The sequence below is a fragment of the Anoplolepis gracilipes genome, chromosome 15 (genome assembly GCF_047496725.1).
Source record: "Anoplolepis gracilipes chromosome 15, ASM4749672v1, whole genome shotgun sequence".
Taxonomy (NCBI): Eukaryota; Metazoa; Arthropoda; class Insecta; order Hymenoptera; family Formicidae; genus Anoplolepis; species Anoplolepis gracilipes.
The window spans coordinates 6544605-6688783 of record NC_132984.1 but is presented as its reverse complement, the minus strand read 5'-3'; the positions used below and the strand labels follow the sequence as shown (position 1 = coordinate 6688783).

Genomic DNA, 144179 nt, shown 5'->3' with positions numbered 1-144179 from the left:
ATGTGTGGACTCTTAGTCCTCCTGTTCAATTAACATTAGTTCGTCTCCTTTAATTACTATTAAGAGAAAGAGGTGTGATTGCGTTTGGTCCACACTTTATGTGAAAATCCACAGTCACAACCGATTGGATTCACAATAGTTTCCATTATTTATTTTAAATAATTTTTCTCTATCCAATTTAAATTTATAGTTACATTTAACTTAGGCCTAGATAGAGGAAGTTTTTGTGACAAGATACTCTCTCGGTGGTTTTGCTATTGCCTTCCGAGAGGTGGCGATTAAATAACATCGAATAAAAATTCGATGGTTCTGTTCGGATTTGAACCCGAGATCTTAGGTATAGCGAGCAGACGCTCAATTCACTGCGCCAGAATCGCACACACATATATATATATGTTACGCATTGTTGTGCCCGTGCCGTGAGGATAGGGTCTTCTGGGATATTTGCCCAAAGAGTTGGAACTCAGGCAACAAATAAACGCACTCCGTACTTGTTTAGTAAAAGAATATATTTCGGTCGTACTGTTACACTATTCTCACACTACTGTTAACTCGCGTATTCGGTCGTCGTATAGACGAACCGTGTAGATAGGTCGATAACTTAATTATGCGCGGCTCTCTTACTAACGACTTTCTTACGAGCGACTTTCTTACGAGCGACCGCGATGGGTCTCGCGATCGGTTTATATATCGCTTTAATTTCGAGGATGGAAGGATGAGGTTTTCCGGGTCGGAGCGCGGGACGTGCTCCGTGCTCGGGTGTCGTAATGCTTATTCAGCTTGACCGTGACTTGCTTTCTTGTTGGTCACGTCTTATTTTTCTTTCTTAATCTTTCTATTTAATTCTTATTTAATTTTCTTATTTAATTCTTTTAATGCTTTGCTTTGCTTGCTTAATTTTAGTTTCTTATTTTTTAATTTTATGTACTTTTTCTTTCCAGGTAAGTGTATCGGGTTACGACATCCTTCCCCCTTTGAGAAAAGAAAATTTACTAGCGGTAAATTTTCTTTACTTTATTTTCGCTTCTTAGTCTATGTTTTTACATTTTGTCTTATTAATATAACATGGCTGTGTTGTTTTCGTCATCTAGTGTTGTGTCGGATTGGTAAGGTCTGTTATAAATTTTTTCTCTTTGTACTCGTGGTGTGCTTATTTGAATTGTGCTTATCTTGTTGTTCTTTTTTCGTTTGCTTCCTTCTTCTTACTAGGTGAGTTAACACTACAATGCTGAGTATAATTATTGTTCCTGTGATGCCTGATATCGCGGGATATATTACATGTTCTCGTATCAGTAGACTGTCTTTATTTATCTGTCTGTCTGTCTCGGTCAGTGTGTTACTCAGTTTAATTAATTCGGATGGGTTCCGTATTATCTTTCGTAATTTTATGCTTTCTACTTTGTCTTTTGGTTCGTTCGTCTGTTTTTTCAATATGCTTGTTAGGTTGTAGTCTATCTTGTAGGGTATCTTTGTATTTATATGTTGTTATGGCGGGTTTGCTCGCTTTTATTATTATGTCGGGCGTTACTAATTTATATTTTTCTTTTATTGTTATTCGCCCTGACCTTTTGATTTCGGTTTTCTTTGTTTCTCCGTTACTACATGTTACTTCTATTGGTTGTCTTTTCCTAGCGGAGTATATCCACGAGTCACTCAGCGTTATCCATATCGTTGAATTAGCGTGTATGTGTCGTGTGTTGCAGCTGTTTGTATGTGTGTCTGTTCGTACGTATGTCTGTACCTCGCATAACGCTTGGCTGTCTATGTGATGTGTCGGATGACTTCTTTCGCATACATGTTAGTTGTCGTTTCGCATACATTTTGCTAATTCGCTTTCCGTGGTTGTAAAATACGTTCGACTATCGGTGTCTATCGCTATTATCGGTTGGCTTACTTCTATACATATAAATATGTCGTCTTGTTTATGGACGGGTAGAGGGATTGTTTTTATTATCTTGTATGTAGGGTACATTATTAATGGAAATCTTACTATCGTAATTATTCCTATACTATCGTAGTATGCGCTTATTTTTATAAATTTCTCGATCTCTCCCCAATTTTCTGGTGCAATGTTGAACGGAAAGTGCGTTCCTTGCGGTATTTGTGCCGCGATTTCTTTAAGATTATTTATTATGGTTTCGATCGGTAGTACTCTTATGTTTATTATTCCGCTTTTCGCGCTATTTAAATGCGATATCGGTAATATCCGTTATTAATCTTCTGATGATCGCGTTTAATACGATGAAATGTTCGTCCATCTCTTCTCTGTGTCCGAATCCTGTTTTCATCTGTATCCAGCTTTGTCGCATTTTCTCTGTCACATTTAAAAACTTGTCTTCATTTTCTTGTATTATTTTTTCTGATTCTTCTACGTGTGCAATGGTTGCGTTTAACACTTTAATTTGATTCTTCAACTCATGCTGTAGTGTTTGTTGATTTCCTTCTAGCATTTTCAATTGTTCGTTGATTATTTTTTCGTCGTCGGCATCCATCGTGCCGAATAGCGTTTTGGCTATGGTTCCTAGTCCATCTACGAGTCCTCTCCTTGTTTTCTTTGCTAACTGATAGGTCGTTCTTGGACGTGTTAATAGAGTTACTGATTTTTCGTACTCTTGTTCTGTCAGTTGCAGTAAGAGGCTACAAGTTCTTTTCATTTTTTCTTCCAGAGGTTTATCATAGCATAACGCTCTCGTTTGCGCCATGTATCCTACTAACTGCTCTTGTCGGTGATCTATTGCGGAGATGTCCGTTTTGATTACCATTTTCCATGTGGACTTTACTTGATTGATTTTTCCTATCTTCTCAAAATATGCCTGGTTCCTGTGAGAATTTTTCTATCTTCGTCGGTGTCAGCTTTTTCTGTTCTGACTGTGCTCCAAGTAATTAGACTCCTGTAATATAAATAGTATCATATTATATCACTGCGCTTTTTTAGAATGTTTCGTGCATTCTTTATTCGCGTTGCGCTTTTACACATGTAGCTGCTTTCGCTGTTCTTTCTTTGCTCTTAGTTAGTCTTCAGTCGCGATCCTGTATGGTTCCTTTCGCTTTGTGTTGGATTGTTTATTGTCGAGCAAGTTTCATGGCTCCCAACGCAGGTGACATTCAGTTTTCGAGTGATCAACAGATTGTGCGTGATAACGGTGAATTGGTTTCTCGCGAAGAGCCCGCGGAAGACCATTTTTCTCGCAGTTTTGTTCCGCGAGTGGTGCCTCGGGTTTCTGAGGTGGTGTTTGAGCCTATCCCGGACACGCCGTTTACCTCGGTGCCACCTCACCGGTTTTGGCTGTCAGGGCGCGGTCGCCACATTTGGGATCAGGGTGCCTTCCGGTATTACGGGTCTATATCGTTTCGTTCGCGGCCGTGGCGCTCCCTTTTAAGGTAAGCTGTATTTTATTTACATTTACTTCGCTTCTTTATCGCTTTCCTCTACGCGCGGCGCCGCCTACTATTCTAATTTTCGATGAACGCTTTTAATCGGTTTACGTGTACGCGTATCGTCCTTCTTTCCATTTTTATCGTATAGTTTAGTCCGAATTCTTTTCGGTAATTAGATAGGGTCCAAGCCATAGGGAATCTAACTTCTTTGATCGCCCTCTACGAACCGTTTTGTCGTGTAGCAGGACTTTCTTTCCTACTTTGAATGTAGTTTCGCGTGTCTTCTTATCGTAATTTTCCTTCGCTTTTATTTTTTCGTTGCGTAGGTGCTCCTTTGCGACTTGTTGCGTTGCGCGTAACTTTTCTCACAGTTCGTTTGCGTAGTCTTCGTACGTGTATGTAGATTTTGGCGGTTACGATAGAGTTGTCGGTAGGGTTGCTCTGTGTCCGTAAATTAGTTCGAACAATGTGAATCCTGTCGCTGTGCGGAGTAGTATTATACGTGAACATTGCGTATGGGATCCATTCGTCCCAGTTGGTTTGATCTGCGTTGATATAGTGTTGTAAATACTCGGCTAGTGTACGATGTGATCTTTCCAGCGCTCCGTTGCTCTCCGGATGATACGCTGTTGTTTGTATCTTTTCGATTTTTAACAATTTGTAAGTGTTTTTAAACATCTCGCTTAGGAAATTTGTTCCTTGGTCGGTTAGTATTTTTTCTGGAATACCGTACTCGAATATTATTTTCGTTGTAAATTCTTTTGCGATTGTGGCGGCTTCTTGGTTCGCTATTGGTATCGCGTTACTAAATTTTGTTAAATTATCTTGGAAGATTAAGATATACTTGTTTCCAGTATTTGTAGTTGTTAGTGGTCCGACTATATCTAGTGCACATTTTCCGAATGGCTTATCGGCAGTGTCCGTGATTATTAACGGTGCCTTATTTTTTTCTTGATAGTTTATTTCGTTGGCATAGTTCGCATTTCGCTATATAATTTTCGACGTCTTTTGTTATTCCTTTCCAATTATGCATTAGTCGAATTCGATTTATTGTTCGTTCGACTCCTTGATCTCCTCCTAGGGGTGCGTCGTGGTATTCGTATATCTTTTGTTTCTCCTCTTCCGTATATTCTTGCATTGTTCTCGCGTCGCGTGCCTCTTCCTCTTGAATTGCATTGATATCCGCTACGTGTCGACTCATCGTTTCTGTTCGCTGTTCCGGCTTTATGTATTATTACATAATTGTATTCTTCTAATTTAAGTCTCCATCGGGTCAATCGAGATCCGGGATCAGTGACATTAAATAACCACACTAACGATTTGTGGTCCATCACGATCGTGAATTTGGTTCCATATAAGTACGGTCGAAAATGTTTAATGGCCCATACTATAGGGAGTAACTCTTTCTCTGTCGTACTGTAATTCTGTTCTGCCTTTGTTAGTACTCGACTCGCGTACGCTACGGGTCGGTCTTGTCCTATCTGTCCTTGCGATAATATGGCTCCGATTGCATAGTTGGATGCATCTGTCGTCACTATAAATTCTTTTGTAAAATCTGAGTACTTCAGTACCGGTGCTGTCGTTAGTTTTTCTTTTAGTAATTCAAAGGCGTTCTGTTGCGCTTGCGTCCACTCGAACTTGTTTTCTTTTTTGGTTAATCTTGTGAGTGGTCTCGCTATCTTGGAAAAATTTTCAATAAATTTCCGATAATATCCAGCTAATCCTATAAATGCTTGTACATCCTTGACCTTTTTTGGCGTCGGAAAATTTTTTACAGCTTTTAATTTGGTTGGGTCGGGTGATATTCCGTTCTCCGTAATTATGTGTCCGAGATATGTCACTTCCTTTCTTAGAAATTCACATTTGTCGGGCTGTAATTTTAGTTTTCCTGTAATTTTTTTAGTACCTCGATTAATCTGTTATTGTGTTCCCTTAAACTAGCTCCAAAAATTACAATATCGTCTAAATAAACTAGACATTTTATTCCTTGCAATCCGCTTAACACGGCGTTCATTAATCGCTGGAATGTGGCGGGTGCGTTTTTTAATCCAAACGGCATTCTGTTAAATTCGTAGTGTTCATACGGCGTGGAAAACGCTGTTTTACTTTTGTCACTTTCTTCCATCTCGATCTGGTGATATCCTGATACCAGGTCGAGGGTAGTAAAATATTTTGCGTTCCCTAATTGATCCAATATATCCATAATATTCGGTAGAGGGAATGAGTCGCCTATTGTTAAGTCGTTTAATTTTCGAAAGTCTACCACCACTTTAAATTTTTGTTTTCCGGATGCATCTAACTTCTTCGGAACGACTAGTAAAGGTGCGTTCCATTGACTCACGCTTGCCCTAATTATTCCATTATTCAGCATCTCCTGCATTTGTCGATTGACTTCCGTCTTTTGTTTTTCTGGCAGTCGATATGGTCGTACGTTAACCGGTGCGCTATCTGCTCGTGTTGCAATTTGATATGTCACCGCGTTTGTACATGTGAGTGGCTCTCCGTCGGTGTGGAACACGTCACTGTATTCCTCGCAGATATCTCTTATCGCTTTTTCCTCTTCCTTATTTAGGCGTCCACTGCGGAGCTCTTCTAATATTTTCTCGGTCCGTCGTAGGCTTTTCTCCTCCGTTGTCGAATGTGCGAGATTTATCTCCGTTGCGTCTTCGGCTTCAATTTTCTCAATTGTTATCTGTGGCATTGTAATTTCGACTTCGTTTATGTTTGTATTCATTACGCTCGCAGGGCATAAGAATTTTTCGGGTTTGACTAGGCAGTTCCCTATAAATACGCCTGGTATTATTTCCTCTGCTTGGGTTACTCCCATCATGTCGATTGTCGTTGCCACTTGTACTATCGTCTCGCTCCGAAGCTGTAATGTGATCTTTTGATAAGGGTATAGTCTCAGTATATTTCGTCCGATTTTTAGCTGTTTCGTTGAGTAATTGCATATCGCTTCTTATTTTTTGAGAAAATCTATTCCTATTATTCCTTCATACTTAATCGGAAAATTGTCTTTTATGACATAAAATCTATGTTTTATTTTTTCATCTTCCAACTTTATCGTCGCATTTATTCGTCCAATGGTATATACCTGGTGTCCCGTCACGCCCGTGAGGGTTATTTTATCTTCGGTTATCATCGTTTCTCCTTTTAGATTTCTCACTTTGATAAGAGAAATGGCTGCTCCCGTATCGCATAATAAATTAATTTTTTCTCCTTTTTCCTCTCGCATGGGTAATGCAACTAAGTCTAGGCCTGTGTGTGAGTGAGGCATTCGTCTTACGTGTGATACGTGATACTCGGCGGCAGGTCGACGTTGCTTCTTATCTTCTTTCTCCTCCTCGTCGCTATTTCGAGCGGAATCAGATCTCTTTTTTCTTCTTTCATCGTCGTACCGATTTTTAATTTCCCGGCTGATTTCGTTTTGTACGATTAGGCTGGTCCTTATACGGTCGTCCGTGTAATATCCAACATTCTTCTTGCCTATGTCCGGTCCTTTTGCAATGGTTGCAATATTTATTCACGGTATTCACGCGCGAGGGTCGCTCCGGTTTTGATAATGAAAATCGCGTCGCGTATCGATTCGTCCGGCATTCTCGTCCGTAATGCCCCATTTTTCCGCATTTCTGCAGTTGTTTGCATTTCTGGCATTGTGCAGTTCTTTTATTATCATGATTATGCGCGGGCGTTGTAGCGTTCTTTGGTCGTGCGCCGGCACATGCCGATCCCTTGACCTTCTCTTCCGTGCTCGCGGCTGATATCGCTTCTTGCAGTGTCATGTATCCTCGAGAACGTACTACGGTTTTAATGTCGTCGTATAATCCGATTTGAAAATTCTCTAAGGCTTGCTGCTGTATTATTTTAAAAATTATCCGCTTGTGCTCCGTCGCATAATTTTGTCCGTCTAGCATCGACTCGTACAATTCTATTGCTAGTTTGTCTGTTCGAAGTCCGTATGCTCTCGCGCTTTCGGCGGTTTTCTGTTTTAGCGTATTGAACTCTATTTGCAAATGTGTCGTGTTCTTTCTACTAGCATAGCACGCTTCCAGTTCTTGCTTTAATTGTACAAAATTTCGGATCTTTCGCGTCTGAAAATCTAGCATCGCTCTGCCTTTTAATTTGGTACATAGTACGGCACCTAATAGAGTGACTTCGTCTAATAGATCAATATTTTCAACCGCGTACGTTGTCTCGCTTAAAAATTCTTGTAGTTTATTTGGCGATCCGTCGAATTCTGGTATTAGGCTTCGTGTCTCTTTCAAGGGTAAACTTTCGCGTCCTCAACGGTATCGTACATCGTCGGGCGAGTAGTCTTCTTCAATTTCGCGTCTGTGATTTGTTGGCGTTAGGCTTCTGTTATTTCGCGTTTCCTGTCTTTCGCGAATATAATCGATTTCAAGGTGTAAGTCCTGAATTTCCTGCATCAGCATTTGTATCATCTCTCTACTATTATCGTTTATATCGCTTGTTCCGAGTCTCGGTTCGACGTGTCTCTGTGTACGTGGTTCTGCCGATTCCTCGCTTATCTCGTGTAAGTGTTCGATTTCTCTATTGACCTCGTCGGCAATGACGTTCGGTTGAGCTACCGGAAGTGTTCGGATCATGTTTCTTCTCTCGCGGTATTTTAATTCCGGATTAAAAATACTTGAGTCGTAGGACGTTAATGAAAATTCGCGTCGGTGTGTCACACGGCTTGGTGTGCTTATCGCTGACTCGGCGTCGGATAACTGACCGTCTTGATTCGCGATTATGCTACGATCTATTTCGTTGACCGGGAGTTCGCGTTCTGCTAATACGTTCGCTCCGGGTTCGCTTTCGGAAGAACTTTCGCTTGAGTAATATGCCTCTAAATGTCTGCGCACTCTATTACTAAGTCTCTAAGTGCGGTTTTTGCTACTCTTTGCGGGCTTATATTAAACTATTGGCTTTTTCTGCCGATCCGCTGTGTAGCTACGATGCGTTCGCTCTATTATTTGGTCGTTTGTTTCGTCCTTCCGACATTCACGCGTTACAATAGTAAATTTTTCGTTCGACTTACATTAGTATGATGAACCGCATTTTATTTGATCGCTCGCTCTCGCTGTTTGAGGTAGATCGGTGCTTTCTCAGGTTGCAGTCCGGCTGTTGTCTCAGCGTACCGGGTGTTCGGGTTTCCTGGTTGTCTTCTCCGTTGTAGTGGGTGTGTTTGGTCCCGACGTCCTTTATTTCCCTTGCGTTACTTGTGCTGGCGTATCCCACCGCTGCCACCAATTAATGTTGTGCCCGTGCCGTGAGGATAAGGTCTTCTGGGATATTCGCCCAAAGAGTTGAAACTCAGGCAACAAATAAACGCACTCCGTACTTGTTTAGTAAAAGAATATATTTCGGTCGTACTGTTACACTATTCTCACACTACTGTCAACTCGCGTATTCGGTCGTATAGACGAACTGTGTAAATAGGTCGATAACTTAATTACGCGCGGCTCTCTTACTAGCGACTTTCTTACGAGCGACCGCGATGGGTCTTGCGATCGGTTTATATATCGCTTTAATTTCGAGAGTGGAAGGATGAGGTTTTTCGGGTCGGAGCGCGGGACGTGCTCCGTGCTCGGGTGTCGTAATGCTTATTCAGCTTGACCGTGACTTGCTTTCTTGTTGGTCACGTCTTATTTTTCTTTCTTAATTTTTCTATTTAAATCTTATTTAATTTTCTTATTTAATTCTTTTAATGCTTTGCTTTGCTTGCTTAATTTTAGTTTCTTATTTCTCAATTTTATGTATTTACTTTTCCTTTCCAGGTAAGTGTATCGGGTTACGACAACATCAAAGCAAGATTCTTAAAGGAGAAATTTTCATTGCTTTTTATTATAGAACATAATACAACTATTTTTATTATATAAATTTAAATATAATAATTAAACATAAACATAAATATAAGTATTAAATATATAAATAATCTCTATTAGTGAAGTGCTAAGAATTTCTAAAATAAGCTTTTTCAGATCTTACACTACACAATCTCAGATTTATAGAAAATTTTACAGATTTCTGTTCTAAAGTTATCATCAGACGTAAACATATGAATTTTGGTGGCAGCGGTGGGATTGTTATAGTGATCTACCCTTTAATAATTATATTGTTTAATGATTTTTAGTATACAGAATGTCCGAAAATTCGCGCAATATCCTTTAAGGGAAGATAGAGAGTATTATTCTGAACAGAGAAGTCCTGTATCATTTCACGATTTTCTCAATATTTAAGAAAATATTAATTGTAAAAGATCAGCTAATGAAGTGCCGCGAGAAGCTCGCGGCGCGAAGACGCTTCCCATTGTTACTTGATACTAGGCCCGCGACGAAGCAGTGGGAGGAGCGCTTTGCGAGCGCGCTTCGCTATGACAACCAAAAAAATTATACACATAATGCACGCTCGCAAAGCGCTTCTCCCACTGCTTCGTCGCGGGGCTAGTATCAAGTGACAGTGAAAAGCGTCTTCGCGCCGCGAACTTCTCGCGGCACTTCATTCGCTGATCTTTTACAATTAATATTTTCTTAAATATTGAAAATCGCAAAATGGTAAGGGACTTTTCTGTTCAGAATAACACTTTCTACCTTCCCTTAAAGGGTGTTGCGCGAATTTTTGGACACCCTGTATGTACATATATATGTACTGCATATTAATATTGCACTTTAATTGTTTTCATTTAATGAATTCCCATAACTCTGTATTATGTACGATTTAATGATTAAAATCCTTATGAAGCATTTAGGCAATTAATTAAAATTTGAAATGGCATATTCGACTCGTTCATACGGTACTACTGAGGAACTCGAATTTAGACAAAAACATCTTGACGAACGCGAGAAGCAATTACGCGAACAGTAACAAACTATGTAACGCGAACATAACGAAATAAAAAAACAATTACGCGAACAGCAACAAGCTATGCAACGCGAACGTAACGAAATGGAAAAACAATCACGCGAACGCGCCGGTAATAGTAACGAAGCTATAGATGCAGAATCTCTTATACAGCTGCTTTCACAAATTCAAAATGAGCTCTCTCAATTACGAAATCTGCCGGATCAAATAAATCAATTAGAACAACGTGTAAATAATGCGTCGCAGGCCACCTCTCACCCTGAAGAAATCTCAGGATTGCCAGTTTTAAAGGACGTTCCGGCACCCTTACCTACTGTAAAGTTAAAAGATGTTATTGCCAATATCTCCGAGTATGATGGTTATAAAATATCAATATTTCAGTTCGCTTGTGCCTGCGACCGCGCATGCGATTTGATATCTTCAGTTCAAGAACCAGAGCTGGTTCAATTCATCATTAACAAATTAGAGGGACGCATATCAAGTAGTTGAAGGAAATATATATACTCGAGTCGTTGATCTTTTGGATAGATTAAAAGCTATTTTTGCACTGAATAAATCAATCGCGCAGTATAGAGGCGAACTCGCTAATATCTACAAATTGCCAAATGAAACAATTTTAAAATACGCCGGAAGAACCAAAGATCTCGCTATATTAGATGGAAACAGGCGCCAGAGTAAGAATTTAAGCTATAATTTTACGGACGAAATAGACAAAGAGGTTTTGGAGGCTTTTACTAACGGATTGCCATCTAATATAATAACGCGCATGGAACACAGGCGAATATTAAATTTAGACGAAGCCATCAAGTGGACTGTAAATATTTCAAAGAATTTAGAAACGGAAAAATTACGTGAACGACACTCTTTTCAAAAGGCCGTCCTTTTATTACGCTCGGACATACGAAATGTAGAGCCATTATACCCCGAACCACCGAAATCAATTCTAAAAAATTCAAGTACTCCACATCCATGGATTAAACCTTTAATTCCGGGCTAACCAGGCCCAAATTTCCCCAATGTATGTAGATATTGTAAATTCCCGGGACATGAAATATCTGCTTGTAAAAAACTAGTCTTTCGAAACGCCATGCAAAGTTCGGGAAACTCCGAAAGCTGCCCAGAGATGAACGCGGCCTGGGATACGGCTCAGGGTACAGCGCACCCAATCTCTGCGGAGACAGAGCCAATAATAATCGAGAGTTGAAATAACTATAAATAATCAGGGTTTCAAATCTATTCCAGATGCAACAGTAGTAGTGGCAAATTCGGGAACCACTACTTCTTTGCCTAAAGTAATGTTAATTTGTGAGAATCTAAAAGGATATTGTACCTTTATGATTGACTCTGGCTCTGCCATAAATATAGTTAAGTTACATATTTGAAATGATATTGCTATAGATTTAAATGATAAGATAATACTAAGAGCATTAGTAGCAATCCTGTCAAAACGTCAGGATCCGTAACTTTTATATTATCAGGACGAGTAACAAAATTCTACGTAACAGAGGATGATATATCCTTCTCCAGTGATGGGATTCTCGGCTCGGAATTCTTAAGAAAGAACAATGTTATTTTAGATTATAACACCGAATGTTTAAAGGTAGGAGAGATGATAATTCTATTTTATAAAAATAAGAAATTAAAGATACCGGCCCGAACTGTGGTACCGGTCTCGTTTAATGTTACAAATCCTGAGAGCATGGACGGATATATTCCATATCAGAAACCTGTCAAAGGATTATATCTGGGTGAAGCCATCGTGGCTAATTCACAGGACAAAGGGCATTTAAAAGTATACAACGCCATCGAGAGTGACCACGACATAATACTGAAGCCATGCACCTGATTGATTATGATTCCACTGATTTAATTAATTATACTAATCTCATTGATTCCATTGATTTTACCACTGAGTCTCCTAATTCCACTGATTTCACTGATTTTACTAGTTCCATTGCTATTTGTTACTATAATGAATCAGATAGCGCTAAGTTCAAAGATCGTTATAGTACATTAAAGAATTTAATAGAGCTTAGTCGAAGTTATTTAAACGAAGAAGAAACGAGAAAGATCATGTAGAAATGATATTAAAAGAAAACAAAGACTGTTTCTTTTTGCCAGGAGATAAGTTAAAATCATCTAACCTTGCTCACTCTATCCCAATCATTGATAATATCTCTATCCATGTCAAGCAATATAGATATCCGTCTGTCCATAGAGAAGAAATTACTAAACAAGTAAATAAGATAAGAGATCGAGGAAAACGAAAAAAGGAAGGGGTTTTGGAAGTCGCCTTATTTTCCTCTTTCTCAAAATCAAAAGAAAATTAATATCGAATTCCCAAAGAAACACATTTAATCATAAAAATGTGATTTCTCTAAATTTGTGAAAGAAAAGAATCGCAAGAATAAATTTGCAAATGTTGTTTAACCCCAACATTTGTCTAAGGCGGAGGGTGTTACGTCCAGTGGACTCCACGATTCTTTTCTTTCAAAAATTGAATATCGAAACTTAAAACCAAAGGAATCCCAGCAAACACAAAATATAACTATTATATAACATGGAGGTAACATGTAATATAACATACGTTACATTTTAAGAATATAAATGTTATATAACTTAGAAGTAAAATGTAATATAACACATGTTACACTATATTTATATTGTGGTTACATAACTTTATTTTATATTTACAATATAACTGAGTTATGAAACTGTTACACTGTTATTTATACGTTATATAGATGAGCAGTATTATAACTGTTATATCACGTGTTATATGTATAACATTTCTTATGTTTATGTTACATTGATATTATGGACTTTGAATTGCGCGAGACTCTAATCTTTTGCATTACGATAAATTAATTTCTGATATAATTACAACAAGAGATTCAAAGTATGAAATAGATTATTTGCAACAAATCGGATAAATTAGAAATAGTTCGTTTTACTGCCTATTTGAAACACAAAATTGAAATTTCTAACTTAAATACATATATAATTTATTAAGTTATTAATTAAGATCAACCTAAATGGAATTACAAAGCATTTCAATATAATTAATTGATTGAATTTAAAGTCGTCATTAAAACGACAATAATAGACCAAAAATGGTCACGAAGTCATAGTCCTTTTAACGTCTTTGAAATGTCGTCATGGGTCTGTGACATTAGTCCGTCATTTTTACGTCATTACATTACGTCATATTCGTCCGAACTGACCATATTCTGACGTCAAAATGTCGTGTGCTATCTGTTGGGTGTTATATAATAATTCAATAATTTTGTTAAAGTTATATAACATGTTACTTATGTGTTACATTAACGTTATATAACTGTAATTTATATGAATAGGAAATTACTCCTAACATGTATATAACGTAGTACATTCGCGTTATATTGCGTGTTATATTTCGTTTCATTGTGATAATATAAATGTTATATACCCGTGTTTGCTGGAATCTGACAGGCGAGATTTAATAAATCAATAATAAAAGGTAAAAAATAGCAACCAGACGGAACGAAACTCCTCAGATGTAATTAGAAGACAACGAATGGAAATCAATTGTATCGGATACCAAAAGTATTCGCCTGATAGATCACCTTTACTCGATATCGATTGAAAATGTGCAGATAAGAAAAATACCAAACCCCCTCCAAAACAGAAACCTAGAGAGAACCCCTTGAGAACCAAGTCAGTCGATTAGAAATCGTTACCCTAACAAGATCTTTCCCAGAATTGACAATTTGAATCTTATTTAACATCGTAGTTTGACTTGTGAAACTGGTGAATTAATCTTTCCAAAGAATTTTTAACAAATTTTGAAGGAAGATCATCCCTGATTTTTAAAAGAAGTAAATAATCAATCCAGCAAGTAATAAATCGATTCTCTTTATTAATTAACATTAGAATTAAATATTAAATAATAATTATAAAAAGAAACAGTTCCAAATTTAAACAATTTTAAATATAATTAATAAATTATATTCATAATAAATCATATTTATATTTAATTTTTTTTTATTTATATATATATATAGCCTTTTAAATTTTATTATTCCATATTACTGCTATTGTGAGACGGCAGGTATGATTTGTGTTGGTCTATACTTTATGTATGGACTTACAATTATAACCGGTTGGATCCATTGTAGTTCTTCCTCAAATTCCTTCTCTTAGATAATAGGAGTGATTCGTGTCTGATCTACACTTTATGTGTGGACTCTCAGTCCTCCTGTTCAATTAACATTAGTTCCTCTCCTTTAATTACTATTGAGAGAAGAGAGGTGTGACTTGCGTTTGGTCCACACTTTATGTGAGGATCCACAGTCACAACCGATTGGATTCACAATAGTTTCCATTATTTATTTAAAATAATTTTTTTTTATTTCTAATTTAAATTTATAGTTACATATAACTTTCATTATTATTATTAAATCAAAACTCAATTTTGTTTATTTCATTTAATTTTTAACAATACTTTTATAAGAAACTGTTTCTCCTTCATTATTTTTAAACTAACAAATTACTGGATTTCTTAGTGGAGTCAAAATCAAAAAATGAGCTAAAAGAAACAGATATCGTTAAAATAAATGGGCAAGAAAAGTCTTGGCGAGGGCGGTCGTCAATCCTAATTTTAAAATAAATAATAATAATATAAATTTAACAAAATATTTACCATAAGTTAGGTTAACTAGATTAGAAGATTTAATACACAAACACATACAAATTTCTCCTCCTTCAAATTTATCTCAAACAGATTCCTCACCATCCTCATCTCCTCTCTCTCCTTTAATAAATTCTGAATCTTCTTCTCAAACACCTTTTCGCCATCTCCTTTCTGATTGTTTCTCAGAATCTTCATTTAGACCACCCTTTCCTTCTTTTCCTTCACAATCTTCTGTTAGGTCTCCTTCTCCTACAATTATAATTTTAGAAGATTCACCTCCTTCTTCTCCTTATTCCCAAAATTCATCCCATATTGATAGTCAATCAAATAATTATCAGAAAGAATTCCTTAATCTAGAAAAAGAATTTGAAGATCAATCTTCAGATTTTGAAAACTACCAATCCAATTTTTCCCCTCAATCAAATCTTAAATCAAAAGAAACATCTAAAGAAAACCTTTTAAATTATTTCCTATCTCAATTTCCTAGAATTGAAGAATTAATTCCTGAAGGAGCTTTTCGAGTAGGTCCTGGTCCTGTAGATCATCAAGAATTCTTTAATATTCTTTTGACCAGTTTTTCTCATACAATTATCCCTTGGTTTCTTTCTGGGAATCGTTTTCCACTCGCTGTTCTCATCCAAGCCCTTTGGAAGAAATTCTCTCCTTCAACTATTGTATTCTTAGCGAAATTATTTACAGCTTGAGAAAGAGACCCTTGCGCTCGTCACCGCCGTCGAACAATTCCACAAATTTGTATGGGGTAGAACATTTATACTCCAGACAGATCACAAACCTTGTAGCTCTACTACAGACAGAAAACACAAAAGGCTTGAAACCCACTACAACAGCTCGCCTCAAACGATAGGCGCTACGACTCCTGGGTTATGACTTTAAAATACAATACATATGAACACAAAAGTTCGGTCAAGCCGACTGTCTGTCCCGTCTAATAGATAAATTCTGACAAGATAATGCTGACGAATTACAGGTTGCTAGCATCAAAGAAACAGAAAACGAACTTCTTCAAATAAAGAATTTAGCAATCGATACCTTCGGGAAGAATCTTTGCAATAAGCTAAAGGAAGCTACAAAGGAAGATCCTCTCCTTTAATGAGTTTTTAAAGCTATCAAGGAAGGCTGGAAGACATCGGGAAAATCAGGTTCTTTAGACCAATTCAAGAAACGCTCAGAAGAACTCTCCATAGTCGATGACATCTTACTGATGGGCGATCGAGTCGTCATTCCAGAGAAATTAAGACCAATACTCTTGAAAGCTTTCACAAAGGTCATTGCGGCATAAGAAGAACAAAACAACTCGCACGCGAATACTTATATTGGCCAAACATGTCAGAAGACATCGAACGTCTCGTACGCCAATGTGAAGTTTGTCTGTTTAATCAGAAATTACCAGTAAAGGTTCTGCTAGAATCTTGGCCTAGCCCATCGCGCCCAATGGAACGCGTACACGTCGACTATGCAGGCCCGATCGACGGACAATACTTACTCATATTCGTGGACGCTTATTCCAAATTTCTAGAAGTTGCAATCACACCCACGATCTCTGCAAAACGTACAGTCGACTTGTGTCATGAAATCTTTGCCAGATATGGATCTCCGAAAATAATTGTCACGGATTACGGAACACAGTTCACGTCAGAACTATTCGCTACCTTCTGCAAAGAAATGCAGACAACTCACATTCTTACTGCGGTAAACCATCCACAGTCAAATGGTCAAGCTGGGAGAATAATGGACATTGTAAAAAGGGCCATAGCAAAAAATCCAGACAACTGGAAACATCAACTGTTTGATTTTCTCTATAGCTATCGGTACACATCATGCTCAGTGGTTCCTGAAGGAAAATCTCCAGCCGAGCTCTTATTCGGACGTTGCATGAATACTCCGTTCACTAAGTTGCTCCCGAAACCGAAGAGTACCGAAATCACGCTAGGAAAATCGTCGAAACAACAGCCATGGAAAAACAATTCTCGAGACATCATGGCGCCCGACACCGAAATTTAGTGGTAGGAGACCGGGTAGTAGTACTAAAAGGTTTGAATAAACGAGTACCATAGGTAAACAGGTACTATCTATAAAGCTCTGTCAAATATTCGCTACTCAGTACTTCTTAAAAATGGGAAAATAGTGGATCGACACATTAACCACATTTGGAAGAGTGGTTCTACCCCTTCACCTCCATCTCCGGAGGAAGGAGACGATTCGACGCCGATCACGTCTCAGGATTCTCAGACCCCACAGCAAGAACCTCCACCCGACCCGGAACCTGCTACACACCGGGAGGCTTCTCCCACTGGAAGACCTGGACGTACTCGAGCTCCTCCAAGAAGATTGATTCTGGACCCCACTGCGAAAAGCTACTCCGAGCGTTAGCTATTTGAGGGGGGAGATGTTGGGTATCGCGAGATGCTACGCGTAGAGCGCGGAGTAATGTCATGCGTAGAGTGATGTCATGCGTGGGCGCGGTAATACACGGACACGCGAGAGGGGCACCGTGACGTGAGAAATTAGTACTTTGCTAAGCCCTGTGCAGACGGTCAAGTAAAGAGTACCTCGCGAGTTATCAGCGGACCTCATTCGCATACGATATATCGACCAGACGAACTAATATAAGGACCCAACAATGACTTATCATCGAAGGAAAGGAAAATACAAGAGGAAATTAATAAATGGGCAAGGGAAGAAAAAAGTAAAGGTACGGATATTAAGATTGGATTTGACAAGATAAGATTAGATAAAATTTGGAAATATTGGGGAGAAATAGAAAAGAAAATGGAAAAGAAAGGGGAAAGGGTAGAGATAATAATAGATGAGCATGGGGATAGAAATGAGGGAATGAAAAAGAATAAGAATTTTGCTAAGCCAGAAGAGATGGGGGGATATGAGAGAAAAAAGAGAAAAATTAGACAATTTTTATTTTGGAATGTATGTAGTTGGTTTAGGGACACAGATTTGGATTTTTGGCACTACATGAAAAGATATGATTTTATAGGTTTAAGTGAAACATAGTTGTATAAAAAAGGATGGAATAGTATTAAGTATTAAACGTAAAGTAGATATCCCCTTTGGGAAACTTTATTAATAAGTAATAATAATGACGGTCTAATCGCTAGATTTAAAAAAGCTTAGAGTACAGATTAAGATCTGCAAAAAAATTAGCGAGACTTAATAAAGCCGATGGTTTTATATTAAGAAATGATATACTGTATCAAGATAGAAACGGCGAATTATTGTTAATAGTACCTAAGATATTAAAAAATTGATAATTAGACATGGGCACGAGCAAGGTCACTTTGGTATTAATAAGACAGAGTTGCTTGTACAAAGAGATTACTGGTTTAAGAATATATGCGATCAAAAGTCGAAAAAGTTATAATGAATTATTGTATAAGTTGTATTCTAGCAAAACAAAAACAAGGTAAACAAGAAAAATTTTAAAATGTAATTTATAAAGAAGATATTCCATTACATACGTATCATGTCGATCACTTAGATCCAATGTCGAGCACAAAAAAGAATTACTGTCATATTTTTGTCGTAATTGACGCGTTTAGTAAGTTCGTGTGGCTATATGCTACAAAATCGACTGATACTGCCGAAATACTTAATCACTTGCATAAACAATCCAAGTATTTGGAAACCCGCATAGAATTATATCAAATCGCGGCACGGCATTTACGTCCAATGAATTTAAAGAGTATTGTACTGATGAAAAGATCCAGCATTGCTTGTTACTACAATACCCAGAGGTAAAACGGACAAGTCGAAAGGGTAAATCGCATCCTTATACCGCTTTTAACAAAGTTGTCAACTCCAAAATCAAAAGAGCGGTTTAAATTTCTCGATATTGTCCAGAAATTTTTGAACGCTACGTCACATAAGAGCACAGATCGAACACCATTCCAATTAATGTTCGGTATATGCGTTTAAAAGAAAATTCACAAATTTGTAAAATAATTGAAAAAGAGGGCGCAAATGTTCAAAGAAGAACGCGATGACATCAAACAAGAAACTAAAGAAAAATTGCTGAGTTTCAAAGAGAAAACTTAAAAGATTTTAATAAAAAAACGAAAAACAACGTTAAAATATATGGAAGGAGATCTCGTTGCGATTAAGCGGATTCACTTTGGTCCAGGGCTGAAATTTCGTAGTAAATTTTTAGGTCCGTATCGCGTAAATAAAATAAAGCGTAATAATCGTTATGCTATTGTAAAAGTAGGTCTACAAAAAACTTCTACATTAATTGACTATATGAACTCTTGGTTGCAGTTCGATGATGTAAAAGAAATGGAAAGCGAAGATGAAATCGAGAGAAATCTCATTTTATTAATGACATGGACATTCAAGGACGAATGTCTTGTAGAGCGGCTGAAATGTAGGATAAAAAACATATTATTTAATATATTATATTCTTTAAAGCGTTATTGTTAGAAGATAAGTTTTGCGTGCGCGTTTGCTGTTACGACGTTGTAGTGTTTGCGACTAGATCATACGGCGAGGCCATGGAGGCTAAGGAGTTCCCTGACTATCTTAGGCGGATTGTTGATGACTATTTGTTTGAAAGGATAATCGAGTATCCCACCTTCGGTGGTGTTCGTTCTAGACCGGTGAGAACAGAAGTTCCCCAGGGCTCTGTTCTTGGGTCCCTGCTCTGGAACATCAGTTTCGACCGAGTGCTGTGGGGTGGCCTGGAGCATGAGTGTCGGTTGGTATGCTACGCTGATGACACCTTGATTCTGGTATTCACGGATGTTATCGGGACTGCAAGCGAGCGAATCTCCAGGTGTCGCGGGTTCTTTTTCGCATCGGCCGTTTAGGGCTGAAGGTTGCAACCGGTAAGACTGAAGCTGTATTACTTATGAGACAGAGGAGTCTCCAAGGGAACTTTCCCCTCCCTTCGCGTGGGTGAGAACACTATCGCAGTTGGTAAGTCAATGAAGTACCTGAGGGTTGTTATTGACACTTGTTTGAACTTCACTGAGCACTTTGAGAGAGTTGCTGACAAAGCCGGTTTGGTGGCTAGAGCCTTGGACAGACATATGTCCAACCTCAGGAGTCCCGGAGAACCTAAGCGACGATTGTACGCTAATGTGATACTGTCTGTAATGCTCTACGCTGCTCCAATGTGGAGTGATGCTTTAGTGTCGTCCGGAAAAGCGCAGAGAATACATAATAGGATATTGAGAACAGTCGCGATTCGTATCGTTTCTGTGTATCGAACGGTATCTTAGACGCGGCGTTGCTGCTGGCTAGGATTCCCCCCTTAACTATGATGGCTGACGAACGCCAAAGAACATACGAACAGGTGTTAGTCTTAAGATCTGAAGGTGGTTTTGATAAGAAACGAGCTATGCGTATACGAGTGCAGGAACACTTACGAACTTGAGAAATGTGGTCAGTCTACCTGAGGAGCCCCGGTCTTGCCGGTGCCAGGACCATTAGCGATGTACTTCCAAGGCTGGAAGAATGGTTGGACAGGCGTCACAGTAGGATGAGCTTCCGGCTGACGCAGGTCCTTACTGGACATGGGTGTTTCGGAGTCTTCCTTCATAGAAGCTACAAAAGGTAGCGGATCAGGGGTGTTTAGCCTGTGACTCGGGTGACCCGGAGGGAGCGTCCCGTTTGACCACGTCACGATTGACCACAGCCACTTATATCGACCGATGCCTAGGGTCATTAGCAACGATTAACCAATCAGAGAGCCTCATTTTAAACTGGCCAATTGACAACGTGATCAATAGACTCCCACCCGACCCGGATACCCCCGAGCATATCTCGGCGAGGTGTGGTCGGTGAACGACCGAGCGGGAATAGCTAATCGAGGGAGGGGGGGGGGCGATTGGATTGGACTCCAATCTGGGCGCAGTTTCTAATGCACTACGACGAGTCGGGCCTGACTCGGCCTTGAGTGCCCCTTGGGCTGATAACGACGATGCGAATCTGGCCGATGACGAGAGAGAAGGACTACTAATCCAGATGCCGTCCTAACTCTCGAATATCTGGTGACCTGGGACTCAAGAATGCCTGGACTGCCGTGGTCAAATTCGTGGAATCGGTGATTTCTATTAAAGAACAAGAGGAGAGAGATCGCCAGGCGCAGGAGGTGGACTTGGATATTCCCTCTCGTAGAGGGAGAAGACGTCGGAGAACACCCTCTACGGATACGAACGAGTAAATGGGACAGGACCATCTATAATAGACCTCTACTTGGAAGACTTACCGGACTGATGGGCGCCAGCAGCGCGGACTCCGTTCTCTCGGAAGAAGTAATGTTCACAACGGTTCCTTCTGGACAAACGCATGGAGACTGATGAACTTCCGGTGGGGGTGATTCTTTGAATCACCTCCTCCATGGGAGTGGTTTTAGCGAGTAAAGTACGGTGCGTGGGAGTCAGTACACCCACGCACCATTGCACTCAGTCCCGCATAACTCCTAGACCGGCCTAGTATCCATAAAGGATTTCCACCTTCCCGTCAGCGAAATAAATAAAAAAAAAAGATCATACGGCGTAAATATTTAGCATTGTTTATAAAAAGATATCAGTTTGTCAACTGTTTAGTATTAATATAAGATATTGAGAGAACACGATGAATCAGTGCATTCTTTCAGAACAGTCTGTGCCTAGCTGTTATTCTGTGCGTACCATTACATTACATTCTATACTCAATAAATCCTTAATTTAATTAATAACATATTTATCTCCACTCTATCTTACATACATTACTTAAAATGTATATGGTTCAGATTTTAATAATTAAGATTATTAAACGGAAAAATTCAAAAATTCAATAATTTTTTAAATTGAACTACTCTACTTGCACACAAGATTTCACAATTTTCTGGATTTTCGGGTATGTAATATACCTAACTTTTCCCTTGTAAATAAAAATAAAGAATTTTTAAAATTTGCAGTTTTGTAATTATTTACGCATTTTTTAATATTATTTAAATATTTTTTAATCATGCATCAGTTAAAAAGAAAAAAAATAAGAACCATTTAAATATCAAATATTAGATTTCTAAATACTGAAATAAAACTGAAGAGAGAGAAACAGACTTCATAAGTATTTTTCTTGCCAAATTTTTTTTGTTATTTTATTATTAAGAATTACAATGAAACAGGATTACAATAAATATTATATTCTGCAAATTTATGAATCACACATGGATATGCTGCCGTATCGCTATATTAATTAATAATTTAGCCGATCAGTAGATTACTGACTTGCAATCAAAAAGCAAAAATATCAAAAAGGTAATTTTTTTAATCCTCGAGTTTCAATAAAATTTCATGAAAATTCCTTGGTTATTTAAAGAAAAATTTTTTTCTAAGATATCCAAGTTTTACAAATTTACAAGGAATAGACGCTTTGAGTTTATTAAGAGTTGAATACCAGATGATGTAGAATAATAAAGAAGTCAGAATAGCGTGGGACAGAATACGAAACATTTTGCTATAAAATTTAGTGATCGTGTTTAATTAATTATTATTGCTTCTAGCAATAGCAATGATATAGTCAACAATTTTTCGTTCCCATACTATTTTGAAGGACAATATATCGCTTGTATTAATATATTATATTAGCTTGCTGCATTTTTTTTAAATATTAAAGCGTATCCAAAATATTTTTGTTCGTGACTACACGCACACGCATACCCACACATATATATGGGACGTTCTACGTTAACCGGATCATCTTCACACCCAAAATTCAGTGCATCAGAAAAAGAAATCTTAAGAAATTCGTATATGCGTGTAGTTTTGAACGTGGCCTTTGGAGGTAGGTTACCTTAGATTAAACCGTAGACAGAATGTATAATCCATTCTGTGCTCTTCAGGAGCGGTGTGTGACAAGCAGATTTTAAAAAACATACATCATTTTAACCTTTTGGTAGTATGAACTTGTTTGATTGTATGATATTGTATTTGGTAGTTGAAAATATATTTAGTGTTTATTTATCTTATTTTATTAAATTTTGAAAAGGAAATGTACTGTTGTTAATTATGAAACAAGAAATTTTGAGTGTAAGACGAGCGTGTTTTAAAGTCTCTAAAGAAGATGAGAAAAGAAAAAATCGTTAGAATTAATACAACAATTAAAGGCTCAAATTTTAAAAGTTTCTCATGTTATTTGTAAACATTTTCTTCCAGAACTTATTGTAAAAATTTTCGGTATTATAACAAAAATATATTTTTGTTGTATTTGTGTCAAATGTATACCTACATAAAATGCATTTCTCGAATGATTTATCTGATAAATTATTCTAAAAATTACAAGTCCACTATATATGTTTTGGAGAAATTATAGTATTGTATAGCAAAGTATTAAAAGTAAATCGTTGGTATTGTACTTTCTTCGTAAACGAAAAGTATGTCTAAATAGAGAGCAGTGCATTTAGACACAGTACAATTGGACACGTTGTAAATGGTTCAAAGGAACGCGTTTCTAGTGGATACGAAAGGAGAATGTTAAAACAAGGCTGATTTTTGTCCCGAAAGGTATAAGTAAAAAAAAGAATTTTTTATAGATTTTGACTTTCTAAACGCGGTAAAACTATTGAAAAGTTCATGAGTGTTGAGGAACACCTTGAAAATTGAACAAGAATTATAGTATATTTATAGAAATTTAGATGATGTATTGAGTCACTACAAAACACGTCCATACCTGGTAAAAAATTTCTCATATATAATTATATATAATAATATACAAGTATATAGAAATATATAAAATTCTGTATAAGTTATGTATAGTTATGTATAGTATGCATAATTTTGTATTATTGTTGACTGACATCTAGCCAACATTAATATAAAATTATATATAATTATATAATAAGTCATATATTATTATATATAATTATACATAACTTATACAAAATTTTATATAATTCTATATAATTTTATAGGGTCATATATCATATATGATTATACATAACAAATTTTTTACCGGGTATGAATTTTTTTTTGAGGGATTGAAAAGGAAAAGATAACAAAGGTATGTTTTGTGTGCGTTTGTAAAGGAAATTGTAAGCAACTGAGTGCGTGGAAGGAGAGACTTGCAAAAATCTCTGCAAATAACTTGAAGAATAAGAACTTCTCATTATGTATATAATTGTAAATAATTTTCTTTGATTTATTAAATAAAACTTGTGTTATTCGACTTGTGTCAGTCGACTTTCTGACGTATAAGTTTAATGTTCGATCTGTAATACCTCAACCGTCAGCGTCAATCAAGACTTGAAAAGGACCTAAACCAAAGGTCGAAACGTCGTCGATGTCAACCTTTTAATAATAAATTTGATTTGTCAGTTTGGTCGCATAAATAAATCATTGTATTATTTTGTAAACTTGCTATGATTTTGTAAACTGTGTGTGAGTATGTATTGTGCTTTATCCACTTTATCTTTCCAAAACTATCTTCTTACACATTAACCTTTTGCTTCTTTTAATCTCCTTCTCTGTCGAACTCAGAACCGAAATATTGGTTCCATTTTTTTATATTTTTTGGTATTTTATATTTTTTACTTTTCTTGTTTTTTTTGTATTTTTAATTTATATATTCAAAAATATTTTTTGTATTTTTCTATTTTTTAATTTTAATCTTTTTTTACTTGTGTTCACATTTTAATTACTTGAAAAATAAATCAACTTCTTACGTTGTTCTTACACTTAAAAGTTGATTTATTTTTTAATTAATTAAAATATGTAAACAAATAAAAAAAGATTAAACTAAAAAAATACAAACAATATTTTTAAATATACAATATAAAAAAATTAAGAATACAAAAAGAAATTAAAAAATACAAAATACCAAAAAATATAAAAATATAAAAAAGGAACCAATATCTCGTCGCATCTTCGGTGTAATTCCAGGTTCGGCAGAGAACGAGATTAAAAGAAGCAAAAAGTTAATGTACAAGAAGATAATTTTGGAAAGATGAAATGGACGCAAAGCACAATACATACACAGTTTACAAAATCATAACAAGTTTACAAAGTAACACAAGTTTTATTCAATAAATCAATCAAAGAAAACTATTTATAATTATATACATAATCAGAAGTTCTTCAAGTTATTTGCAGAGATTTTTGCAAGTCTCTCCTTCCACACACTCAGTTGCTTACACTTTCCCTTACAAACGCACACAAAATATACCTTCTTTTATCTTTTGACTCAATACATCCGAATTTCTAAAAATATACCACATTCTTGTTTAATTTTCATAGTGTTCCCCAATACCCATAAACTTTTGAATAATTTTATCATATTCAGGAGGTCAAAATCTATAAAAAAACACTCTTCTTTTTACTTACACTTTTGGGCAAAAATCAGCCCTTTTTTTAATATCCTCCTTTACATTCAAGGACTAAAAAATTTAATAATTATATTTTCAAAAAAATTAAAAATTAGTTATTAAATATTTTTAATTTTCGAATGTGAATTTTATCGCTAGTCAGACATTTGTTACGCCTTGATTCGCATTTTAATCTACGATATTACAGATCATCAGTCGAGTGTAGGCGCTGTATTGGATTTTTCAAATAGCCATGTTACTTTCAAAACTATATACATACACAAATATTTTAAGACCTTAGATGTTTTTTTCCCGATGTACTGAATTTTGGGTGTGAAGGTGATCCGGTAAAACATCTCATATATATATATATATATATATATATATATGGCTATGTACATATACATATACATACATATATATACATATACAGGGTTTCTCATAACTAACGAGCCAACGCTCGTGAGCGGGTAGAGCGGGTTAAATGGAATAGAAAAGTTCTGTACCCTTTTGCGATTTTCAGAATAATTATTGAGAAATTAATTTACAAAGATCGGCAAATCTGGTGCGAGTATCAGCCTGCCGCAAAAAAGATGGCGAGAAGGATAGCCCTAAGGACGATCGCTAAGCGCGCGCGGCGTAAATAGGCGCCATTGCCTCGCGGTTACCAGGGGCATAGACGAAAAGCGTTGATAAGAACAATAGATTAGCGATTATTATTTAGCGACCGGCCTTGCGGCGGGCTGATACTCGCGCCGGATTTGCCGATCTTTGTAAATTAATTTCTCAATAATTATTCTGAAAATCGTAAAATGGTACAGGACTTTTCTATTCCATTTAACCCGCTCTACCCGCTCACGAGCGTTGGCTCGTTAGTTATGAGACACCCTGTATATACATATATATATATATATATATATATATATATTTACAAACATATATATATATATATATATACATACATATATATATATATATACAAACATATATATATATATATATATATACATACATATACACACACATATATATATATATATATATATATACAAACATATATATATACATACATATATATATATATATATATATATATATATATATATATATGTGTATATATAGCCATGGCCAGAAGTATTATTTCAAATTTTCCGTACTTCATAGTGTGTAAATACTAAAAGCAATAAGAATTTTTAAAGAAGTATCGATAGCACGTTAAAGTTGAAACTTCAAGCTTCAAAATGCTTTTTTAATTTTTCGTTTGTGATGATTTTTCGCCAAGTATCGACAACATTTCTAAAAAATACAGGTTTAGTTTCAAAGTTATATAATTAAGAAAAAGAATCGTAGAAAAGTTTAAATAAAAGTATGTAGGCAAAATATTTGTAATTTATGAAACTTGATTTAAATTGTTTGAAAAATAATGTGTTCTTTTTTAAAGTACAAAACAAGGAAAATACAAAAATTTTTTAAATTATTGTATTAAAGTTGCTATCAGTACGTTTAAAAAATTTTTGTATCTTCTTTGTTCCGTGCCTTAAAAAACATGTTTTGTTTTTTGAAATTACGTATTTTTGCCACTCGGAAGCTCACTACAAATATTTATCTCAAAAAATTTAAGTCAAGTTCCATAAACTACAATATTTTACCTATAAAATGTTTTTCTTTAAACTTTCCTGCGATTATTTTTGGTCAAATTACGTAATTTTAAAACTAATCCTGTATTTTTCAGAAATATTATCGATACTCGTCAAAAATTATCGCAGATAGAAAATTAAAAAACATTGTAAAGCTTGAAATTTCAGCTTTAACATGCTATCGATACTTTTTAAAAATTTTTTATTACTTTTAGTATTTACACACTAAGAAATACAGAAAATTTAAGGTACTTAATACTTCTGGCTATGACTGCATATATTATATACATTATATACGTACATGCACGCACGCACGCCCGCCCGCCCGCCCGCCCGCCCGCCCGCCCGCCCGCACGCCCGCCCGCACGCACGCACGCACGCACGCACGCACGCACGCACGCACGCACGCACGCACGCACGCACGCACGCACGCACGCACGCACGCACGCACGCACGCACGCACGCACGCACGCACGCACGCACGCACGCACGCACGCACGCACGCACGCACGCACGCACGCACGCACGCACACATACATACATATATATATATATTGTAACGGTGCATGAAGTGCATTTTTAAATTGTGAGTCTTCCGACCATACACAAGCACCAGCGCAAGTGGGAGCGCTGATAAGGTATCTAAGCCAGCGCATAGGATTAGGAACGTATCATAAAAAGACAAGTTTGTGATTATATAGCAGTTTTCTTTTTTTATTTTCTGACGCGTCTTAACAATGAGAGACATAGGGCTCGAGCATAGAATTTTGCATAATGCATAATGAGATTTCGAGGAGATGCTATTAGCGGACTCTGTCTTTATTTAACTTTCAGTAAATAACAATGAAAGACACTTTTAGTGTTTCCCCAAGCACACTCATAGTTTAATACGTTTTATACGTATCCTACATATGATACGCAATCATACATACCATACATATGAAACTTCTAAAATACGTATCAAACCTAACCCTGCATGTTCCAATTCAGTTTTTAGCCACAAGATTTCCAGCTCCTGTTAGCATCGTTAGGTGGCGAGTGTTCTTAGTGTCCGATCTCCATCTTGATTGCGTTATTATTGGGCGACAAGAGTCCTCGTTGCTCTATCGAATGTTCTTGGTATTCAATGCTTTCATGTGCAATTATCTGCGGCGTATTTTTCAGCGCGATTGCGAGATCAAAAACGTTGGTATCGCCAAGCAATATTAACCTAACCTGCTTGTTAATAAAGGCTTTGGCCTATTCACTTTTCTCGTTTAGTTTAAGCACTCACATTGTCTTCATTTTTTAGCTCATAAATACACATCCTCTGTATAACGCTGGTACGCACACACATCTAGTTTTAAGTCACGCTCGCGGATTCTGTTCGGGCGCTATAATATAACGCTGCATCTATCCTGACACTCGGGATTAACTCGATGTCAGAATTTGGATGTAGGTAGAAGATTCTAACTTGTTTCTTCTCAGACAAGATCTTTATTCAAATTTAGATTACAAAGAATAAAACGGGTGTACAAAGTAACGCGAATTTAAGACTAGGAATGTCTTATATAGAATATGTGGATATCTATAGATTACAAGATAGAGACGATGCTCCACGAGCACGGTTTAAACCTAGGTATATGTGCGTTTTTGGGCGTTATATATAGAGTTTATGTATATTTATGAACTACGAAATGAAGTTATTGTACGCGTTCGCGTTTATGTGCATGTGCACTGGACTCTGAATGACATCACTCATTTTTCGATGCGCTGGCCGAGCCAGTTTATATATCTGTCATTCACAATGTTACATGATGGGTGGTGCCCACGGTGAGAGCTGACAAGTGTGACGTTTAGATGCGTCAGGTTTCTGAATCCGAAGATGGTCGGCTCGAGAAGCTCACTTATTAATGATGCACTTTGTGCAACGATATATATATTTATATATATATATATTTATTTATGTGTGTATATTTTGCATATATGCATATTTATATATGTATATTTTGACCTGACATATCACGGATCAAAAGAATCTAATTATATCATTGGTATTAAAATATCTTAATACATATATTAATTAGTGAACAACCTTAAAGAACATATGTTACTCTAATAGACTAGGAAATTATAATTATAATTATGAGTGTGTGTAAATATTTTTCTTTTCTCTATCTTTTTCTTTTTTTCTGTTCTTTACTACTTCATTTCTTCTCTTGCTTTTTTCTTCTTTTTTTATCTTTTCATAAAACTCACTCTTAAAAAAGACATGTTAAATATTACGATATTTATATTGTTGCCTTTTTTCTATGTTGCTGACTGGTTATCTTGATGCTGCGCATTACGTCATATCAATAGAAGCTTATCATGACTGAGCGACGCATTTGACAATTCAAATATTAAGTATGCATTTTCAATTTAATTGATTTTCAAAGAAAACGGAGAAATAGAGTTAATACGTATATAATTTATAATTATATACATATATATATATATATATATACACAGTGTTCCAGAATTCGCGGACATGGAATGCACAACGTGATTGTCCGTGCCAAAAGAAACAACTTTTTTCTCAGCAAAAATATCGAGACATCAATAATTTTCCAGTTATAAGCAATTGAAAAAGACGGGTTTTTCGCAAACTAAACTTTGTAGAATTAAAAGATTAACACAATTATATTCTTCAATTAATTGTAGGTGGAGTTTACTTTACTAAATTTTTATGTAAGACTTAGTTACAGAGATGTATAATTGCAAAATTTGTAAATTAGCGAAAATAACTTTTTTCGACATTTTCACCGAGAAAAAAGTTGCTTCTTTTGGCACAGATAATAACGCTGTGCATTCCGTGTCCGCAAATTCTGAAACACCCTGTATATTTTGTATATATACACACACACACACACACACACACATACACACACACAAAATATACAGGGTGTTTCAGAATATATATATATATATATATATATATATATATATATATATATATATATATACAGAGTGTCCCGAAAATACCGGTAAATATTTGAATGGCAGGTTCTTTAGAACATTTTAAGACAAAAAGTTTAATACAAAAATGTCGAGGCTACAATAGTTTTCAAACTAGAAGCAATTATATCTCACGAATGATAGGGCTGAGATTTCGCGCTTTCAGGTGCGGCAAAATAATAAGTGATAAAAGTGCTCCTATAAATAGTGCTCTTTTCACGATATTATGAATATTATGTTAGCACTTGTTATTTTGCCGTACCTGAGAGCGCGAAATCTCAACCCTATCATTCGTGAAATATAATTGCTTCCAGTTTGAAAACTATTGTAGCCTCGACATTTTTGTATTCAACTGTTCGTCTTAAAATGTTCTAAAGAACCTGCCATTAAAATATTTACCGGCATTTTCGGGACACCCTGTATATATATATATATACAGGGTGGGTCATTTTAATCGAGGAAGTCGAATATCTCGAAAACCAAACCTGGGAGAGAAAAATGTTTCAGGCAAAAGTTGTTTGATTTCGAGGGGGCCATAAGATGGTACTATTGGTCTGACCTTGAAGAGTCATTTGAAGGTCACATGAACGTCATGTTTAATTTTTTAAATGGGACACCTTATATATTATTGCATATTCTTGTAGCTTATCTTGAGAGCTTTCCAAAACACTATAATCAAATGTTTTTTCATGAAGTACTTTTTGAGTTATAAGGCTTTTAAAGTTGAAATATTTTGACATAAAATATAAGATATCTTGTAAAATATTCATTTTTCGATTATCTTACCTTAATACTTTTATGCACAGAATAACAAGACAAATCAATTGGCGTAATTAAAACACATAGTTATCTTTAAGAAAAAATCTGAATTTGCAACTACAGTTACACATTTTTACTTTAACATAATTATGTGTTTTAATTACGCTAATTGATTTGTCTCGTTATTCTGTGCATAAAAGTATTAGAGTAAGATAATAAAAAAATGAATATTTTATGAGATATCTTGTATTTTATGTCAAAATACTGCAACTTTGAAGCCTTATAACTCAAAAAATACTTAATGAAAAATACTTTGTCATAAGTGTTTTGGAAAGCTCTCGAGATGAGCTACAAGAATATGTAAAAATATATAGGATGTTCCATTTAAAAAACTTGCAGTGATCTTCACGTGACCTTCAAATGACTTTTCAAAGTCAAACCAATGGTGCCATCTTATGGCCCCTTCGAAACCATACAACTTTTGTCTGAAACATTTTTCTCTCCCGGGCTTGATTTTCGAGATATTCGACTGGATGGATTAAAATGGTCCACCCTGTATATATATATATATATATATATATATATATATATATATTTATATATATATATATATTTATATATTTATATATACAGGGTGTCTGGTAATGATCGCCTCTCCTCTCTAGGACAGATAGAGCAGGTCCAACTGAACATAAAAGTCCTGTACCATTTTGCGATTTGCGCAATAATTTTTAAACTAATAATTAAAAACGCTCAGCGAACGATATTATATATTTATACAAAGTGTCCGGTAATAATCGCCCCAACTTTCTAGGGCTTATAGAGCAAGTCAAACTGAACATAAAAATCCTCTACCATTTTGCGATTTTCGCAATAATTATTAAAATATTAATTAAAAACGCTCAGCGTATGAGCGCGCGTATATAGTACTTAGCATATGCTGAGCGTTTTTAATTAATATTTTAATAATTATTGCGCAAATCGCAAAATGATAGAGAATTTTTATGTTCAGTTTGACCTGCTCTATCAGCCCTAGAGAGGTGAAGCAATTATTATCGGACACTTTGTATATAATATATATAATATCGTTCGCTGAACGTTTTTAATTAATAGTTTAATAATTATTGCGCAAATCGCAAAATGGTACAGAACTTTTATGTTCAGTTTGACTACTCTATCTGCCCTAGAGAGGTGAGGCGGTCATTACCGGACACCTTGTATATACATATATATATATATATATATATATATATATATATATATATATACAAAATAAATGGCGCACGCTTATAATATTCTAGTGTAATAATTTGTTAATTACAATATAATAATATTATCTATTGATTGAATTGTTACATCTGCACTGCCCTGTTGCAGCAACGTTAGAATATATTCGAGATGTAATATGAGGTAGAGATCCAAGAAGATTAGCTCCTCTCAAAGTACCGGCAAAACCGTTTTTTCCTAAGAAACTGTGAGTACATTTATAAAGGCGAGTTTGAAGAATTAGCACATCATCGAGATCTTGTTCGCTGTAATATAATTATATTATATTTTAATTTAATGTAGAGTTAGACTACATTACAAATTTATATAATTTTTCTACATTATAATGCTTTTTATATTTATATTTCTTGAATATAATATAAAAAATATTTCATCTATATCTTAGATAAGAACGGAAAGTGACCCTCTTATCATATAGTTTTACAGCAGATCGAAAAAAGAAAGCAATATATTAAAAATTTGTCAATATATATATATTTATATGGTGAGTCAAGAAGAGAGGGAAATATTTTGATGGTATAAATTATTAATGGGTAAATAAATAAATTTATATTAATATGGTTATTATTCTTAGTAGTATTCAAGTTCGTATGAACATAGTTGTTATTCTCATTGTCAGTATTTTCGGAGATACAGCTGTTTGAATGTTGCGCGCATAATTTTTCCTAAACAATGGGCGGATTCAGCGGACTCAACAGCTTAATAGAACCAACAAAGTTCTAAAAGTAAGAACCAATCATGTTCGATTGCTACTAAGTAGCTAGTAAGTTGTTGAATCCGTTGAATCCGCCCAATGGATTGATCGAGATGCTCTGATTGATTGATCGCTACGTATTTGGACTTGACTTCGTAATATGGGGATGCACAATGGGCTAGGACTTCCTAAATGACAAAAAACCAAGTTGAAAATATTGATACAAGATCAAGAATTTCTTAAAATATTTTGTATATTTATTTTTCAAATTATTTATTAAAAGAGTAATTAATTTGTCTTTAACAGAAATAAAAAGCCAAAACAAAAAAATTATATAAAACTAATATTTTTAACTTCCTTTCATAGCTTTTTTTGGGAAAGGATGATGTTTTTGAATTCTGTAGGATGTCTTTCAAACTGACTTGTGCTTTTTTGCGCTTTCTTCTTTATTAAAAGATTTTTTTAATTAAATATAGAATGTCCCGTTTTAAACAATTACTTCTTTCAAATATTTTTTGTTTTCAATTTTAGAAAAAAAAATGTATTAAACAAAAATCTTAGTAAAAAATGATTAGTTAAAAAGCATCTATTCGACCTCTATTCAACACATTTAACATATGTATAATAAACGTCTATTCGACGTTTTTTCGACTGTCATTTCTCACTGAAGTTATAAGATTTCAACAGGGCTATATGATTATGGTATTGATTCATTCATGAGTGGCGCCACTGTCGATATTTTTAAAGGCATCATTTTTTAAAAATAAAATTATATATACATATAAAAATTTTAAGCTTTACTAAAAAATTAATAATTTTTGAGATATTTTATATTTTATGTCAAAATATATGTCAAAATATACCGAAATAAAGTATAAACTATTTCGAAAAGTATTAATTTTTTAAATAACATTAGCTTAGTATTTTTTCATAAATATACTTGACTCTATTTTAGTGTGCTTATCCTTTCTATTTATTTCATGAATGGATTGCATTGTTTTATATTCTATCTTTTTCTGTCACGATTGCTTGCAAGTCATCATCAAAATAAACTGTCATTGAAAACATGAAAGAATTACTAAGAAAATTACTAATTAGAATTATTATTATTTACTCTTTATTTGTTAAAAGTACTAAATTTACTACTAACAATAACATTAAAATTCAAAATTAATTAAAAATACTTGATTAAAATATTATATTTTAACTACATTTAAAAACAAGTTACACGAACACAGACACACATGCGTTTATGCATACGTTCTTTGTACGTATAATATGTGTATAATATATAAAATAAAAAATGTAGAGATATATTCAAAATAGCAGATATAAAAAAGCTTGCGTATGTATTTTTACCAAATTTCAAAGAAATGATTGTATCCGCCACATTGAATCCACTATTTTGAATTGTGAAAATCATATTTAAAATCAGTATCTTCAAAAACCTCTTTATAAGCATTTCCATATCAGTGCAAAAATTAATCTTTCAGTTTTATAATTTTGACACAACATGGTGAATCTTCAGCCTATTGTCAGGTGGTCGAAAACGAACGCTTACCGAACAAAGTATGCGAAAAGAATTAATTGCTCGTATTTTGGATGTTGCTACTTATATAAAAGAAGAGAAATAACATGCCATTTTAGGATACGAGTTGTACAGTGTATGGACATTCATGGTTCAATTTTTAAACATTTGTTGTGAACGTAACATATGTGTATCACTCATTTATCATTGAAATATTTAAACAAAATTCAAACAGTATCTCCGAAACTACTAATTGTAAAAATAATAACCATGTTCACATAAACTTTTTTATTTACTAATGATTCATATATATATAAGGTGGTACATTTAAGTTAACTCAAGGTAATACTCGAAAACATGAGACTTAAGAAAAAATGTTTCAAATAAAAGTTATATAGTTTCGAGAGGGACATAAGATGATGCCACTGATTTGACCTTGAATATTGGTTTGAAGGTCACATAAAGGTCACCTTTAGTACCGCTCGTTGAAAATTTATATTTTTTTCTTTAAGACAACTATGTGTTTTCTTTACACCAATTGATTCATTTCATTATTCTGTGCATAAGTATTAAGATAAGATTACCGAAAACTGAATGTAACTTTTGAGCCATAACTCGACAAGTACTTAATGAAAAAATACTTTATTATAGTGTTTTAAAAAGCTCTCGAGGTAAGCTACAAGAATGTACAATGAAAAATGGGGGTTTCATTTAAGAAATTAAAAGTGACATTTATGTGACCTTCAAACAATTATTCAAAATCAAATCAATAACATCAACTTATGTCCCCCTCGAAACCATACAATTTTTATTTGAAATATTTTTTTCTAATGTCCCATATTTTTGAGTTATTACCTTGTGTCAATTTAAATGAATCACTTTGTATATATGAGATATGGTTATTTAAAAACAGGACTGATAATTTGTACAATTTATTTATTGCCTTCTTCAATATACTCTTCATAATTATGTACATACTACTGCGTACGTATTTTCCTTTGTTCAAAATAATGATTCATATCATCAACTGTCAGATCTTTTAACAGTGTTTCACCCCCTCCATTAACTTAAATTCCTTTATAAGGTAAAAATCGTGACAGCCGAAGACATAAATCACTGTTTCGAACAATGGAAAATACGTATGTAGTGTGTAGATGAAAATGAAGAATATTGTTGAAAATAATATATAAATTGTAAAATTTTATATAAATTGCAAATAAATAGCAAAATAATAACAAATAAATAGCAAATTAGCAAAAATCGAGCAAAATCCGCAGCCTTAATTCATTTTCTTACTGCTACGTGACGTGCTATTTGCAATCTATATCCATATTCAAATTTTTCTCATAAAAAAATATCAAATGCGGCTATAATACAATTGTAACGTTTATTTCTATCAGTTTAATGTTTGATATAATCTCTTCATATGAGGAATTCATGTCTATCAAACTGATTTTTTGGAAAATCGGACAGATAAATATGTCCAAATGGATGAAAAAAAGTCATCTATTTATATTTAAAAAATAAAATAAGAGTTTAAGTATGAACTATAAAATGTTCAATTTGTTTTATCTAAATTACATTTTAAAATCATATATAAATACTGTAATTTAAAAACATCAGAAAATAACGTCTCATGAATGCAATATAGATGTCGTTTTCAAGTCTCATAAATTGACCTAAATTAAAATGTCTAAGCATTAAATTTACATCGAGAAATTCATTTAAATATACCATTTTGTGAATGATTAAAAGTTGCAAATTCTGCTCGGTTCTGCCAATCTACCGTCAGATTGCACGCGCGCAGATTTTACTCGCTTTCCATTGACATCAAATCATGTTAGCAAATCCTGTTCGGTTTCTGCTAGCAGATCATAAGCCTAATGTGGACATAATATATGCCAATTTGCTAATAACTTTTGCATAAATCTGCTGCCAATCTGCTGGCATATTGTGCACGCTTTGTTTACTAGATATATATGTATATATATATATATATATAAATGTATATGTGTATGTATATGTATATGTAATGTATACCTTGCTGCAGCCAAAAACTTTTGAAAGAGTTTATTAGAAACAGTACGAGGCCGGTCTACCGTGTCTTCATAAAGATCCGTTTCTCTATTATATAGATGCAAGAAATCGGAAAGTTGTTTTGCAGTAATGGCAGCTCGGTCTTTGTTACTCAATTTATTACACGGCAACTACGGAAAATATTATTAATTTAAATATTAAAATTATTAATATAATATAAATTATCCAAAGTTAGTGTGTTTCTCATTTATAACATAAAAATATTATATTAACAGATTATGATAACTTGATACGTGTGTTCGTTCATGCATGTGTGTATACAGGCTGATAGTGAGTCATCACATTTTATCATTTCTAATAAATTTTAATATATTTTCTAACAAAGAAATTAGATTTTTCAAAAATTTCAAATTTCTCAAACTTTTCCTTTCATTTTTCTTAATTTTCGAAAATTTCAATATATCTAAAAATTAAAGTGCATTTAATGGCAAATTAAACCATATAACGTTACTATTTTAATTTTTGTTATTGGTTAAACTTTAAAATTTTCAAAAATTAAGGAGGGTAAAAAAATTTTTTAAATTTAACGTTTTTGAAAAATCTAATTACATCGTTATAAAGTAAAGAACCATAAATAAAACTTGTTTTGAAACTTTTCATATTTCTTAATGTTTTAATGATATTCATTCAAAAATTTAAAAACCGTTTTTTTTTAAAGTAGATGTTTCAATTCTTAAGTGTACAATTAATTACTTATTTAAAAAATACTGTCTTTTATTATGTAAGGTGTCCCAAATCGCTCCTTTTAAAATGAAGAGAAGTCTTTTATCAATCTAAAAAATTTTGATAAATAAATCGGGTAGACTTTATCAAATGGCGATATTTTCAACTTCCGGTACCGGCCGGAAATGGGTTACCCAATTGAATTTTTTAAAATGATAAATGGCACTTTTTATTGTCAGATTCAAATTATATGCAACTAAACTACTTTTTACTAAAATTATATTAATAAGTTTTTATCTAAATATTATATATACAAACATGTAAATGTTATTCTTTAATGATATGGAATGGTCTATGTTAGACATGAAAATAAATAATGACGAAATGTCATTTATTCGATATACTTGATATATTATTTTAGAACATCATAATTTCTCAAAGACAATTGACAAGTAAACCACTGCTTAAATTCCTTAAAGTCATTTCCTCAGAATATTAAAATCAAAATGAAGATTATCCAAAATGTGCTTGATGCTTTTTCAAAGATAATTAATAAATTTTTATTTTGACCTTAATTTTAAGCCTCACAAAGATTAACAAAGGTCATTAATCGTAGTCAATTGTCCTTGAAAAGTTATGACATCTTAAAATAATATATTAAATATATTAAATATATAACACTTATTTATCATCACATACATTTATATTTAACATATTTATAACATTAAAGAAACACACGCACACTTAAATACATACATATCAAAAACATGCAAATGCAATTATAAGACTAATTGATAAAAGCTAATATAATTTCTATTATCAACTATTAAAATGTCTTATAGAATAAATTTACCTAAAATATAGCAGAATATCAACAATTAAATACATACTGTAAATAGAAATGGTGTTCTCAAATTGCATGACGAATGTTGAAGAAACTTCATAATAAGATCACAACATGCTGGATCTGCATTAGGTTGTGATATTTTTCGTAATATGTAGCTTAAATATAAACCAAAAGCTTTCCTCGCTTCACCAGGACTGAAATATTGTTTGATCTAATATTTTTACATATCATATATTTCAGAAGAAAAAGATAACAATGCAGATAAAAATCAATTACAAAGTAGTTAGTCAATGTACAAAATAGTTAAATAATTGATATTTGTTACATAAATTTTGATAACAAACCTTAGTTTGTTGCCTTCTTGCATTGACTGTATTACTTGGTTTTTATATTTGTGCATATCTATACCCAAATTTTCTTTGTTATTCCTTCTGTCCAAAGTTTGTTTGTGACCTTTTACCAATGCTCTTTCGTATCTTTCATATCTATAATTAAATACTCAAATTTATTAACTTTTACAAAATATTTATAGTTTTATATATATATATATATATATATATACACACATACAGGGTGACCCATTTTAATGCACCACCCCCAAAAACTTTTTTATTTTTGATTGTAGAAAAAAATACTTCAGACAAAAGTTGTTTGGTTCGAAGGGGGCCATAAAATGGTACCAATAGTTTGACCTTGGATAGTCATTTGAAGCTCACGTGAAGGTCACCTTTAATTTCTTAAATGGAACCTATTATTTTTCATTGCATATTCTTGTAGTTTACCTCGAGAGCTTTCCAAAACACTTATGATAGGGTTTTTCATTAAGTATTTTTTGAGTTATGAGACTTGAAAGTTGCAATATTTTGACATAAAATACAAGATATCTCGTAAAATATTCATTTTTCGATTATCTTACCCTAATACTTTTATGCACAGAATAATGAGACAAATCAATTGGCGCAATTAAAACACATAATTATGTTAAAGTAAAAATGTGTAACTGCTAGTTGCAAATTCAGATTTTTTCTTAAAGATAACTATATGTGTTTTCTTTACACTTTGATTCGTCTCATTATTCTGTGCATAAAAGTATTAAGGTAAGATTGCCGAAAACTGAATGTTTTACAAGATATTTTGTATTTTGAAATAAAATGTTGAAACTTTCAAGTCTCATAACTCAAAAAGTATTTAATGAAAAAACATTTCATTATAGTGTTTTGGAAAGCTCTCGAGATAATATGCAATACAAGAATATGCAATAATATATAGGGTGTTCCATTTAAAAAAAATCAACGTGACCTTCACATGACCTTTAAATGAAAATTCAAGGTAAAACCAATGACACCATCTTATGTATCCCTCGAAACCATGCAACTTTTGTCTGAAAGATTTTTTTCTAAAATACTCTGTTTCCGAGATAAAAGGGGTGTACGGGTGGTCTGTGGCACCTCTGTGTGTGTGTGTGTGTGTGTGTGTGTGTGTGTGTGTGTGTGTGTGTGTGTGTGTGTGTGTGTGTGTGTGTGTGTGTGTGTGTGTGTGTGTGTGTGTGTGTGTGCGCGCGCGCGCGCGTGCGCGTGTATATATGTAAAATTATATATATATATATATATAATGAAAAAATGCTATTATAAACATAAAAAATATTTATAATACAACTTACCTGGATAACCTGTCTAATGTTATCTCTGGAATAACGTAACCAGTATTGCGATTAGCAATAGGAAATAATTGTTCATGTAACATTAAATTATGATTTACATTAATATGTTGCGGTAATCTCCTTGGGCCAAGCGGATCCGATATCATTGGTATACCTGTAATTGGATCTAAGGCATAGAATTATAAATAAGTTAATTTGTAAGGCACATACATGGTTTGATTTTAAGAAAAGCCATAATTTTTTTTTATTTAAGCTTCAAATAATTATTTAACAAAAAATTATACTTACCCAAATATTGCGAGTAAAGTTCCCAAGATTTTGGACTTGGAAATATTCTAACAAATCCACCTCTTCTCTCGAATTGTGCTTTTGCAGACGTTACTATTCGTTGTTGCTCTAAGCTTAGACCTTTATTTTTATTACTCCTATTAATATTCTTTTTTTCCTGAGGTAATGTTTCTGCAGACTGTACTCTTCTATACTAAAACAAACAAAAATAATAATCTGCTTAATCTATTTATCATCCCTTAATTCAATGCTCTATAACCCGCCAGTTCCTAATTTCCATATTTTATAAAATAAAGAAAAAAATAGACTATTTAGTAATTAAATTTAATATAATGATTGAATTTAATATTTGCTTAGTATTTCATTTATCTTTTTTTCATCAAACATTTTATGTTTATCTTCTTCGTATTTAAATAAAATATTTGTTTTTATTTTTTGCTAATTAAGAATAAAAAATCCATTAGAATCGTTTTCCTTTTGCTATATTTATAATCTAAATGTAAGTAAAAAATATTGTATAACTTTGAAGTTAGTATAAAATTGAATATTTAATGTTTAAAGTTTATATTTTGTACAGATATAAAGGGTAAAAAGTTTTCTTTATAAAATAAGTATAATTTTTAGAAAAAATATGAAAAAATAACTTACACTAATTTTTTTATTGGAATTAAGGCCAGCACGATTTAAACTTTGGGAACGTAGAATTGGATCAACAGCAGGTATACCGACAAGAGTAAACAAATCTGCTATTAAAGCTGACTTAAGTCTAACATCTAATGGTGAATCACATCCCAATGAAGGCGTTAAATTTACTTCCAGTAACCACGGCTTCAGCGTATCATCGATTAGTATATCAAAGCCAAATAATTCTAGAATGAAAACAATATATCTATGTATGTAAATAATAAACACGCACGCACGCACACACACATTATATACAGGGTGGGCCATTTTAAACAGTACGGTTAATTGTGTCGTAAACTAAGCGAAATATCGAAAAATGTTTCAGACAAAAGTTTTAGGATTTCGAGGGGGCCATAAGATGGTACCATTGGACCTTCGATAGTCACTTGAAGGTCACTTAAAGGTCATCTTTAATTTCCTAAATGGAACCTACTATTTTTCTTATAGTTATCTTTAAGAAAAAAATCTGAATTTGCAACTAGCAGTTACACATTTTTACTTTAACATAATTATGTGTTTTAATTACGCCAATTGATTCGTCTCATTATTCTGTGCATAAATATATTAGGGTAAGATAATCGAAAAATGAATATTTTACGAGATATCTTGTATTTCATGTCAAAATATTGCAACTTTGAAGCCTTATAACTCGAAAAGTATTTAATGAAAAAATATTTTATTATAGTGTTTTGAAAAGCTTTTGAAGTAAACTACAAGAATATGTAATGAAAAATAATAAGTTCTATTTAAGAAATTAAAGATGACCTTTATGTAACTTTCAAGTGACTATCCAAGGTCAAACCAATGGTACCATTTTATGGCCCCCTCGAAACCATACAACTTTTGTCTGAAATATTTTTCGATGTTTCGCTTAGTTTACGAGAAAATTGACCGTAATGTTTAAAATGGCCCACCCTGTATATATATATATATATATATATATATACATACATATATATATATATATATATACACATACATATATATATATATATATATATATATATTATATAAAAAATAATTACATTTTTACTTGTATGTATTTGTGTTTATATACAGGATGTCCAAAGGTCATGCACCATCTGTTAATGACGAGTTCTTGGGATCGTTTGGAGATTTTTATTAACGAAATTATCCTCAGCAAAAATATCAATAAAAAAAGGACTTTTTAACTAAACTTTCCGGAATTACAAAGTTAACGCATCTTGTAATTAATTTGACATAGAGTTTACTTTCATACAATTTTAAGACCACTAGTTACAATATATGGCAAGTATTGGCAATTTGTAATGATAAAAAAAAAGGTAAATTTCTTTTCGACATTTTTGCTGAAAAAGAATTGTTTTTAAATGATTTCAGAAATTTGTAGCAGATAGTGCAATGACTCTATATAACATCTTATATGTAGGGAAAATTAATTATAGTAATTTAAAAAGTGCTTATCATAAAATAATTATTTGTTAATTTTACATATTAAAAATGATTTTCTAGTTTTATCTGTGTATAATGAAATATATTTAATTTTATTATATTTATACATATTATAATATATTAATAAAACCTATAATTTGTATATTTATTAGAAAAGTCAATTATTACCAAAACATGTATCAGGATGTTTCACGAATTGTTTTAAACCACTGACAATTCCAGATGCAGTAGCAAGGATTGATTTTATAATAATATCTTCTATTCGCTGCATTAGCGATTCTGTGTCTTGACCCATTGAACGTAAGTGTCTGAGCAATGCCGACAATGTCCACTTGTGTCCTACATTTTCAGCGTCAGGATCTTCACTCCTAATCACATTAGACCCTCTCTATACATACCTTTTTTATAGCAATTTTCCTATTCATATCATTTTAGTCATTTTTTTTATTTTTTTAATTCTACTTTATTTTTATCTTTTTTCTCTTTCTATTCCATTTTTTAATTACGCTTTTTCATACTTTTGTCTTTCCTCTTATTTTATCTCTTTTGGTTTTCCTTTTTTCCTATTATTTTCATTACTATTTTGCTAATTGTGTGAATTTTAATATTTTAGGGAAATAGTAAGTTTGGTGGTATTATTATTTATGTTATAACTGAGGCAATTATTTCAAAATTTTAAGGTAGAATAAAATCAAGTAAAAGTATCAATAGTTTGTTTTTATAAGCAATCTTTACCGTAAAGTTTTCTCAAAATTTAATAACTTTAATATTGGCACTTAACTAATTTACACTATTGTTTTAAGTTATCTTTCATCACAAATAATTTTATCTTAATACTCTGTCTATATTTGTTTTAACTTACTTTACATAATCCACGTGAAATTTATTTATACTGTAGTTGCAAAGATGCATGCAAGGATTCCAAATGTACTGATTTCCTCCATCGTATTTAACAGCTGCAAATCTCACTAAACCTTCCTCGTATAAATAAATAAGCAGAGGATCGTAATTCGTCACAGCTACGTAGAGACGCAAATCACACTTGTGTCCATCAACTAAAAGCGGATTATTTATGTATTGTGCCACGATGACTGATTCATCTGTCAGGATCTTCTCAGGCTATAACAGAATAATAAACAATTAGACAAATGAGTACCAATGCATTTAGATGTATCAAATTTAAAACTGAAATTATGTTCTTTCGGCAAAACTGCCGAAAACGAGACTCCACTACTGTAAATTGTGATATTTTCCAAACTTCTTTTTGTAATGAGTTTTCAATAAACAATAAACAGTTAAAATTTTGTAGAAACTACTCAGTATAATAATCGTGATAATATCAAGGGGAGTTGTAACGAGAACAATGTAACGAGATCCTCTTTTTTGGCAGTTTTACATTCCCTGTCTTTGCCCCCCCCCCTCTCTCTCTCTCTCTCTCTCTCTCTCTCTTTTCTGTAAAATAAGTAATGTAAGTAATTTCAGAATATTTACTCAAATCTCGTAAAAAACAAGTTCTTGAAAATTCCTAATTTTCAAGAACATATTTTTATTTAAAAATCAAGATCCAAAGAAAATTTTTTTAGAGATTTCTAAGTAAAATAAGTTTGTTATTATGTACGTTTTCTGGTATTTTTCACTTATATGTATATACAAAAGAAAAATAAACAGATATTTAAGTTTCAAGTGATAGATTTAAAAATATAGTAAAAAATTGAACAGCTTTCATAAAATAAACATTTTTCACTTGCATAACATTTTCTTATTTCTTTCATCACTAAAAGTTACAACAAATAATATGTGCTACATATTTTCAATATTTTGTTACAAGATATTGAATATATAAACAGAGATAAATATATTCATAATATATTTTAAACATATATAATTTACAACTCGACTAATTTAATCGGTGAATTGCCTGTTGCTTAACTTCTTGAAATTATTGTTTATAATATAAAAATTAAATTATCAAAAAGATTTTTTTCTTAATTCTTTGAGTTTCAATAACATTTCACGAGAATTTCCTTATTTTTTCCAAATAGATACTTGGATTTGATGTATAAAAAATTTCTGAAAAATCTAGAGTCTCTATATTTTTTCAGATAGATACTTTGGATTTGAAATCAAGCACGTATTTATGTATGTATAAATGTATTAATGTATATAAGTAATTAAAACTTTCAAGAAATCGCATTATTATAATACAAAGAACGTGAATAAATTTAACAATTTAAATAAACGGTGTCCAAAATTTCGTGTCCATTTGTAACATGTCCAATTGTATTGTGCGCAACAATGCACCGCCCCTATTCTAGATTACTAGCACCTCGGTAATGGAGGCACGCACACAAGCAAGCACTATATGAGAAAGTGCATGGATACAGTTCTCTTAATGAGTGCCTCTATCAACGAGGTGTAACACCTAGAATTGGCATCACTGATTATTACTAATAAACCTTCTTTTCTCCCTTCCCCTTCTTGTCAAAAAACTCACACAGACGCATTAAATATATTTTATCGAAGCAGTGCAGGAATTACAAGAATTTCTAGAAAACACAAAACTGAAAATAATTTCCTTTTTGGTTAAGCGAATAAATTGGAGTTTTATTCCGTCACAAACACTTCATTTTGAAAATTCATTTTATAGTCTTGACTATTGTTTCTTTCATATTTGAAGGAAACTACATTCAAGATTATGAAGAAATATTTTTATATAATTACACAGGGAAAGACTTTTTGCTTTTGATGAGTATAACGCTAATTACAAAGAAGCTATATTAAATTCGCGATCTTTGACAAACTCCATTAACAAACAATCCTTTTGACTTTAATGATTTTACATCTTCTCATGTTCTTATAGACAACTCACTGTTCAGTCTGTTTAATTGAATTATCTCGACATTCCTCTGAGTAATTATTTGTCTAATTGGCAGTATTTGCAGAAATTTTGCCAGTTCTTATGTGGCCGGCCACAAGAATATTTACAAAAATTGCAGAAAATGAATAAATGGACTACTCAGGAACCAACATCAAACACACTTGTTTTACTCATCGAAGAAAACATGCCATCTTTGCAGTGGCCCTTGGATCCACTTATTCTGGTCCCAAATAACCAAGCATGATCAATTATATTAATTAATCATATTGCTATCATGTTGATTAATATGATTAATCATGTTGTTATGTTTCCAACAAAACAACAATCTCACAGATAGTTGGGTACCTGTGGCGTAGACAGTTGAGTCTGAATAAGGACGATAAAGACGCAGACAGGCTCTTTTAAGATATCAGTAAAGATATGTCTATTATACAAAGTGTCCCCGAATTAGCGGATCAACTCTCGTGGGTAGATAGAGCGTGTTAAACTGAAGAGAAAAGTCTTATATCAATTTGCTAAATTCGCAATAATTAATGAGATATAAATTAATAAAAATCGACCAATCCGTGCCAGTATAAGCACGCGGCGCGAAGAAACCTCCCAGTTGTTACTTGATACTAGGTACGCGGCAAGACATATAAACGCAGCGCGCACTGTACGTGTCTCTTTCAGTACGTCCTTTGTACATCCTTTGTAGAATGCTCCGTCTACTGTCTCGCCGCGCGTCTAGTATCAAGTAACAACTGGAAGGTTTTTTCGCGCCGCGCGCTTATACTGGCACGGATTGGCCGATTTTTATTAATTTTTATATCTCATTAATTATTGTGAATTTAGCAAAATGATATAAAATATTTCTCTTCAGTTTAACACGCTCTATTTACTCACGAGAGTTGATCCGCTAATTCGGGGATACCCTGTATAATATAGGCATATCTTCTTTACTGATATCTTGAAATGTAATGTATAAGTATATTTGGTCGTATGTACGTGCTTACGTACGTGCGTAAATTCAATGATTATATTATGTGCGGTCTAATGACCACTACACAAACGTCTGCAATCGACAATATGTCGAATAAGAATTCATGCATACATCTTGCAGATTTAGAAGGTTCTCTTGCGAAATTTTTCTGAAATTTTGAGCGCTTGGAGCTTCCGCCACGCATGAACCGCACAAACCTTTGCCGCTAGATGGCGGAGTTTCATGTAAGAAGAATTAAATTTCGCTTATATTTTGATATATAAAACGACGCAACGAGATTTTTGGGAACAGTTTCAGCTGTTCAGAGCCAAGTTGATACAATACATCAGGCAGTTAGAGCCACATTATAGCCGACCTAACAACACGACAGATTACATTATACTATGAAAGATTAGTTAACACGAGACAACCATATCAGCCTTATTACACAGGATGTATTAAATTTATTAGAACACGCAAGGCGCAGCTTGCCACTTTTCACCCCACGCCATAGGAGAAATCTCCCAGGCACAACGAATTATAGTGCCACTTCTATGTTATCGACCCGCATTGCTCGCAAAATCGATTCACAGATATTGGATAGCTTCTCATATACAAATACGTATACATTTTGTCGATGATACATGATACTTGTCATGTTTTTCTACAGTCATATTTATTCATCCACCTCATAAAAATGTTATGATATGTAAAATGGAAGATATTGGAATATGTTATTAAGACTCTCGAGTACTCGCTGCGAAACTTCGATGTCGACATATAGTTCTGTCTCTTTCTCTTTTTTGGGAAATTTGTCAGAAGCGAAAAATGACAGCCCAATTTATGTTGCAACCTACGTCGTAATTATTTGCTTTTTGCTAGTGTTGTGATGTGCAATGTATTTATGAAACTTGTGAAAATATGCGGCTGCCAAGCTGTGTAAGGAATAAACTGTGTAAAGTAACATTTTCCTCTCCTTTCGACGGTTAGTTAATATTATCTTAGAAAAAATAGTAGTTTGTCATCTTACTTATTTCGTTATTTTACTTTTTTTTTCCCTACTCTAAAAAATATTGGATCTAGCGTTAAAAAAAAAGTAAATTCTACCAAGTCTTCCATTATTGAGGATATAGTTTAATAGGGCTATTTTTATTAATTAATGCTAACTATGAATTAAATAATCTGCTGATGCATCGTAAAAGTAGTGTATTTAAAGTCAAATTTTAAGTCAAATCGTGTGTTTTCCTACATTTCAAGAGTTCATTTCGGACTCAATTTACAGTTATTTATCAATTGTCAGGAGAAAGGATTACCAGTCGTACATTTTTACAGGTGTGCTGAAGAGATTGGTAGTATATTTCGTTGAAATATGTTTTTATTTACATGTCAGTCGCAACATAAATCAGGGTATCATTTCTTGCTATTTCTCGCTTATGACGTCACGGTTTCAATATGGCCGCGGCGACTACTCGGAAGCCTTAAATGAATTTTTAAATACACTATACTGTAATTTCGTAAAGATAGTGAAAATAGTTACTATAATTATATGTTGTATTCCTTTTGAACAAACAACAAAAAATTACATATGGATCCAAAACACATTTTTAATTATATATCACGTACTTTCCTTGGCAGATTAAACTTTCAACTACAAGAAATTACTTATTATTATCAAAAGACATCAATTAGTTGAACATCGGTTAGTTAATATTATCTTAGAAAAAATAGTAGTTTGTCATCTTATCTATTTCGTTATTTTACTTTTTTTTCCCTACTCTAAAAAATATTGGGTCTAGCATTAAAAAAAGTCAATTCTACCAAGACTCCCATTATTGAGGATATAGTTTAATAGGGCTATTTTTATTAATTAATGCTAACTATGAATTAAATAATCTGCTGATGCATCATAAGAGTAGTGTATTTAAGACAATAAAAAGGCGTTATAAAAATTGCTGTAAGTGTATTCTTACATTATTAACAATGTAAATACCACGGCCTCGTGAACTGGCTTTAGGCTTAACAATCCATAGTCCTCTATATCTGAAATGCGCTGAAATTAATTCTTTAGCTTCAGTAGGCAGTAGAAAAGTCTGAGGTATAAAATCGAGGTGTCGAAATCCTTTACTCCTCTGCATAGCTTCGATGTTTTTGTAAAGACGGTCTTTACGGGTAATTTCGTAAGATCTAAAAAATAGATTTTTAAAATAAAGTTAAGAAACATAAGTTAATATTTACTTATTCAGGTGTTATGAAGATTAAATATATTTTTGAATATTTCAAAATTTAAGTATATTTTTAAATCAGTATGTTATTAAGTAAATATTTTTGAAAATTTATATATTTGAATATATTTGAATTTTATTTAAATATTTGATTCTAAATATTTGATTTAAATATATTCTCTGAATATTTAAATTGTTCTGAAAATTTATTTCGTTAAAATTGTTTGACAAATCTTTATACATATTTTTTCCTGTTATTTAATTATTTAATAATTATTTAATTGTATTAATGTTATTTAATAATTAATAATTATTTCCTATTTAAGAAAGCTGTTTCTTAATCATATTTTTTCTTACCTAGGAAAATGATTCACTTTTTGATAAGGCATTAAATTTCGCAAAACATCTGGTTTGGGATGATTTCCCATCCATAATATATTAAAATCCATTTCATTCATAGGCACCTGAAAACAAAAATATTAATACAGAAATATTATTTTTTATTGAAACGAAGAAATGTTTTATTTACTAATAGGGAATTGAGCTAATTGAGAACCAAATGTGATAAATAAAAATGCCAAATTTTTCTTATTCTATTTGTACAATATTTATTGCACATTTCGGTCTCTCATTGAACCATCATCAGAATATTATATACTAATTATATAATATTAATGATCGTATGGATATACAATTCCGATACATGTATATAATTCTTATCCTTTATATGATCTATCGGTTACATCAGTATGCTGCAATGCAATATTGAATGCTGCACAAGTCCACACTCAACTAATAAAGTTGTATGCTCTCACCGCTTTTATATTAACCAGAATCGACAGTGAGATACAAACAACCATAAATTCCAAACTTTATTGTTCCTTTGAAGAAAGGAATTGAGCGTTAGGATTAAATATTCGGTAAATTATTCACTAACGTGAGATATACTTGACTTTCTGTATCGCTCTGTAAGTTTATACTATTTACTTGGCTTTGATGAATATTATTTCCGACACAACAATCTCTTTTTATAAATCTTCATCCAATATTTCTACTTCGCCCGATGCGAGCTTATGATTGTTTATTTTGTGATCCATAATAACAGAGTGTTAAGCTGAATTTAATGTAATTAGGTGCTCGGTTATCTTCAGAAATTTCGACTAATTTTCAGTAATCTGCTCGTATATCCTATAATGTATCAGTTTTTGCATGGGATCTTATATATTACATTACTGCGCATTCCGTCATTCAAAGTGTCTTTTGTACACGTATGAACCGTCGCAATTTATATTAATGCTCATATATAAGAGCATAACGTTTAAATCACGGACTACTGGTTTGAATTTCTTGATGATTCTTAGTGCATAAGGAATATTGAAGTATTAATACGAGATTATGTGATCATCTTATCGAAAGATTAATATGAATGCTTTCCATTTAGCAATACAAGTGTTATTCTGTCTTTTTTCGACATCAAGTGAGAACAAAGATAGAATAATATTTGTGTCGACTTGTATTACTAAATTCAACACTCTATGTGAATATTAAATTAAGTACATATAAGTCTTAAATGAGTTATTAGTGGATAAATATAGGTACATAAATATATATAATACATGTTATTTGGACTCCACGATTCTTTTCTTTCCTACGATTTCAAGCACATTTGTTGTTTTTCTGAGAACATTATAAATGTGAAAATGCATTTGAATAAAATATAGTGGGCAAACCGCCACCATTTAGAAAAATTAGTTTAAACATTTAGACATCATAAATTAATAAAATTTCAAAAACCGCGGCGTCAGATTGCTCATAAAATGCATTTTTAGTGCCGACTAAGCGACAACAAAATCTGAGAAAATTTAAACAACTGATATTTTTTATCTGCGAGTAGATTCATAAAATCTGGGAAGACAGATTTATTAAAATTTTTCAATACACTAGGCAAACGTTTTGTTGCTGCGGATGACTATAAAAACACACTCAATGGGGATAAAGAACAACCCAAACCAAAGGAAGAGAACTTTTCAACGCTATCGAACTATTAGGGCTAGAAACGATCTCATTTGACGAGCTCACTTGGCCGACTGATAGCAAGAAAATACCTGACTTGTTCGACTTTGGCATTGTTAAAGGTATATCGAAAACTATAATTTCAAAGTTGAATCGTTTTTCGAATTGTCCTCCGATCATTCCCCCGTTATAATCTATCTGAGTAACAGAATAATCTTGGAAGATAAGCCCTATGCTCTACATAAAACTGACTGGGATTCTTTTAAAATCTAAGTTACACATACCTTGAATACTGTAGTATATAATTGAAGACAGAAGAGCACATATTCTTGGCAATGGATTATTTCAATAACTGCATTCAGCAAACGGCCGGAAACTCTACTCCCAATTTTCAGAGTAAGGATTTTAAATTCTAATACCCTACGTATATCCGCGAAAAATTAGCGATAAAATCTGTAAGCAATGATAAGTTACAAGAGATCTCGACCTAAGATTCTAGTTTAAACTGAATCATTAACAAACTAAAAAACTACTCAATGAGGAAAGAAATCAAGGGATCTAAAAATATTTAAGTGGACTAAGTGCTTCTAAAGCCTCAGAATATTCCCTATAGAAAGCCACCAAGAAATTTAAAAGACCTCAACAAGTATCACATCCTATTCGAAGTTGAAACTGGGCCAGAAACGATGCAAAAAGGTTTTACAGAATATTTCTCTAGAGTATTCACTCCAAATTCTAGAAAAATTAGTTTACAAGAAGAAGCCCATATATATGAAACTTTAAATGAGGATTCCTTGAGTGAGATATCTATTTATATTAAATTTTTCGCCAAAAAAGAAATACATGCTATAGCAACTCTAAATTCTAGAAAAGCCCCCGGATATTATATATCTTATAACCAGCATATACTCAAAGAATTATCCAATGAAGGTACAATATTACGTTCTTCAAATAAATATATAATTCTCAGGATAAAGTCCTTCCCTACCCTATGGAAAGTAGCACAGATAATCATGAAATTAAAACCTGTCAAACATACCAGAAAATGTAAAATCATATAGATCGATTAGGCTCCCCTCAATCCCATTCCAAAGTCTTCGAAAAATTGATATTAAATAGGCTTATTATAGGCCAATCATAAATGATAAGCAGCTTATTTCTTCTCACCAATTTGGCTTCAGACTAAAACTCTACAATACAACAAATTCATAGAAGTGTCCAAAAAATTTACGATGCAATCGAAGCCAAAAAATATTGTTTCGCGGCGTTTATTGACATTTCACAAGCCTTTAATAAAGTGTAGCACAATGGTCTAAAATGGTACAAAATAAAAGCGAATATCACGCATTACATTCTAAAGTCCTACAAGATAGACATTTTTTAATCAACTACAACAATACAATAACAAAACTGTACAAAATCTATTCAGGGTTCCTATAGAAAGCGTACTAAGTTCCTGTTTGTACTTACTATTCACTGCCGACCTACTTGGCATAAAGGGAGTCACAATAACTACCTTTGCGGATGATATCGCTATACTAACCGCCCCCAGGGAGCCTATTGTAACATCATTGAAAACACAAGAAAGTTTAAATGCCATTCAAAAATGATTTAAAACATGGCGAATTAAAGCAAATGAGACCAAGTCCGCTCATATTACGTTTACTACATGCAAAAAACATATCTTTCTGTTTTTTCTAAATGGACAACAACTTACTCAAACCGATGAAGTGAAATATTTGGACATGCACCTGGTTTGTGGTCTAAACTGGAAGAAACATATTCATGAAACGCAAGCAATTGGGACTCCAACTTAAAAAGCTGTATTGGGTTATTGGCTGCAAATTTCAATTATCAATAGACAATAAATTGTTAATTTATAAATGCATTCTCAAACCGATGTAGACCTATGGAATTCAGTTATAAGGAATAGCCTCTAATTTAGACTCTAATTTAGAGATACTTCAAAGATTCCAATTTAAGATGCTAAGAATCATTGTTAATCCCTCATGGTACATCACTAACGAAGCTCTATATCGTAATTGGGTATTCCAATGGTTAAAGACAAAATAAAGAGATTCAGCCTGAAAAATCCGTATATCAGCCGCTTATCGCCATCCGAAAAAAATATTGTTAATGGTGCGATTGAGGAGTGAAAGACGCAAGGGATTTATCACCACAACAATAATTGCAAAGTTGTTTACATCAAACAAAAGATAATTAGCGAGATAAAGTTGATTACGATACGAGATAAAATATATAAAATAAATATAACTCAATGTTTTTTATTTTTAATCTTTTAGTATTTTTTCTTTTATTACTTTTGTACAAATATCTAGGAGATAATGACAGCTTTATTTTTAACACATAAGAAATATGTATGGTGAAAGAATATGTATTATAGGCGACGCCACTCAAGGTCAAACTAACAAAATCAACAAATATATCTTTTTAAATCCTACAGCTGATCTAAAACATTTTTTAGAAAATATATATTTTTCAAAATATGTATATAATAAAGAATTTCAACATGGTTTAGACCTTCTGTATATTTATAATTAATATTTCTAAATATATCCTGTGTATTTGTTGCATTGTTCAAATTATATTAGCATACTACAAATTTCTATATAAGCATTTAAATGATTCCATCGCTTTAGCTCCATTATTTGAATTAGCAACATAAATATCAGAAATCAATCAGAAACTCCATATCAGAAAGTCAAAAGAGATAAGTGTTTTGCTTCATGTTGATAATTGTTTTTCTACATATGTTTTATCTGAAAGATAAAAATAAAACATACAATTATATTTATATAATTAATTAAATATTATAAAAATAATATAATATTAATTTGTTACATAAAATATATTTATATTTTTATTTTAAATAAAAAATATTAATTTGTTATATTTATATACTTGAAATGATTTCCTTATTTTAACATCGTCGTTTTTATTTTATAAAGGTTATTAATATTTGGAATACAAAAGCTTCATTTTTCATAAATTCTAAAAGACTAAAAATAGCATAAATTTGAAATTATTTTAATTACTATTTGTTAAATAATTATCATATTATGTTATTAATTGTAAAAAATAATAGAAAATCATTTTTTATATATTTTTCAATTACTAATTTTGATAGTTCAGTTAAATTAATGAAATTTACTTACAGCTACAATATAGCTTTAGTATGATACGGATTTTTTCTTGGTGATACATTCAACCAGAAACCTCTTTCAGGGCTCAAAGTAAAGCCTACTTTAGAAAACTTGAGCGGTATCGATGTCTTTTCGCAAGGTTTAAGATCGCAACGTGCTAGCAGATGAAAGAGCAGAACTTTCGTTTCCAACAACGCGAATCTGTTACCTATACACATTCTAGGACCCAGACCAAAGGGAAGATAGGCTCCACAGTTCAGACTATTTTTCTTTTGTTCCCCGCGAAATCTTTCGGGATTAAATTTTTCCGGCTCTTCAAAGTATTGAGGATCGTGATGAAGTCCATAAACTGGTATCCATATGCCGTATCCTTTTTTTATAATAAAGGGTTTCTTTCCGGGTAATGTCGATGGTAACTCGAAATCTTTCAAACATAATCTATCCAACGCTAAAACAATCGGATTCTTCCTGAGGGTCTCTTCAATCACAGCATTTAAATATTCCATGTTATTAATTGCTTCATATGATATTTGTCCATTTGTTTTTTCCAAAACCTCATCGATTTCATTTTGAAGTCTTTCTTGTATGTCCTGATTTATCGCGATTTCGTGAGCGACAAAACACATTAACTGAGAACTGCTGTCGAAACCGCCAAAGAAGAAAATAAACGCCTGAGCTACCATATCGTCAATAGTCCATTCTGTTTTACCATCCTTACCTCTATTCTCCATCATCAATTGTAATATGTCTGGTCGAATAATACCATTCTCATCCCTAGTTCTTATTGTGGTTTTTATGAGATCCCGGAAAAAATTCGCTATTTCTTCACGAATAAATTTCAGTTTAATTATTCGTGCCAGCCAAGGCAAGCTTCTAAATATACGGAACTTTAAAAAAGCGATAGTGTTAAAATTGGTTGCCTCTTTGGCATACACATAGAACTTGTTCTTTGGATTTGTCATTGAATCAACACTAATGCCAAAAGCGCAAGTAGCTATTAGGTCACTTGTATATTTTGTAAAGATGTCTTTCATTTCCATTATCCTCTTCTCCGTTGGTAATTTCGTTAAGTAATTGACAAAATCGGCACCACAATCCGACATCAACTTGAACATACTTTTCATTTTACTGGACGTGAAAGCCGGACTCAATGTATATCTCACTTCGCGCCACTTGTCTCCGCGAAGGACGAAGGGATTTTTACCAAAAATTGAATCTTGAGTTTCATCAATAAAGCTAAGATGATCCATAAACATGTCGAAATGTTTCAACGCGATGGATTTAATAAGCTCAGGATCGCGGAGTACTATGACTGGTCTGCTCAAGTCATACATGCCGACGTATTTGGCGTCTGGTGATAAATCATATAATGATTTAACGAGTTCAGCTGCCGATTCGCGACGAAAGAGTGTCGATCCTACTAATGGGAAAGACATCTTATGCGGTATCCCATGTTTCTCGAAAAAGTTCAAATGTTTAAAGAAATAATAATAGATGCCTAAAGCACCCGCGATCACTGACAACACAATTATGTATATCATACTGATATTTATTCACAGGGATGGAATTAAAATTGCAAAAAAAAATAATATATAGATTATTGCACGAATGTTATTGTGCGAAATCTATTATTTGAATATTGTGTCTAATTATTAAAGTCTGAATGACGTGTGCGAAGAAATGTTACACGTCGGAGTACGACATTCTACTGCTGCAATGATTTTTCTTTTATACAGACGCAGATGCAACATCATGTGAACTATTTATTACGTAATACGTGTATGTGATTGTGTAAACATTTATATCTCACACAACTTCAATTCTTAATTATATCTCGATGAGGCATTTTTTGATAAGATAATATTAATGATGATATTAATGTTGATATTAATTGTGAGATAATGTTAAAATTTTGTCGCAAAATTTAGTAAAATATTTTAAGTAAATATGTTTTTAGCTATTTTTTATTTTGATAATATATATATATATATATATATATATATACAGGGTGTCCCCGAATTGGCGGATCAACTCTCGTCGGTAGATAGAGCGTGTTAAACTGAAGAAAAAAATCTTATATCATTTTGCTAAATTTGCAATAATTAATAAGATATAAATTAATAAAGATCGGCCAATCCGTGCCAGTATAAGCGTGCGGCGCGAAGAAATCTCCCAGTTGTTACTTGATACTAGGCGCGCAGCAAGCGTAAACGCAGAACGCACTGTACGTGTCTCTTTAAGTACGCCCTTTGTACGTCCTTTGTATGTCCTTTGTAGACCGCTCCACCTACTGTCTCGCCGCGCGCCTAGTATCAAGTAACAAGTAGGAGGTTTCTTCGTGCCACGCGCTTATCCTGGCATGTATTGGCCGATCTTTATTAATTTATATCTCATTAATTATTGCAAATTTAGCAAAATGATATAAGATTTTTCTCTTCAGTTTAACACGATCTATCTACCCACGAGAGTTGATCTGCCAATTCGGGGACACCCTGTATATGTGTATATATATATATGTGTGTATATATATATATATATATATATATGTGTATATATCTATATATATATATATGTGTATATATACATATATGTGTGTATATATATATATATATATGTGTATATATACATGTGTGTATATATATATATGTGTATATATATATATATATGTATATATATATATATATATGTATATATATATATATATATATATATATATATATATATATATATGCAGAGTGCCTGTATCAGGCATTTTTTCAAAGACCAAGACTTTTATCTCGAAAAATGTAACTTATAAAAGTTTTATAACTTCGAGGAGGGCATAAGATGGTATCATTGGTATCATTAGTTTAACCTTGTACGTTACAAAATTATACATGGAAATCAATCTCGTTTTTTTTAAATACAACTACTCTAATTTTACTAACGGTGTATAAAAGCTCTCTAAATTAAATAATCAAATAATAATACATGAAAATAAAGTGTGGAGAGCTAGTTCTTGCATTAGAAATAAAAAATCAGAAATTAAAATATAAAATGTAAATATAAAAAATACATAACGTTTATTAGTAAATAATATCATAAGAAATATCATAGAGAATATCATGAGAAAATGTATTGAGAAGCGGATGTTTCGGCTTGACCTTTCAAGCACTCTTCGGCGCAAATAGTGTAACTTAAACCTACAAAAGAACTAAAAAATCGAAAATGTTAAAATTGGACATAGTCGTTCGCATATTGATAAAGTCTCTAGCAAATCATAACGCTCTAATCGCCCCTACGGGGCGGTTTAAAATTGTTCGTTTTAAATCGTATACTGGAATTCGTGTATAATATGTCATTCGCGGGCCACGCTTTGCATAAGAAGGTATAATCCACCTCACAAAAGCTCATGTTGGACACAGTCTAGGGTCCCCTTTCAAAATTTAAAGATTCGGAGATGAATAAATCGGTGTTGAAGTTAGTGATTGATTTAGAAGTCGTCAATATTTGCAAAAAATAAAAAAAAGTTAAAAAAACAGAAAAGAAAACTTAATAATTTATTTATAAAACGCATGAGTCAAACGCAAATTATATGTCAGTCCCTAAGAGTAGTCAGATTATGTGTCAATCTCTTATAAAACAAAAACCTGTACCATGTGCAAAACTGTGATACGCAAAAAACTAGATTCTACCTATTTGGTGTATCTATCAATTTACTAATTAATAAATACCGGATGAATGAACAATTATTGTTAATCGGTGTACTTACATAAATATAACACTCACAAATATTATAAAATGATATTCATACAAATATTATAAATGATAATATGATATTCTCTATGATATTTCTTATAATATTATTTACTAATAAACGTTATGTATTTTTTATATTTACATTTTATATTTTAATTTCTGATTTTTGATTTCTAATGCAACAAACTCTCTACATCTTATTTTCATGTATTATTATTTGATTACTCTAATTTTTTTATATAAATCGAATTCTGGCAACATTTGCATAACAAATTATAAAGATATGATGATAAAAAATTGAATAGTTTATAAGCTCATACTTTAATTCGATATAATTTTTTATAAACTATGAAATATTTCATAAAATATTCTTTTTTTAAATTACTTTACTTCAATACTTTTATGCGCAGAATGGAAGAATCAATTGGTATAAAGTAAACACTTATTAGAAAAAACTTTAATAGGAAAAAACACAAAACACAGTACACAATATGTGTATAACTGCCTTCTTTCTTCAACATTGTCGTCCCGCAATTACTCTCGAAGTTGAATGAGTTGACTATTGTCCTTATGTTTCAAGCGTCGACGCTAGCGTGCTTTGCAAGCATGCCCTAATGGCTTTCTGTATCCTAAGTTGTTGCTAGGTTATCGACCACCATTATTTCTTAGTCTCAATCGAATAAAATGTCGAATTACGTCCAAAATGATACATCCGCGAGTCGACCTCGAAATATATTGAACATGCGCGTGCTGCAACCGGTCTTGCAAATTGCAAGATAAACACTTATAAGGAAATGCAAGAACTTTCATAATAAGAGAACACAAAATACAATACATAAGTATACTTATATTCTAATTATAATTAGAAATAAGAGCTGTCGGCAATACGCCCGCGCACGACGATAGCTGTCTCCAAAGATGTCTACTGTTATTTATTAAAAGACGCGAAGATGACCTTCTTCTTGTCTCATCAAGTAACAGATATCGCGGCATAGGAATAACACAGAGACGTAACAATGTGTGTGTGTGTGTGTGTGTGTGTGCGTGTGCGTGTGCGTGTGCGTGTGGTGTGTGTGTGTGTGTGTGTGTGTGTGTGTGTGTGTGTGTGTGTGTGTGTGTGTGTGTGTGTGTGTGTGTGTGTGTGTGTGTGTGTGTGTGTGTGTGTGTGTGTGTGTGTGTGTGTGTGTGTGTGTGTGTGTGTGGTGTGTGTGTGTGTGTGTGGTGGTGGTGGGGTGTGTGTGTGGTATTGTATAAGTCATAATTGCTAAAACTCTTTTCTGTTCTCTCCTTGTAGCGTAATTTTTTGATATCATCATTTTTATAGGATATATTTTACAATGTTAAAATAATTTGTAGAACAGTTTTTTACAGTTTAAAATAACGCTATTTTGGACAGTACATAATATAATAGTTCTTGACATGCCTGAACTTAATGTCTTTTCTTACTTTTTTTTAAAAAAGTAAGTTTTTATGGATTATATAATTCTTTTTTGTAGTTTTAAATTACATTAATAATTTTGAACTTTTTCTTGCATTATTGCTCTTAAATCATTAGTGCGTATGTAAGATAATATACATATATGTATCATATAATACATTAGTTCGTTGAAAAATATGTAGCTATTGTTATAGGTAAAAATAGAATTGGTATATAGATATAATAAGATTAATTGTATATAAATATATTCATTAAATTTTGATTAACAAAACAAACATATATTTCATAAGTATTTTCTACATATAATTTTTGCTATTTTAACGAATTAACTGATACATGTATTATACATAATGATGTTATCTTGCTATGCAATAATAATTTATTTCTTACGTGATTGAACTATATCCAAAAAGAAAACAGCCATTTCTTTATAAGTAAACTCTTCCTATAAATTTTTACAAACCTAAATATTTATAAAAGATATTAATCATGATATAAAACACACTTCGTAGATCTCTCCTTGTGTTGTCATGCTGTCACTGAAAACTGACGTTATCCCAACGCAAGTTCAACCCAGACATGGCGGAGTTAATTAAATCTCAAACATACGGTGTCCAGACCCTTATTATAGGGGCTCTATGACAGGATAGAGATCCTCCACAGATGGATAGGAATAACTGACGCCATTTGTAGTAAATGCGGAAATGACTCAATTATAAATTTTATGCTGTCACTGTCTATGTAGAAGTTTTATATATCTATCTATCTTATCTTTATATTCTTTCGCTGTTTCCGGTTTTACCACAAATGGTAATCAGCAGAAAACGTAAGCAATTATTCTAATCCCTTTCTAGAGGATCTCTACGACAGAAGACACTATGGAGACCTGTCGCGGAGAGTGATTCGTAATTCTCATTTTAATGTATTTTGGCTAAAATGCAGAGAAGATCGAGATTAAATTATGATACTCGTAATCAGCAGAATGGTTTTATCTACGTACAGAGCGATTTTTTGGAAAAAAAGTCAAAATAAAATTTTCAAAAACGTGCTGCTAACCGCGAATCAGGTGTAACTGTCCCCCAAATTGATATTCTATTTATTATAAATTTTTAATAGCCAAAATGCAAAATTCGGCTCTATATGTAGTTTCTCATTTTTTGTAAAGATACTAAATATACTATAATAGAGTCATGAAAGAATATGACTTTCTCTAAATATTCAAAACTACGAATATCGCTATCTGTATCTAAGGTACAGGTAATGAATCAATGTTGGTAGCACCATTTGCTAAGAAGAGATAATGAGAGACAATAATGTCGTTTTTGTCTCTCTTGAAATGCAATAATGTTTGTGCGTGTACAGACATACAGCAATACATTGAATGAGAGTTTATTTCTCAATGTTGGTGACAGTAATGCTGGAATTTTCTCGTCACTCCTGTCGACCCTTAATGAAAAAATTTCACATTTCAACTTTGCGTTATAATATCATTGTTTATGATACACGTAAAACAAAAATAAAGACTTTCTTTATATCTTATAATTTATATAATTCAAACTCAAGCTATCGCTTAACTCTAATAAGAATTTAATTCATTCAGCGGTTATTTTAATGGTTACTCTCAATTATCCGATTCGCGTAAAAATACATGGATCAGCTTGTTTACAGGAAACTTAGTACAGACACTAGGTGTTTTTTTATATATAATATATTGTATAATACTTTACCTCTATTAAGCCATGCGATTGCAGCAGAAGATTGATGAGTCTTGTATCTGTCTGAAAGATCTTATAAGTCATGTGTAACTGTTTCGCAGGTGGATCTTCTGGTGGTGTGGCTAAAGCGGAACATCTGAAGAATAAATAGAATGTAATTGCTTAAAAAGTTTAGGAGATAAACTTATATAATAGACTGTGTCTTCTTATGAGCGCACGAACGCCAACATAGGAAGACAGAAATAGTGACGGAATCTTCCGCTCTCTCTCTCTTTCTCTCACATTTTACAAAAAAGGGGGAAAATAACTGAGAAAAAAGGGGAAAACATTTACTCTATTTCACTCCTCTCATTTCCCACACTTACTATTAATCACATATAGACAGAGAGTATCATTTCATCTATTGCTCTCTCACTCTTGTGTCAGCGTACGTTTCTCTCACGCAATCTATTATATAAGTCTATAGTTTAAGGACATATATACATATATATGTATATATCCTTATACTATATATGTATAGAGCGTGTTAAACTGAAGAGAAGTCTTATATCATTTTGCTAAATTCGCAATAATTAATGAGATGTAAATTAGTAAAGATCGGCCAATCTGTGCCAGTATAAGCGCGCGGCGCGAAAAAACCTCCTAGTTGTTACTTAATACTAGACGCGGCGAGACATATAAACGCAGCGCGCACTGTACGTGTCTCTTTCAGTACTATACGTCTTTTGTACGTCCTTTGTACATCCTTTGTAGAATGCTCCGTCTACTGTCTCGCCGCGCGTCTAGTATCAAGTAACAATTAGGAGGCTTCTTCGCGCCGCGCGCTTATCCTGGCACGAATTGGTCGATTTTTATTAATTTATATCTTATTAATTATTGCGAATTTAGCAAAATGATATAAGATTTTTCTCTTCAGTTTAACACGCTCTATCTACTCACGAGAGTTGATCCGCTAATTCTGGGACACCCTGTATATATAATAATATATAGATATAATAAAAATAATATAAATATAGAAATATAAAAGAAATATGACGTTATTTTTAATACTAAAGTTACTATATATATATATAATAGTGTAAGAAAAATAAAATAATTAAAGTAATATTTCGATATATCTCGAACGCGCCACGTGTCGAGATATAGAAGCGAGCAAAAGTTCGAGAAGAAAGATCGTTGAGCAAAACAGCGGAAAAACACGACTTAGAAATGCGACAAACAACCTCGAGCAACATCGACGTGAAGGCGAAATTTGGCAGAGCCTTCTTGGCACGTGTAGACCGAAATTAAAGACATTATCGGAGCAAATTGCAAACGTGGGACTTAGAAAAATTTCGACTATCGTATCGGAGCATAGCCGTTCCGCGAAAGGCTCACAGTCCCGCGAATAGTTAAAGAAAAAGAAGTTCCATATAAGTTCAATTACATTTGAACGCGACGTTCAGTATTTTTTTCTGTATTCAGTAGATTTCAATTTGTAATAAAGACATTATGCATGTGAGTGTAGATACATATAATGTTGGCTGATTTCGTCGTTACCGCCATCGATCCTTGCTATCCCACATTGCCATGGAAAAGTGACAATTAGTGCAAGAAGAAAAAAAGAAAGAGAAGTAATAATGATAATTAACGTTCACATTCTTAAATCTCTTACAATAGTAACTTTAATATTAAAAATAACGTCATATTTCTTTTGTATTTCTATATTTTTTTTCTTTAGGTAAAAATTCTTCATATTTTTTCTTACTTAAGAAAAGATAAGGTTACCTAAGAAAAAATAAAAGATTGCTGTTTTCAATTTTTCATGATATCAAAGGAAAACTAATTTTTGAAGAGATCACTCAGAAATTAATTTTAGAAAAAAAATAAAAAAGTTCCAAAAAATTGTAATTAAAGTTGCGCATTTTTTTATTTTGTTTTAAAGATCTTTTTAACAAAAAACTTTGATGTAAATTTAAAATCAATATAATGCGCCGTTTTTAGAATAATAAGTTAAAGATAAGAAAATTCAATCAGTTAAGATCCGTAGTTCGTATGCGACCCCCGTCCGATTTTGATAAAATTTTACAAGCATATACTTATTAAATACAGACGAATGACACAAGTACAACTAGACAGAAACGTCTAGTTTCCAAAGTTATTAAATTTTAATTATCTAAATAAACAATTTTGAGACTTTCATATAAAAATAAGATTAAAATTCACAAATATTTTACTAAATTGTTTCATTTTATTAATATAAACTATAAACAACAACATATTAAAATATCATTATCACGAAAAAACAAGAAATTGAAAAAGTACATTTCATAGTTCACAACCCATATAAAACCATATAATTATATCTTTTTCGCATCCAAAGCACAAGATGTACTGAATATCGCGCGAAAAGTTATAAACTACGTTAGATACCCATGTAAAATCATAGAAATATAAACCTCGTTTCGCATCTAAACCAAGCAATATAACTGTACGTTCACACAGTAAATTACAAATCTACGTATCTAAGTGTATATCTTGTTTCGCATTTGAAATACCAGGCAATGTGAACTTTGTTTCGCCCAAAAAGTTGCAAGTAAGAGAGGGTCAACAAACGTCAAAACTGTAATTTGTTGCAGACATTTTTTGTGAATGCCTTCGACAAAAATGAGGATATGGCAACGCACTTAAGCAAATTGGAAAACCTCATCAATTAAGGTCGTCAGATGCTGATATGAATGATGACATGCTGATGTCAAAAATATTAGCAACACTTCCGGAAAAATACAAACATTTTGCTACTGCGTGGGAATGAACTCCTTTGGAAGAAAAAAAGCTAGAGAACTTGATAGCAAGACTGTTGGTCGAAGAATTGAATAATACGAAAGATATAATACGATTAAAGAACTATCAGTAAACTTTAAGAGCAAAGTAAAATGCTAGAAATATGACGGAAACATCCACCTGGCCAAAAACTCTAAGTCAAAGGGATATGAAGGAATGCTAAGAAATGTTTCAGCTGCGGTAAGAGAGGACACTTTGCTGCAAATTGTCGAAAAAAAAGGTAATACTAATAAGCAATGCAATATATGTAAGAAAATAAATAATTTAGAAAAAAATTGTTTTTCTTGGAATAAGGAGAGTAAAGAAGCTTTTTAGTTGAAATTATGATGCTGAAGTTGGATAGTAGATTCAGGTACTACAGGATATGGTAAATAATAGTAAACACATGAAGAATCTAAGGAGAATCGAATCTAAAATCAGAATGGCAAAACTAAATGAATTAATGAAAACCGAAGGAATCGGAAATATGGATTTTGAGAGATGTTTATTGAAAGAAGTTATGTTTGTTCCAGATCTAAGCGCAAATTTGATATTAGTCAACGCAATTACTAAAAATTATTGATAAGTACTCTTTACTAAAGACAACATATAAATCAGTCTTAATAATTGAATAGTGTTAACAGGTAAAAAGATGGAAAACGGACTGTATGGTATAATACTAAAACCAGAAAATAAAAGAAATGCATATCTAATAGGAGATAAATTGCAACATGCAAAATGTGGCACAGAAGATTAGGACATCTCAACAAAAAAGGTATGAAAAACTTACTGCAAATATCTCAAGGAATGAATATAAGGCAAACATTGACTCAATAGACAAGGTATGTGAAACCTCTATGAAAACCAAACAAACAAGGTTACACTTTAATAACAAAAGAACAAGGGCAAATAAACCGGAAATCATACATACAGACGTATGCGGTCTTATAGAACTATATACAAGGGATGGAAAAAAATATTTTCTCACATTTGTAGATGACTATACTAAATTTTTAACAGTTTATTTGTTAAAACATAAAAGCAAGGTTCCACATGCAATTATAGAATACGTCGAGAGAGTAGAAAAGACAACATCATTCTAAGGTATTAAAATTGAGATGTAACAATGGAAAAGAGTAATATGTGACCGGAAGGTGCAAAAGTGGAATAAGACCAAAGAATATAATCAATAATAATTGACTACACAACTCCATATACACCGCAACTAAATGGCAAAACAGAACGAATAAACAGAACAATTATAGACAGAGTAAGGGTTTTAATATTTGATACCGATGGATAAAAATATGTGGGGAGAAGCCATATATATAGGAGCATACCTACATAATAGATTTTCGACTAAAAATCTTGATGTGATGTCAAATCTTGATGTCAGTGGAAAAAATGAGAAAACAAAACACCTGATTTAAGCAGGATTAAAATGTTTGGATGTGAGGCTTATGTGAAAGTTTTGGAACCCTTGAAGAAACTGATGAAAGGAACGGATGAAAGGACCAAACTGTACAGAATAGTGGGATATTCAACGAATGGATGGACTATGGGAACAAAGAAGGAAAATAATCATATCCAGAAATTTCAAATTTAAAAAGTATAACATTGAAAAACATAAAAAAAAAAAAAAAAAATAAACCACAAGAATAGAATTGAAAGATAACACAGATGAATCAGAAAAAAAAACTGGAACAGAATGAAGAGGAAAAAGATTCAAACATTTCAGAGTATGAAGAAGAGGAATCAGAAGACTTAAACATGTTGTCATCATCATCAGCATCTATCGAGCAATCGTATTCTGTATAAGGCATTCGCAATATCTTTCAGTCCAAAAAATGATTTGTAAATAATTATTTGTAAATATATAATTGTAAATATTATACTTTAATTATATTATACTTTATGGACTAGAAAAATATATGAGGCATGAATAGCTGAATTGGAAATCAAACCTAAGACCTTTTATTTTCCGAGCAACTGTTCTAACTACCTGAGCTGTTCAGACCTCATAACTAATGCCATTTAGATAGAGTAATAAACTCATACGACTCCAGAGCGATGTGTGATATTTCCGAAAGGTAAATTTTGTAAGATATACAGAGTGGGCCATTTTAAACAGTACGGTCAATTTTCTCGTAAACTAAGCGACATATCGAAAAATGTTTCAAACAAAAGTTGTATGGTTTCGAAGGGACCATAAAATGGTACCATTGGTTTGACCTTGGATAGTCACTTGAAGGTCACGTGAAGGTTACCTCAATTTTTTTAAATGAAAACCTCTATTTTTTATTACATATTCTTGTAGCTTATCTCGAGAGCTTTACGAAATACTATAATAAAATATTTTTTCATTGAATACTTTTCGAGTTATAAGACTTCAAAGTTGCAATATTTTGACATAAAATACAAGATATCTTGTAAAATATTCATTTCTCGATTATCTTACCTTAATACTTTTATGCACAGAATAATGAGACGAATCAATTGGTGTAATTAAAACACATAATTATGTTAAAGTAAAAATGTGTAACTGCTAGTTGCAAATTCAGATTTTTTCTTAAAGATAACTATGTGTTTTTTTTACACCAATTGATTCAGCTACAAGAATATGTAATAAAAAATGAGGGGTGCCATTTAAAAAAATTGAGGTAACATTCACATGACCTTCAAGTGACTATCCAAGATCAAACCAATGGTACCATTTTATGGTCCCCTCGAAACCATACAACTTTTGTCTGAAATATTTTTCGATATTTCACTTAGTTTACGAAAAAATTGACCGTATTGTTTAAAATGGCCCATCCTGTATATGAAATATGTTGAGATATATATGTTAAGATCTAAAATACGTTACAATAAATACTATAATAAAGTTTTTTTCATTTTATTTTCCACGTTACGAATTTTGAAATTTACAGAACCTTCGCATTTAGAAAATTGCGTGGTTGGGTTGATAAACTATAATACATATTTATAAAAAAGGTCTACAAAAGTTCAATCAAGCTAGTAAATATAAAAAATGTTTGCAAAAGTATCAATCTAAAAACTTCCATAAATCCAGCAATCTTTTATTTATGGCACATTTAATAATGCATTTAAAATAATCATAATTTTGAGAATATATTACATTAAAATTACATTTGAAAAAAGGACTATGGATTGTTATTAAATACCAAATATACTAAATACTTCTTTAAAAATGACGAACTACAAGTCCTGCTCTTTACGTGACATACACGCAGTACATGCACGCGCACACACATACTCGCGCCCACATATGCACACAAGAGATGTATAAACCCGATCGCAACTTTCACGCAATACATTTTGTGTGAGTACCAACAATATTAAAACTTTAAAAATTAATAATTCAAGAAGTTTTCTAATAAAAAAGATTTATGACAAGTGTTTCGAAATCTCGTCCTCAATTATTATGAGAATATGCAATAAAAATTAGAAAATTATATTAAAAAATTCATATTCGAAAATATTTTTACCCGATCTTAAAAACTAAATCCAAAAACAAATTAATATGCTCATTTGATACATTATCTGACACTCAACAACTTTTGTATTTAACATTTTCTATAAAATGTTTAGGTTTCGAAATATTTTGCCGTCCCTTTTTGAACTCTTATATGCAAGGTGTATAATAATCGCTTATATCCAAGAGCGGAAGTAGGAAAATGGTCTATTGTTTTCTGATTTTCTAATAATTAATTCATAATAATGAGAGATTAATTTAAAAACCGATTAATTTCTCCATAAGTATAATGCTTATACTCGTGTTAACTGATAAATTTTTTTAAATTAATTAATTTTTTAAAATTAATTTTTCATTAATTATTGAAAAAATTGCAAAAGCAAAGGATTTTCCTATTCGTTTTAATTCGCTTTACCTGCATATGAAAAGTGATGCAATTATTAATAGACAGCCTCTGTGTATATGTATTGTGTGTATGTGGCTGTGAATGCGCGCGCATATATCCGCTTAGATATCTAAATAAAAATTAGATAATTTATTAGATAGTTTTTAATATCAACTTACTTAAAATATAATACAGGTGTCTTATTTCCATTTGGTCCATTTAATAACCATTCGTTGTTTTGTGCATTTCTTGCATTTGTTGTGCTGTAAGTAAGCATTTATAAAATGTTAAATTCTAAAATATGATTTTTATCAGTATCGCACATTTATCATAAAATCAAATATCTTTCATCTGCATTCGTTATATTATCTAGTTATATTAATAAATAAACAAATAAATTTAAGTTAAATAGCAATTAAGAGCTCTAATTACAATTAAACAATTAATAATAATAAAAATTGACATAAAGAGCAATTAAAATAATGTTCTAAAAACAGGCAATATTTAGTCGCTAAAGGGCTACCGTCGGAATTAAGTATTTTAGTACATACAATTTACAAAAACCAGACTTACTGACAGTTTTTAGAATATTTATATCAGTTTTTAATTTTATATATTATATTTATTTATCGCCCGTTGATAATTTTTTATGCTATGTACTGTTACGTCCGGTGGACTCCATGATTCTTTTCTTTCATAAAAGATCACCAACGAAGATCTGATAAGCGAGACGAGAATTTTAAACCGTAAGATAACAAATGCTAGAAACTGAGCCGTGCATAAACATTCAAAAGGCTCTCTAGCCTACTTAAGAATTTTTAAATAAAACAGTCACCGTAAATTGAGATCGTTGTTTAAAACTTTTAAAAATTGTTTTCTAATACTAAAACCAACAAAAGAATGCAATTTTCAATACACTATGTGTCCCACAAGAACTGAAATCTCAGAATAAAAATTAAAAGAATTTTTTTTGAAAAAAAATATTTTCTAAGAAGGATCATTTAGTCACATATTTTGTTCCAGAGTGCACCACGAGGAGGCAATCTTTTTTACACTCCATATTTTTGTTTTTTTATTTGTTCTTTTTCTTATTTTATTTATTTATTTTTAATTTTTTAATTTTTTTAATTTTTTTAATTTTTTAATTTTTATTTATTTTTTTATTTTTTATTTTAATTTTTTAATCTTTTAAATATGTACATAAAAATATTAATTACATATAAATATATTTTGATTAATATTTTTATGTACATATTTAAAAGATTAAAAAATTAAAATAAAAAATAAAAAAATAATTGAAAATTAAAAAATAAAAAAAATTAAAAAAATTAAAAAATTAAAAATAAATAATTATATTATATGATTCTTCAGAATAATATTTTCTAAGAAGAATCATTTAGTCACATATTTTGTTCCAGAGTGCACCACGAGAAGGCGATCCTTTTTACACTCCATGTTTTTGTTTTTTAATTGTTCTTTTTCTTATTTTTTTATTTATTTTTAATTTTTTAATTTTTTTTATTTTTTTATTTTTTAATTTTTAATTATTTTTTTATTTTTTATTTTAATCTTTTAAATATGTACATAAAAATATTAATCAATTTATTCTGAGATTTCAATTCTTGTGGGAGCCATGGTGTATTGAAAATTGCATTCTTTTGTTGGTTTTAGTATTAGAAAACAATTCAGTAAAAATAAATAGCGCTTAAAACACAGAAACTTTTTCTTCCGTAAACTTATCCTTATTTTTCATTATATGCATCTTTATTTTAGCGCCAAAACTTTTCCCCTCAATTCTGGAAATTCCAGGGTTCATTTTCGTCAAACAGACACTCAATCAAAACGTTTCCAATAGGTTTTACCCGTTCCGCTGAGGGGCGAAAAAAAACGAGGTTTTTTAACATTGTCCTTTGTGTTTCTATGTGAGTGTAATACTACTTGTACAAAAGGGTAAAATAGAACAGTAGATTAGTCGCGTGATGTTGCAATGAACGGTGCGACAATCTGTTTGTGTGACAAGGAGAGTCGCCGAAGGAACAGAGCGAGAACGTATAAGGAGCAAGCAGACAACTAACATAAAAGAGCCCGAAGGCTCGCTGGCGAGGATTTCTATATTTATTGTTTTTCATATCATATATCATCTCACTATAGAAAATAAAACTTTTTTATTTCATATTTTATCAATTTAAAAATAATTTTAATGGTTTAATGAGATTTTTATAATTAAAATGACACCAAATATGATATAAATCGGATGATTTTTAATTAATTAATAATTATAATTATGATTATCTTCCTAATTAAATATTATTCGATTTATGTCGTGTTTGGTGTTATTTTAATCGCAAAAATTTCATTAATCCATTAAAATTATTTTCAAATCGATAAAATGCGAAATAAAAGAGTTTTCTATAGTGAGATATATGATACGAAAAACAATGGATGAAGGAATCCTCGTGAACGAGAACTTCGGAACGCTTTGATGTTGTTCATCTCGCTTACTCCTTATTCGTTCTCTCTCTCGCTTTCGACGATGCACCATTCTCGCAGAGATCTTATCTTATCTATAATATAAACATCTTATAAAATAAAAATTGAAACTTTTATTTCGCATTTTATCGGTTAGAAAATAATTTTAATGGATTAATGAAGTTTTTGTGATTACAATGACACGAAACACGATATAAATTGGATAATATTTAATTAGAAAGATAATCGTAATTATGGCTATTGATTAATTAAAAATTTTCGAGGTAACTGTATTGTACTAAAGTCTCTATATAATTGTTAAGGGGTTATATTACTTTGGCGTGCTGAAAAATAAGGTTTTTTTTTTTTAGCAATTTTTTTCTCCAGTACTAATAAAATAATCAAAGTAAAGTTTTTCAGGGTTTATTATATGTGTTTTAAGGTATACAAAAATATTTTTTTATTTTGATTTAAGGTACAAAATGGCATCGTGGCAGTAGGTAACGTGAGAAAATTCGTCTGTAAACGGTGTGCAGGGTAACAATCTCCAGACAGCACCTAGAGAGGTGAAAAAATTTTTTTCATAATCTACATTAGTTTTTCTTTGGAAGTACACACGATTTTTACGATCGATAAACAATTACATTTTTTATAAACAATTTAAGATCGATTTTGTACCAAAAAAAAAAATTAAAATTGATGCCAAATTTGCAAAAATCAATATTTTTTAATAATCGTATGTATTTCCAAAGAAAACCTAATGTAGATTATGAAAAAAATTTTTTCACCCCTCTAGGTGCTGTCTGGAGATTGTTACCCTGCACACCGTTTAGAGACGAACCTTCTCACGTTACCTACTGCCACGACGCCATTTTGTACCTTAACTCAAAATAAAAAATATTTTTGTATACCTTAAAACACATATAATAAACCCTGAAAAACTCTACTTTGATTGCTTTATTAGTAGTGGAAAAAAAATTCCTAAAAAAAGTCTCATTTTTCAGCACGCCAGAGTAGTATAACCCCTTAAGTAAAATTTATTAATCTTTTGTTATATATATTATTAATATCATTTTTATATTATTTTAAAAAATTATTTTTTTAATTATTTTTTCTTTTATGTAATAAAACTGCAAATTTGGTTTTTTTTATTTTTTAATTTTTATTATTTTTCAAATAGAATATTACAACTATTTTAAGACCCTGTTATAATCAATCTCAGGAGTAGAGATAAAAGTAACGATACACGATTTTCACAAACCGTTTGCCTATAAAAGTGCGGAACTATTTTACAAATATTTTCGTTGAATGTTTGATTAGAAAATAAACATACCTAACAGCACACATATTTAAAAGATGTTTATAAGAAATCCATAAAATCTTAAAACATATTTTAATATCCTGTGAATCTCTTATAAACACCTTTTGAACATGTGTGCTGATAAGTTAATACCTAAAAAATAAATAAATAATTAAATAAAAATAAAAAAGATATAAAAATTTAATAAAATGCAAAATCTAAAAATTAATGTGCAAATTGTTACTTTTGTTCCTAAACTTCCCTAATATAACATGATAATAAGTAGGCGATCTATTATTTGTTACTACCAATAGGCGGATAACGGCTATTTGAGACAAAAAATCAGTATATAATTTTTATGGAAATTAAAACTTAAATTTCATAAATATCATTTATTTTATTATTTGTTGAATAAGTTTAACTTAATCATTAGTGCTATATGTAATAACGATGTAATGTACGTTATTATATTTATATATAACAACAATGTAATGTGTGTTATTACATTTATATTTATTGAGAAATTCTAACTAATTGGTAACTTACCAATAAAATTTATGCAATATTATTTCTAATATTCAATTATATCGTAGTTTTATAACATTAATATGATAGTGTTTACTGAGTAAATTTTCAAACATAAGAAAAATATTTTATTATTATTTTAAATAACTTTTCAGAAAACAGTTTATAATACTTTATAAGCATTATTCAATATGTGAGTGTGCGTTTTGTGCATACACGAACGTAGTGCGTGCGTATATGTATATAATTTGTACTCACTTTTCTAAGTTATCAGATCTATGGGGTTTATATATAAAGGCCTCCAATGTTTCTTCACTGCTATTGGATAACTGCGACATACCAGAAAGACTAGAAGAGGACATAAGCTCTTTCGAACGTTTCTTTTCCATCCTTTCTATTACAATAGTATTATTTCTTTTGGTATTGTTTTTTTGAGACATCATGTGTTATCTGAAATAGAAATACAATTAATGAAATACAATAAGAAATGAATAACAAATAGAAGTAATATTTAAATTTTTCACATATAAACAAAAAATATTGAATAAATTTAATTTTTTCTTTCAAAAAGAGACAATAAATATTTATACAATATATGTATATGTATGTCTATTTTAAAGCCAACTATATTGCCAATCAAAGATTTACTGAAAGAGAGATTCATTCATTGTCATAAAAATTTCCCTTTTTTTAGCCTAGATATATTATGTTTAAATATTTAGATGAGTTTTTGAAGCACTAACAATAAGTATATTATATCTAAATTCCTGCATCACAAATATATGTATAGATATTTAAATTTTGTGTGTGTGTACATGAATATGTGTGTGTATGAATTACTTATTTTCCTAAATCATATATCAAATCTACGAGATTTATGTGTACAGATCTTCAATGTTTTTTCATGCTGTGGATAACTGTAATATACCGAATAAAGATTAGAAAAGAAAAAAGAAGATGAAACTCTTTCAAACGCTCCCAAATATCTAAATATATGAAAATAAGTAAAGATTTCACACATGAAATGGACCTATTTATTTAACCTATTTATTCAAATAGTTTGACTGTAGAGGGCAGGTCAGTGTTAATAACAAATAACAGAGTAAAAGACTTTGTACTTTTATGTATTTTTTTAATATAATGACATATCTCATTTATGTATGTACAATAAATTATATTAATACATATTCGGATACTAAGATATTTAATAAATTATTGCTTTATGTGTACTTATCCATTATTATGTTAATGTGATTTATTTCTAATTTAAGATACTTATTTTATAGTAGTTCTCAAAAATAGAAATTTATTTATTTAAAATAATATATATTTAATATAATAAATATTAATATATATTTTAATATTTTACGTTCTGACGGCTCCACGTTTCTTCCTCCCACGTAGGATTAAATGATAATCATCCGATTGGTGATAACAAAAAGTTGCTCGAGATAAGTGGATCGTTCTTGCCACATAATATTCTAAACATTTGAACGCGATGTCCAAATAAATACAGAGAGGGTTGATAATGAGACACTATCAATCTTCTCTGTTATCAAAACCGAACAACAAACACAGCTGCACAAATTCAAGAAATGAACAAATGCAAAGAATAAGAATTTCCTAATTTTCTACAAGCCCATATCAGATCGGGAATTATCACCAATCAACAACAATCAAATAAGGCGGAAAAAGATACTGCCGATCAACAATTTTTAATACGTACTCTCGCCTCACACACCTTCAAGAGTTGATATAAAAAGGGAGACTTTCGGGAACGATGCAGTCGCTACTCACAAGTCATGTACCATTCACCATTCATAATTCACAAATCACAAGTCACAATTCTTTTCTGAGTTTATGAGTTTGTCACTCAATTCGCGGCTGGAGTTAGTGTCAGTGAAACCAAAGCTTCAACCCCCATCGGCTCACTCTCTCGAACGGCTACAACAAACTGACTTTTCCTGCTAATTCTCCAAAGCTCTAAGAATCAGCTAAGGTAGTAAGTTGACTCTTAATTATTTTAGTTTATCTCTTTTACTCTCAAACATCGCATTCTTATTTCTCCTAATTATCGCGAAAGTCCCAAAAGTAAACTCAAGTCGCATTTTCCACGACCCAATCGAGAATTATATATATATATATATATATATATTTAATATATATTTAATATAATAAATTATAAATTAATAAAGGTTAATTTTTAGACTGTAAAAATATTCGAACAAAAAATATATTTTGTGATTCATTTTGATAAATACAACTATAACATATCTCAATATGCTAGTTTTACTTAAATATTTATTGATAGTACATTAATATAGATTAATTACAATAATAAATGGGATGCAAAAGCAAAAATAATATAACAATTTTTTATACCCAAAATGAAAATCATATAAAAAAATTTGCAATTTACTAAATTTAAGTAAGAATATGGTAGTAAACATTATTAAAAAATATTTATAAGAATCGTATTGAATCAATTTTTTAGAAAAAGGAATCAAAATTGCTTAATTTATGAGATAATATTATGTAAAAAAGATTAAATGCTCCTGGAATAAATAGTCTTAATTTGATCATAGAAATATTTGAAGAAAGTAAATGATACAATTTGCCGAGCATTGAAAGAAAGTTACAAGTAGAATAATTTACAAAAAAAACTATTCATAAATGAAAAAAATAAAAAAGAATTAAATATTGCATGACTTGATTCTTAAAGGATTATAATATGATTAAATGTGTTTCAAAACAAATTCACATAATAAAATGTTCTTTATGTGATAAGTAACAATTGCGCACGTAACAATATATAATGTATGAGAGAACGGAAATTACCGTGTAAGTATTGCCATTGATTCATGCATTGATGCAAAATAGAAAGTGCGAGATCAGGTGCGCTCGTCATAGAATATAGAGTGGAAAAAGTAGAACAGGGTGTCAACGAAAGTAATCACAATTGAATAGCAATTTTAATTGCTGGACGATTGCGATTGAAAGTTCTAAGAGAAAGAGATTTTGAAACCGTTTGACTTCTACAAATATAACTGTATATTATCGATCGTTCTTATAAAAGACCAGAAAAAGAGAGAGACGTTTTGATGAAGGCTTTTATGGAAAACATCATAATATGCACATGTTATCTACATGTGCTAGAAAATCATGTCGAATATAACGCACAATATTGTTAAATTAAAAAAATATCGAAGGTTCTCTTTACGGAGTTGTCGAAAAAGTGGTTTTCCTACTATCTAATACTGAGATGAATAGAAAAGTAAGTATAAATTCTTTAGAATTCTTTAGAATTAAAAATAAAACATGTATTTTTTTATTGGAAATTTTATTGGTAATTTAGCGATTCTTCCGAAAATGGCCATGCTCCGATTCCGTTCAAATTTTCTAAATAGGTTCTTTTTAGATAGAAATAAAGTATCCTAGAAGGATTTTTACCGACTCAAAGTTTAACCAATTTTACAAAGCATTTTTCATATTTTTTAAAATATATCTTACAGTAATTTAAATCGTTATATACAGGGTGTCCGGTAATTCGTAAAAAATCTCTCGTACAGATAGAGCGGATTAAATTGAGCAAAAAAGTCCTTTACTATTTTGCGATTTTCGCAATAATTATTGAGAAATTAATTAAAAAATACCCACCAATTCGCGCCAATATATTAGCACTCTGCGAAAAGACAACCCGCTGTCACGCGGTCGCTAAGAACACAACGAAAAGAGACAGCCCGCTGTCACGCGGTCGCTAGAAGCACAGCGAGAAGAGACAGCCCACTGTTACACAGTTACTATGCATATGACTAGCAACTGCGTGACAGCGGGCTGGCTTTTCTCGCCACGTGCTAATACACGAATTGGTCAATATTTTTTAATTAATTCCTCAATAAATATTCCAAAAATCGTAAAACGATGCAGAACTTTTTTGCTCAGTTTGATCCGCCCTATCTGTACACGAGAGATTTTTTACATATTACCGGACATCTTGTATATTATCAAATACGCCATCTAAAATAATCACCAAAAAATTGTATATAGAATAGACATTTATTATTATTGACATTAACAAAAAGTACATGCTAGAAAAGAACGTTTAGAGCTTCACCCCGCTCCCGTGCCCTCTCATATAAAAAAAGAAATAACAAAACTTGAAAGTGCAAAAACTATCAAAGCTGACCGTATTGCATGGAAGTTGAAATGTAAAATTGTTCTTGAAGAATACACACAAACATACACATTTCGTAATATATATATATTCATGATGTGCGAAAATTATATGTAATAATTCGTATTATGTACTGCTGTAATATTATGATCATATTTACCAGATTTATAACATCGAAAATAATCCAAACGTCTTTTTCCTTCAATATAAACCATCTTTTGTTTATGAATTTTACATAATTTTTCAGTGGGGATTAATTGTATTTCTCTAAGCCATTCAATTGTTCTTTGATGATCACTTAATTTCTTCATAAGATAAAATAAATTTATACAATCTATTTTAAATGATATAAACGTTTGTACACGACATTCGTTGTCGAACAACTACTTTACAATATTACAAACCAAAATAACTCATTAACGATAAACACAAATATTAACATACATAACTGATAGTCCAGGATATAGCCGTATCATGTCAGGACAAACACCTACCGTACATAGAAATGAAAGCAAGTCTGCTCTAAATAAGCATTTTACAAAACATGATGTCCGAAAATTACATGTAATTTATAAAACTTTTTTTGTTTGTAACATTCGAATAAACACCGAATGATAGCTAAAACATTTTAGTAGTTACTCAAGAAAGTAACCGTATCCATATACATCAAAATGAACATCATTGTAATGTTCTATATTAATATGTATAAAAATACAAAAAAATGATAAAAACTGTTACTTAATCTTTGAGTCGATAAAAATCCTTCTAGAGTACCTCTTTTCTAATTTATGAAATCTCCCTTAATATACAAAATTACAGCTGTTCTTCCAAAAACCATGTTCCGATTCCATTCAAATTTTGTAAATAGGTTCTTTTCTAAAAAGAACCACAGCTGGTAATTTTGTATATTAAGGGAGATTTCATAAATTTCAACGACCAAAATATGTTGTCAAAGTTCCTAATCCTGAATAACATTCAAAAGATTTAAACTGTCAGTTGTTGCTTATTAAAAAGTTATTAAAAATTTAAAAAAACAGTTTTAAATGTGATAATCTGAATTTTTCCAAGCATAAATTTTATATTAATTTAAACATTGAAGTGAATGCGTGGACAGAGGAGAGACGGAGCCCTTTCCCTTATACTCCCCCCGCCCCAAAAAAAAGAACTAATCAAATCAAGATCTAACTTTTATTAAAAAACAATACTAAATTTAGATTAGGTTCAAATTTCTCATAAGAGTATAGAGGGAAAGGCAAAACCTCTTTCCCACTCATTATTGACTTTTTGTAATGACTATACAGATAATAATTCAAAGTATAATTATCACAGATGTGTTATTGTTTAAATATTGTATGATTTCACATAGATTCACACAACTTTATATGCAATGCAAGTCTTCTACATTAAATATGGCAAATATATGTATATAAAAATAATAAATACATGTTATTAATAAATGTTATAATTTATTTGATATCATTGTTATTGTTAATTGGATAAGTTTGTTTCATAATTTCAAAAACCATATGTGCAGTGTATATATATAAGCTTTCGCGTAAAACGATACAATTCTTGATTTAATCTATACTTTAAAAAGATAAGGGATATACATCTATGTATTATTCTAATCTGAAAAATATTTGTGATATATTAATAAACTTCTAAAAAAACGTAGCTTAGCTTAAATAAATCAAAGCAATAAATTATTTTATAATTCTACAAGAATTTATCTTGATAACATTTATTTCTGTAATATATTCTGTAATATTTATAATTTTATAAGGATTATTAATTGATTAAATTAAAGAAAACATGGAACAAATTTAAAATTTGAATTAAAAAAATAAAAGATTGGCATGTTGTATAACATATATTATGATAAATAACATTTTTTATTAGATAAACTATTGTATATATTTATGTTATATATATTGTATCGTATGTATGTGTACATACAACACAATATAAATCTACACAATATAAACATACATAAAATAAATGGCGCACGCGTAGCGCGCGCTTATAATATTCTAGTCCACTAAAATTCTCAACTCATCATTATTTTTGCTACGTTCGGAAACCCGAGTGTGTTCTGTCTTTGTTCAGTCTTCAGTAACAAAGATACAATGACTACTTTTACACACGAGGAGAGGTGTTTCTGAACTCAGTCCTGAAGGGTCGACAACAAAGAGTAAAGAGAAACAGGAGGGAATGTATCGGTGGTGGGGGCTAGCCAAATCGCTGACGGAAGCCGCCATCTTGAGTGTCCACTTTTTTGACGCTTATTAGCATCGTCTGCTGCTGTTGTCAGAAAGACACATGCGCGTATTATTTTGCACAATTATTAATTCTAAAAAAAATAGTGAAATAAAATTATGGTGCATTGTCAGGCCTATGGCATAACTACAACAGCGCGAAATTATGGAATAACATTTCATCGGTTAGTAATTGTTATCAATATAATAACAAGAATTTAATGTTTTGAAGGTTATGTTTTATTTAGATATACTATTTAAGGGACAGTAAACAATGTGTTAAAATTTCAATATTATTAATATATATTATTTTATTTGTTGCATATTAAAATTATATATTTCAATTTAATCTTATTGAGTTGATTTTTTAAAAATATAAAGTATATTCCATATTTATATTTAAAACTTTGTTCTTCCAGCATCTCCGAAAAGCCATTCAATTTTGGCGCCCATAAGCAGCCATTTTGAGTGTCCACTTTCATACTGGTATATATAGGCATTTCCGTCCGTTTAGCTCGAGCCATATGCTCCCTCCTGTTTCTTTTTACTCTTTTTACTCTTTGGTCGACAGCAGGAACTGTGGAGATTCCTATCGGCCGGCTGTGAACTACAGTTTTGCAAGAACATTATTAAAAATTCAAAAAGAATCTTAAGGATCGACACTGTGGAGACTCCTATCGGCCGGCTGCGAACTACAGATTCGTTTTTGTCGTTACAGCTACAATTGAGAGAAAATCGCAATAAAATTATAATATTTTTAATCAGCAACATTGTCTGCAGGTTTCTAAAGAGCGATTTTTTGAAAAAAAAGTCAAAATAAAATTTTCAAAAATGTGCTGCTGACCGCGGATCAGATGTAGCTGCTTCTTGAATTCGAATTCAATTTATTATAAATTTTTAAGAGTCAAATTATAAAATCCGGCTCTTTAGGAACCTTCCAATTTTTATAAAGAATATATTAAAACAAAATTCATAAAGAAATATAACGTTTTCGAGGCTACATACGAAAAATACGAATATCGTTATCTATACCTAAAATACAGCTAACAAATCGATGATGGTAGTACCGCTTGCTAAGGAGAGACAATGAAAGACAATAACGTCGTCTTTGTCTCTCTTGAAATGCAATGATGTTTGTACGTATACAGACATACACCAATACATTGAATAAGAATTCATTTCTCAATGTTGGTGACAGTGACGCTGGAATTTTCTCGCCGGTTTTGTCGACCCTTAATAAAATTGTGTTATTCGTAATCAGTAGGACCGTCCGCAGGTCACTACAGAGCGATTTTTTGAGAAAGAGGTCGAAATAAAATTTCCAAATATCGTGCTGACTGCCAGTTATCGTGGGTCAGGTGTAGCTGCTCCTTGAATTCGAATTCAATTTATTATAAATTTTTCAGAGTCAAAATGTAAAATACAATCTGACTCTGTAGCGACCTGCGTTATTATATAAAGAATACATAAAAAAAGTTTCACGAAGAAATATAATTTCTTTATAAATATTGTCGATGCGGATATCGGTATCTGCACCGAAAATACAGTTAACGAATCGGTGTTGGTAGCACCGCTTGCTGAGGAGAGATAATGAGAGACAATAATGTCTTGAAATGCAATGACATTGTGCGTGTACAGACATACACTAATACATTGAATGATAATTCATTTCTCAATGTTGGTGACAGTGACGCTGAAATTTTCTCGTCGGTCCTGTCGACCCTTATAACTTTTTGGGATTATCCATATGACTTATTTTCAAGGCTTATATTTGCTGATCAAAGATTTTCAAACCACTATAACAGCACACGTGTTCAAAAGATGTTTATAAAAGATCCACAGGATATTAAAACATGTTTTAACATTCTATGGGTCTCTTATAAACATCTTTTGAACATGTGTGCTGTTAGGACAATACCATGTTATCTACTCGTTAACTTCTTTGAATAACATATAGATTTTGCATATTATTCTGGCAGCATTTGAATCCATGTTTAAACTCATAAAATTATGCATTTTCATTACCATTCAATATTAACTTTTTATTTTTATTTTTCTATTTAGCATTAAGTTGAGAGAAGAAATAATCAAGTGTTGTCCTGCAATGAGATTTAATTTAAGACATTATTTGCACATTTTGCTGGCAATTTTTAATATTAAGACCGTAATCACTTTCATTATGATGTATCTATATATCTGTTGATATATTATGATATACGTATATATGTATATATATATATATGTGTATATATTAGCTAATTATTATAATATATAACAATTTAAAAAATATACTGCAATATAATTTTTATTAAAATATTTTTAAAGAAATTTACATAAGCAACTAAAAATAACTTGTTTAAAAATAGATAGACAAGATAAAAAAAGTTTGTTAAAAATAACTTTGTTAAAAAATAACTAACTTAAAGATAAGAAGTTAATTCAAATTTTAACTATTTAAGCTATCCAAGTATCCAAATATGTGTTTACACTTACATTTATAAGCGATTTAAAATTTACTTAATTTTTAAATTTTATTCTGTTTTTGTTATGTTTTCATTTTACTCGTGAATTCTTTGGTAAAACTCTGACTAGGCTTCCATATGTAAACTGATTTTGATGATATTTTATATGTACGCAGTACTTACTAAATATAATTCATATACCTAGTACTTACTAAATGTAGTCGAATGACACAAGTCTAAATGTACGAAAATATATAATTTTTGAGATATTCAAATTTTAATTATCTAGCTAAAAATAATTAAAAAAAATTTTTTCGTATAAAAAAATGAATTACATTTCAAAAATATTTTAAATATTTGAAATGTTTCATTTTATTAATATGTTACAAGACTAAAAAGACCAACGTGTCAAAATATTATAAATATTATTAGCGAGGAAAAAAACAAAAAATCGAAAAAGCTCATTTTTTTACGTTTTTAAATATAATCAGCAGATCGGACTCTATAATAGCACTTGATAACACTTAAACACTAACCTAATTTAATCTAAACGTATGCTAAATAAAACAAAATCTATAATTATCTGATTTTACGTGGGTTTGTAACTTTCCAGGCGAAGCAAGGTCGAACCTATATCGCCCAGTGCAAAACGAGATTCATAATTATATGATTCCATCTGGGTTTGCAATTTACCGCGCAAAGCGAGGTCCAACTCATATTGTCTTGTGCTTCGAATGCGAACAAGATCTATAAAATAATCTTATATAGTTTTACCTTAACCGCGGACGGATAAAATATGTTTTTTCAATTTCTTATTTTTTGTGATAATAATATTTTAGTACGTTGTTGTTTATAATCTTATAACACATTAATAAAACATTTCAGCAAAATATTTTAAATTTTAACCTTTTTTTCTACAAAAATCTTAAAAATTGTTTATTTAATTAGATAATTTAAAAATTTCGAATATCTTGGAAACTATGCGTTTGCATTTGTGCACATTCGACTACATTTTGTAAGTACTACATGTCTATAAAATTTCATCAAAATCGGACGTGCGTAAAATCTACTCAAAAATTAACTCTTCAAAAAAGGATATAAGATCAATGCAGTTAATCAAGAAATTAATTTAATTGTTCTATTAATTATAATCGATTCTAAATGAATCAGAATTTCTTTATTTCTTGTATAGTATATTTAAGGGATGTGTAATTTAAAATTATTTCTATGTAAATTTACAGTAATCTAAAATAACCTTCATATCGAAGTAAAAAATGAAAACTTGAAACACTTCAGAGTCACATTAAGATACATATTTTATCATACAACTATTAATTATTTTTCTTAAATAAAGAAAAAAGATTAGTTTACATATACATGCAATATACATATATATAATATTTCTAAACATGTGTAAAAAATGTAGGAGGATTCTTTGAATAGTTTCTTGAAGAAAAGTTCATATACATCAATGTCCTAAATGATAGTTTTCGAGTAACAGAGTGTACAAAGTTAAAAAAATAAGACTTGAAAAAATCTATTGTGATAAAAATTAAATAAAATTAAAATTATAGGAGTTGTTGGAAATGATCACAGATATGGTGCATGAAAATTCTCTTTCTCATTGATTGACGAATACGTTCAAAAATATCAGATGTATTACGGATTGTTTTACATGATGATTTTACATGATCACATACTATGTGATTTCTTAAATCTTCAATATTTTCAATCGGGATGTTTAGGTATAGCTAAGAAAAGCTAAGCATTTAAAATGTTACATCTAAAAAAAACTAAGAATTTAAAATGACTTTTTAAAGAAATTTAAAATGGCTTTTTAGAGAAAAAAAGCATTTAATTTTGAGGACCGAGAGAACCAAGATTGAGTTACTTTAATTTAATATTTTTAAAACCCTGATATCTCGAAAACTATGCGTTTAGGATATTGGTGTATACAAATTTTTTTTCAAAGAATTATCCATAAAATGCTATGAATCCTATGAGAAGGAATTATTTCCCGAATTTTTTCGCACATATGTTGGAAAACTATATTTACTTTATATTTTTGCTGTCAATACTTATGATATGATAGATCATGCTGCATTTTTACCGCGTTTTTACTGATAGCACAACGTGATGAACACATCCTGCTTAATTTTTACCATCTCTCTTCGTTGATCTGTACGCGAGGTTAGTTCAGGGTATCTTGAATAACTGACCTCAATAACGGCTGAACCGATCGAATTCTTAATAGGCTTATTTGATAGTTTAAATCTCAATTATATTGAAACCGTCTTTATTTTCGTTTTACAGCTCAATGAACAGAGATATTACGATGTAAATTCTCAATGCGAAAATTTTCCCTTAAGTAACATTACCACCGTTACCATCGTCCTACGCGTACTACATGTGTGTATGTATATATATATATACATATATATATATATATAAGCTCTCGAGGTAAGCTACAAGAATATGCAAAAATATATAGAGTGTCCCATTTAGAGCGCTCATGCACTGAGCGATTTTAATTAATATCTTAATAATTATTGCGCAAATCGCAAAATGGTAGAAGACTTTTATGTTCAGTTTGACTTGCTTTATCAGCCCTAGAGAGGTGAGGCGATTATTACCGGACACTTTGTATATATGTATACATATATAATATCGTTCGTTGAGCGTTTTTAATTAATAGTTTAATAATTATTGCGCAAATCGCAAAATGGTAGAGGACTTTTCGACTCAGGTTTCCACAAGGAATATCGCTATATAAATAATGGGCGCCAATTAAGAGACACCCGTATATAGGGTGGACAATTTTAATCGATCCAGTCGAATATCTCGAAAACACTTTCGCGAAAAATGTTTCAGGTAAAAGTTGTTTGGTTTCGAGGGGGCCATAAGATGGTACTATTGGTCTGACCTTGAAGAGTCATTTGAAGGTCACATAAAAGTCACGTCGATTTTTTTAAATGGCACCTTCTATTTTTTGTTACATATTCTTGTAGCTGACCTCGAGAGCTTTCCAAAACACTATAATCAAATGTTTTTTCGTGAAATACTTTTCGAGTTATAAGGCTTCAAAGTTGCAATATTTTGACATAAAATACAAGATATCTCGTAAAATATTCATTTGTTGATTATTTTACCCTAATAGTTTTATGCACACAATAATGAGACAAATCAATTGGTGTAAAAAAAACACATAGTTATCTTTAAGAAAAAATTTGAATTTGCAACTAGCAGTTATCCATTTTTATTTTGACATAATTATGTGTTTTAATTACGCCAATTGATTTGTCTCATTATTCTGTGTATAAAAGTATTAGGGTAAGATAATCGAAAAATGAATATTTTACGAGATATCTTGTATTTTGTAAGTCAAAATATTGCAACTTTCGAGTCTCATAACTCAAAAAATACTTCATCATAAGTGTTTTGGAAAGCTCTCGAGGTAAGCTACAAGGATATGCAATAATATAGTGTTCCATTTTAAAAAATTGACGTAACCTTCACATGACCTTCAAATGAAAATTTAAGGTCAAACCAATGGTATCATCTTATGGCCTCCTCAAAATCGTACAACTTTTGTCTAAAACATTTTTCTCTAAAATGCTCTGTATCCGAAATAAAAGCGTGATACGGGTCATGGACACCCTGTTATACAGGGCGTCTCATAACTAACGAGCCAACGCTCGTGAACGGATAGAGTACAGTAAACTGAACAAAAAAGACACGGGTTTGAGTGTAGCGTCGATAGTAACGAATAAGCTTAACACATTAATCAGACGTGGCAAAGATATGTTAAATATTGATAATAGAACTAATGTCATATATAAAATTCGTTGTAGGGATTGTGATGCTTTTTACATAGGCCAAACAAAAAGACATTTGCGCACAAGGCTTAACGAACATTATAAAAATATCAAATTGCATCTTTCGTGTCAATCCGTAATTAGTAAGCATAGATCGGAATTCGGACATGACTTTGAGTGGAATAGCCCAGAGATTTTACATAACGAGAAATTTATAAAAAAGAGAAATAGCAGAAATGTTTTTTATCAAGAAATTTAACAACAACACAATAAACTTACAAAAAGACACAGAAAATCTACATAATATTTATGACAAGATTATAAAGGTCGTCTAAAATGTTTTTTAAAAAATCGACAGTTTAGTTTCAACATTAGTTTTGACAAGACGTGTTCCGTCACTTGTTGGTTCGTCAAATCAATATGTTTAATTAACTGCTACTTGTACAACACATTGATATACATCTTTGTTCACTCGAATGTATCTACTAAATTTATTTGGTTTTTGATTGATTGATTTACTGCGTTTACCGTCTTGGTTCAATTTATAATTTATTTGTTATTCATTTTAGTTAAACTTGAAAAGGACCACAACCAAATGGTCGAAACGTCGTTTTAATATTAAATAAAGATATTATTGGCTAGTTTGGTCGTTCTACTTACACTACCTGTTATGAACAAAAAAGTATTAGGTCATTTTGCGATTTTCGCAATAATTATTAAAATATTAATCAAAAACGCTTAGCGAACAATATTATACATATGTACAAGATGTCCGGTAATAATCGCCCTACCTCTCTAGGGCTGATAGAGCAGGTCAAACTGAGCTTAAAAGTCCTGTATCATTTTCCGATTTTCGCAATAATTATTATAATATTAATTAAAAACGCTCAACGTATGAGCGCGCGCCGCATATAGCGCTTAGCATACCCTGAGTATTTTTAATTAATAGTTCAATAATTATTGCGCTAATCGCAAAATGATATAGGACTTTTATGTTCAGTGTATTAGGCCAATATTTATAGTCCATTCTTTTAAGATCGTTTTAAGATTTCATTCGACTATTTGATTAAACGGAATTTTAAGATAACCAAAAACTGAATAATTTTAAAGAAATATAAGAATAGATTATAAGTACTAATCTTATGATAGTTATTCATAATTCAATCTTATATTTAAAATAGTCTTAAAATCTCATTCAACTAATGAAATTATGCAATCTTAAATATAAGATTGGACTATGAATACCGGCCTTAATTATCTTATACTGTTGATGCTAAGGACAAAACATTGCGCTAGTAGTTTAGAGATTTGACAAGTAAAGATTAAAATTTAAAAATGTGATAAAGTTCATGTATCGGGATATTTGCAATGATATTTGTGTGATCAATTTTAATGATGTTTAGTGCGTGAAAAACGATGCTTGAAATTAAATCGAAAGAAATTCTATGTCTCTTTTGGTATTTGAATTCTTACAAGCATTCATTACATCATATTTGGAAATTTTAGCGTAAAGTTGACATTTTAGGAACGTTAATTTGAACATCGTTAAATAATATATATGATAAAAAATAACCATTTCATTATTCAATGCTTAGGATAAATAATAAATATTTTTAAATCAAAAGTAATTTACGCTATGAATAAAACTAAATAAATTCTTGTTTAAAAACATTTTATTATTTCAAAATCAGTTTATATTACATTTTTCTTCTAAATAATATTTCTGGATAATTCAATCAGTTAATTATTTCACATTACTTTTTACATATTTAATTAGTATTTATTGATTATAAATAAATAATCAGTGAGTATGTTTTCTCTTACGTATATAAAATAATTATTTATGCTCTTACATATACAAGTTCTTGCAGTTCTTATTATTATTTTTGGACAGATCAAGTTATTACATAAAACTGCATGTATTACACGAGATATTTTGCATACGTTATAGCATATGCACTAATGAAAAAGTAATGTGAGATGATAATCTAATCGAATTTTCCATGCAAAAATATTATATAGAAGTGTATAGCTTCACTTTTTTCTATTTTTTCAGTAAACTGTAATATTTAAATAAACTTAATTTTAAACTCTACATAAATTTATTAAAATAAATAATTATTTAAATAAATAATTTTAATCAATTTATGGTAATGATTTATATGTATATGAGTATCATGAATAGCTCTGCCAATTTTCAACGGATTTGTATTAAATTTGATACATGTTTTTTGTGTTGCTGAATATAAATCCAGAATCAAATTTAAGAAATTCATAATAGCGGATTCAATATGGCGACTTCTAGTGACTAACAATATTTAATTATACCGCCGATCAATCAAAAGTGGCTTTTTCATGTACTGGTCTCTATAAAGACACTATAATAAGAGACTGGACACAAGCCCCCATGTCTGCCATTTTTCATCCAAATCTCACGAAAGAGAAAGTAATATATATATACTATTTCACTCTACTGTCTCTATTTCACTGGAACTTATAATGACGTGACTGATGTTTTACTTCATGTGTGACTAAATGCATTATTTGTAAAAAAGATTTTAATTGTGACTGATAGCAAAATGGTTAGGTGTTTAGTCCTATTTTGCAATAACTCTTTAACAAAGAGTTATATTATAAAAATTTTTCCGGGAATACGTTTAATTTACTGTCATTTTTCATCCATTTTTACTGATTTTTAAATCTATTAATTATACCTTAATCATAAATTGTAACACAATTTTAAAAAAGTAAACGTTTCAAAGTTAATAAAAAGTATTTTTACTAACCTAACCTAACCCAATCTAATCTGTGACCTGTGATATCACGATCTCAGCCTAAAAGAGTTTAGTAACAGCATTTTCGCCACTCTTTCCCGGTAAAAAATTTCTCATATATAATTATATATAATAATATACAAGTATATAGAAATATATAAAATTCTGTATAAGTTATGTATAGTTATGTATAGTATGCATAATTTTGTCTTATTGTTGACTGACATCTAGCCAACATTAATATAAAATTATATATAATTATATAATAAGTCATATATTATTATATATAATTATACATAACTTATACAAAATTTTATATATTTCTATATAATTTTATATGGTCATATATCATATATGATTATACATAACAAATTTTTTACTTGGCTCTTCAAGAGCCTCTCTAGGAGGGAACCATAGACTTAATGGAAAAACCGAGTGAGGGGTGATGGTAGGTGCTCACGTAGAAAAAGACAAATTGAAATGTGTGACCGTGCGTTCTCTCTCATTCGCGCAAACGCACAGTGCATGGAAAGAGGAATACACGGTCACACACGGTTCAATCTGTTTTTTTTCTACGTGAGTGCCTCACTCCTCAAATAAAGACAAACGCTCCGTCTATACTTTTATGTCTATGGACGCGACACAGCTAAATCTGTTTTTTATTGCAGTGCAGTAAAATTCAACTACAACAGTTTACTGTATTTGCTGCACTGAGTCTTGGAAAAGGATGAACAGTACAAGATTTAAATAAGTTGTTAATGGTGGGAAATTTAATTTTATAAAAGTAATAAAAAATAAATATTATATAACTCTCTCTCTCTCTCTCTCTCTCTCTCTCTCTCTCTCTCTCTCTCTCTCTCTCTCTCTCTCTCTCTCTCTCTGTGCGTGTGCGTGTGCGTGTGCGTGTGCGTGCGTGCGTGCGTGCGTGCGTGCGTGCGTGCGTGCGTGCGTGCGTGCGTGCGTGCGTGCGTGCGTGCGTGCGTGCGTGCGTGCGTGCGTGCGTGCGTGCGTGCGTGCGTGCGTGCGTGCGTGCGTGCGTGCGTGCGTGCGTGCGTGCGTGCGTGCGTGCGTGCGTGCGTGCGTGCGTGTGTGTGTGTGGCAAAGAAAAAGAAGCAAATGACACGACAGCACGCAACTTATACAATAAAAGAACTTACAAATTGTATTCAAAAAGAAAAGTAAAATCAAAATAAAAAGTAGAAAGACAAATGTTAGCGGAATACAAACAAATGAGATACTCTTATGACACACATTTACAGAAAATAGAGAAATAATTAATAAGTGCTAACAAAAGAAAAGAAAAAAGAAATAATTTATTAAAAGCACTTTAAAAAAAAATGAAATAGTAATTAAGAGTTGAAGACTTATATTTTAAAAGTTTTATAATTAATATATGGTTTTATTTTTTATTTAGCATATAAAATAGAATGTTGTTTGACTAAATAAATGTTATTTGAATATATAATTTGTTCAATTCATTACTTATTTTGTAAGAATACAATGTTTATAGATTTTCATGTATATCTTTAAATAATAAATATATACATGTACCTTTGTGTTAATGACAATATAAGTAAAAAATAAATATTATAGTTTCTGAAATTATATTTCTCGATGTACAATTTGATTAATAAATCATTCTCATCAATCTTAAAAATCTTTTGGCATAATGTATACATATATTAAACGGAAATAAAATATAATTATTTATTATCAATGTTCTATATAATTTTATTTTGACATGTTCTATAATTGTAATAAAAATTAATGCAATAATCGTAACTATCTAAAAAAAGTTAGTTACTAGATTAGGTTAAATTATATTTCTACGAAATTTTAATTTAATATTTTATTCAATAATATAATGATAAATAATAAAATTAATTACACATAAAATACTTATATTACCATCATCATTGTCATATAAATTGGTTTAAATAGTAGCATTACATTTATATTTTCTTCATCAGAAGAGTCTAATAATTTGTGTAATATAATATGATGCATTATGTTGATTAGTACACTAAAACATTCTTGATTCTTGCTCACTTTTCTTTTAAATATCGAAAGACAAATATTGTATAACCAGCCGCTCAGAAAACAGCTTGTCTTCACTTGCATTAGTTCAGTTCAGTGTAGTGCAGTACAAACTCAATGCAGTGTTAAACAATATATATATATATATATATACACAGGGTAGGCCATTTTAATCTTTTTACTGAAAAATCTCAGAATCTATAAGTTTTAGACAAAAATGTTTCATATATATATATATATATGTATATACATATATGTATATATTACTCTGTCACTCTCTTTCTCTCTCGTATTTATCATAAAAGAATGCTTTTTTTCGTGTAAAGTTATTAAAAAGGTTAAAACGAAGGGAAATAATGCAAATCCTTTCATTTAGGTTTTGGATAAAATAAATGATTGCATGTACGGCTACTGGCAGGAATGGTGTCCATCGACAACTTCAGTGTTACACACATACAACAGAAATCATACGTATACATATGTACTAACTTCATGTGTATGCATGTGATCCTGAAGTTGCCGACGGACACCATTCCTGCCGGTGCATGAATACATATGTCGTAGGCAAATGGTTATTTTAGGAAAATAGCTTTTGACTAGGCAAATGCTATCTGGCGTGTACGCACTAAAAAGTACATTTTGGAAAAGAACGCTTAGATTCCCATCTAAGCATAGGGGGCTAGAGTGCATAGGGAGACGGGGCTTCGCCCCGTCCCCATAAAAAAATATAACAAAACTTGAGAGCGCAGAAACTACCAAGGCTGACAGTACAGCCAGATAACCATTTGCCTAGTCAAAAGCTATTTTTTTAAAATAACCATTTGCCTACGACATATACTTAACAATTAATATAATAACATTTCAATATAACACTTGATGTTTTTTGTATTTACAATATGAATATAAAAATCAATATAGAAAATTAACCCGATTGAATTCTAAAATTGGAAGAGAAACCTACCTTCGAAAAATCCATTTTTATTAAAATTAGGTATTAATTAATTATTAAAAAATATTTGTTGTATAATTTAATAAAATTTAATTCTTCAGAAACTGTTAGACATTTTACGAAATGCATGCAAATTTTTTAGTGCATTTATAAATATATAAAATCTTACAAAATTTTCACTCGAATATCTTTAAAAATATTATATATTCACTGTCAGAAAAATAGCAATAATGAATGTATGTAACATAACAGTCATAATATACTTTGCAAAAATTTTTCATTTTTTCTTAAAAAAAAAAATTAGTGTAACTTATTAAATTAATCATTTATCAACTTAATATCAATAAGAAAGCATTATAAAAATGTTATAATAGTATATTTTTCAAATAAAAAATTCCAATTGTGAAAAAAAAAATTTCTTATTGTTATACTACTATAAATTTGTAACTACTTATATCAAAAATTTTTTTCCATATAGTTTTATTTTAATTTTTCTATAATTTAAATGTATCTTTTGTGAAAAGTAATTGCTCTTCCTTTCACACTTTCTAATTTTGAATTCAATTATGCAACACATATACAGACTGGAGACATACATATACTGTCTATTACTTATTGTTAGTAAGTTAAAATTATATTAAAGATTAACTTCTATTTTTACATTATTATATCTTAAATTAACATTAATAAAAAAATATTTTATTATATATGAAATATAAAAAAAGTATTTAAAATATATTTTATAAAGTTATATAGAAAATTATATAAAGTTATATAAAGTTATATAAAGTTATATAAAGTTATATAGGAAGTTATTATAGAGAGAGAGAGAGAAAATATAAAGTTATTATATATGAAATGTTTATAATGCAATAATGGACAAAACTGTCATTTGTAAGACACAACTGTAACTTGTAGAGAAAGTCTTACTTTAAATATATTTCCTTTAAATACAGGCCAAGGCAATTAAAAAGCAAAGAATTATTGTAAGTAACTATATTAACGCTCGCGTGTCAACCTTGAAAACTAGATTAAAATCTATAAAAGTAAATACGAAAACACAAGTGGAATATTTTTCAAATAACGAGATTAATAATTATTATACGATTATTAATTACTATAACTATTTATTCTATGTACAAAAAAAATTTGAGATAAAATCGTCGAGAATCGCAAACTTATCGCAATACTTAAGCGTTCCGCCATCCTAAGAAATCATTAGATTGACTGTTTATTAGCAACACTATTGAATTGAAGAACAAAGTGTTTGTGACATTGACAGACGACAAACTGACGTATTGCTGCATACTTATCAGAAATATTAAATTATGTGCAAGTGACTTATACTCACCGCGATATACTCTGATAACGATCTATTGCCTGTCGATTTTATGTTTCGTGAGTCGACGCATCGCGATGACCTCATTTTATGATATTCAGACACAAATTGTGACCGGTACTAACCACAACCATATTATATCAAAGCGCAACGCGTGTACTGCTTGTTTCTATCAATCGAATGCTAAATTAACGCCTGTGTACAAATGGCGACAAAAGTGTGAGCAGGAGCAGAGTCATGCAACACGAGCCCTAAATAAGTGACTATAGCTATAGCGTCGCGATTTCTGATTGGTGGTTTCTCTACCTGATTGAGGTAGTCATATTGGGAGCTTTCCAGCAAGACACAATATCCACTAGTGTAGAGTGAGACACACTGATGTATTCATGTAAAATTTTATTTCAACCTATGTCCAAACTCTTACACTATATTTATAATTTTTTATTCATAATCTTACAAAATAAATACTGAATGCATTGATGCACGATTCATTGAGCCATTTGCCTAACAGCGCTTCAGTCAAATAGCATTTGCTTAGGAAAATAGCATTGAAACTTCCACACAGTACTGTCAGCCTTGGCAGTTTCTACGCTCTCAAGTTTTGTTATATTTTTTTATGATGGGGCTCGCCCCGTCCCCCTATGCATTCCCATCTAAGCATGTACTTTGCAATGCATATACGATTCCACATGGGTTTGCAATTTGCATAGCATCATAAAAAGAATTTATTAAAATTAAAAAGGATTTATTTAAAATTTTGTGTAAGTTACTAAAACGCATGCGCGCGTGACCGCAGCGCACGTCCATGTCACTATACGTCGCCCGTCGTCATTTTACCGCACATGATTTTTTTCATTTTTCGGATAAACTATGAAAGAATTTATTCGTGATGACCTAACGATTCTGCATCGAATAAGCTCTTGTTTAACTCGATTGGACGAAAAATAAAAATGTTCGGCTAACTTTAGTTCGAAATTTTAATTATTTAATTAAAAAAAACGATAAATGACCGAACGTTTTAATTGAATGACCAATCATGAACAAACGATGACCAAACAATTAGTTAATTTTAATTATAAAAAAATCAAAGTGGTTCGGCTAACTTTACGGAGCTACGTAAAACACTATCATCAGTGACGTCACGGTAGTTTGGTAGTGCTACTAACTCCCCGAACAGTGATAGCGTTAAATAGCGCTAGGCAGTGTCTCCCCGAACGCACCCATTGTAAAACTGGCTTTTTATAAATTATTTTTTAAATCAAAAAACTAGTGTCTCACAATTAGATGCTGAATTTGCTTCTTGATAATAAAATAATTTAAGATTTTCTATTAATTTTACTAGATCCCGGTAAAAAATTTGTTATGTATAATCATATATGATATATGACCATATAAAATTATATAGAAATATATAAAGTTTTATATAAGTTATGTATAATTATATATAATAATATATGACTTATTGTATAATTATATATAATTTTATGTTAATGTTGGCTAAATGTCAATCAACGATAATACAAAAGTATGCATACTATACATAATTATACATAACTTATATAGAATTTTATACAATTCTATATACTTTTATATTGTTATATATAATTATATATGAGAAATTTTTTACCGGGTGCTAAAAAAATATATATTTAGTATAGTATATATGTAAAATATATGTAAAATATTAAAAAAAAAAAAATATATATATATATAAAGATTTAACATATTATGCCTAGTTAATGTAAAAAATATTTTGTAAATTATTCAATTTTTGGCGATCTTACCTTTATAATTTTTTATACTGAATATTAGGAGATAATTGTATAAAAAAATAATAATATAAAAGACTTAAGGAGTTGAATGCAGATGTGCATATATTTATTTCGGATACAGTTCTCGAAAAGATAATTTCAATAAAATTGTTCTTAAAATTAAATGTTTCAGTTCTCGATTGAATACTCTTTAATAAACAAATGCGTCAAAATCAATTTACAGATTAAACACACTTTGTCTTAATGATGACATAACGTTCCAACACACAATTCCAACAAAACGTATATATTAGATAAATGCATGTATATTCACTTTAAAGTCTTTTATATTATTTTTTGTTTTATTAGTGAAACTTTTTGATCTATTTATTGTATATACAAATTAAAGTATTTCTATTTAAAAAATCTTTTCCTTCAGAACCAAACAACTTTTATCTAAAATATTTTTTTATAATGCATACTTTTAGAAATAATCGCTTGTAACATTTTAAATATCCCATTCTGTTACATTTGTCAATTTTGATGTTCAATTTATTTTTGACAATTTTTAAAGAGTCTAAGTTTGAATAACTAAAATTGAAAATTATTTGATTAATTCTCAATCTCCCTCTCTCTCTTTCTCTATAATTTATCATTTTCCGATAATATATTATATAAATATTTATAACTATAAATATTCTACAGTCCGACCTCTTATCCTACAACCCTTTTATGCTACGAAAAACCTCTTATCTTACGACAAAAAATCTTCTCATTCTACGACCGCGAAAGGGGAATTATATCCCCACTCTCAAATTTTTGTCGTAGGATCAGAGGTTTAAGGGAAAAATTCCGGACCGAAAATGTCCGACTATATTAATTATCCTTTATGAAAGTTAGAAAATCCTAAAAAACTTTTGTAACAAAACTTTTTATAATATATCACGTACTATAGCTATATTAAAATACATAATAAAGTGTATATATATATATATATATATATATATATTATGTATATATACAGGGTGTCCCATTTTAATTCCTCCAGTCGAATATCTCGAAAACCAAGCCTGGGAGAGAAAAATGTTTCAAGCAAAAGTTGTACGGTTTCAAGAGGGCCATAAGACGGTACCATTGGTCTGACCTTGAAGAGTTATTTGAAGGTCACGTAAAGGTCACCTCAATTTTTTTAAATGACACCCCCTATTTTTTGTTACATATTCTTGTAGCTGACTTCGAGAGCTTTCCAAAACACTTATGACAAAGTATTTTTCATTAAACACTTTTCGAGTTATAAGGCTTCAAAGCATATTTTGACATAAAATACAAGATATCTCGTAAAATATTCATTTCTCGATTATCTTACCCTAATACTTTTATGCACAGAATGAGACAAATTAATTGGTGTAAAGAAGACACATAGTTATCTTTAAGAAAAAATCTAAATTTGCAACTAGCAGTTACACATTTTTACTTTAACATAATTATGTGTTTTAATTACGTCAATTGATTTGTCTCGTTATTCTGTGCATAAAAGTATTAGGGTAAGATAATCGAAAAATGGATATTTTACGAGATATCTTGTATATTATGTCAAAATATTGCAACTTGGAGCCTTATAACTCGAAAAGTGTTTAATGAAAAAACATTTTATCATAGTGTTTTGGAAAGCTCTCAAGATAAGCTACAAAAATATGCAAAAATATATAGGGTGTTTCATTTAAGAAATTTAAAATATTCTTCACGTGACCTTCGTATGACTCTTCAAGGTCAAACTAATGGCACCATCTTATGTTCTCCTAGAAACTATACAACTTTTGTCTGAAATATTTTTTCGAACTTTCCATATCTTTCGAAATATTTCACTGGAGGAATTAAAATGGGACACCCTATATATGTCGTAGGCAAATGGTTATTTTAGGAAAATAGCTTTTGACTAGGCAAATGGTTATCTGGCTGTACTGTCAGCCTTGGTAGTTTCTGCACTCTCAAGTTTTGTTACATTTTTATGGGGACGGGGCGAAGCTCCGTCCCCCTATGCACTCTATCTCCCTATGCTTAGATGGTAATCTAAGCGTTCTTTTCCAAGATGTACTTTATAGTACATATACGCCAGATAGCATTTGCCTAGTCAAAAGCTATTTTCCTAAAATAACCATTTGCCTACGACATATATATATATATATATTAATATAGCATATTTTTACAATAATTGTATTTTCTTAAAATATGTGATATGATGCAATATTTAGAAGCTCATGAAATCATATTCAACATAAAAAAAAGGAAAAATAATTACTCTCTATTTGTATTAAAAAAATATTATTTATTGAAATATGTATTAATTGATGTAATAAAAAGAATAATATTAATAATACAACACACAAAAGACACTCCTTTGGCAATATTAAGAACAAAATGCAATTCTTGGATTACTTACTCATAATACAAATCATAATTAATTAATTCTTTGTACATTCTTCATCATGATTAATTAACTCTTTTTACATTCTTATTTTCAGTCTCGTAATTAAGTCTTAAATATAAACTCCAGATTTTCTGATGGCTCGTTTCTTTTAAGTTTTAAAAGTGTATTTTTTGCATTCTTTTAAATTTTTTATATTATTTTCAATTTTGAAATTCACGTAGAATTCTTGAATCTTCAGATCATCTCAATAAGAGCATTTTAGCAGATCTTTAGTTTTATTTATTCGGCCGAATTTGGTTCTAGAATCTTACCGTTTATTTAATCCATTTCACATTCTTCCCTCGCGGATAAAAACACCTTCTGTATAGTATGTGTAGCTTTAACTAAAATGTAAAAAGTACACATATATATGTATATATATAAATTTAATATAATAATAAATATAATTTAATTAGGTCATTATATTAAAAACTATGATATGAACGATAATAGCCTATACGAGCACTAAAAAGACGTTGGAATAAGTTTTTGAATTGATTTATTCTTGTCAGTAAATATGGATTGTAGGTTTAACATTGGATCAATTATAAACCTAAAGCATGTTGCCAGTGTGTTTAGTTCTCCTGATTTTATTTCGAATTTAACAAACAATTAAAATAAGTAAGAAAGAGACACTATTAATTAACAACATGCATTTTCAGATCAAGAACTTGAATACTATTTTCAATTATTGTCCATGAAAAATATGACCTATATAACAATATATTGGCATGTATTATATAATACATAAAAATAAACATTGCAGAGAGACTAGATGTACAAAATCAAGATGTCTTCATTCTACATCAAACCATAAAGTTCAGTATGTATATTATAATAATCAGTTAGGCTAGTGTTATTGTTTAAGTTAAAAAAAATATAATTAGATGTTTAGTTTTAATATTTTTAATATTTAACATTTTTAAGATAGCTAAAGAGACACATGTAAGTGTCAAAACGTGTTCCGCGTTTAACCACAATAATTATTTATTGATAAGAAAATAAAGATAAATTCAAAAACTATTCCAACGTCTTTTTCATATAATGAGTTTGAAATATATGATCATATACAGAGTGTCCGGTAATTCGTAAAAAATCTCGTGAGCCGGTAGAGCGCACTAAACTGAACAGAAAAGTCCTGTATCATTTTGCGATTTTCTCAATATTTAAGGAAATATTAATTGTAAAAGATCAGATTTGATACTAGGTTCGCGACGAAGCAGTGGGTGAAGCGCTTTGCAAGCACGCTTCGCTATGACAACCGAAAGAATTACACACATAATGCACGCTCTCAAAGCGCTCCACCCACTGCTTTGTCGCGGGCCTAGTATCAAGTGTCAGTGGGAAGCTTCTCGCAGTTCTTCATTGGCTGATCTTTTACAATTAATATTTCCTTAAATATTGAGAAAATCGCAAAATGATACAGGACTTTTCTGTTCAATTTAGTGCGCTCTACCGGCTCACAAGATTTTTTATGAATTACCGGACACCCTGTATAGAGGCATAAACGGTGTACAATAAAATTACGTTTCTCTAACTATTCCTATTTTTAATTAGCTCAACATTAAATTTAATTAGTTCAACATTATTTTTAATTAGTTCAACAGTAAATTTCTAAATGTCACTTTGATTAAACTGCTATCAACTTAATTGTTGATTAATTTGTAAAGTAATCACAACAAAATTTAAGAATTTCTATTATATTTTTATTACATATACAATAATTATATATTATTAGAAATTTTGATCATTTTGCAAGTTAATCAACAATTAATCAGAATTTAATTAAAATACACTAAAATCTTTCTCTCATATATTTCTTCAACTATCACTATTTATTTGTTACGTGCACACATAAAATACAAACATAAGATAGAAATGCTTACTACAAATGCACAGTATAAAAATGTATATGTGATTAAAATACAACGATCTTATTCGACCACGTTGTGATTGACCATTCACAGCAATTAATGGTTAAAGTTTTTCCATTGAAATAATTAATCAGAAAATTAATTAAATTGAATTAATTCTCAACGTAATTAATTAGATGCCACTCATTAAAACATTTTTATTCATACAATTAGAATGAGAATGGAGATTAAACAAGAAGCTTAAAAAAGAGCTTTTCAACAATAAATAAGAGAAAGATAAAAAAAATGAGAAAGAAAGAAAATAATAAAAATAAAACAGAGAAAAAAGAGGAGAAAAAGAAAAGGAAAAAAGGAGAGAGAAGAAAGAGTAAAGGGATAGAAAATAAAAAAGAACTGGGTGAAAGAGAGAGAACGAAAGAGACAGAGGACAGAGAAAAGAGAGAAAAGAAAAATATAATATTATAATAAATATTACATAAACTTTTAGTCATATTTGTGAAAATTACGTACTGTTAATTTTTTGAAACCACGTTGGTTTATTTTTCCAAGCGACACCGAAGAAATATGCCGGTATACCAGATATGGTGATCATAATGCCCATGCCGAGCTCATACGGCCTTTCGTAACACGGTACGATAACGAGAAAAGCGCATATTAAAACAAATACTATAGGTATCCATAACGGTACCTAAAAAAAAAATTTGTCATGGAGCATATAGATATAAACTTATATATTAGATCATTAAAGTAATATATGTATAAATGTATGTAATTACTTTGATTGGTCGTTCCATATTAGGTCTTTTGTAACGCAGCCATAAAACTCCAGCCACAGAAATCATAATGAAAAATGATTCCACTATACTGCAATATGGAATCAGTACAAATATATCACTCGTACATAACATTACAAGGGATAAAATACACTGCAAATGTAAAAAGGATTAACGCATAATATGAAAAAACCTGATTTATTCGATTATAGAAATTAATATGAAAAATATTTTACTCTTCGTTTTTAGTGTCATAATCAGATATGGCTGCTATAAGTCATATCTATAAAGCAAGAATTTTTAAACTTCAACATGTTTAATTAGAAAATGTAAGCGTTATACACACCAGAAATATTAAGGCAGGTGTGGGTGTGAGTCTGGACATGTTGATATGACTCAGCATTGAGGGGAAGTGACCGTTCCTGGCGCCGACAAAACACATCCTAGACGATGTCATAATATGAACACTTAGTCCTCCGAAGGCAGATATAGCCACCATTACAGGTATCGTCCATGCCATGTATCCAAGAAGTTGATTGCCGAAAGTCTAGTATAAATAATGAATTTTAGGCAAAATATTTGATAAAACAACTCTAACTGAAGTATTATCATAAAAATACTGCTTACCACTGCGATAGCATTAGAAGCAATCATAGCAGTTGGTGTTATAACCATTAAATAAGCAACATTTGCCATAACATATATCAAGGTCACCAATGGCAGTGATATATATATCGCGCGTGGTAGATTCCTAACAATAAGAAATTATTCAATTGTTAACCCAATAAGGAATAAATATATTTCCATATTCAAAGCATTTTTTGTTTTACAATTATATATTTCACGTTTATTTTCCTTTTTAGTAATTGGAGATAACTATCTATTTCTTTATAAAACGAATAGCTTACACATAAGGATCTCTCAATTCTTCTGTCATAAAATTCAAATAATTCCATCCTGAGTAAGAAAATATTCCAGAATAAAAGGCCACAGCAATTTTACCAGGATCAGTATTCGTATTTTCAAAAATATTTTCAAAATTTTCAGTGTGTCCTAATTAATAATGAATTTTGATTAACAGAAGATGAGCTAAAATATGCTAACAATTTATTTAAAAAACTTACCCATACAAAGCCAGACTAATCCCGCTATAATAATAATCGTTAATGCACCGATTTTAGCAAACATAAATGTATTCTGCATCTTAGAAGTCTCTTTTACGCCGTAACAATTGATAAACGTTAGCAAGCCTGTAAATAAAATAATATTTAATATTTTACATACACACATATGCACGTATGTATTATATTTTAATATACAGAGTATTTTATTTAAATTGAAACCTCAAAATATCTAAAAAAATATATAAAATTAAAAAAAAATATTTTATAGACAAAAGCTGTTTAGTTTAGTTAGAAAGTAGAAATAAGATGTAATATTTATTTTGATCTTGAGTGATTATGCCAGATTATATTAAAGTTATCTTTTTAACTAGGACATTTCATTTTTTATTTTGTATTCTTGCAGCTAATATTGAGTCATTTGCAAAATGGTACAATCAAGTCCTTTTTGATTAAGATTTCTCTGTATGAGTCTTCAAAGTTTATATATAGCCATTATATTTACCATCAAATTTGTAATTATTTATATTCACGCGCGTATCTTTCTGTTATGTGATTTTCACAAATCAGATGATATTTATTTTTACTGCACAATTGATTTAATTTTCATTTTTTATGTAATTGTGTATTCCATATATAGATATTATGTGTGTACGTATGCATTATTGCGTTTAATCAATATTTTAATACATTGTAACTGTTAAAAACAAAATGTTTAATTTTAAAAAATAATCTATTGATAAGTCTATTTAAAATTAATAACTAAACATATAACTAATACTCATTATGATTGCATAATATTTTCTGAGATTCATACTTATTAAAATTGCAACAAATTATTTCAATATTACTAGACATCACAGGCGCGCGCTATTTCTTATACAGGATGTCCCTAATTTAAATGGCAAAACTTCGGGAGTGTGTAAGGGACCGGGAAACTAAGATAAAAAGTCTTTTAGAGATTTGATCGTTTTTGCTCCATTTTGGAGAAAATCGCAAAAAGAAAATAAACAAAATAAGTTTTCGTTTTTTTACTTATTTATTTACATTTTATTTATGTTATCATCTATTTAATGCAGATATTGTTCAAAATGCTGCCCTCTTGCAGCAATACAAGCTTTGCAAGCTGTCAAAATTGATAGTTTGACGTTTAACAGCTGCAGACACACAAATAAAGCAACATACAAACTTGATAACCAACAACCAATCAGCATCGCGGAAAAGAGACAACAATCACTTCGAAATTTACGACTATCGATATAACATGCCTTTTTTACTAAAAGGAAAAAAAAAAAAAAAAAAAAGAGGATTGGATGATAGATCAGAAATTGATTTTAAAAAATTTGGTAATTTTTATGGAACTTTACAGGCTTCTGAATTCAAACTTATATTCAGCCATTGCTTATTCTATCTTTCTTTTAAAAATCAGACTTCTCTTATTCATTGAAGGATCAATTTTCGTTCCAAATTCATTTTTTTACGAATAAAAAGAATAATTACAAATTTTTATTCCGCTAATACCAGAAACGCGAATAGTGATATGGCGAATAAGGAACTTGACTATATGACATTTAAATAGAATTACATTGTCCAACAAAAAAAAAACATTTTTATTCAGGGATCGTAATATATATTTTTTAGTAAATTTGAGTGTGCTGAATCCAAATCTGTCTATAAAAATATCAAATAGCTCATTAAGATTTTGAGAAAATTAAGATTAAAGGTACAAAAAAATCAAGATTTTCATAATGTTTAAGTAAGTATATTTATAGATAACCTAATGTGACAGAAAAGTTTACCACAGTTCAAATTAAAGATTAAACATTTCATTTTGTTTAAATGATGTAGAAAGTTTCTGAGAAAAACTGCAATTTATATTAAAAAAAAAGATCGTTTTTATCTATTTATAATTCATTTATTTAATTTATATATTATGCTGAAGAGGATTCAAAACATGAATCGAAACGTTCAAATTTTTATTATAATTTCCGTCATTCTATAGAATGTTACTAATGTACTTAATGTCAATATACCTGCGACACATCATCTATATAAAAAACTTATAATTTTGATTCATATCTCCTCGCTCCTATATTGCTTCTTTCTTACTTACTTATTTATATTTATTAATTCGAAGCTCTTTCAATAATCTTAAAAAAAAAAAGATGTTAAATTGATAAAAAATGTTATTTTTGTTATTTATTAACTTATCAAAGCCTATATGTAATTGAGATAGCACACTCACAGTGTGTATCTATGTATTAAATGTAAAGTAGAATATTTAATTTTTCATTTCAGTTGTGGTAAGCTCTTTTGTCACATCAGGGTATCTAGATATAGCACTAACGTTTAGATTAAATTAAATAACAAATAATAAAATAAATCAGAGTATCCGAGAATGAATAGTGAGGTTTCAATCGATTTTTATCAATAATACAAGCTATGAATTTTTTTAAATAATAATTAGTAACTTAAAAGTTTTTTTTCTTGTTCAATAAATTTCGATAACCCTATTAGCAACATGACACATATGTTGTAATTCAATTTTTGTCAGAATATCTATTACTTGATCCAAAACATTCGGCATAATTTCCGCAATTGTTTCTATGATTTTATCCCTCAGATATAAACAAAATAAATCTCTAATAATCTTGATTTTCACAGTATCCCAAAAGAAAACTTTGTCGTTGAATACAGATTACCACGCAATTAGTAACGATGGTTTAGGCCCAGTTTTCTACAGGAAACATGAAAAACGTTGCGTACAATGTAAAAATCAAAGATTTACATCATTTCAGGATAAAATCATAAAAGCTGACGAAACTTGCGCGAATATTTGTGGATTAAGAATTAACAATTTAGTTATAAAGTTATACGAATTAATTATAGAACGAAACCATGACAAGCAAGAAACAAATTATACTCGAAATGATACAGCAATAAACCTTACAAAACTTCCAGATAGGCTTACATGACAAGATACAGTCGTTAAGGATGTTTAGTACCTATATTTAAAAATATAGGAATTTAATAAAATTTGCACAGATTGATCTGATACATGCTCAGAAACTTATAAAAAACCTGGAGTTGATTCACTGAAGCAATCAAAAGTTATAAGAATTTTAATTTGCAATGAATTTACCCGTCGATATTATTATAAATATAAATATAATTATATTATATATATAAATATAATTATTTTATGGACCTAATTATAAGTAAAAGTATTAATAGAATTATAAATATAATTATTTATATAAATAAGTATAAATATAATTATTTCTGTCCTTTTTAGCCCTTAAATTGATACGATTACAGATTTTCTATCTTATAAAAAATCTGTGATCGTGTTGATTTAAGAGCTAAAATAGATAGAAATAATAATAGGAATTTATTCAAAATTTGTAAAAGTATAGTTTAAATATAGAGGAAATATTTGATCACATAATTTTGGTCAAGTACTGACTAGTTTAAAAGATATTGAATATAATTTTCTCAATTTCGTCCTATTACCCGAGATGACATATTATTTATTGAAAACGTGACAATATAACATTCAGCTGAGCCTTCTTTTGATATTATAAATAACCTATCTTTTCATCTGAAGAAGCCTCTATATACAAACGTGTAAGCGAGAAGCGACTAGGCCTCATAAGTATATCAATTTGCAATTTGACCAACTTATGAAAAATTACCATGTTGCCACACTTCTTTCTTCTCGGAGAAATGACAAATTATTAAATTTATCAAAGAAATAGTTAAAAATCTTCTATATTTTGTCATTATTCACTATTATAATTTTTATTCTGACATTTTAAATTACTCTGTACGAGTAAATTCTTTTATTTTTATAATTCAAATTTTGTGCTGTAATGTTGAAATCGAGGTACGTCAATGATAAAAGTTTCTCATTATAATTTAAGAAACACGAAAAATTTCCGAAAAAAAACAACAGAAGTTCGAAAATACATTTCTACACTCTAGCTATGAATAAATAATAAGATTTTATGCAATTTTTATAATAATCATATATTAAGATATATGAGAAAAGTATATATTAGTCAATTTCAACTACTTTTTGCTCCGATTGTAGATGCTAAACATCCTTAATTCGATCGTAATATTATACAATATTACAAGAAGCTACAACTGAAATTAGCATGAAAGAAAGGATTAAGAGACCAACTAGAGAAATATGTACCTCACAATTAAAAAAAAATTATATACAGTCATTATTATTTTTTAAAAATTAAGAGCGTCGTTCTAACTCCACGGACATTCACACGTTATAATAAGATACTAATGTCAAAAATATTGAAACCTTGAATATCACGGTTGTAATATTATTGAACGTATTGATATGCGAACTGATTTTCGTTATCAAAGTCGGAGAGACAGTCTTACATAAATAAAATAGATAAATATTGCAAATATTGCAAGAAGTCAAAATATATTTGCAATAAATGTTATGGTTGCTAAGCGACAAATTAGGAAGAGAATTGATTCGAAAATAAAACAAAATGAGTAATAAAAATTTAAGCAGACAACGAAAAAAGATCCTTAATTCTACATAGAATAAGGAGAAAGAAGCCAAGTAGAAGTTAAGTTCTACAGTAATTGTGATCTGCATTAGAGAATAACAAGACAGTATATATGATTAGAAAAAGACATGCAACTATATAGTATAATTATAAAATTAAGTATGCTATATACGTGATAAACACGTGCTATATACGTGATTCCTCCATTGAAAACAATGGAATCTTGCAATTAGACAATATGATTATAAGACAAAATAATTACAAGTAGAAAAACTCTGAAACTATCTTTACTGAAGGATAACATTAAAATTTTACAGCGAGACAATAATACAAGTTACAACAAATCAAAATATAATAGAACTCATGCAGGCAGAAAAAATTACACTAGGAATATTCATTTCAAAAGCTGTTTAGTCGAATCTAAAGATTATCTTTGTCTAACAAATGTAATAATTTAAGAGCTCTTCTTTCAAAGAACTGAGCACAGTAAAATATTCGTAGGAGGATTAACCAGTGAGTTTTAGTATTGGAGGAATCGGTTTTCGGAAGGAGGAGCAAAATTGAAGAGTTTCAAAGCACAAAAAAAAGAGGAGCAGCAATAAAGAGTTATAACCGTATGACGTAATGGGTTTTAGTCGCGGAAGTAGGAAAAAAGGATTAGACAAAAAGTTTATGGGGTTTAGGTAGGATTTGAGATGGAGCGCAATTCAAGTTTATTGAGGAAATTGTAAAAACCTAAGGTATATGTTACGACACGTAACATAAAACGGTTGATACTTTTTGTAACAGTAAAAGAGATAATGTGCAACAGCACCATAAATGTAAATATCATGTAAATAAAGAAAAAAAGAGAAAATATCATCAAGAAGACTTAAAATTTGTACATTTTTAAAAGTTGAAGAAAAAAAGCATCGATTAAAATTTGTAAAGACTTTAATATATTACATTCAGAAAAAATCTCTTTCTCACATGCATTGGTATAGTTGTACATAAGGTAAACCGACAGTTCACTGATCTACATACGATATCATTTACTAGAAAAATATATAAGGCAGAAGTAAATCATCAAGTACAACATAAAAGTGGAATTATAAAACCTAGTATGAATTAATGTAAAACGCACCGCTATTAGAGCAACAAAAATAACATAATTTTCTTTACATCGTACAAGGATGTAATTTCTGATTTTAATTTAAAATAAGATTTAATTAGAAATAGTTTGATTTAAATTAGTTTCTTTTCGAAGAGAGGGTGTATGGAGAAAGGCAATCCTTTTCCGCCTACGCTTTCACTTTATAATAAAAAGGTGGAAGAAATATAAAAACACAAATAGAATAACAACAAGACAATACAATAAGTACGAAAATTAAGATATTTTAAAATCACATATCTGGAGAACAAAAGAAGAAAATGCCACAAAATGCAAAGTATGTATTATTTAGAAATGTACTCTCTATCATATGAAATAAAAATGAAAATGATCTGTGAGATGTAAGTTAATCCAAACATTTACTAAAGTAAATAGGACAATCCATAAGATGTCGTGAGAAACATGTTTTGTGTAATAAATAAAAAGTATTTATAAGTTACAAAGGAAGCGTTTCCGAACTAACATTTATATGACTTTTATTCTTACAGTGAGTAGAATCGCTTAGAATTTGGCCACCTACTTCTAAAACATTCTGTATAACGAAAAAAAATACAATCTATTATATATAATCTATGTATAACTTATTTATATTGCCATTTTTAAGAATACATATATTGTATAGATAGATAGAGGGTGTCCTAATAAATCTCTCGTGGGCATGTAGAGCAGGTAAAAATAACCCCATAAGTTCCTATAAAATTTTTTTCTATAATGCATTTCTACCGAGATATTTGTCTCTAAAGTGTAAATTTGAGAATTATTTTTCTTACATAACTTTTATATTATTTCATAGATCTTAAAGTGTGTAAGAACTTTTTTTATTATTAAGTGAAGATCTTTCAAATAATGTGATAGATTTTTTGATATCATCTCGGAGAGCCAGAATCGGATCACCTGTAAGTCTTTTAACTTACAAAACTTTAACCCCGGCTTTTTTATTTTTAAATTATATTTTTAGAGTCTTCACATCTTTCTCTAAAGCCTTGTGGCCACGATACTAGAACTCGGTCCGAGAAATATTTAACCAATCAAATTGCAATTTTTATAAAAAAGCGGTAATCTTATTGGCTATTCGTTTCTCGGATCGAGAACTCGGACCAAGCTCTAGTGTCGTGGCCACAAGGCTTAAGAAAAAGGTATTCTTGTTTCATTTCGTTAAAACTGTTTTCAAGAAAAATACATTTGATCAATAGAAAGTAAACCTTTATTCGTAATAATTGAATAATAATGATTTTCAAAATAATAATACAAAATTACATTGTGTATTAAAGAGAGAACAATTACTTGAAAAAAATTATTTATCACTGTAAACAAATAAGAAATGCATCCGGAATATTATGGCGAGTGCAGCAGTTATCAATTCGTCGTGAACGGGAATGCGTTAGAGTCGGTGGAAGTCATTTTGAACATTTTTTAAAATTTGACTAAATTCGTTTTCTTTTAAATAAATTTTAATATATAATATAATTTTGTATTATTTTGAAAACCATTATTCAATTATTACAAATAAAGGTTTATTTTCGATCAAATGTGTTTTTCTTGAAAACAGTAAGTTTTAACGAAATGAAACAAGAATATTTTTTTCTTAGAGAAAGATATGAAGAATTTAAAAATATAATTTAAAAATAAAAAACTCACCGGCTTTAAAGTTTTGTAAGTTAAAAGACTTACAAGTGATCCGATTTTGGCTCTCCGATATCAAGAAATCTATCACACTATTTCCCGGTAAAAAATTTTTATATATAATCAGACAAAAATGGCCGTATCTAATTATACAAATTTATATACAAAATTTGTCCATTTTATATATAATTATATATAATTATACATAAAATGATGCAGGCATTGTGTATAAGCTTACATATACATATTTCTAATTGCAGCTATCAATCCATTTATATATAAATATACGTAACGTTTTATACGGTGTCATCTATAATTATATATATTTTTATAAAATTGTATAGAATATTGTATAATTATATTCAATTCTGCATAACTATACATAAGAAATTTTTTATCGGGTTTAAAGATCTTAATAATAAAAAAAATTCTTATATATTATTATTAAGACCTACAAAGTAATATATAAGTTATTTAGAGAATGATTCTCAAATTTAAACTTTGAGAGACAAATATCTCAGTAAAAATGCACTATATAGAAAAAATTTGAAACTTATGGGGTTATTTTTACCTGCTCTTCATGCCTACGAAAGATTGCCCACCTTTACCAGGACACCCTGTATATATAATATTATATTAAATATATTAATATATTAATTATATAATTATATATTATAATTATATACTATACATATACAGGGTGGACCATTTTAATCCATCCAATCGAATATCTCGAAAACCAAGCCCGGGAGAGAAAAATGTTTCAGACAAAAGTTGTATGGTTTCGAGGGGGCCATAAGATGGTATCATTGGTTTGACCTTGAAAAGTCATTTGAAGGTCACGTGAAGGTCACTTCAAGTTTTTTAAATGGAACATCCTATATATTTTTACATATTCTTGTAGCTCATCTCGAGAGCTTTCCAAAACACTTATGACAAAGTATTTTTCATTAAGTATTTTTTGAGTTATAAGGCTTCAAAGTTGCAGTATTTTGACATAAAATACAAGATATCTCATAAAATATTCATTTTTTGATTATCTTACTCTAATACTTTTATGCACAGAATAACGAGACGAATCAATTGGTATAATTAAAACACATAATTATGTTAAAGTAAAAATGTGTAACTGTTAGTTGCAAATTCAGATTTTTACTTTAACATAATTATGTGTTTTAATTATACCAATTGATTCGTCTCGTTATTCTGTGCATAAAAGTATTAGAGTAAGATAATCAAAAAATGAATATTTTACGAGATATCTTGTATTTTATGTCAAAATATTGCAACTTTGAAGCCTTATAACTCAAAAAATACTTAATGAAAAATACTTTGTCATAAGTGTTTTGGAAAGCTCTCGAGATGAGCTACAAGAATATGTAAAAATATATAGGATGTTCCATTTAAAAAACTTGAAGTGACCTTCAAATGACTTTTCAAGGTCAAATCAATGGTACCATCTTATGGCCCCCTCGAAACCATACAACTTTTGTCTGAAACATTTTTCTCTCCCGGGCTTGGTTTTCGAGATATTCGACTGGATGGATTAAAATAGTCCACTCTGTATATATAATCAGTGGTCAGATTCAAGCTATCAGAAGCATGCTGTTAGTATTTTATATTATACGATTATGTTTATATTTTTTCCTAGCTTATATTTTTTTAAAGCAGTGTTAATTTAGAATTATTTAGATAAGTTACTTTTAAAGATAAGATAATTTTATCTATTATCCAGAAAAACTTGAAATAAATCATCTTTATCTTATCTAAGATGAAATATTATCTTACTTTTATCTAGATGACTTTAATGTTATCTACATGAAACATTGGAAATAAGTCAACAAATCATAGCAATAGATACAGAAGATCACAATTATTTCATAATAATAAAAAATTATCTAAATGTATAGAAATGAATACTCCCTTATAAAAAATTTCTTATGTATAGTTATGCAGAATTGAATATAATTATAGAGGATTCTACACAGTTGTGTAAAAATATGTATAATTATAGATGACACCGTATAAAACGTTACGTATATTTATATATAAATGGATTGATAGCTGTAATTAGAATTATGTATATGTAAACTTATACATACTTATACACAATGCTGCAACATTTTATGTGTAATTATATATAATTATATATAAAATATGAACAAATTTCGTATATAAATTTGTATAATTAGATTGTATAATTTTGTCTGATTATATATAAAAATTTTTTACTGGGTCAATATATATGTGAATACAATTATTCTATATATTACATAGATATAAATTTATAACTTTGCAAAGCACAGACAATATCTACATCTAATAGAGCATAAAGTAAATGCAGCACTTGATATATTTTTTAACACAACAATATGGATGTAGCGCTAAATAATATTTATAATTATAATATTCACATATTCTAAACAATACATTACAATATAGAAATGGATAAAAATAAAAGAAAAAATAGTAATTGAAAGAATTGGAAAAATTATGCTGAAAGAAAACAGTATATATCTACAATTTTTTATAATTAACACTGGATGACAATAAAATCGTGAATTATCACCATGGCATATATAGAAACACATTTGCTAGAATTTAATTCAATCTTTCTATATGAAAATCAAATACACGAAAATATCATGAATATAATAAAGCATGTGAAATTAAGGCTCCTGAGTAGTCACCACGGCCATATTGAAATCGTGACGTCACAAGCGAGAAAATAGCGAGAAATGATACCCTGATTTATGTTGCGACATGTAAATAAAAACATATTTCAACGAAATAATAATACTACCAATCTCTTCAGCACACCTGTAAAAATGTACGGCTGGTAATCTTTTCTCCTGACAATTAATAAATAACTGTAAATTGAGTCCGAAATGAACCCTTGAAATGTGGAAAAACACGCGATTTGACAGTTGTCGATAGGAGAGGAAAATGTTACTTTACACAGTTTATTCCTTACACAGCTTGGCAACCGTACATTTTCGCAAGTTTTATAAATACGTTGCACATCACAACATTAGCAAAAAGCAAATAATTATGACGTAGGTCGCAACATAAATTGGGCTGTCATTTCTTGCTTCTGACATATTTCCCAAAAGAGAGAAAGAGACAGAACTATATGTCGCCACCGTCGACATCGAAGTTTGGCGGCGAGTACTCAGGAGCCTTAAAGAAAATTCAAAATCTGTTCAAATTGATAAAGTTAAAACGTAAAATTAGAAAAATTATAAAAAATAACTAAAATCAATAAAATAAAAAACTAGAAAACGACTTAAAAAAAATCGTTTTAATAACAAATTTGTATCTTCAGTAGCATTAAGTACAATCACCCGATAAAAAATTTGTTATGTATAATCATATGTGATATATGACCATATAAAATTATATAGAAATATATAAAATTTTATAAGTTATGTATAATAATATATATAATAATATATGACTTATTGTATAATTATATATAATTTTATATTAATGTTGGTTAGATGTCAGTCAATGATAATACAAAATCATGCATACTATACATAACTATACAGAATTTTATATATTTCTATATACTTTTATATTGTTATATATAATTATATATAATTTTTTACCGGACATCATAGTCATAAATTTTATTATTATAATTGCAAACCTAATGAAAATACAAAAGATAAAAACCAAACTAAATAATGTAAATATATATATAATTCATGCAAATATTTAGATCAAAAAAATATAACATTCAATAGAAAGAAAAACACATATACACACAATTAAGACTAGGCATTCTCATACTTATTTGATGCTATGTACACAACAAAATCAAATTTGAGAGAATAAGATAACACGAAATCATACTAAATGAGGAAAATGTTCCAATGTTATACTAAAACATATAACTTTTAAAGAAATTGTTATAAGAAATAATTGTAAAGCATGAAAAAATCCATTAAAAAAAATTTTTTTTTATGAAAACTAAATTTTTTAATGCAGAAAGAATGTCGAGACCTGACTATTGTAGCTCGAAAATGTTTACAGAACAAAATTGAAAAATTAGCATACATAGCTTAGCAACTACATTGTAAAGTATACCATAGAAAGATTCCTAGTAATGTGACAATACAACATACTTAGTGTAATAATAATAAATAAATACCAATTGCAACATGTGTTCAACATATATGTGCAATCAGTAACGAATATTATATAACATTCCTTCCATTTAATTAAAAATAATAAAGTAATAAATTAATTTTTTTAAAGTAATATAAATATAAGACTCAGAATAATTAGACAATTGTCATTTCCTGTATTAGTAACGTAAAAATAACTATTGACTAGTATAATACATAAGATTAATTTTATTTTTTTAATTTTTAATCACATTTCTCTTTTTTTTTAATTAACATCTCACAATTTCATTTCTTTCAAAATGTAAAAATTTAGGAAGTAATAATAATAAATTAATCTCCACACAAATACTTTCTTCACTTTTTAAGATAAAAACAAACATTGTTTTTTCAAATAATTATTAAATTTAATTATTTTTAAATAGAGTAATTAATAAAATTCTCACACGAACTCTTTTCAAAACAAAGTATTGAAACATTATTGAAAGTTATATAATATATTCTTTAATTTTTTAAAATAAGAACTTGAGTGCTTATCATTTACCCCTTATTTAATCATTATAAATAATTAAATAAAAAATTAATTACAAAAAAAAAGTTTTTAGAATTAAAAAAAAAAATTTATATGTAAATTTACTATTTTTAAAATCTTGATATCTCGAAAAAAATAAATAAAATTGTATAAGATTAATAAAAATTAAGAGATTGCAATTTGAATTAATTTAAATTGTAAATAAAATTTTTCTGGCAATAGTTAAACTATTAAAATGTAACCATACATATCTATATGTATTCATTGATATTGGTTTTTGTATGCATATTTGAATTTAGATATCTCACAAGTATTTTATAAATACATTTCTAATAAGTTAATGTATTTACATCTAGATAAAAAGAGTATTGTATCTTTGATAATATAAAAATCTTACATATACTTAGTGCAGCAATTAGTCGTACACCATAGTCCGGAGTAGCACAATTGGGAAAAAATGGTTGTAGGACATACTGCGCAAAAGTCAGTCCCATAATAGCATTTGTTGTAGGTCTGCAAATAGCAAATATATTTCTGCAATGTTTTTTTCCAACTAATAAAATTTAATTAAAGATTTACTTACACAAAAATTAAATTAGCAGCCCATAAGTACAAAAATGAAGGTAGCGCACCAAATGCTTCATGAATATAGGCATAATCTCCTCCACTACGAGGTATACTGGTACCTAATTCTGCGTAACACAACGCACCAACCATAGAGAGAAAACCACATAGTATCCATATGATTAGAGATACTCCTACACTGCCAACTTCTTGTATAACTCCCTTTGGTGAGATAAAAATACCTACAAATATATGTAATTTAGCATAAAGATTTAATACATATATATATATATATATATATATATATATATATATATATATATATATAAAAGTATGAAATGTATCAAAGTGTACATGTAAATTTAAAAACTGAATTCTTGTTTATAGAAAATGTGTAACTTTAATATACCTGAACCAAATATAATTCCTAATATAATTGCTACTCCTTCTAAAAGACCTAATTGCTTTTTCATCTGTATTTTGTTTACAAATTTTTGTTGATTATCAATTGGCGATCGAATAGATCCCTCATCATCAGAACTTATTAATTGCATTTCTCTGACTGTTTCGTCAAATATTTCTTTCACCATTTTTATAAAATAATGTCTTACAAGATGCTGAATTTGCTTCTTGATAATAAAATAATTTAAAAGTTTCTATTAATTTTACTAGATGTGCTAGCGAATATATATCATCATAGAAAATAATATATGGAAGTATTTTGATAATCACATATTTTTTATATTTGACTTCTTTTTGTGCAAAGAAATGTTTAACAAAATAATTACTCAATAGTGTAAAATTAGACTTCTAACCACAGACACAGACTTCTACATATTAGGTGCTTTCCATTCAACGACACAATGCTTAGGCCTGTTTTACAATAGCTGTCGTAAGTCGGACGTCGTTGACCAATCGTATTCGATTAGTCTTCTCTAAAGTCAACTGTGATTGTTTAACTCATCCGATATCCGACTTACGACTTACGACAGCTATTGGGTGCGTTGGGGGAACTCGCTATCACACTACCAACGCAAACGTTACCAAAAATGTTCGCGGAGCCAATAGAGTGATAGCGGTAGCAAGCTCTATGAACAGCAATAGCGTAGCATATTACCAATTTCAAATCTAACCAAATACTATTTCGCATTTTAGGTATGATTTACTAATATTAATGATTTTTCTTTTTGGAAGAAAAAAAGTTATATTTTGATATAAATATTTATAAAATATTTAAATAATTATTAGAAATATCTTGTAAATATTTTATAAATATTGTCGATATTGTCATATTTATCTAAATATTGATGTATATATATCGCTGAATTTTTCTTTATTACGCATTATACCGGTTAGTTATAATAATTGGTTATGCTGAACACTACTGGTGCGTTCAAGGAACTCGCTATCGCACTACCAACGCAAACGCTATCGACACACTACCTCGGGTGCGTTCGGGGAGACACTGTCTAGCGCTATTTAATGCTATCACTGTTCGGGGAGTTAGCTAGCACTACTAAATACTACCGTGACGTCACTGATGATAGTGTTTTACGTCATCATTTTGCGCAACCAACGCTATTCCTTCCGAGGTAGTGTGTCGATAGCGTTTGCGTTGGTAGTGCGATAGCGAGTTCCCCGAACGCACCAGTAGTGTTCAGCATAACCAATTATTATAACTGACCGGCATAATGCGTAATAAAGAAAAATTCAGCGATATATATACATTAATATTTAGATAAATATGACAATATTGACAATATTTATAAAATATTTACAAGATATTTATAATAATTATTTAAATATTTTATAAATATTGATATCAAAATATAACTTTTTTTCTTCCAAAAAGAAAAATTATTAATATTAGTAAATTATACCTAAAATGTGAAATAGTATTTAGTTAGGTTTTAAATTGGTAATATGCTACGCTATTGCTGTTCATAGAGCTTGCTACCGCTATCACGCTATTGGCTCCGCGAACATTTTTGGTAGCGTTTGCGTTGCCCGGTAAAAAATTTCTCATATACAGGGTGTCCCAGAACAACCTTCCGCTCGTAAAATGACGTATTTCTGACACAATTCTAATATCTGTATTCATAGTCCTTCCTTGAGGAATAAGGATTCCTTATTTCTCATTCGATGTTTCATAAACCTTCCTTGACCAAACAAGGAACTTTATTAGCTCTCTTATTTCAAGGAAGGTCACGAACTTCCTTAAGGAGGAGATTTTAATACCCGTATTTATAATCCGTCCTTATCTCAAGGGTGGAGGAAACCTTAATGAAGAATTCTTTGAATCTCCAAGGCTGTCTTATTTCATAGATGAATCTCGAGTCTTCCTTCTAAAAGGAAAGAATATTTTAGGGATTTTTAGGGATTTACTAGAGACTAGAGAGCCTATAATCAGAGTGGCGACAACTGGGTGCCACTTTCTGATTGATCCGCCATTTTCCAACCATTGCCGCAAGGTTTTCAAACTTATCTAAATTTTGTATTAATAAGTAAACAGTGTTTAAATTAAAAATTAAAATAGGAAATAAATAAATATATATAAAAAATTATATATCACATGTTATTTTTTGCACATTGTTAAAAAACATATGTTTATATTATATAAAAATAGATAAACTCATTTGAAACAAAAAAATAGATAAACTCAAATCACATTTGAAACTAAAAATACATAAACAAAACTTATTTAAAACTGAAAAAAAGATAAACTAAACTCATTTAAAAGAATAATGCATCGCCATAGATTTACTGTCATAATATTTTTGATTACTTAATATAATTTTACGCTTATTTTTAAATTTTAAACGTACTGTTGCAAATTTGGAAAATAACTTAAAACGCAATTTATGACAGTCTGGAATGTATTGTGTGGAAACATAATTAAATTTCTTAACTAAAAAATTATGTAAATTTACATTACGCATTTTTTGAAAATAAGGACTGTAATGTCTAAAAATATTTTCTAATTGTAAAAAAACTTGAAATGTTGGCTTATTAACAAAATAAAGACTATTTGCATTATAACATTTAATTCTTACAAGTTCAGAAAATTTAAAATTTAATGGCGTTTTAGAACCAACAGATTGCATGCAAACAGAGCATGTAATACATGTTTTTTTAATAGATGCCAAACAATATCCTGCAACATTATATAAGCAATTCATCTCTATATTATTATATTCTTTTATTGCACTATTATCAAACAAAAAAATTTGATCTATGATTGTAGGAGATTGTAAGGATCCATTAGATGTAGGTGAAGGATTAGGTACATTATCTTTTTTGGATTTTAAATATTCTAAAAAACCAGAAAGATGTTCACTATCATCAATTTCATAATTTCCCGTTAATATTGGTTTTGTAAACATACTTATGGCAATAAGTTTTAAATTATTTTTAAATTGTAAAAGATCAAAAATTACATTTTTATGGCGCAAAAGTGAGAACAGATTTTCTATGCAGTCTTGCGTAAGACGACCAGTCAAAACAAATTCAAAATTGCATTCGTTTAAAAGATATTGTACCAAATTAACAATTGATGTTGTAGAAAGTATGATTCCTCTTTGTACAGGTTTAAATATTCCTTTTTCACCTATTTTTATTTTTTTAAAGAGATCAATTATTTCATGAAGAAAAGAGATACTATTATCATATATTTTTTTGTTCTTAATATCTAATGCTGTACAGCATGATCTAGAAGTCATTAATGAGAACCATTTAGATATTTGTTTAACAAACCATGCAGTAGTGCGAAATTCCGGCTTATAATTTTCATTTGATAAAAATTGTAAGGAACTACTGACACGGGTTGAGAAAACATTTTTTGCTTTGTTTACACGCATTTTATTGTAATTATTAGTACAATTAACATCATTATATTGTAATCTAGGTGTAAGGAGAAATTCCAGGTCTTTTTGAGACTCAATTAATTCATTAAAATGTGTAATCTCTACTCTATTAGATGGTAAGTTGTATTTTTGAACAAATTCATCTGGCAAAATGAAAAACCCATTGGAAACTAAGGCTTCTTTCAAATTTTTTAGAAGATGTGGTATATCTGCGATAAAATATAAAAATCTATCTAAAGCGTAGGGATGTGACATACAATTTCTAACATCAGAATGCCGTCCCACATTGATTCCACAACATTTCCATATTTTACCATTTCCAGGACCCATGTCAGAAGTTATATAATTTACATGAAGACCAATTTCTTCAGCTTTTTGAATTATCTGAAATATAATATTTTTAACAGTTTCTCCATTAAATGAATCACCTGTATAAAAATAACCTACAACATGCTTCCATCGCTTAGCTATGCCCGTTAGCATAAACGTTAGAGCATGTGTTGCTATACCTTCTTCATGTGGAAGAGTTATATTTCCAAGTAATGTTTTTGTTGAAGAATCATAAACATACTTTGGACTTATACTCATCTCATCAATAACAAGTCCACATTCTTTATCGATATCTTGAAAAGAATTTACCTTCAATTTTAAAAAATCAAACATTTCGTTTGAAATACCACTCTCAAACTTCAAATTTTCTACTCTTCGTTGTAAGGTGCGCAAACTTGGAAGTGGTATTTTTTGTCGAAGAAGTTCTTCGTAACCACTAGTACCACAAGTTAATCTAAATCTAAGCGCATTTTTAATGGTCTCATTGGACCAATATTTTGTTCTTTGTGTTCTTTTTAATAAAGCATTGATTTGATCATCTTTAAAAACTTCTTTTAAAACTTTTCTATACTTATCATTCTTCATTTGTTCTTCAAGTCTTCTTAATCTTAAACTTATCATCTTATATCTTTTATTTACACGATATAAATTAAATTTTAGTTTCTTAATTATCTCTTCTGAATTATTTTTTTCCTTTACCTTGATTTCATGCATTATCTAAAAAAAATATATATATATAATATTTAAATATATACTTTTTTTTATTTTGTGTACATATTCTATCATATTTTACTTTACCTGTTTATCATTTATTATAATTTGATTTTCTTCATTAACAAGTTCTTGCTCAATAATGTCAAGATTAGATTTCTCAGTAATAGATTCTTGCTCAATAATATCAAGATTAGATTTCTCATTGTTAATATAAAAATGTAGTTTTTCTTTTTGAAAATATTCAAATATAGTTGGCACTGCGTTTGGTTTTAATTTCTTTTTCCATCGATCCTCCTCTTTTCCCATATTTCAGGTTCAAAATGTACCTATCAATACAATAATTAATTAAACAATATATTATAACATAAATATTCATTAACAAGTAATTTTACCTCGCATAAATATGAATTTTTGCTTGGTGTCCAGATTGGGTATTTATTATTAATATTATTAATCCATTGATTTCGGCGTTGTATATTTGTTGGTGACATTTTCATGTTATATCCCTTCTGTGCGGAATTATTACAAAAAGGAATTGTACAGCCAACCATTTTGTAAAAATTTTGTAATTAAGATTTAGACAATCAATATATTATTAACAGAAAATCTTAACCTTACTAACAGATAACAGACAGAGTTACAGACAAAGACTGCATATGTCTCTGTCTCTTTCGCATATTTCTTTCTCTTTTTTGCATATTTCTTTCTCCCTCGCACAATTTCGCTGGAAAATCGCGGACCTCTCCTGATGTCACCACTCTGATTATAGGCTCTCTACTAGAGACAACATTGTTTTACGCGCCTGCAACTAATTTCACGTATAAACTTTCAAGTGATTGAGTTACAAATAAGTTAAATTAAAAGTATATTTATTTATTATTTTTTGTGCAAGTTGTGATCGCATTGCAAATATAATGGATAATAAAAATGTTCATTATACGGAACGGGAGAGAATGCTCTTGGCGCAGCTTGTTTCAGAAAAAAAAGCTATCGAAAATAAAAAAACAAGTGCTTCAGATGTAAAAGATAAGGTGGATGCATGGGAAAGAATCACAAAAAAATTTACTAGCGAAGGATGTACGCCTCGCTCTAGCAAACAGCTGAAAAAATGCTGGGATAATATGAAACAAAGGTAAAAATAATGATTATACTAATAATTTTATTAATGATGAGGCTATATAATTATTTTAAGTGCACACATATTCTTCTTCCTATATACACTTTTATATACTTGGCTTGTTATATAATATTTTAATAATAATTATATTATTAATTAATTATTTTAGAAAATGAAAATTAAATACGACAATGCGGCACGAACGGCTTATAATAGGTGGAGGTTCTGCATCAGTACAATCGAATGATCCAGTGATGGCATTCATGGATGCAACAAATGCAAATTTAGATGTCGAAATTGATTGCCCATTCGACAGCACAGCAGTATTTGAGAAAGAATGTATAAGCACTACATATAATTCTTGTTTTTTTATTATTCTATTATTATATATATATGGTAATAATAATTTATTCTTTATTTTTTGCTTTTCAGATAATGTAAAGATGGATTGTGCGTCTCAAAGAATAGTCATCGAAGATGAAAGTGAGAAAGAGAATGAGAACATTGATGATATCTGTCATGAAGATTATATCCATCAAAATATTTTATCTACATCATTTAGCACCCCAAAAGAAAAAATAGCTACTTCAAGGAATAGCACATCAGTAGAAAAAAGGGCCACATCAAGCATAAACAATGCATCAGAAAAAAAAGTCACTGCAAGTGTTAACGCATTAAAAGGAAAAAAAGCTACTTCAAATATTAAAAACATACAGGTAAATTTTATGAATTAGGTTATATTAATTTTTTAACAGATTATATAAATAATTATTATTATTATTAATATGAATAAGATTTTATTGTCATTTTTTAAAATTAAGGTAGAAAAAAGTACGTAATAATCTTTATTGCAATAAATTAATGATAATGAAATACTAATAATAAAATAATTTTGATTTTCAGAATATCCGTGACGAAAAAGAGTTACGATTAATAAAAATACGCGAAACAATTGAGCAACAGCGCGAGCTTCATCGTAAAAAAATAAAGATTGCTGAAACAGAGGAGCAGATTGTTCTTGTAAAACTTTTGAAGGAGGAAGAAGCGCTCAAGAGTAATACATGTAAATAATATATCTATAAATATGATAAAATGACTTTTGTTAATAATATGCTATAGATACAAGTTATGTTTTTTATTATATATTTCTATATGTTTATATGTATTTCAGTTTACACAAAGTTATGTAAAATATTTAATTATTTTTATAAGTGACTAAATAACTATAAGTGTTCTTATAAATAAATGTTATTCTTGATAATTAATATAAAATTCTATGTTTGTTATCAATTTAATGGAAATATATATATTTCTTACAAACAATTAAATATTGTCTGTTTATATTTTTAAACGTCACTTTGAGGGCTGTGTTTTGTTGATAATCATTGTCAGTATTGAAAATCTAAAGTGTATGTGACAAATTAAATAGATTTACAGTACTGTCAGTGAATACCAAAATGCGGTTTATATAAAAGAATAGTTTATAGAGAGAAAGAGAGAGAGAAAGATTTGTTATAAATAAATATAACATTCTTTAGGTTAAAATTTATACTTAATATATTATATATTTGTTTTATTTACAATTTGATCTTGTATGTACAAATCTAAATTTATTTATACAAATTAATCTTAAATTTACATGATGACAACATTATTGTTAAATCACTCATTGCAGATATAAAATGAATATAAAAATATAATTATAATTCGCTATTCTGTTTTACGAAAAATGTGTTAAAATGAAAGCATTTCTGTGTGCAAGTCCTACTCCATTTTGTTCTTGATTTATAATGTCTTCAAATTGTATATTCTCATACAACTCCTCTTCGATTACTTCCTCCAGATTATGTTGAATAGATATATTATGTAAAACTGCAGTGGCACAAATAATTGCCACCGATGTGCTCAACTTTGTTCTTAAACCATAATGCAGACATGGAAATCGACGTTTCCAAACTCCAAACAGTTGTTCAACGATAACTCGTATTTGTTTATGTGCAGTATTATACCGAACTTCTGCATCTGTCTCAGGTCTTAAAACAGGCGTCAGTAGATAACTGCGGCATGCATATCCACTATCACCAAGTAAAATTCCGTTTAGATGTCCCAACTCTAAACGACAGCGCAAACCGCTTCTATCAAATATTACAGCATCATGAGTTGAACTTGGATGTCTAACAACTATATCGAGAATTTCTCGTTGAGGACCAGCTACAGCCTATAAAACAAATATATCATAAAAATTAACTTCATATAAATTTCATGATTATTTAGCAAAATAAAACCGTTGAAAAAACCTGTACATACCTGTACATTTAAAGAAAACCATCCTTTTCGATTTCGGAATATCTCTCTATTATTTCCTCCAGGATTCGCAATACGTATATGGGTGCAATCGATACATCCTATTATGGATGGAAAGTTGGCCATTTCATAAAATTGATTTTTATTCCTTCGACATTTTTCTTCGATGGAAAAATTAATATATACACTTAAGTGTGACACTAAAATTCTGGAAACTCGTGCAACAATTCTCGATACTGATGCTTGACTGTATCCTCGTAAATCTCCATTAACAATCTGCAATTAAAACAGCATATAAATAAAATAAAAATAAATTATCTATTTTAATTTATATATATATATATATATATTATAGTGTCGGAACAAAATTTACAAACCTGAAAGCTACTCGTTGCATAAAAACGCAGTGTTATTAAGAGCTGCATTAACGGAGAAATCGGCAGTTCTCGATTATTGAACCGTCTTAACTTATCATTCACTAAAGGTAATAGGATCTCGATTATGGCTCCTTTGTTGAATCTATATCTTTTTCGAAAAGGAACATCTTCGAAAAATTCCATGGGATTTTCCCAATCACGAATATATCTTTTCGCAAGTCGCAACAAAATCCGATCCTCTACATTTTCATACGAAATCCTCTACATTTCAATACGATTATTACTCTACGAATTTTTTAACGATTCTGACGAAAGATTTGAAGATGAAAATGTAGAGGATCGGATTTTGTTGCGACTTGCGAAAAGATATATTCGTGATTGGGAAAATCCCATGGAATTTTTCGAAGATGTTCCTTTTCGAAAAAGATATAGATTCAACAAAGGAGCCATAATCGAGATCCTATTACCTTTAGTGAATGATAAGTTAAGACGGTTCAATAATCGAGAACTGCCGATTTCTCCGTTAATGCAGCTCTTAATAACACTGCGTTTTTATGCAACGAGTAGCTTTCAGGTTTGTAAATTTTGTTCCGACACTATAATATATATATATATATATATAAATTAAAATAGATAATTTATTTTTATTTTATTTATATGCTGTTTTAATTGCAGATTGTTAATGGAGATTTACGAGGATACAGTCAAGCATCAGTATCGAGAATTGTTGCACGAGTTTCCAGAATTTTAGTGTCACACTTAAGTGTATATATTAATTTTTCCATCGAAGAAAAATGTCGAAGGAATAAAAATCAATTTTATGAAATGGCCAACTTTCCATCCATAATAGGATGTATCGATTGCACCCATATACGTATTGCGAATCCTGGAGGAAATAATAGAGAGATATTCCGAAATCGAAAAGGATGGTTTTCTTTAAATGTACAGGTATGTACAGGTTTTTTCAACGGTTTTATTTTGCTAAATAATCATGAAATTTATATGAAGTTAATTTTTATGATATATTTGTTTTATAGGCTGTAGCTGGTCCTCAACGAGAAATTCTCGATATAGTTGTTAGACATCCAAGTTCAACTCATGATGCTGTAATATTTGATAGAAGCGGTTTGCGCTGTCGTTTAGAGTTGGGACATCTAAACGGAATTTTACTTGGTGATAGTGGATATGCATGCCGCAGTTATCTACTGACGCCTGTTTTAAGACCTGAGACAGATGCAGAAGTTCGGTATAATACTGCACATAAACAAATACGAGTTATCGTTGAACAACTGTTTGGAGTTTGGAAACGTCGATTTCCATGTCTGCATTATGGTTTAAGAACAAAGTTGAGCACATCGGTGGCAATTATTTGTGCCACTGCAGTTTTACATAATATATCTATTCAACATAATCTGGAGGAAGTAATCGAAGAGGAGTTGTATGAGAATATACAATTTGAAGACATTATAAATCAAGAACAAAATGGAGTAGGACTTGCACACAGAAATGCTTTCATTTTAACACATTTTTCGTAAAACAGAATAGCGAATTATAATTATATTTTTATATTCATTTTATATCTGCAATGAGTGATTTAACAATAATGTTGTCATCATGTAAATTTAAGATTAATTTGTATAAATAAATTTAGATTTGTACATACAAGATCAAATTGTAAATAAAACAAATATATAATATATTAAGTATAAATTTTAACCTAAAGAATGTTATATTTATTTATAACAAATCTTTCTCTCTCTCTTTCTCTCTATAAACTATTCTTTTATATAAACCGCATTTTGGTATTCACTGACAGTACTGTAAATCTATTTAATTTGTCACATACACTTTAGATTTTCAATACTGACAATGATTATCAACAAAACACAGCCCTCAAAGTGACGTTTAAAAATATAAACAGACAATATTTAATTGTTTGTAAGAAATATATATATTTCCATTAAATTGATAACAAACATAGAATTTTATATTAATTATCAAGAATAACATTTATTTATAAGAACACTTATAGTTATTTAGTCACTTATAAAAATAATTAAATATTTTACATAACTTTGTGTAAACTGAAATACATATAAACATATAGAAATATATAATAAAAAACATAACTTGTATCTATAGCATATTATTAACAAAAGTCATTTTATCATATTTATAGATATATTATTTACATGTATTACTCTTGAGCGCTTCTTCCTCCTTCAAAAGTTTTACAAGAACAATCTGCTCCTCTGTTTCAGCAATCTTTATTTTTTTACGATGAAGCTCGCGCTGTTGCTCAATTGTTTCGCGTATTTTTATTAATCGTAACTCTTTTTCGTCACGGATATTCTGAAAATCAAAATTATTTTATTATTAGTATTTCATTATCATTAATTTATTGCAATAAAGATTATTACGTACTTTTTTCTACCTTAATTTTAAAAAATGACAATAAAATCTTATTCATATTAATAATAATAATAATTATTTATATAATCTGTTAAAAAATTAATATAACCTAATTCATAAAATTTACCTGTATGTTTTTAATATTTGAAGTAGCTTTTTTTCCTTTTAATGCGTTAACACTTGCAGTGACTTTTTTTTCTGATGCATTGTTTATGCTTGATGTGGCCCTTTTTTCTACTGATGTGCTATTCCTTGAAGTAGCTATTTTTTCTTTTGGGGTGCTAAATGATGTAGATAAAATATTTTGATGGATATAATCTTCATGACAGATATCATCAATGTTCTCATTCTCTTTCTCACTTTCATCTTCGATGACTATTCTTTGAGACGCACAATCCATCTTTACATTATCTGAAAAGCAAAAAATAAAGAATAAATTATTATTACCATATATGTATAATAATAGAATAATAAAAAAACAAGAATTATATGTAGTGCTTATACATTCTTTCTCAAATACTGCTGTGCTGTCGAATGGGCAATCAATTTCGACATCTAAATTTGCATTTGTTGCATCCATGAATGCCATCACTGGATCATTCGATTGTACTGATGCAGAACCTCCACCTATTATAAGCCGTTCGTGCCGCATTGTCGTATTTAATTTTCATTTTCTAAAATAATTAATTAATAATATAATTATTATTAAAATATTATATAACAAGCCAAGTATATAAAAGTGTATATAGGAAGAAGAATATGTGTGCACTTAAAATAATTATATAGCCTCATCATTAATAAAATTATTAGTATAATCATTATTTTTACCTTTGTTTCATATTATCCCAGCATTTTTTCAGCTGTTTGCTAGAGCGAGGCGTACATCCTTCGCTAGTAAATTTTTTTGTGATTCTTTCCCATGCATCCACCTTATCTTTTACATCTGAAGCACTTGTTTTTTTATTTTCGATAGCTTTTTTTTCTGAAACAAGCTGCGCCAAGAGCATTCTCTCCCGTTCCGTATAATGAACATTTTTATTATCCATTATATTTGCAATGCGATCACAACTTGCACAAAAAATAATAAATAAATATACTTTTAATTTAACTTATTTGTAACTCAATCACTTGAAAGTTTATACGTGAAATTAGTTGCAAGCGCGTAAAACAATGTTGTCTCTAGTAAATCCCTAAAAATCCCTAAAATATTCTTTCCTTTTGGAAGGAAGACTCGAGATTCATCTATGAAATAAGACAGCCTTGGAGATTCAAAGAATTCTTCATTAAGGTTTCCTCCACCTTTGAGATAAGGACGGACTATGAATACGGGTATAAGACAATTTTTTCCTTACCAAAATTTGATTTAAAGCGTAGTTTTTGTTATAAGCAAAAATAGTTAGCAAATCACGCGTCGAGTATAGAAGGCAGGCAGGAGCGGCGCGGCGCACCGCAAGCGCGGGCGCAGCTGACCGTCCGACGGGTGATTACCGCCGCATGAGTCGCTAACTATTTTATCTTATAGCATAAAATTATGCTTTAAATAAAATTTTGGTAAAAAAGAAAATGTCTTATAATTACGTCAGGAATACGTGTTCCTTAAAATAACATTACTTTAATGACCAAAAGTTGTTCCGAAAAGCCGGCCATCGGACGCTGCGATCAGCTGATTGCTACACGCGATGTGTATATGTTTGAGTGTGTGCGTAAAAGGAAACAACAGAGTGAGTGAAAGAAAGAGAGAGAGAGAAATAACCGCCTCCGCGATGGCGACGTTCCTTCGATTGTCATCAACATTGTCGTCAACGACTTCAGACTGATCGATATATTGATTTTCCGGCTCAGCTGAGAAACAACATCGCGTGTAGCAATCAGCTGATCGCAGCGTCCAACGTTATTTTAAGGAACACTTATTCCTGACGTAATTATAAGACATTTTCTTCTTTACCAAAATTTTATTTAAAGCATAATTTTATGTTATAAGATAAAATAGTTTTAGCGACTCATGCGGCGGTAATCACCCGTCGGACGGTCAGCTGCGTCCAGGCTCGCGGTGCGCCGCGCCACTTCTGCCTGCCTTCTGTACTTGACGTATGATTTGCTAACTATTTTTGCTTATAACTCAAAAACTACGCTTCAAATCAAATTTTGGTAAAGGAAAAATTGTCTTAAAATTGTGTCAGGAATACGTCATTTTACGGACGGAAGGTCCTTGTTCTAGGACACCCTGTATAATTATATATAACAATATAAAAGTATATAGAAATATACAAAATTCTGTATAGGTTATGTATAGTTATGTATAGTATGCATAATTTTATATTATCGTTGACTGACATCTAGCCAACATTAATATAAAATTATATATAATTATACAATAAGTCATATATTATTATATATAATTATACATAACTTATATAAAATTTTATATATTTCTATATAATTTTATATGGTCATATATCATATATGATTATAAATAACAAATTTTTTACCGGGTGGTAGTGTGATAGCGAGTTCCCCGAACACACCCTTCGGAAGGAATAGCGTTGGTTGCGCAAGATGATGACGTAAAACAGCTCCGTAAAGTTAGCCGAACCACTTTGATTTTTTTATAATTAAAATTAACTAATTGTTTGGTCATCGTTTGTTCATGATTGTTCATCCAATTAAAACGTTTGGTCATTTATCATTTTTTTTTAATTAAATAATTAAAATTTTGAACTAAAGTTAGCCGAACATTTTTATTTTTTGTCCAATCGAGTTAAACAAGAGCTTATTCGATGCAGAATCGTTAGGTCATCACGAATAAATTCTTTACAACGTTTGGTTATCTATAGTTTATCCGAAAAATGAAAAAAATCATGTGCGGTAAAATGACGACGGGTGACGTATAGTGACATGGACGTGCGCTGCGGTCACGTTTTAGTAACTTATACAAAATTTTAAATAAATCTTTTTTAATTTTAAATAAATCCTTTTTAATAATGTAGCTATGCAAGTTGCAAACCCATGTGGAATCGTATATGCATTGCAAAATACATGCTTAGATGGGAATGCATAGGGGGACGGGGCTTCGCCCCGTCCCCATAAAAAAGTATAACAAAACTTGAGAGCGTAGAAACTACCAAAGCTGATAGTACTGTGTGTGAAAGTTTCAATGTAAAATTTTAATTCAACCTATGTTCAAACTCTTACACTATATTTATAATTTTTTATTCATAATCTTACAAAATAAATACTGAATGCATCGATGCACGATTCATTGAGCCATTTGCCTAACAGCACTTCAGTCAAATAGCATTTGCTTAGGAAAATAGCATTGAAACTTCCACACAGTACTGTCAGCCTTGGTAGTTTCTACGCTCTCAAGTTTTGTTGGGCGAAGCCCCGTCCCCCTATGCATTCCCATCTAAGCATGTACTTTGCAATGCATATACGATTCCACATGGGTTTGCAACTTGCATAGTAACATAAAAAGAATTTATTAAAAAGGATTTATTTAAAATTTTGTGTAAGTTACTAAAACGCATACGCGCGTGACCGCAGCGCACGTCCATGTCACTATACGTCGCCCGTCGTCATTTTACCGCACATAATTTTTTTCATTTTTCAGATAAACTATGAAAGAATTTATTCGTGATGACCTAACGATTCTGCATCGAATAAGCTCTTGTTTAACTCGATTGGACGAAAAATAAAAATGTTCGGCTAACTTTAGTTCGAAATTTTAATTATTTAATTAAAAAAAACGATAAATGACTAAACGATTTAATTGGATGACCAATCATGAACAAACGATGACCAAACAATTAGTTAATTTTAATTATAAAAAAATCAAAGTGGTTCGGCTAACTTTACGGAGCTACGTAAAACACTATCATCAGTGACGTCACGTAGTTTGGTAGTGCTACTAGCTAACTCCCCGAACAGTGATAGCATTAAATAGCGCTAGGCAGTGTCTCCCCGAACGCACCCATTGTAAAACTGGCTTTTTATAAATTATTTTTTAAATCAAAAACCTAGTGTCTCACAATTAGATGCTGAATTTGCTTCTTAATAATAAAATAATTTAAGATTTTCTATTAATTTTACTAGATCCCGGTAAAAAATTTGTTATGTATAATCATATATGATATATGACCATATAAAATTATATAGAAATATATAAAGTTTTATATAAGTTATGTATAAATATATATAATAATATATGACTTATTGTATAATTATATATAATTTTATATTAATGTTGGCTAGATGTCAGTCAACGATAATACAAAAGTATGCATACTATACATAACTATACATAACTTATACAGAATTTTATATATTTTTATATACTTTTATATTGTTATATATAATTATATATGAGAAATTTTTTACCGAACTTAGTCTTCATCGTTGTAACTTTTGACGATCTTTAAAGACGAAATGTAAGTATTGAAAATATGTATTGTTACAATTTATATTACTTTTTATAATAACATTAGATAACACCCGGTAAAAAATTTTTTATATATAATCAGACAAAAATGGTCGTATCTAATTATACAAATTTATATACGAAATTTGTCCATTTTATATATAATTATATATAATTATATATAATTATACATAAAATGTGTTGCAGGCATTGTGTATAAGTATGTATACATAATTCTAATTGCAGCTATCAATCCATTTTATATATAAATATACATAACGTTTTATACGGTGTCATCTATAATTATACATATTTTTACACAATTGTGTAAAATACTGTATAATTATATTCAATTCTGCATAACTATACATAAGAAATTTTTTATCGAGCAGTAATTAACGTTAGCAGTTTTTGCCTTAAAATAATTGACCGATTTTTAATCAAGCAATTCGAATTAAAACAAATATTAAACCATAATTTTATTAAATAATATTTAACTTTTAAAGTCACTGAAGAAGGCTCTAGAAATTGACGTATGCATGTTGTCATTTTTTTACGTCACTTCTAATGCAAGTCAGAAGTTGGCCATATCGCAGGGCCGAAAATGAAATGATAGACGTCGCCCGCGATATTTCAAACCAGAAAATTTCGTATAATTTGCAAAATATTTACATTAAATTATACATCGTTGTATTTGTTTCAAACAGTGCTACAACTTTTATTATATCAAAATATCTACATTATTATAAAAAAATTATGCATACTTCTCCGTTCTTCAATACAGATAAATTTTGTAATCAATCACTATATTCACAATAAAGTTTAGTTCAAGCCATTTAATTTCATATATATTTGTTATGGTCTATCTCTTTTAATTTAAAAGATAAAAGGGGTGGCCACTTTCAGGTGGGACACCCTGTATATATATATAGAGCAATGTAAATTAATATAGTTTTTGTTAAAAGATAGGTAATAAAAAGTAATTAATAAGCAATACGAATATCGGAGTATGTCTTGAAAGTTTCTTGGGGTCCGCAACCTTGGTTGTGTGTACCATCCTCACACTTTTCCCAAATATTTGCAGCAACATATTCCCATCTAAAAATTAAATAAATATAAAATAAGGACATCATTACAATCTTTATATACAAGATTTTAAAATAAGAGTTATATTCTAATAAAATAATTTGTTTTTAAATATGTATATAATTATATACATTCTTAGAAAAATATTAAAGCACTTCTTCAAATCGGTAGTAAAAATGGCGAAAGTCAAATTTCTGTAACCTTATAATAAGATAATCGATTATCAAGAAAGTATTTTAAAACCAAAAAATGTCTCGTTTTTCAAATCTCCTTAAGATTAGTTTTTTCCTTGATTCTGTTATACTTTCAAATATATCGTACATAATCGATAAAAAACTTTAACTTTGAAATCATGTACATTTGAAAAAATTTTTAATTTAATTTTCAGATATTCTATAAACCTAAAATTTATTTTTTAAAATACTTTTTAAATGCTATATGCTAGTTTAAATATTGAAGTAATATTTGTTCCATGTTATTTAAAATGATCAGAATTTTCAATTCTTTTCAGTATTAATCTATAATAATACTGCCAGCATTAGTAATATGACTCTTTATTAATTGTTACATCAATTGTCTTATAGTGATAACAAGAGTATTTAACAAAAAGATTAATGATTTCTTAATATCGATGATTCTCTTAATGTTCGATCAAAATATCTATAATTTTGATTTTTTTGTTTGAAGGTAAATTTCTTGATAATAAACTAAAGACTAATAACTGTGATTTATAATTTATATTTTCGCGACATCTTACGACACACATACACATAATGCTAATTCAAATTTTCTGCTATTCTTCAAACAAGAATTTCCTATTTTCCTACTTGCATAAAAGTATCCGACAATGAGTGATTTAAGCTAATAAAAAATGATGGTTTGATATTTTTGAAAACAAAATAATTCAAATAATATCAGTTTTAAAACGGTACTGAATGAATTGAGAAGTAAATTATATTATATTAAAAAAAATTAATATATGTAAACAACTGTAATCTTGTAGTATATTTTGCATAACGTTAATCTTACGACATATTAGATTATTGATAAAAATTGAACATTCCTTGATTTTTTAAATTACAATAACAAATTACAGTTAAACTTTTAAAAACTTATTTTAAAGAGGAAACTTTAAACTTACAAAATAATTTAAATAAAATAAAAAAAATATCAACTTTATGTATGATTTCAGTATTGAAAATTTTTTATCAAATTATTACGATCGATGTAGAAGTGATGCCATTTGAAATAAAAATATCTTTGAGAATAAATAAAATTGAAAGCTGAGATTTGGCATTTTAAAATACTTTTATACAATTAAGAGACAGCAAAATAATTAGAAACGATCAAACTAGCCAAAAAATTCCTTTATTTAATACCACGACGTTTCGACCATAATTCTGGTCCTTTTCAAGTGTTACTAAAAGCCAAAGGTTACAAATGAATACAAAATTAATAATAAATTCAGTGCAGACAATAAAATGAAATACAATCGATAAAAGACAAAACTAATTAATACATATATTCAAATAAAATAAAGGATGCAATAAAACGTGTCATAAAAGTGAAACATATTAAACATTTCGCTCATTAATGTGAGATATTAGTAAGATAAAACAACACAGTAAAGCGACACGTCTTGTCTAGACGATTCTTAAAACTAAACTGACAATTTTTAAAAACATTTCAAACGACCTTTATTATCTTGTTGTAAATATTATTTAGATTTTCAGTGTCTCTTTGCAGGTTAATTGTGGTGTTAAATTTCTTGATCAAAAACATTTCCGCTATTTCTCTCTTTTTGACAAATTTTTCGTTATGTAAAATGCCTGGACTATCCCACTCAAATTCATGTCCATATTCAGCTCTGTGTTTACTATTACAGATTGACATGATGGATGCAATTTTATATTGTTAAAATGTTCTTTAAGTCGCGTGCGTAAATGTCTTTTAGTTTGGCCTATATAAAGCGCATTACAATCTTTACAATGTATTTTATAAACGACATTAGTTCTATTGTCAATGTGTAATCTATCTTTGCCGCGCTTTATCAATGTATTCAGTTTATTAGTTACAATCAAAGCAACGTTTAAACCCGTATCAAGTATTGAACGACGTAAACAAAAACTAAAATCTTTAACGTAACCCGGTAAAAAATTTCTCATATATAATTATATATAACAATATAAAAGTATATAGAAATATATAAAATTCTGTATAGTTATGTATAGTATGCATAATTTTGTATTATTGTTGATTGACATCTAGCCAACATTAATATAAAATTATATATAACTATACAATAAATCATATATTATTATATATAATTATACATAACTTATATAAAATTTTATATATTTCTATATAATTGTATATGGTCATATATCATATATGATTATACATAACAAATTTTTTACCGGGAAGGTAATGGCATAAAAAAGTTGTTCGGTTGCAATTTTTTCGTGGATTTATGATCATTGTTGATTTTACGGTTTTTTAGAATATTAATCCTTTTTTGAATGTGTCGCCTAATATATTGTTCAGGGAAACAATTATTACGCAACGTTTTACAAACAATATTTATATTTTCTTTGTGGAATCTAATATCCGAGAGCAGTAAGGCGTGATCTACAAGATTATATATGGTATTGATTTTATATTTCATTAGATGGTTTGAATGAAAGTTTATATATCTTCCCGACCAAGTAGGCTTCCTAAACCAGTTGGTTATAAGTGTATTGTTTGACACGCAAAACCGTTGTATTTAAAAAACTAATGGAATCGTTCTGTTCTATTTCAAATGTAAATTTCAAGCGAGGGTGAAAATTATTAAAAGTCTCTAACATCTTATCAATACCTGTGCGTGGAACTATTGCAAAAATGTCGTCAACATATCTATAATAGACAGAGACGTTAAAACTTAACAAATTTAAACAATGTGACCCTAAATCATTCATGACAATGTCAGCCAGAATCGGAGATAAGGACATAATCGATGAAATGTCGAGGTATTAAGTAAAGGAATTTTTTGGCTAGTTTGGTCGTTTTTAATTATTTTGTTGTCTCTTAATCAAATACTAGCGATTTTAATCTAATAACCTTGAATTTCATGCAATTAGTTGCCTTATAAATATTTTTTGCAACATTATATAAATTTAAAATTCACTATTTTTATTCGATTGTGCAAAATAGTTTTTAGTTGTTTTAGGATGAGTTTGTTATATACAAAGATTATAGGATGTTTGTAGATAATACTCACTATCTTGAGTAAATATTTATAACTTTAGTAGACATAAGTCGAAAAATAACTATATCAGTTTTGATAAAATAATTTGCTTCCTATTTATCACATACAACGTGAAAACGAAAGATTATTTTGCATACTCGGTAAAAAATTTATAATTATATATAATTATATATAACAATATAAAAGTATATACAAATATTTAAAATTCTGTATAAGTTATGTATAGTTATGTATAGTATGCATAATTTTGTATCATCATTGACTGACATCTAGCCAACATTAATATAAAATTATATATAATTATCAGAGTTGGGAAAGTTACTTTATAAAAGTAACTCGTTACCGTTACCGTTCTTTTTTCCAAAAAGTAACTCGTTACCGTTACTTGTTACTAATTTTAAAAAGTAACTCGTTATCGTTACCGTTACTCAAAAAGTAACGAATCGTTACAATTTCCGTTACTTTTTTTTTATACAATATAAACTTTACATAAACATTTTTTTAATACAAGGTGAAATTTTTACACTAAACACTAAAAATTTTTGAACATTATTTTACAGTAAAGTAATCAAAATGATATAATTTTTTGATAGTGATATTGCTATTGATATAAAGTGTGTAATAATTTTGATAATAATACCCGGTAAAAAATTTGTTATGTATAATGATATATGATATATGACCATATAAAATAATATAGAAATATATAAAATTTTATATAAGTTATGTATAATTATATATAATAATATATGATTTATTGTATAGTTATATATAATTTTATATTAATGTTGGCTAGATGTCAATCAACAATAATACAAAATTATGCATACTATACATAACTATACAGAATTTTATATATTTCTATATACTTTTATATTGTTATATATAATTATATATGAGAAATTTTTTACCGGGTTACGTTAAAGATTTTAGTTTTTGTTTACGTCGTTCAATACTTGATACGGGTTTAAACGTTGCTTTGATTGTAACTAATAAACTGAATACATTGATAAAGCGCGGCAAAGATAGATTACACATTGACAATAGAACTAATGTCGTTTATAAAATACATTGTAAAGATTGTAATGCGCTATGTATAATGATATATGATATATGACCATATAAAATAATATAGAAATATATAAAATTTTATATAAGTTATGTATAATTATATATAATAATATATGACTTATTGTATAATTATATATAATTTTATATTAATGTTGGTTAAATGTCAGTCAACGATAATACGAAATTATGCATGCTATACATAACTATATATAACTTATACAGAATTTTATATATTTCTATATACTTTTATATTGTTATATATATTGTTTTATATTGTTACATATAATTATATATAAGAAATTTTTTACCGGGTAAATTATTTTAAATAAGAGAAACTTTTGAAAAAAAGTGTAAACAAGAGCTTTCTTAAACACTTTTAGATTCTGTAAATGTAAATAAAATAATTTTCTTATTGTTAGTTTACTTTCAATAGATTGGTAAATATATGGCTAAAATCGCTTTCTTCGCGTCTGTTACGTCCAGGCCCGTAGAGAGGATGGGTCAGAGGAAGGGCGTAACAAGAACTGTTCCGATGTCAAAAGTCTTATCGACGAGTGACTCGGTCGAGCGAGCTGCAGGTTAGCAAACAGGTAAACGATGGGTGTCGTTATTACTCTGTTATGCGAACGCTCTCTCGGTGGTCCCTTTTTGGTAAGAGAATCGAATCTCTTTTACGCGGGACGGGACCAAGTGTGATCTTTCGCTTGTAAAGAGTGAGGGACTTAAATAAGTTTACCGATCATTTAATTTTTAGATTAACATTTATTCAATTAATCCTTACCATTATACATATAACCTTATTGATATCGGCCTTAAAATTATTTATATGAGTGTGTGTGTGTTCGTGTGTGTGGATCGCGGGTGTTACATAAGTACGGAGGTCATCAACCAGAAAAGAGGGGGAACGAGTGCGATTCTAAAGATTTTATCCTGGTTGGTATGTGTTACAATAGTTTATAATAAGAAAAAAAATAATAATAAAGATTTGCGAACAGTGTTATGTACGTTACGACGCGATTTCGCACACGGTCATGTCGTCCGATCTATTGTCTCGATTTGCTCGCGAGAATCGGCGGGTCGGCACGGTTTTAGGCATACTTAGGCAGATTGGTTGCGTTTTAGCTGCTGGTGTAGTTGTGGCCCCAGTTGTAGGTCTTGCTCGGCGGGTGGTCATTGTTGAGCACTGACTCTAATAGGTTTTAAGACGTAATCGGAACTCCCGCAGTGTAAAACGAATTGCTTGAGTCAGCGAACGACTGAAAAATCTGTGCCGAATGAATCTGACGCTGTACTATCGACTGATTTTAATTTTGTTGGTGTTCGTAATGCGCGAGTCTTCCCTTTTTATATTAAATCTTGAGGGCGTGTTAACAATTTGGGCGGGAGTATTTTTGAGATTTTGACGTGTAAAAAGCTGTGGTTCGGTAAGATCCTTCTTTTCCTTATTTTTGATTGTTGCTGATTGGTGGGCTCTGTACGGCCTCTTAGGAAATTTGGAGATTCTTCATTTGGTTATCTCCTGGGATTATGCAGCTGTTTTTATCCATTTATTTATTTAGGGGATCTCGCTATCGATCCTTTTCGGTCATTTCTTTGAACATCGATTTCAATGTTTAAAACATTTTTTCGTTCCGCGGCCCTCTTATGACTGGTCGGGCAATTATTGCTTTATCTTTATAGGAGGTAAAGACGTGGAGCCGACAATGCGTAGCGGCGTTATTTGTTTCTTTCTTAAGATTATGCAGCTGTAATTGTCGATTTATTCATTTAGAGGATCTCACTATCGGTCCTTTCCGGTCGTTTCTTTTTGACATCGTTTTCAATGTTTTAAAATATTTTTCGTCGCGCGATCCTTTTTATGATTAATCGGGCGATTATTGCTTCATTTTCGTGGGAGGAAAAACGTGGAGCCGACAGGACGTAACGGCATTATTTGTTTCTTTCTTAAGATTATGCAGCTGTGTTTGTCTGTTTCGTTGTTTAGAGGATTTCGTTATTGATCCCTTCCGGTATTTATTTAGATATCGTTTTTAGTAGGTCTAAACATTATTTGATAATAACGGTTCTTTTCTATTGCGCGACCCGTTTTTTGTGACCGATCGGACGATTATTGTTCATTTCGTGGGAGGAAAAACGTGGCCGACAGGACGTAACACGTCTTTTCAATTTTTTTTATTTTAAAATTTTAACACGATACGATAATTTTCATAACATCAAATTCTTGACTAATCATTGAATTATCTATTTACTTAAATGTTTTTTACAAAGTATACAGATACTAGAAAGAGATGCCAACAGTTTCTAAGTATGTGATACTGCGTTTCAATACTCTTATCAATCAGTTCCATTTTACGCATACGTGTACACGTATCTATAGTATATGTTACATGTACTATATAAAATGCATGAAACGAAAAATATCTATGTTTTTTTATTTGAAAATTATATTCGAAAAAAGTATAGTATATTCAAGTATATTTGAAAAAAATCCTAGACTGCACAGAAAGGTCAAAAGATATCTTAAAGATATTTAAAAGATAATAAGACGTCTTTAAGTTGTCTTTTAATCATTTTTTAAAGCTATGTGCTATCTGGGAAGTAACGATAAAAGTAACTCTTAATTTCGTTACTCGTTATCGAAAAATGTAACGAAGTTACTTCTTCCGTTACAAACAAAATTTGTAACGCCGTTACTGTTACAGTTACCGAAAAAAAGTAACTGTAACGGTAACAATGTTACAAGTAACGCGTTACTTCCCATCCCTGACATTTTATATGTTTTATAGAAACTTTTTTAGTTTGTTTTGAAAAGAAGCTGAGCACATATACCCAACCTTTACGAAATACCCTGCATATATAAAAATTTATATATAATTATACAAATACAATAAATATATAGAATTATATAAAAAAATGTCCCTTTTTCTATATATATTTTTATTTTTTTATATAATCTTTTTCACTACACGTAGGAAAGGTAATAAGAAAAGAAAAATTGAAAAATAAATTTAAAAAAATAAATTTAACATTGCTATTTTTTAGAAAAGAATAAAATTGAAAAAAATAGGAAAAAAATTACTCATATATGTATAATTATATAAAAATAGTTGTGTATATACGTATATAATTATATGTATGTAACTGTAAAAAATTTTTTTAATATTACTTTTTATAAGAAAAATAAAGAAACGTATATTTTAAATTATTTTTTAATTACTCTTATTATTTTTCCTGTATACAGAGTTTACTCTCTGAACATATGTGGATATATTTTGTATGCAATTATATATGATTATATATGAACTTTTTTCCAATGTGTTAAAAAAAATAAAAGTAGTAGAATATAAAAGTTATTCCGACATAATGTGCGTATGTACACTACATAATTAAAGATAGAAAATTCTCAATTTTTCGTCTAGAAATATACACTTACAAATAAACCTCCGTAATAGTTTCCATCATCATCATAGTTGATGGTTGTTTTGAATCCTTTTCTCCATGCACTTGCTCTATTTATGGCTTCCATTAGCATTCTATGTCCATGGAATTTTTATCCTAGATAAAAGATCGCGAGAATGAAGATGAGTACTGTTTTAGTGTACATTATAATGTGATGAAATAGTTTCAATTTATTCAATATGTATTTTAACTCTATATTGTACTTATTGCTACAATTTAATGTAACTTTCGTCTGAAATTACTCACTTTTTATAGGATTGCAAAAGAGATAAGAATTTCAATTTAACGATTAATAATGAAATAAGCAATGTTTCAAAGAAACCATATGTGATAATCGCATTCACTTGGATACATTAGTTTTTTATGCTTTGTTTATTAATAATTGCATTTATGAATAATGAATAAATATTTTATATGCCACGTCAAAATACGGTTACGTCCGTTTTTCTGCGGTTTTCGTATACATTTTTTATTTTATATGTATTTAGCTGTGATTTCATTATGACAATTTTGGAACATTGTCTGATGTTCCTTAACAACTGAAATCGATGGAAGATTTACAACATGTCGCGTATTGTTGCTCAGGAACTAGTAGAACGTACAATGTAATTTTTTATATTGTATTTGTGCGTATTAATTTCTTTTATACTTGATATAACTTTATTTTATTATTTATAAGCTAATGTTTTTTTCTTCCTTTTCTTTTCTGTAACAGTTACTAAAGATAGTTCAAAGACGGACCGAACCATTTAATTATATACCTTTTTATAAAATCTTTTATTTGCGCTTATGACTTTTGCTTGTTTCTGACTCTTATCTGTCATTACTTTTTCGATTTATTTTACTAATTTTGATTTATTTTACAGAATCTCTAACATTATTATTAATTTAATTATTAAAAAAAATATATAGTTGCTTCTTGCTTTATTTTTTTCCTTAACAATATCTATATTTTTTTTACACCAATTGATTACTCTTATTATTCTATGCATAAAAGTATTGAGATAAGGATAATCGAAAAATGAACATTGTACGAGATATTTCATAGTTTATGTAAAATTATATTAAATAAAAGATTAGAATATAAAATCTTGTAGGCCATTTTACTTTTTATGCCAAATATTGCAGAAAATCGATTTATATATAAAAATTAGGGTAGTTCCATTAAAAAAAAATAAAGATATTTATTACTTGAGGTCATAAGTAAAAAAAATTTATATGCGCTTTATTGCGTAAATTAAAAATTGTGCAAATTTCTCTTAATAAATTTTTGCAGGTACAAAAAAAGATGGATAAAAAAGAAGTTGTATAATTCAAAGGAAAAAAAAGATAGGGATATTAGTTTAGCTTGTAAGCGTTGAGATTAAATGTAAAAGTTAACTTAATTTTTTAAATGGAATCACGCTTTTTTATATAAATTGATTTTTCACAATATTTTGTAAGAAGTTATAAGAATATGATGGAAATTGAATAGTTTAGAAAATATTTTATATTTGATATAATTTTATGTAAAATATCTCGTAAACTATTCAATTTTTAGTCATAATATCCTTTATACTTTTTAGGCAGAATATTGCGAGAAATCGATTTATATAAAAAATTAGGATGGTTCTACTTAAAAAAAGAAAATTATATTAATTGTCATATAATCTTACTATTATTAAAGTCAAACTAATAATGTCATTCTATGTCTTCGTCATAAAACTTTGTAGGAAAAATTTTTCGATGAAGCCTTTCGTGAAATTCAAGTGTATTGATTAAAATGAAACACCTTATATATAAATATAAATATATATATATATATATATATATATATGCATATACATATTTTTTTCAACGTAAATATGTATTAATAAAAATGATCGACTGCTCTACTCAATAAAATATTGTAACTTCTCTTCCACTTTCTCTAAATAGTACTGAGATAACGCTTTATTTTGACTTTTGAACTCTTGTAAAACAGTTGAATCTAGTGGAAATCTCGCTTAATGTGACTTTCGAGCAGCATCACATAAACTGTCTATTTGCAAAATTTCGGCCAATTTTATCGAAACCCAATTTCCATAAGAATCGTATGGAGTCCTTTCAACATACACATTTAATATACATATATATTCACTAAAGCTATTCAAAAAGGAATAATCATTCATGTCAGACATCGATATCGCTCGATGGGCTGCAAAATTATAAATTTGTAATAAAAAAGAATATAATTAAAGAAAAATAGAAACATAAAGCAATATATTTATTGAAAATGTTAAATTTTATATTATATGTGTTAGATAATTGAAAACATATACAATTCGGAAAATTTAATTTAAACAAGTTAGCACCCCGATAAAAAATTTCTTACAGTTATGCAGAATTGAATATTATTATACAGGATTTTACAAAATTGTGTAAAAATATGTATAATTATAGATAACACCGTATAAAATGTTACGTATATTTATATATAAATGGATTGATAGCTACAATTAGAATTATGTATATGTAAGCTTATATACTTACACACAATGCCTGCAGCATTTTATATATAATTTTATATATAATTATATATAATTATATATATAAAATGAACAAATTTCGTATATAAATTTGTATAATTAGATACGACCATTTTTGTCTGATTATATATAAAAATTTTTTACCGGGATGCTAAACTGAACAATATGCTAATGAAACTAACGTACAATTTACTTTAAAATTTACGTTACATTTACATTGTAGTTGTTAGTGTAATAGTTCAATATTGTTAATATAATATTTAAATTATAAACTAATTAATTATTTATTATTAATTAGATATTATTATAATTATTAAATATTATTTAATTATTCTTTATAAATTAAATTCTCATATTAAGTCTTATATGTTCTTATGGTCAGTACATTGTCATTAACCATTATATTATCTTATCATTTTTCTAAAATATTGCTTAAAATAAAGATTAATTTTATGCTCATTGTGTTATTTGAAATCGCCGACAATCAAGGAATAAGAAAATCCGTTTACATGATAGAGAGCATGTTTGTTTTCTCATTTTTGGCCTCTTGCGGGCGTATCCATTATATCTCGTCATCGTTAACGGAAATTTCCATTGAAAGAAGATTTTCCATGAGAAATGTCGTCATCCAATAAAAGAATAAATCTACTGACGGAGAATGTGAGATAAAATATTTTTGTAATGATAATTTAATCAGTAGCTTTCGACAGCGTATACTTTGAAAAGTATTGAAGGCATTTAAGATTTAAGTCCCAAATATAATGTAATCTTAGTTTATCACAGTTAATTTATTTTCTAAGTTAATTTATAAGTAGTTTTATAAATTCAATTGTGTATGTGTGTATGTTTCATCTTTTTTTTACTTTTTATATTTTGTTTGAAGTTAATTTTTTTGCATTATATATGAATTGTGCGTATCTTTGATAGTATGGAAAAGATCTTTATTTCGTTATAATTTTTTTACATAGTGTTAATACGTTTTTAAGCACAGCAAAGTTTTATTTTGTATTAAGATAGTTTTTTCACTTATGACTTACAAATAAGTTTTACTTGCATATACTGTGAACAAAACAACACACATACTATCAACCTGACAGTGGTCATTTATTTAATAGTGTCAAATTTGTTGAATTTATGTATTAAAAAGTATTTTTATAAAACATAGAAAAATCTCTTCATTGAATGGATGTAATTTGCTAAATGTAAATATTAAGTAAACATAAAAAGAATTCCGTCCAGGCTGCTAAAAATACAATTGTTCTTGTATTTTTTATTTATATAAGGTGTGAAAATTAAAATAAATAAAATATAATCTACATTGTTGACAATTAGATTAGAACACTTTAGTAATTTATTTATGATCTTTTACCTGACTGCTTCAATTATTGCTATAAATAAATTATACATATTTTCCATACATTAGTATCAATTTTATTTTAATCATTTAAATATATATCTTATTTTAAAAGTAGGTAATATCACACACACGTATATGGACCTATTTCTATCACATTTAAATATTTCCTTACTATCAGATACATTCAATCTCACATTTATTATATGCTACAATAATGACAAGTTATGTTTTTTAATTCGATTTAATTTGATTTAATTCAATTTGATTTAATTTATCTCTGAAATAGATGAACAAATTTATTATAATTTGTTCATATAATCTTATAGCCTATACATATATGATATGCTGGACGTGAAAGATGGAAAAGAGATGCACTAATCAAAATATATACATATACACATGCATACTTGATTAGAAAAAACAATATCGTTTTGAAGTCATTGTAATTAGAGTCTTCTTTAAAGTGTAGAATATTGCCTGAAAATTTTGTGTCAATTCTATCAATTTTTTTTGTATTTCTAGCAGACTATTTTAGATTATTAATTATTTTTGTCGATATTAATAATTATGATTATTATTTAATAATTATTATTTTGAACAAAATGCATTTAATAATATTATTTAATAATTATTGATTTAAAATGTATGTTTCTTAATGAAAAGTGAGAATAAAAATTATTTGGACAAGATATTCATATACACGTAATTTAAACACACAGGTGTTCGATATTTGAAGTAGAATTGTCAATATTTGAACATAATTTATAAATTTGAATTAAATCATTAACATTTTGCGTAAAAGTCTTCTTAAAGAGAATCTGCAAACCATATTTGTATATTTGTGTACTGAAGAATAAATATTTCACAAATTAAATAATATCGTGACATTTTTAGTATTAATACAACATTTTATACAAATGCGTTATACGGACATTAAATTTATCAGATATTTAATTTTTTAATGAACATTTAATTTTTTTCATATGTGAATACATCAATAAGCAAATAAATTTTAATGTTTAACAACAAATATTTTTAATGTAAAAGTAAAAATATTTCTTTTATTTAAAATAAAGAAGAAATTGAAGATGTATATACATATACAGGGTGGACCAAATAACCTGTAATATACTATTTTCTCTGAAACTATTGGAGATATGGACTTGAATTTTTTTTTACATTAAATGGCACATGGGGGCTGATTACTTGGCGCATAGGAAAATTTTTTGGAGGGACTTTTAGGGGGACAAAAAGAAGTACCCCTTATTTTTTTAATTGAATGAGGTACATTTTTTAAAATATTCGGGTAGCTTTCATCAAATTAACAACATTTACTTGAAACATTTTTTTGTACTGTTAAGGAGTTCTGAAAGATTTCAATTTGATTTACATTTATTATTAATTTGATACATTTATTGATGTACTCTAATTTATTTCAACCTTGTTTACAAACATGTTCGGCATTGAGAAGGTAATTTCTTACCAAATAATAACAAATTTGCGCTTAATGTAGAGTAACTAGAGAAATAAATGTACAATGTAAATTGACAGTATTTACATGGAGTCACTTTATTAAATGTTCAAAATGGTGTCCACGAGCTTCTAAACACATGTTAATGCGTTTGCGAAGATTGTTTCGGACATCAAATTTCACGTCTAATCTGTGACAGAATTTCCATTGTAATACTGATTGTAAGAAATTACCTTCTCAATACCGAACAAATGCCTTCTTTTTGTCTCCCTAAAAGTCCCCCCAAAAAATTTTCTTATGCGCCAAGTATTCAGCCCCCATGTGCCATTTAATATAAAAAAATTCAAGTCTATATCTCCAATAGTTCCGGAGAAAATAGCCTATCACAGGTTATTTGGCCCACCTTGTATATATGTATTTAATTTTCTAAAATCTAATTAACTGTATTTAATTCAACGAAAAACAATTCTTTGAAACTTTTCTTTAAATTATTGTAACATAATTTTCATCAATAAAAATATAATTAATATAATAATAATGTTTTGTAATCAAATTATATGTATATTATATACAGAAAAAATTATATAACATTCAGATAACAATGTTACATTGCAGTAATATTTAATACATGTAATAACCACTATAACATTACATAATAGTACATATGATATATAAGTTATATATGATATAAGTTGCATTATATTTATTGTTACTTCTACGTTATATTGCTGCAATAAACAGTGTTTACTGGGTTATATTAATAGAGCAGTCCTAGCGTACTGAAATAAGACAGAGAAAGCAGGAAATATTGGATGATAAACAATGACAGATCTATACTGTGGTCGTCCTCCTAAATAGGCTATCCTTTTTTTTCTTATGAAAACAATCCGAAATTGGAGATTACAGAAAGAAAGATAAAATACTCTTTTTGTCGATCTTTCTTCAGTAGATTCTCCTATGTTCGACAGTAGGCAAGGCCCCTCCATTAGCATAAGCTCTGTGGTTGTGATTATCTTAAATATATATGCGCAAGCGCGCATTTATCGTTAGAACAATATCTTGATGCGCATCTGTTCGTTAAGTTTCATCTTTCAATACGCCAGAATCTACGAAACATAAATTGTACGTGCGTTATTTTTCATCTTAAAAGTGTAAATAGTGTCAAGATTTAGATAACTATAAGATTAAAGCTATTAAAGCTGAGTGATGATTGATGATAAGTGAAAATTGTTGTTTTGCGAAAAATCTAAAGATTGACTTTCTCTTGTTTTCCTGCAGCGAATCCTTTATAAAAAAAGTCATTTGTAACCTAACTTGAAGTGCCTGTTATATCGCTTGTAATTGTTGCCGCTTTTCCGTGTACGTGATTGGCGGTCGATTCGATATAGGTACAAGGTGGACTTGATCGCGGTTATGATAAAGACGGTTCGTGTATCGTGTCGATTTATGACAGTGATAAAGGTTAAATGTTGTGATGATCGCGGTATTTATATTTCTTATAAGCTTATTATTATTGTGTCGTATCACAGAAGATTTAGTAGAAAATATTTATAAGAGAAGGCAAATTTATCAATAGGATGAAGCAGTGACGATGAATGAAAAGAAGTAAGTATATATATATACAATATATATTATATTATGTGTAAAAATAATTATAATAATTAATAGTTGTTGTATGTTTCGTGTGTTCAGTTATTGTTAAATAGTGTAAAAGAAAAATATTAATTTTTTTAGGTGATGATATATAATAATATTTATTTTACACGAACCGTTAAAAGAAAAGATAAGAAAAGGAGAGAGAGAGAAAGAGAGAGAGAGAGAGAGAGAGAGAGAGAGAGGGGGGGGAGGGGGGGGAGGGAGGGGGGAGAGGGATAGAGGGAGGGAGAGAGGGAAGGCAAGAGGGAGGGAGGGAGAGAGGGAGGGAGAGTATTAGATACAAATAATATAATATTAGATAATAATATTGATATATAAACAACGGGTTAATTAAAACGACCTGACTAGCCAAAATTATTCAATTTATTCACACTTTAATCTCTAATTTATAATATTGATATATATTTATATATATGTATATATATTAAATATTTAAATATTATTAAATTAACTTCTTTAAAGTTAAAGAAGAGAAGAAGAATAAACAATAGAAATAAATAAGAAGAAGAAGAGAGAATATATAGAAAGAAGAAAGTTTTAAAATTAGAAAATACGAAGAAGTTGGAACATAACCGGTTAGAGACTTATATAGGAAAAGAGTAGCAAACTCAATTATGTAATCCTTCATTTCTTCTGATTGGATAGAGGCGTTAAAGCTTTTACTGAGCATTTTATAATGTGCACGAAACACGAAAAACTGAAAATAATATTAATATTTGCAGCTTTGTATTTATTTTATATAAAAATCAAATAGAGAGGTTACGTTATTGCGTGAGTTTGCCACTCTCTTCCTAAGAGGCTCTATACGCCCGAAAGATTCGTGAGTTTCGTCGCACGGTTCGCTGGTGTGCGATTTGTCAGAAATGGATGAATGATGAATTTTCGTTCGTTTCCGTTTTCCGTCCTTGGACGAGTGCGGACGTGTTTCTTATGCGCTTTTACGCGTTATTTTTTTGGATTAATTGTAAGTAACTTTTATATTTTTTAAATTATTATAATTCTTCCATTACTATTTCACGTACTTATACATATATTTACTTTCATTATTTTAATTCTCTTATCATTTCAATCTAACCACAAAGTAGGTAGACCGGCTAAGAGCTATATGCTATAAATCAGTAGAAGAAGAAGAAAATGGCGTATATAGGCCTCGTCTGTGTTTGCCGCTGTCTTCTTCTATTGATTTTGGCCCTGACGAATATATGTACGTCTTATAGCTATTAACGGGTAAAAGAAAATTTATATTATATTCTAAATTTTTTTATTTTATATCATCTATATACTAAAAAATATAATGCGTAACAGCGCAAGAAGACACGTCTAAACTCGTCCAAGGACGGCAACGAACTTCGCCGCTGTCTCGTCTACTCGCGCATCGTGTCTCGTTCTTAGAGTTTCCACGAGGAGATCTCTGCGTGCGACACTTAAGCCAGGGCGGGCGAGTCTCGATGGAGCCGCGTTTCTCAGAAATTGCGTCGTCGCATGGTAGGTGTTACAATTTTTTACACTCTTCGAGTCCACCTAACCTCGACTCAGGAGAGGTATGTTATTGTTAATATACAGCAATAACTTAA

The 144179-nt window shown here is 30.0% G+C and overlaps 5 protein-coding genes, 1 long non-coding RNA gene and 1 pseudogene across 9 annotated transcripts in view; 2 read left to right on the top strand and 5 right to left on the bottom strand.

The window, feature by feature from the left end:
- Window positions 1–6603: 6603 nt before the first annotated feature.
- Window positions 6604–9619, bottom strand: LOC140674049 (uncharacterized; annotated as a pseudogene).
- A 21473-nt stretch (window positions 9620–31092) lies between these two features.
- LOC140674274 (tubulin polyglutamylase TTLL5-like) lies at window positions 31093–90918 on the bottom strand. 4 transcript variants are annotated; one of them, XM_072907697.1, is made up of 15 exons: window positions 90704–90918; window positions 71145–71336; window positions 66772–66855; window positions 59922–60045; window positions 48199–48305; window positions 47590–47803; window positions 42643–42899; window positions 41949–42148; window positions 40314–40534; window positions 39666–39858; window positions 39378–39531; window positions 38062–38202; window positions 37761–37911; window positions 36151–36317; window positions 31093–32133 (listed from the first exon to the last, which is right to left on the bottom strand). In XM_072907697.1, exons 2-15 carry the CDS (start codon window positions 71327–71329, stop codon window positions 31935–31937), a joined length of 2397 nt encoding a protein of 798 aa, XP_072763798.1. In that variant the 5' UTR covers window positions 71330–71336; window positions 90704–90918; the 3' UTR covers window positions 31093–31934. The 4 variants fall into 4 exon arrangements, 3 of the variants coding, with proteins under 3 accessions (XP_072763798.1, XP_072763797.1, XP_072763799.1); XM_072907696.1 differs by having other exon boundaries at window positions 31094–32133; window positions 39378–39543; window positions 90704–90912; XM_072907698.1 differs by lacking the exon at window positions 41949–42148 and having other exon boundaries at window positions 31094–32133; window positions 39378–39543; window positions 40314–40554; window positions 90704–90913.
- LOC140674275 (cytochrome P450 9e2-like) lies at window positions 50259–54858 on the bottom strand. Its single transcript, XM_072907699.1, has 2 exons — window positions 53031–54858; window positions 50259–52634 (listed from the first exon to the last, which is right to left on the bottom strand). Exon 1 carries the CDS (start codon window positions 54557–54559, stop codon window positions 53033–53035), a length of 1527 nt encoding a protein of 508 aa, XP_072763800.1. The 5' UTR covers window positions 54560–54858; the 3' UTR covers window positions 50259–52634; window positions 53031–53032.
- A 3891-nt stretch (window positions 90919–94809) lies between the features above and the next one.
- On the bottom strand, window positions 94810–111861 carry LOC140673955 (Y+L amino acid transporter 2-like). Its single transcript, XM_072907218.1, has 10 exons — window positions 111627–111861; window positions 111237–111459; window positions 111051–111166; window positions 98681–98806; window positions 98465–98609; window positions 98184–98307; window positions 97903–98103; window positions 97560–97709; window positions 97294–97471; window positions 94810–95253 (listed from the first exon to the last, which is right to left on the bottom strand). Exons 1-10 carry the CDS (start codon window positions 111805–111807, stop codon window positions 95189–95191), a joined length of 1509 nt encoding a protein of 502 aa, XP_072763319.1. The 5' UTR covers window positions 111808–111861; the 3' UTR covers window positions 94810–95188.
- Window positions 111862–117135: 5274 nt separating this feature from the next.
- On the top strand, window positions 117136–118364 carry LOC140674022 (uncharacterized). Its single transcript, XM_072907332.1, has 4 exons — window positions 117136–117256; window positions 117411–117580; window positions 117674–117957; window positions 118145–118364. The coding sequence occupies exons 2-4, from the start codon at window positions 117433–117435 to the stop codon at window positions 118310–118312; spliced, it is 600 nt and encodes a 199-aa protein (XP_072763433.1). The 5' UTR covers window positions 117136–117256; window positions 117411–117432; the 3' UTR covers window positions 118313–118364.
- A 3692-nt stretch (window positions 118365–122056) lies between these two features.
- Window positions 122057–123289, bottom strand: LOC140674016 (uncharacterized). The gene is made up of 4 exons (XM_072907325.1): window positions 123163–123289; window positions 122839–123008; window positions 122462–122745; window positions 122057–122274 (listed from the first exon to the last, which is right to left on the bottom strand). The coding sequence occupies exons 2-4, from the start codon at window positions 122984–122986 to the stop codon at window positions 122107–122109; spliced, it is 600 nt and encodes a 199-aa protein (XP_072763426.1). The 5' UTR covers window positions 122987–123008; window positions 123163–123289; the 3' UTR covers window positions 122057–122106.
- Window positions 123290–141907: 18618 nt separating this feature from the next.
- The window catches only part of LOC140673973 (uncharacterized), a 5991-nt gene continuing 3719 nt past the window's right edge, over window positions 141908–144179 (top strand). Inside the window, exon 1 of the long non-coding RNA XR_012048143.1 lies at window positions 141908–142554. This is a non-coding gene — a long non-coding RNA (uncharacterized lncRNA). The remainder of the gene's footprint in view (window positions 142555–144179) is intronic.

Excerpts from the sequence above, each read along its gene's own strand:
- LOC140674275 (XM_072907699.1), bottom strand. The coding sequence starts at position 54,559 with ATGATATACATAATTGTGTTGTCAGTGATCGCGGGTGCTTTAGGCATC.
- LOC140674274 (XM_072907696.1), bottom strand. The coding sequence starts at position 71,329 with ATGATGTCTCAAAAAAACAATACCAAAAGAAATAATACTATTGTAATA. Across the intron at positions 60,046-66,771 it reads ACACCTGTATTATATTTTAA|ATGTTCCGCTTTAGCCACAC; the intron begins GTAAGTTGATAT and ends TTTATTCTTCAG. Across the intron at positions 48,306-59,921 it reads AATCGCATGGCTTAATAGAG|GTGCCTATGAATGAAATGGA; the intron begins GTAAAGTATTAT and ends TTTTGTTTTCAG.
- LOC140673955 (XM_072907218.1), bottom strand. The coding sequence starts at position 111,807 with ATGGTGAAAGAAATATTTGACGAAACAGTCAGAGAAATGCAATTAATA. Across the intron at positions 98,807-111,050 it reads AATTGCTGCACTAAGTATAT|GCTTGCTAACGTTTATCAAT; the intron begins GTAAGATTTTTA and ends TTTTATTTACAG. Across the intron at positions 98,308-98,464 it reads GAATTGAGAGATCCTTATGT|GAATCTACCACGCGCGATAT; the intron begins GTAAGCTATTCG and ends TCTTATTGTTAG.
- LOC140674022 (XM_072907332.1), top strand. The coding sequence starts at position 117,433 with ATGCGGCACGAACGGCTTATAATAGGTGGAGGTTCTGCATCAGTACAA. Across the intron at positions 117,581-117,673 it reads AGCAGTATTTGAGAAAGAAT|ATAATGTAAAGATGGATTGT; the intron begins GTATAAGCACTA and ends TTTGCTTTTCAG. Across the intron at positions 117,958-118,144 it reads CAAATATTAAAAACATACAG|AATATCCGTGACGAAAAAGA; the intron begins GTAAATTTTATG and ends TTTGATTTTCAG.
- LOC140674016 (XM_072907325.1), bottom strand. The coding sequence starts at position 122,986 with ATGCGGCACGAACGGCTTATAATAGGTGGAGGTTCTGCATCAGTACAA. Across the intron at positions 122,746-122,838 it reads AGCAGTATTTGAGAAAGAAT|ATAATGTAAAGATGGATTGT; the intron begins GTATAAGCACTA and ends TTTGCTTTTCAG. Across the intron at positions 122,275-122,461 it reads CAAATATTAAAAACATACAG|AATATCCGTGACGAAAAAGA; the intron begins GTAAATTTTATG and ends TTTGATTTTCAG.